The 144179-nt window shown below is 42.0% G+C and overlaps 5 protein-coding genes and 2 long non-coding RNA genes across 10 annotated transcripts; 3 read left to right on the forward strand and 4 right to left on the reverse strand.

The window, feature by feature from the left end:
* Window positions 1-7619: 7619 nt before the first annotated feature.
* Window positions 7620-33830, reverse strand: LOC143119552 (carboxypeptidase Q-like). 2 transcript variants are annotated; one of them, XM_076281131.1, is made up of 8 exons: window positions 33548-33830; window positions 31987-32425; window positions 30604-30811; window positions 29818-30025; window positions 11875-11986; window positions 11306-11397; window positions 10138-10339; window positions 7620-8094 (listed from the first exon to the last, which is right to left on the reverse strand). In XM_076281131.1, the coding sequence occupies exons 2-8, from the start codon at window positions 32423-32425 to the stop codon at window positions 7934-7936; spliced, it is 1422 nt and encodes a 473-aa protein (XP_076137246.1). In that variant the 5' UTR covers window positions 33548-33830; the 3' UTR covers window positions 7620-7933. The 2 variants fall into 2 exon arrangements, with proteins under 2 accessions (XP_076137246.1, XP_076137245.1); XM_076281130.1 differs by lacking the exon at window positions 33548-33830 and adding an exon at window positions 32723-32777.
* A 408-nt stretch (window positions 33831-34238) lies between these two features.
* On the reverse strand, window positions 34239-53581 carry LOC143119553 (syndecan-2-like). The gene is made up of 5 exons (XM_076281132.1): window positions 53260-53581; window positions 38522-38627; window positions 36604-36776; window positions 36212-36350; window positions 34239-36005 (listed from the first exon to the last, which is right to left on the reverse strand). The coding sequence occupies exons 1-5, from the start codon at window positions 53317-53319 to the stop codon at window positions 35842-35844; spliced, it is 642 nt and encodes a 213-aa protein (XP_076137247.1). The 5' UTR covers window positions 53320-53581; the 3' UTR covers window positions 34239-35841.
* Window positions 53582-54159: 578 nt separating this feature from the next.
* On the reverse strand, window positions 54160-62243 carry mrs2 (magnesium transporter MRS2). Its single transcript, XM_076281136.1, has 11 exons — window positions 61320-62243; window positions 61142-61206; window positions 60968-61004; window positions 60761-60873; window positions 60116-60289; window positions 59750-59880; window positions 59297-59413; window positions 57499-57651; window positions 56903-57020; window positions 55928-56041; window positions 54160-54923 (listed from the first exon to the last, which is right to left on the reverse strand). The coding sequence occupies exons 1-11, from the start codon at window positions 61543-61545 to the stop codon at window positions 54852-54854; spliced, it is 1320 nt and encodes a 439-aa protein (XP_076137251.1). The 5' UTR covers window positions 61546-62243; the 3' UTR covers window positions 54160-54851.
* On the forward strand, window positions 61208-67866 carry LOC143119554 (lipid scramblase CLPTM1L-like). 3 transcript variants are annotated; one of them, XM_076281134.1, is made up of 18 exons: window positions 61208-61279; window positions 62796-62838; window positions 62940-63034; window positions 63203-63392; window positions 63533-63681; window positions 64147-64225; window positions 64308-64425; window positions 64539-64633; window positions 64795-64879; window positions 64968-65071; window positions 66052-66084; window positions 66306-66356; window positions 66480-66562; window positions 66649-66683; window positions 66795-66850; window positions 66927-66971; window positions 67080-67192; window positions 67384-67866. In XM_076281134.1, the coding sequence occupies exons 1-18, from the start codon at window positions 61269-61271 to the stop codon at window positions 67466-67468; spliced, it is 1470 nt and encodes a 489-aa protein (XP_076137249.1). In that variant the 5' UTR covers window positions 61208-61268; the 3' UTR covers window positions 67469-67866. The 3 variants fall into 3 exon arrangements, with proteins under 3 accessions (XP_076137249.1, XP_076137248.1, XP_076137250.1); XM_076281133.1 differs by lacking the exon at window positions 61208-61279 and having other exon boundaries at window positions 62300-62838; XM_076281135.1 differs by lacking the exons at window positions 61208-61279; window positions 66306-66356; window positions 66480-66562; window positions 67384-67866 and having other exon boundaries at window positions 62300-62838.
* A 541-nt stretch (window positions 67867-68407) lies between these two features.
* On the forward strand, window positions 68408-69646 carry LOC143119557 (prostate stem cell antigen-like). The gene is made up of 3 exons (XM_076281137.1): window positions 68408-68516; window positions 68974-69090; window positions 69269-69646. Exons 1-3 carry the CDS (start codon window positions 68432-68434, stop codon window positions 69484-69486), a joined length of 420 nt encoding a protein of 139 aa, XP_076137252.1. The 5' UTR covers window positions 68408-68431; the 3' UTR covers window positions 69487-69646.
* Window positions 69647-81624: 11978 nt separating this feature from the next.
* On the reverse strand, window positions 81625-83795 carry LOC143118512 (uncharacterized). The gene is made up of 3 exons (XR_012986164.1): window positions 83401-83795; window positions 82957-83054; window positions 81625-82212 (listed from the first exon to the last, which is right to left on the reverse strand). It is a non-coding gene; the product is annotated as an uncharacterized LOC143118512 (long non-coding RNA).
* A 26893-nt stretch (window positions 83796-110688) lies between these two features.
* LOC143118513 (uncharacterized) lies at window positions 110689-120875 on the forward strand. Its single transcript, XR_012986165.1, has 4 exons — window positions 110689-110775; window positions 119090-119215; window positions 119726-119938; window positions 120042-120875. It is a non-coding gene; the product is annotated as an uncharacterized LOC143118513 (long non-coding RNA).
* Window positions 120876-144179: the final 23304 nt, after the last annotated feature.

The following is a 144179-nucleotide window of genomic DNA, read 5'->3' on the forward strand; positions in this document are numbered from 1 at the left end:
TAAGAGCCCTTTCTGCCAACTTAGGACTTTCCTCTGAAACAAACTTAGAGCAAAGCCTCAGATTCTGACAGAATCAGATGCAGTATACGTTACCTCTCATATATCAGAGTAAACACCACATGTTTACAGGCTGCACAGGAAACAACTGCTGTATTCTACAAACCATAGGCAGCCTATAAGTTGGCAAGCATCACGTTTTTGGTAAATTGCTAGACCTTAGATTTAACCTATTCTCGAAACATCTCCCTGTTTGTTTGAAGAAAGGTTGTGTTTTTACTGGCATTATTGCCTAATAGAGCTGCAACAGTTTTAGATACCACCTAGTGCCACCAAAACTCTTAAGTTCAACGCTGGAAGCAGAGGAACTTGTTCTCCTGCTGCAGTCCATACAGACAAGAACTCATTTGGTTTTAAAGGCAGTGTTGTTTGTTTAGTCAGTGCGGTATTTAGCAATGTGCTCTTTCACACATTTGGCTCCCAGCCATTTTCAGGTCCCAAAAACAACCAAGTCCCCTTTCTCTCTCCCCTCAAGCTCCATCTACATTCCCAGAGAAGGTCAGGGATCTATCGGGGCACTGATGCAAGCCATACACAGTGGACCAATAGCCTTTAGGCATAATAGTGACTTTGAATACCTGAAGCAGTGGCTACTATCAGATGCCCACAATAGTGTGGTTTAAGATGATGCTTCTGGATGAGCTTCTCAACAAGCCTGCTGGATAGTGTGACACAGCGGTAACCACCGCAGAGACAGCATTACACCATCCTCACTCTTCACTCTTTCTCACTCTAAACCCAAGTATATAGTATATAAAGTATATAATATAGAATATTTAGAGTTTATCATTGCCCACTACAACTTATTGTTTATGAAATGGACACACTATCCCTACATTATCCCTTATATAATTCTCCGGTTTCAGGTTGGACTGTCTGCTTCTCCTCACACTACCTGCATGGCGCAGACGACCAGCGCTCTTGCCATTTTTAACCTCTGACCTCAATCGGTGATCACACAGAGCAGCTCCTCACTCTTGCACACACTCATGAGGCAATAGGCAGTAATCTAGTCTGGTTCCACCAGACTCACTTGGTTTCATTTCATGAAAATCCATTGCAATTCTCAGTGAAATGAAAATGAAAATGAGCGGAGATATTACTCTAGATGGGGCAGGGCAGGGCAAGGCTAATCACAACAGCCTGACAGAACAGCTGATCATGGTGCTCAGTGGAGGTTTGCAGAGGGAGTCTCTCAGGTCTGCAGTCTTCAGAATGCTCATTTGAGAGCTGTTATTGCATTTTAACGTTGCCGTTTTGTTGTGCTGATTTCCAGGCTGAGTGAACCCCCTCTCCTTTCAGAGGGTTCTGGGTGCCACAGTATAGGAGCATCAGAGTCCCGGTGGCTGAAGACCAAGAGAAGCCTAATAAATAATGTTGGTTTGATAGTGGAGCTCCCCTCGGCTCCTATCCCCTTTTTATTGCTTCTGTGTTAAAGGTGTAGGCCTATAGTGTTTTGTTGCTATAATTGCTGTAATAACCATTACACATGAAATTAAAGGGCTGTGAGAGACAAATAAGATGCATGCAAGCCTTTTTGTTTTGAGTGCAGAAACTATTTCACTGACAGTATTTGCTAAGCCACTATGAAGGTCATATTTGACATAATAACTGAGTGGAGTTTGGGACGGCCATTTCTCTGGTTAAATACAGTAACAGCCACATCCCCATCCGCTTGGCTTTGGGAAATGAAACGCTGTGGTCAGTGGCTGGATTTCAGGTACCAATTATCATGTTTACCAGTGCAAGGACAGCAATATCCTATCTGCCCACTAGATGACACCACATCACTCCAAATACTGTGACAGCAAGATTGTTTGGTGAAAACAAGAGATGATCTTATCTGTCATGCTCAACCTATGAAGAGTGGAAACATAGTACAATCCTTCTTCCAGCATCCTCTATATATTTATCAGGTGATGACACCGGCCACCATATTTATCAGATAAAAGCACAGCACAGCACAGCAGGTTGATGGAAGAACTTCAAGGGGGCAATGCTCAGTCCATATTTATTTCTCGGCTCAAAACTGTAACTCCTGATATAGGCAGTGCATGTCTAACCTAGATGAGCTTTTAGTGTGCAGCTCTACAGGGACACATCTACATCTCAAAGGGCCCCCCCTCACCTTTGGCCCAGTACTCCTTTAAAGCTAAACCACAGGAACCCAGTGAGACAAATGATGTCTTCATTCTCTGGGCCCAAAAGCATGAGCCGAATGCCTGCCGATGACACCAGCTTGCCATCAGCACTTAGAAGTGCAAATTCCTGTTCACTGCCCACCTTCAATCACAGTTGTTGTCTCTTCGGAACCATTACATATACTATATACTAAGTCTCAGCACTTTTTCTCATGTTTAATGTCAAAAAAGAACTGTTCCCTTTTCAAGGAACTATTGTATTTAGGAGTGTGAGATCTTATCTGAGAAATAGAGTTGTATTCCTTCTGTAACATCAACAACAGTAACAAGAGTAAGGTATGGTATATCCAGGCTCTAGATGTTGTGTTGTGAACTCAGATATGGTAGTGTTAGTTGCACTGTCTTTGTATAAAGCTCAATTCACACCAAAGATTCGCGACGAGACGAAACGGTTGCAGAAAGGAGTTGCAGCGGTGTGAATTAAATGTTGCACGTCGTTGCCGGCTGTTGCAAGCCGTCACAAAGCATTCACCATGTCTAGTCACAGTTGCAAGGTTTTAGAACATTGCAGCAAGTTGCTGGTTCATAGAATGTTGCAGCTCATCTCATGGCAAATCTTTGGAGTGAGTTGGGCTTAAAGCTATAGCCAAAGAGTGCAGTTAGCTGCTGTAAGTTATTGTGTGAGGGGCCTCCAGGTCCTTGTGGGTTGTGTGGGCACTTGCAGGCTGCTGACTGGAGACGTGTCTTGAGAAAACAACATTTCAGAGAAACCACCGCTCCCTTGGCCGAGAGAAGGCCATCCTTATCCTAGTGCGTGACAAAAGCTAGTCGGGACGAGAGGCACCTGCCTCAACACAGAGGAGCCTATTACTGTTAGTGGAAAGAGGAGTTAGATTGAAAAACCTAATGAGGTAAAAAAATGCATGGCTCACCAGCGAAAGCACCTCCTCCACCTCTGCCATGTTACCAAAGACTGTAGAACAGCCTCTCAGCAGTATTACTGAGAAAGTGGGAAATGCCAACTAGTGGAAATGTCACACACCACTAACCCACACAAGGGGAAAAAAACTCACTGTGGGACAAGAAAAAAATGAAGAAAATGGCAAAAAACTGGAAATCCATCTTAGTAAGGGCTTGCTGTAAAAGGCTGAATAAAGCTGAAATGTGTACTATATCAGCTATAATGAGCATGCAGTTTGGCTGTCTGTCGCGTATTTCGCTCCTTTTTATTCCTTGTTATAGTTAGCGAGCCAAGGAGAATCACCACTGTACATATTCACTGTTCATTAGCAGTTCACAATTTCACTCCCATTTGAAAGCAAATGAAGAATGTTAGACCTGACTTCACATGAACTGCTATGAGCCGCCCCAATACAAAAACAAGTCTTCAGCTCACCAGCTCCCTCAGAAAATGGAAGGTCTCAAAAAGTGGAACAAAGATCACATCTTGCATTAATATACAGCCTATTCAAAGTAAAACAACTCTGAAATATGACTCAATACTCAGCATGAGAGCAACACAATAATGCTGAAAAGCTTTCAGATACATGCTGCTTGTAGACAATAGCCAAAAATTCTGATTATCTTGACCTGCTGTGTTACATCAGTTAGCATATTAAACCAATTGTCCGTAAATTCAAAGATGTTCTGCTTTGAAATGAACAAATCAGGCATGTTACAGAGCGGCTCACACAGGCAGGTGCCCTAATAATTGCTACGGCCCACACTATGACTTTTACAGCTGCTGATCCTGTAAAACTTTCAGACAGAAAAAAAATGTCATGAAGGTCATAATCAAGTCTGAGCCATTGAGGACCCATGTTCCCTTGCCATAAGCCAGACTGCAGAGCTCTTTATTCAGCCTCTCAGCGCACTCACATCATTTGGAGGGGTCCTTTCATGTTGGTCATTTTTGTTCTGAATGAACCAGACTCCTGCAATCTCTGGCGGTGCATGAGAGAATTATATGTGCCTTTTGATCTTGGCTGCTGACACACTTCATCCTGGTCTGCCTGACCACGGCCTCCTTTGTTTCCTCTTGCACGGCCACTCTTCCATGTCCAAACTTTAAAGCTCCAGATTACCTCGTACAGGTCAGGCATTCCTGCACTGGCAATATGATGATAAGAACATGGACATAACAATAGGCCTAAGGTAACGTAATCCTATAGAAAACCTCTTACTTCAACCCGGTGCATACTATTTTTACTTGGCCATGCCAAGTGTTTGCCAACATTCATGCAAAAACACAGGGAGGGGTAGATCATTCATTGTTTAAAAACACAGGGAGGGGTAGATCATTCATTGTTTAAAAACACAGGGAGGGGGTAGATCATTCATTGTTTATTCTTTGAAATGATTCCCATTTTGTATGACCTTACCTGGAGACACTGTTCTTTCACTCCAGTTGACCAGCATCAGTGAAAAGCAACATACATGGTTATCAGACATGACTGACATTTCCTCAGTCGTCTCGACTTTCAGTGAAATTACAGCACTAAGTGGATCCTAAAGGAAGGATTTTCTGCCAAAACATTCCAAAGTTTTTCCTTTAGAGAGGTAAATAATGGCTTTATGCAGACATTTCTGCAGATGACAGGATATATTTGGAAAGTAAGAAAGTAAGAGAGTGCTGTTCAAGCATTTTGTCTGAGTAAGTCCGTCCTGATCAGTTTGACTGCACAAAAGCAATAAGGATGTAGTAGTGACTGTTACTAATGATATTGCCTTTCTGTATCCATTTCTAGTCAGTCATATCTGCTATTCAAAGAGCTGTCAAATTTACTTAACATGCAAATGACTAAACAGATGTACAGCACAAGCACATTTTCACCGTGACAGTTTACTCTGCAGCAATGCAATCCACTGCATATTATGTTGGAAGGCAATCATTAATGTGTTCAGAATAGTAAAGATTTAAACATTACTCCAGCTAATAAAACCGCAGTGAAGTGTGCTTTGCAGAAGTGCAGCGCAGTCCTGACAGACAACACTAATGAGCTGGTCATGGACAAAGGGAAAATGGAAAATTCGGCCTCCTTCTACGAGCACCTCCATCTGTAGGAAATCAGAAGTGTGCTTCCGTTGCTACGCTCGTGTGATTACACCCCATTAGGATCTCTCATGGCGACCACAATCCATTTGCTGTGAACATCAGATGCTGTATCTCCAATGTTTATGAAAATAATTAATCATCATGAGTGCGCATTTACCACCAAATATTTTCTCCTCTAGCCCACAGGAAACTTCCACGAAACCCCACGTTTCAGAGACGCTACAAATGTCAACCGGATCTCACCAGAAGCATGGATGAGTCAGATTCGAGAAAACTGATGGATTTTTGAGCCCCCCCCCTCCCAATTATTATTTGGTGCGTTCAGAGGGTTTGACATTGCATATGCAAACAAGGGTAAAAGCTTCCAGCTGCAGCAGTTCAGCTCTGGTGCCAGGGCTGCAGTGTACCACTCATCTCACCCATCTCAGCAGCCCATCAGCCCCCAGCACTCTTCCCTGCCCTGCTAGCCCATCAGCCCCCAGCACTCTGCTCTCCCCTGCCCTGCCCTGCCTGGAGACAGATGAGGAGACTCCAGCTGGAGAGAGGAATGAGCCCTCTTATCTGACTCAAATTGCTTTTTGTCTCTCAAAACCAAAAAACCCTGGAAATACACAAATGCTCACGTCTCATGCTTGATCACCCTCAAGCACACTGGATTTCTTATCTCCTACTGTCTCTATTGTACAGTGGAGTTTGGTTATATGCTAATACTTATATTTACCATTTCTGCTGTAAGTGCATGTTGTGTGTGATGTCTGTATGCTACTGAGACCCCCTGGATTTCCCCTTGGGGATCAATAAAGTATCAATCTATCTATCTATCTATCTATCTATCTATCTAAATGCTTGAGCCAAATGTGCATCTAAAAAGGGATGAGATGGAGTGAAAGACTGAGGCCTCTGGCCCATTTGAGTGAGTGGTGCATTAATAAAGCAAAAGAGGCCCGGTGATGCAATCTACAGTACTCTCAAGTGACCAGGGTCACTCCATCATTTGACCAAATACATCTTGTCAGTAAGGAGGGGATTGATGAACTCTATGCAAATACTTGGAATACAAGAGGATTTGAACACAAATGGCCTCAGTTTTAAGAAGCTAGCTTTACAATACCTAAGTGACTGCTAGTGATTAAATGCTAAGTGCTTGTGTCTGTGGTTCAAACATGGAGATATCCTTTGCAGAAACTGAAAACATAGACAGAGGTCCTTAATCGTCTTCCATTTTTACCTCAGCAGATTTGTCAGCAGGCTTAAGGGGAGAGAGGGGGTACATACTACCAGCCCAGTTTGTTTTTTATGAATCATGGTGGAAGGGTGAAGCATAGGCCATGGAAAAAGCCATTATATTTTGGAGTAGATTTGAATCCACAAATTATTTTTAAATTTTGTTAACATTGCAAGATGAGGCATTTGACCTGGGTAGAGCACTGTGCTCTCTGAGTGCCCTTCCAGGTATTAATGCGATCCACTCTTAGTTTCGCTTCTGGTAAAGTTATTTTGAATCCAGGGAACTTATTTGAATGGCACCCTCTTGCCCTCAAAAAATATCCGGTAAAAGGAAACACGCATGCAGCGGCATCAATGCACAAATACCAGGAAATTGGTTTCTTCCCCTGGCTCAGAGATGCGAATGCCAAGTTTGTCCTTTGATAACGCAGTGTGGCAAAAAACAGAATGGTTTGACGTGGCCATGAGTGTTCGGTCCGGTTCCTCTTTTTGATACTGCACAAGACAGCATCTTCAGGAAATCCACTAGCATTCCTGATTCCCATTACGAAAACTGATGTCCAGTTCTCCCATGACTAAAGACAGTCATGTTTTTTTTCCTTCCATATAACTGGCAAGATCTAGTCAGTCATCGCAGCCACCAACCTGTGACTGTCTGAGGTCCTTACGTCTTGACGTACTCTTGGTGTACTCTTACTGTAGTCTTATCATCTGATTTACTGATTTAATATAGCAAATCCATTTCTACAGCATGAACAAACTCTGAGGAGATGAACAGATAGAAGACCGACAGAGGGACGCACAACAGAACAGACCAGGCATGTGAGACTTGGGACCAGTGGGACGCACAACAGAACAGACCAGGCATGTGAGACTTGGGATCAGTGGCGTCATGTCCATCTGTTCTCAAGCTAGCATGTGCCAGCCCAACTGTTTTGGATGGGGACGGGGTGTTCTTCGCTGCATTACTGCAATATACAGTGTATACACACACACACACACACACACACATGTATATATATATGCCTTACACTAGATTTTCACCTAATCTGGCCATGCCCATACACCATTGGGAAGGCACTGGTGTTGTACAGACTTCACATCCTTACTTCCACAGAGATGGACAACTTACAATCCGCCTTTGACAACAGCATTGATTTTATTCCCCCCAAAAAATATATATATACCCACAGAACACCTGTTTACATACACTGCTTTTAAAGTGTCTAAACATCTTCATGGTGCTCTAGTCCAGAGCTCCACAGTGTTCCTGCAGCTGTACAGTCCTATACTCCGATTACAAGAGGAAAAGCATGGCATTTGTGTCCAGTCAAGTGACCTCTGGTCCCATGATACAAATGGACCCAGTTGAAGGCATAATTAAACATGGAGTAGTGATAAAAGGTGAAGGGCTGAGAAGATCCAGTAGTGCGAGTCCTCCTGTTGTCCAGCGCTACCTTGGGAGCATTTCATCCAGGTCAGCCACCACGTAGGTCACTACAGCCCACAGGGCTGAGCAAAGGTTCATCTCCACTGGGCTCTGCACGGTCATGGTGTCTGCTTCAGTGTGGTGGAACCAGAAATACTTGGAGTCGGCGGTGTGAAGGCTTGCCCCTGGGGAACACATGCACACAAAGATGCAGTCAGTCAGAGACACAAAACAGGGATAACTGAATCATAGGATGGGCATTGAAACCATGGAGGAGGTCAATTGAATTTCAACACTGTATCCTGCCACTGATTGGAATAAATCAGCTTTTTGAAGTGCTCAACACTGCTCAGCAGTAGGGGTGTCACGATTCTCCAAATCCTCGATTCGATGTAATTTTCGATTTTAAAGTCACGATTCGATTCGATTTTCGATCTTTTTCAAATATTACTATTAATGCATTCCTTATATGTTATTTACTCTTTTTGGTCTTTTCCTTTTCTTTTTCGGGGGGCTTTTATTTTGAAACCGCTTTAAAACCCTTTCAACCGCGAGGTTGTAATGTAAACAGAATAACATTAGGCTAAAAAAGAGACGTACATATTGAAATGAAACACAGAATGTTAATTTGATTGTTTCAGCACACTCCGAAGAAGAGACCCAAGGTTAGTGTTCATGGAATATGTAAATGTGCATTTTAAGCCTTAAAGTAACTTTGGACTGTAATTAGACCATCTTTTCACTTGCTAAGTTGAGTAGGCTAAGTTTTAATTGACGTGAATTAACGAATACTTCCACACCGGTGATTTCAAAGTAGCAAGAGGGGCTTTGATTTCGGTAGGTTGATGTGTAGGCCTATATTTTTTAACTGGCTGCAGCCTAAAATTAGAGGAGTGTTGACACTGCAGTTCAGCACGTGCATGTGTGTTTGTGCGTCTGGGCATACATGCTGGACGTGACATTGGGGGTGTGGCTGCATCGTCGATTCTACTTTTAAGTTCGAAGTTCGAGATTGAGATGTAATTTCGATCGATTTCGAAATAAAATCGAAATCGTGACACCCTTACTCAGCAGTTACTTGTAGGTCCCAGCATCCTTGCAGAGAATGCCATCAGAGATGCTGTACTATCTTTACAACACTGGTTTTCCATTTGGTCTTTTCAGGGGCAGACAAGTTGTCTACACAACAAAGTTGGTTTACAGTCTTAAGTGCTCTTTTTAGGGGCCAGTGAAAGTGTACAGGAAAGGATGTATTCAAACAAGAGCTGTCGCATGTGGTTGCACTTAAAAACTTTCATTTGCCGAGATCTCTACTGTTTCCATATGGAAAGCGCTTAATCCAGAAACATCAATAACCCACCCCTTCATGTTTCTTCCCATTTCAAAAACAGAAAGAAATGCTTGTGTGACTACCCCCGACCCCCCCGCCGCCATAATAAGAGACAGCTTGTTGTGGCTTTTTCCGAGCTGATCAGCACCAAGCCCGAGATGGGATGGGAGTGGAGTGGAGTGCCACAGGGCTGAGGTATTCACATGGAGCCCGAGTGCTGTGGACCAGTACGGCTCCAGGCCCTCTGACTGAACTGCGCTGTAATTGACAGGTATATGCTAAAGAAATCCGAAAACTGGGGGGGGGGGGGGGGATTATTTAAAGTCAGGCATTTCTGCACTGGGAGATGTTTATTCAGCTGGTCCTGTGATTCATTTGTTTAACATCAGCTTTGAATAGTCTCGGAGCACAATGCCTACATTTCTTACCACCTCCCAACAAAGGCCACTCTCAAATGTGAGGTAAATAGTGCCATTACGTGCATAACTAGGGGAGGCTGATATGGATGTGCAGATAGCCGATGGAACACTCCAACGGTTTAATTAACAGGGTTTCTGCGAGGCGCCTACAGCCAGGTTAGCATAGTAAAAGCCTTACAGACAGACCATTTACGATAGGATCAGCCTATAATGTAAAATTAGAGACAGCACCGAATTCAGAGCACAGTTGGGTTTTGCCTCTCATCACCCCCATAACAGCTACCTCTGCTAATAACGTTACCGCTGAGACACTGCAGGTTGTCCTTGCCCGTCCCTAAAAAAAGAGCTTATTGAAACAGCCGCGAGGCAGCCACAGGCAGAGGGCAAAAATGTTCCATTAGCACAAGCGGTCCACTCTTCACTTTTATGATCTCGCCTCGAGAGTTCAAACACACACACACCTCAGCGTTCAGACTCACCTGGCACGCCGGCCTGCATCCACATGTTTATATCCGTGCCCTCGCCGTGCTCCTCCAGGGCCGTGGTGTTAATGGCCGCCAGCAGCCCCACCACTTCCTGCATGATGGCCTTGGCCTGCTTGCTGCCGGTGAACTGAAGGCCCAGAGGGGCAAAGGTGCCCAAATCTGACTCCATTACCAGGTCAAAGTTTGAGATGTTTCCCTTGAAAAAGGAAAAGCAAGAGACACTGCTATAAAGTAATCATTATAGCAAAGCTTCAATGCTCAAATATGTTGCCCGTTCCTGAAAACAACCTTGGCTGAGGGATTAAAGGCAGACATTTACGCAGTGTATCTATTAATATTTAGTTCCTACCAATTCCAATGTTATACCAACATGGTGTGATGAATCATTGTTGACTTACTGTATGGCTTCTCCATTTAAAAAAAAATAAAATAAATAAAGATTGCAAAGGTAGACTGAGCATCCATGCAAAATTGGGTGAATACAATAGGCTAAAAACTAAAGTATGATCTGAATTATGTGGCTGAAATGAGGACTCGGGCAAATCCTGTATCGGTCACCTCATTCCAGAGAGCCTATGTAAAGTCTGCTTGCTTCAGACTCCAGGCTCCTCGTCCTCGGCGAGGAAGGAGGGATCGGAGGAAATGTAATCCACCCCCTCATGGGAGAGAGCAGCAGAGCATGTGGGTCAGCCGCCAAATCCAGAACCCAAGCCCTCTCTGGCCCCAACACCACTGGCCTGGCTGATTAGACCCCAGGATCAGGATAAAGCGCACCAAAGCCACAGAGCTTCAGGAGAGTATAGAGTTGCAGTGTGGCTGGCTATGCAATGGCTTTGTTAATCATTTCATGCCACAGCGCATTTCAGTATGGTCCTCAACCCTGACAAATACACTTAACTGTTGAAATTGCCATTAAAGGAGCTACTGGTCCATAATGGCGTTTAGAAATGGAGGATGCTTTAGTTAAGAGCCAAGCCCAGGCAAAGGCCATTTTGAAGCTCTTTAGTGGCGAGAGGAGCATTCCCATGGTGCTACAGAATGATGAGGCATCTGAATAGTGACTTTTCCAAGCATAGGGCTACGCCACCGTGTCAACAACCTGTAAGGATCAGGAAACAATGAAAAATGTCAATTATTCGAAAGAGGTCAATTATTGATTTACCTTATGTCTCTCAAAGTACTGGCTGGCCCCAACACCACCTGGTTCTTCAGCGTTCCAGAGCACCATTCGGATTGTTCTCTTTGGACGCAAGCCTACAGACAAATCAGATAGTTCAGCACAGTAACGGCACAGTCTTCCATAACCATGGCCACAACACAGGAGCACACAGCTTTACACTGTATAAAGTGTCGGCTCCAGTGGTCCTCTAAGGGAGATTCCAAATGAGGCTATTAGGGTTTGGACAGAGGTGAGGCCAGTCTGCTGAAACACCACTTTTACTTTAATTTCATTCCCTTCACTGTGCAGAGAAAGAGAAAGAGAGAGAGAGAGAAAGAGAGAGAGAAAGACTAATGAGGTTCCACATTCACCAACTCGTCAAAAGGAGTTTAGGCCAGTTTTTCCACTGGAACACATTTTTCACAGTTTTCAGACAAGACTTCACCAAACAGGCTTTCAAACTTTCATTTAATAATCAGACCACATGGTGGCAAATGGCTACTTGCAAGGCCTAACTAGTAATCTTGCAAAGGCTAAGCAATGGTAACCAGCTTAAAAGTAAACAAGCTCACCGAGGTCCCGGAGCAGACTCAGGGCCTCCCAGGAAATGGCAACACCGCCGCCATCGTCCATGACTCCCTGCCCCACGTCCCAGCTGTCCAGGTGTCCACTCAGCAGCACCACCTGAGCGGGAGAGAAAATAGCACCTGTTCCATCTGTGTGTGCAACATTCAAAGATCAAGGCTTTTTGCCATCATAACATACTTTAATGGAATTGTGTGCAGTGTAAGAACCTATACACTTGGCACACACATACACACCTCCTGAACTAAATAAATGACTGGAACAGCAACAACTGTAGTCTCCGGCTTAGAAATGTGATGAAAAGAAATTCAGTAGGTACCAGCCTGCCCAGAGTCAGAAAGAGCACGTTTCTAAATCTCTAATGATGCCGGCTGCCTGGTGTCAGTGAGGAGATCAGAAGCGGAGCATGTGGAGCATGTGGAGTGTGTGGAGCGTGTGGGTCAGCGGGAGGGCTCCGCCGAGCAGGCAGCACAGCGCCGCGTCTCCCGACACGGGTCACCAGCAGCACCTGCAGGAGCCACTCGAGCATGGCCTTCAGAGAGGGGCCCAGTTAGCTACACTCCTACCAACCCGCACGCAGCCACGCACGCACACGACTAAAACAGAACATAGAAGGCAAAAAAGGATCGACTGCACTCAACACAAAAGAATGTTCCAGATGCTGTCACATTCTGGACACATGGATGTTGACAATGAATATATGGGACAACATCAACACACAAACATGTAGCTAAAGAGGTCAAAAACAAAATTTGATATGTTACAGTGCCTCCTTGGAGTAACTGGCTATGAAGTAAAAAAAGAATAAAATAAAAGATTAAATTAAAAAAAAGTCAATGGATCTAAAAGGCCACACAGATAATGAGCATAAAATGACTCCCTCAGCACCATGAACAAAGAACATGTTCCAGTGCACAGGTGCAACACTCAGGGCCCCAAGAGACTGCAAGCTTCCAATTCAGCAAGTGTTGATTAAGATGTAGAGATGGTAGAGGCAGAGATGGTCAATTCAACATTAATCAGCTCATAAATATTAAGTGTAAAGTTTTATGAACTACCATTCATTCATCATTGACAACTAAATCGCCATCAGTAACATCAATACACAGACAAGAGATGGAGGAACTAGAGTAGGAGTAGTGAGCAATAAGAATAGAGTGGAAGTGTCCCTGCATTGCCTACTGCTGCTTCAGACGCAGAGCCAGAGTGCCAGAGTACATCTTTTTTGGTCTCTTGGGTTCTGCGGGGGTTGCCAGATACTTCGGGGGCTGCCAGATATTTCGTCATGCATACACACAGAGGATAGACTTGGCCGTCTCCACGACGTGATTCTTGGAGCTCCAAATCCAACATCCTGCAAGACTCATTCATCACGAGGGAGCCACCAGCATACTGGAGGGCAGAGCCAGCCAGCCAGCACAGGACAAACAGCAAAACTGCCCACCACTCCCACCCCATGGACAATACTTTTTTTTACAGTCATTATTCAAAACAAAATATAATCTTTTGAAAAGACACACAAAAACAATGTTGACAGATCTGCCAATTGAGCCTCAGGGCTTTCTTCCCCGAGGAAAACTTTAGTGGTTAGAAGTTGAGAGTGAAGGAAAATCCCTGTGTGGCGCTTGACTGTTCAAAGAGAATTGCAAATAGGCCTCCTAAAATGACAAAGACTTGAAGAGTTTGAGTAGCGGCGGAGCCTTGGCCGCGTCCAGCCCAGATATGGCATTAAACAAGGCCTGGCTTCATTCTCCACATCTTATCTTGCAAATTCTTCCTCAGTGACAGAATCTGAGGCAGTTACAGATAAACTTCTGTCAGGTCAGCCTGCACTAGCGGCCATTAACCCATTAGCATTGGCTCTGCTCTCCACACTACTTTCTTACACAAACTTTGGCTGTATGAACAAGTCAGGGGGGAATCAGAGTGTGCAATGACAACCAAGTTTCTTTGTACATGGTCATCTTCCTGTAAAGATCAGTCCAGTGTGCCCCTCGGCCCTCACTTACAACGTCCTGCATTCTGCCCCTCCACTCACTGCATTATTCATACGTAAAGTCCAAGGTGTAGTTGCTGGGGCAACCGAGAACAAAGGCTTCTTGATCAGCAGTCCTGTGGGTATTAGGGGTCTGTGTGGGGCTCCTGTAGCAGAAATCTCATGAAAATAAAAAGGATGCGCAGAGCTCTGCGACTCAGGAAAAGTGCTGCACTGCACTGCACTCATGTACAAAATAAAGCCATTCCTGTTTTAATGGAACCTGTATTCTGAATTGCTGCACTATTAATTCACAATTTGCAATAATGACTTGAGACAATAAACAGTAAATCTTTTCTTAACATATTCCCAGTACATGTGATTCTATTACCATTATAAGCAGAGACTGTTGCCTTTAACACATGTATATTGCAATTATTGAATAGAAAGCACACACACGGCATGTGTGAATGCACATAAATGTAGATGTTCTCTTTGGCCCGGAACACACACTGAACGCTTGTCTAAAGAGAATGTGACAGGAGCCACAAAACGTCCACTGGCTTGGCGAGGCCTGATGAGGCACTTTCATGTGGAACGAGACCTTGAAGGTAAACATCCTTTAGTGTACAAAAGCTGACGTGAGCCAATCTTTAATTACTGTTGCGGTCATGGCCAAACTTCAGCAAGAGCCTCTTAGCAGCTGATGTTGAACTTGGGGATAAAGGCAACACAGTAATACCTTGTAATGATCGGAGTTTCTCTCCCACAATCAAAACTTGACACCCTGTCTGACACACACAGTTCAGGCTGGACGTTGAGCTTAAGCTGATTCTAGCAGCTCCTTGTCCTTATTAAGCCTCCGAATGTCAAAGATAAGTGTCTGCGCGGATTGGGTGGTTAATTAAAAGGCTTTAGAACATAATTGGGAAAGTGGTGTTCTGGGTGGCCAAGCGAGTCTAAGGGCAGAGATGTGGCGAGAGGTCTCAAGAGGAGAACAGAAGCACCCCGCGCAGCGCTTTGTACTGTACATCCTCTACCACTCATCATAATCTCACATCACCCCCTGAATTCAAATAGGCACTTGAAATGAACAGGACAATAACTGAATAGGGACATGAGGGCTTCAGCAGCAGGAGTGGTTTTCAAAGGTATGCTTTGCATTAAAATACCATTCCATGTTCACGGTCAAAGTGAGAAGTCATGTCTTGCAGTGTGCCAGGATTCTATCCAGAGACCCTGTAGAATGCTGCTCCAAATGAAGTTTACCCTCCATTTTTGCTTCATCAACTCAGATCAACTGCATGGGTAACACACTATACTGTGTCGATTGGCATTGGGGAAGGAAAAGGTGCAGAGAAATACTAGAACTTTGGAAACTGTAAAAACAGCACACCATTTAGGATGTTCTTGCAATTCCTTTTGCGTCTCATCTTGAAGAGAAAACAATTAGAATGGAATGGAAATTTGCCTATTTTTGGAGATGAAAGTGCAATTTTGTCTGTTGAATATTAACAGTAGAACTGTGTGAAATTGGGGCTTGTTGAAACTGAAGGTGATCCTTCATGGGCAAGGCCTTTGGTATGTCTTAAGACAATATGGTCCGCATGCCCCTTATGGTAACAATTATGATATGAACACCTCATAGGCTGGAACACATAGTACTGAACATGTTTTCCTTCACAAAAACATTATGGGCAGTTAGTCTTCCCAGGGGTTAAAAGAATGTACACAATGTGCCTTGTGCCTTTTAGAGGACAAAATACAAAAAAAACAAAAAAAACAAAACACACACACCATAGATGACCTGACACACACACCCACACGGCCTGCAAAACATACACCAAAGTCCAAAAACATATTTGTGTGTGTACGTGAGCACATGCATGTGCACACACACAAAGAAAGTGTTGCTTATGGGAAGTGGGGGCTGCTGTTCCTGGAACCTCTGTGGCTTTTCCTGGGGGAGAGGGGGGGCAGGCACGCTGTCTAAAGGCTTATTTATGATTGCTTGTTCCATAATTACTATGCCCTCAAAAATGTGGGGGCTGTATATTAGGAAATGACCAGTCTATGGTGTGTTTGTTCACGGTCACCCAAATATTTTTTTGGACTTTGGTGAATGTTTTGCACGCCGTGTGTGTGTGTATGTTTTGCACGCCGTGTGTGTGTGTGTGTGTGTGTGTGTGTGTGTGTATATATATGTTTTGCACGCCGTGTGTGTGTGTGTATATATGTTTTGCACGCCGTGTGTGTGTGTGTGTGTGTGTGTGTGTGTGTGTATATATGTTTTGCACGCCGTGTGTGTGTGTATATATATATATATATATATGTTTTGCACACCGTGTGTGTGTGTGTGTGTGTATATGTTTTGCACGCTGTGTGTGTGTATATGTTTTGCACGCCGTGTGCGCACACACGCACACACGCACACACACACACACACACAAAGATGAAAGGACACTGGTCCACAGAATCACCTCAAATCAATGGATCTTACACCCATCTGAAAAAGTTCCCATGAGCAAGCAGATGTATTTGACAAGCCATCTCTTCACACGTCTACACATCTTTGGTTTGAGCACTTGGTTCAGACGGACACATCGGAAGACCAAAGTCCATCTATGAATAGACTTCCTCTTTTTCAGCACTGTGCACATCGTACTGTATTATTGAAGTGAACAGTTTTTGGATGATACTGATCAGTGTGTAGGGGCTGGAGGGTGGGCTTGTGCTGCTCTGCTCTCACCGTATGGCTGCAGATAGACATTTTAAGATAACAGTTGGTGCGGTTCTGAATGAGTGACATCTGGTCATTAGCCGGTCTCCAATCTTGATCCTGTTGTCCACTCCTGGCCTAGTCTGTATAGGACCACCTGTGTCCCCCCACCCTCGCGTCCTCTCGCGCTGCTGTGCCACCTGAGTCACCTCTAGCCATCAGTGCGTCCAGGCCCAGGAGTGCCAAGGCACTTGGAAACTTCAACAAGACTGGGCGGTAGCTCACTGAGGTGGGTCGCGCTTCAAATTCTCCAACGTATTCTCCCGTGAGTAAAGGATCTGCCGGCAGCACAGTGGAGGCACTCTGTTGTAAACTAAGAGAGCCATTTCTCCAGCCAGTTCTCTTATTAGTCAGTGGCCATACTGCTGCTAAGCAAATGTCACTTCTGAGTCACTTCTGGAGCGCTGGGTTTAAAGAGGCCGAGTAGGTCAATGTGTTGACTGGTCATACATGTGCAGTCCTTCAGGATGTACCCACGCACGTCTGATGAGGGGAACCGCATGTAGACGAACATACCGAGGACTGACCACTTCCCCTCGCTACACCATAGTACTGACGCACACAAGAAAAACACTAGTTGGTAAGTGCTTTTCTGCACTCAAGGTGCAATTCTGTGTTGAGCAAACTTTTAACAGAATGGCCTTGTCAACATGCACTAAAGATTTGGTTTTAAACTAAGCATTAGCTTTCACATTCTTTTGCTTGAGTAAGGATCTCTGCCAAGTCATCGGAAATAGAGTTCTACTGGTCAAATCCCCCCTCCCTCTCCCCCTCCTCCACCTTACTCACAGCACAGGTTTGCCCTGAAGCACACAGCAAAAGACATTTGTAGTGAAACGACGCAGTAAAGTCGATACATTGTACTACAACACTGCAGCAACCAAGGGCTCTTCAGCCAGGCGACGGAGCTGTGAATCATGGGCAATCACAGCGATGTCAGAAACACCCACCAGCGCACATGACGAGTGGGCCTGAAACGGCTGTGCTAAGGCTTTCCACACGCATTCATCACCACCGCGCGGAGCCAGGACTTTCAGGGACTTGTGCCACCACCCAGTGATACAGGGATGGCGAAACACAGGAGCTCAAGGTTTGGGATAGTCACTAAATAAATGCCTTCCCATTGCACAAGAACCATAACAACTAGGGGGAAAAAATGTGACTAAGTCCCCCTCTATGTCATAGGCCTACTAGTTCCGCAAGAGACTACAGCTGAACTGATGATCAAACATGTAGTCACTGGTCTGGATGACTCAAGGCAATGAGACAACTTCCATTCCCACACTAACTCTTCTACGCATTCTAAACTAAATGGTGAGCACATGTTCGGCATTAAGACGCGTCCGTACTCGTCCACCGCTCAGCGGGAGAACAGACCGGTCGAGGCCGGAGCTCAGCCGGGTGCCACGTTGTGACTGATGAGTGTGGGAGAAGAAGTATAAACTCACTCTTCCGCTGTGGCTCATGTATAGTATACATCATTGGCCAGGAGCAACAAACAGGCACCCCCGTCCACCGCACACTGACCACCACTTTTGTGCCGTCTAGGCATATAAACAAGCAGAAAAGCCCACGCTGGAACCCACACAGCCACTGCAAGCCCAGAAGAGGCATAGGGGATGATGGAGAGGATGTACTGGATGACCATCCCAACTGGAGAGGATGAAAAAATAAACACACAGACAAATAAACTGTGCAGCACAACCAGGAGCCCTCAGTCTACTGATCCAAGAGACACATCAGTCAGCTGCTGTGGCACACAACTTAACACACTGAACTAAGGTTGTGTATAAACACAATGCTGAAGAGAAATGGACAGATCAGTGCATCACACTCCAAGTCACGATACAGTGAAAAGGAGTCAGATTATGATGAAGATATGTCCAATAAATAAATGTAAACTTATTCTCTACACAATAGCCTACACAATGACATTGCTCATGAGGACCATGGTGAATATTGAGATTCCTTTGTGATTATTCACATTCAGGAATAAGATGAGGTATCATTAATTTTAATTTGATGAATTCATATGAGCTTTTTTAGAACTCAGGTATAGCTTGTGTTTTGTGAAGTGATTAAAGCTCTTTAGTATATTAAAAACAAAAAGCAGAATATGTTATGACAAATCAGTGACATTTATAACTTCATCTATATGCAAAGGACTCCTCGCAAAAGTCAAAAGTAGGAGGCATGATTGTGATGAAATTTCATTTAAAAATCACACACATCTGAGGCAAGTCACCAGATCCAGCCGTAAAAGCTTTTCAAGGATACAACACTTCAGTATTCTTCTAGAAACTACCTGCTTTTTCCCTGGTGGCTCTTCTATTCTCAGCCTGTATCAGCGTGCCATGCATTATTTATGAAGCCAAGACCATCCCCACTCCCCACACAAATTAATGCTTATGACAGGCCAGATCCCCACAAGACCACAGCACTGAAGGAAAGCCACAACGCTTTCAAATGCTTAACCAGGCAAACAGCAGCTGAACTGTTTAAGGACTGTTTTCAAGCAATAGCCTGTGGACATGGTGCCAAAATTAGGATTAGGTTGCCGAATGAAATATTCCTTTCTGCTGTTGGTTTCAACACTGCTTAAAAAAAAAAAAAAAAGAAATCACAACAAACAAAGCTTTAGGGTGTTTACATTATTAACCAGCAGAGAAAGAAATCAATGCAGGTTTCACCTCAAGGCTGGGAAAGATAGCTGAAAAGCCTTATCTTATCAAACATGCTCCACTATAGACACTCAGCGGGAAATGCATGGCAAATTCATTTTCATAATTAAACAACTGGAGATACACGGTGCCTTTTCATCCTACTCTGTACAGCATCTCAGTTCCAGCAAATGCCCCACAACACTGACAGGGACCAATAGCTTCAATGCCATCTCCACAATCACCTGTGAATGTGAACAGGAACTGATGTTTACATTACATTTCCATTTAGTTCTTTAACGGACACTTCTATCCAAAGTGATTTATAAAAAAAAGGGAACAATCAAGGTACAGTACAACAAGGACATGTTAGTGCAGCAATATATACTACTCCCATAGGTGTCTCATTTATTACTTTTTAAGAACCCCTGTCTGAAGCCATGGCCCAGTTAAATGTACAAATGGTAGTGTCCACAATGTAAAACACGTTGTTGGAAAATCTCTCGAGCCACACTCCTCTTCGAAACGTGTGGTTTTGTTTTTTTTTAGCCAGGTTTCACTTCCATGTTGTTGCAGACTAGATGTCAGTGAGTCAAAAATTGAGCATCTGAAACCAGGAGACAGCCAATTCCCACCGTGGAGCTGTCTCTGGATCAGTTCTGGTGAACATTTGTCAGATCACAGCCAGCTGCAATGTGAGGACTGTGGCGTAGGTAGTGAAGATGACAGTGCAGTCCACCTGTAATTAGACTGAGAGGGAATCAGGTTTGCAGAAAGCACAGTGTGTGGAGGCGGAGGCAACGAGAGATGCTCAGAGATGGAGAACAGCCATTTAACTCTGACTCACTCAACAGACCAAGATTGCTAGTATGACACGCCATCGGAGGGTCTGAACGTACCAGAGCAGGTTCAATTGCAGCATGTTCCCCAGCTGATACAGTAGTGATGTATTCGGTGTTGAGTGGACAGTGATGGCCATGTTCAATAATACATGAGCGCAAGAATAAACTAGCAGGGCTACTTGCAGGGCTAGCGAGATAATAATAATCTGAAGCAAGGGGTTTGTCCAACATCTTCTGTGTGTACAGAGTGGAATGATGAGGTCCCAGAACTAAGTCCAGCAGCAAATGGGAGCAGCATGTTCTCACTCACACTCAGACAGTCTCACAAGAGCAGGTTGATTCACACTCCATTTCATAACTGGCAGCAGTAATTCCAAATGACTGCCTTCCAGTTGTGTAACGGGTAGACTGCTGACTTTTCATCAGAATTGAATCATTCTGAATGAGACCATAGGGAAGATTTGCAGAGCAGAGTGGATGTGTCAGTGTACCAACAATGGGCTTTGGTAGGGATGGAAATTCAGGGGTTGCCTACCAAGAGCTTGTATGCAAATGCATTCTTTGCAATGCAAAGACCTTACATACATATTTATCCAGAATAACTGGTGTGATATTAACACCTGATTTGTGCATTTGTGTTTCCTTGAGAAACACTGACAGTACAGCCAAAAGTGAGGCAAGTTGGCATGGTAGCTAATAAAATTCATGGAGGAAAAAAAGAGACACTAACATCGACAATCATGTGTTGCCAGTCACACATATCTAATATGGAAATCATTTCAAATAAATAATGTAAAAACTTTAAAAGGTGGACATGTTCTGGCAACTCAAGCCTATGTTTACAGTTTCACAATTGCTAAAACAAACCCCAAATCTCAAACTACATTCACAGAACCTCTGACAACCTCTGCAAGACTGAATCATCACCTCAAAAACAGTTGTACCAGGGCTCAAAACTAAAACAGTCTTAATCATCTCACAAAGCAGTCAAAATGAAACTACAGAGTAGTCATTAAACACTACATCAAAAAACAATGTTCTGGGCAGCTCATATAACCAGGAGAAAGTGTCATTGTTTATAATATACTAAATGTATTTTGCATTTAAAAACAAAACAAAGAGGTTCATAACTCAGTGGAGCCAACATTTACTGCAAAACCAGTAAAAAATAAAGTATTGAGAATGGGGGGTTGTGTTTACGGTTTGAGAAAAGGGTGGGAGGTTTCAAAAAGTGTTTTAGCAAATTGTGAAAAACTGTATAAAGGAAAAGACAGGCATTTCAGTACTATAAATAAGAAGTAGATTGCAGTCTACAGCCTATAATGTACTCTGAATGCCTCACTGATAGTTTCTATCCATTGTTGATATGAACCTGCACTGTTCAGCAACCTGTTTACACTCTGAACTAACTTATATTGGTTGTGTCACATCATTTGAAATGTGATCAATTCTGAGTGGTTCTGTTTAATGCATGACATTTGTGCTTTCTGTGTGTTCAGCTTTTGCCACTTGTAGTTACCATTTTGCATCCATCACAAGTGCATCACAATGCAAAATGTGTTTTATTGCATGAGAATGTGTTTTGCAAAGAGTCTGAGATCTGCAAATTGTGTTCAGGCAAATGAGAATTTGGTTCAGAGAATGGAGTTGAATATTTTAGCAATTGTGAAAAACTGTAATATGGGCAGGTGTTTCTGGTAAAGATTCACCAGAATTAACATTTTAGAACACAGCTGACATGACATGTTGACTAAAGAGGTCAGTAATAACAGTGCTGCAGTGCAAACCTAATGATGCACAGGTCATTTTTACATTTACAGTGTAGTAAAGTAACACCATGTAGTCATTTTACCTTCTTTTACAAACGGCGTCAAACCGCTTTTGACTTTGAATAGAGAATGGAGTTTGACATGGGCGATGTGAGCCTGGCTGATATCGCACTATGCAACACTGCTTCTGCGGGAGCAGCATGACCCTTTTCATCGGATGTAGACGAATTGCACATGCACATGCACGCACACTCTGTTAATATCATCTAAGGGGGGCGTCTTGTCCAGCACAGATGGGTGCGTATGGCACAGACTGTACTGTGGAGACAGATAGCACTGGACAGGCTGGGCGCCTCCATGACCAGTGACGTAGTGACTGAAAACAGATTTGGAGAAGGACAATATAATCTGAAGCAGCTGAGTACAACGCTGTGCTGTGGCATTACGCAGTTAGGGAGACGATAAGCAACGACGATATCAGCATTTTATAAAGATATCACATGTCTCCATGATACAAATTAATCAGACCATTTGCAGCCATGCAATCTGTCAGAGGTCAAAGACAAGCTGCCTTACTAACAGTAGTAACTTACTAAAGAGGAACCAACTCCAAGGACATGACAGCATGGCCTTGTCCTTTAATCAGTCATGACCAGAGGATTCTTCTAAATCTCATGACCTCATGAGATGATTCAAGTCAGAGTCAGGGCACATATTTGTACTGTCTGGCTACAGTGACGGCATGTTTCTCAGTATTACCAAATTCAAGTAGACTGCAAGTGGAATTTTTTTTTGGGGGTGACATATTTGGGAAGAGACAATTTTCTAAATAATTCAATTGTAGACCAACCCATTTCAACAGATTAAGACATTTCTCAACTCAGCAGAGCTGGAAATCCCTAAAACAGTATACTTGACATACAAAAAAAAAAGAAAAAAAGGTGATTCACAAAACACACCTTAAATGTATTGTTATTCAGTCTGCGGTTTCAAACATCTTGCTGATTCCCATGCTCCGTGGGCCCACTATGAAATGTGAGGCAATGTTGTGTTGGAGATAAGGAATTTAACCTGTCAGTAGGAGTTTGGGCCAGTTATCAGGTCAGTCTTTGGGAATGCACACAATGTACCATGATCAGGATCAAGGATAACGGTGACATTATCTCATTGAGTGCCAAATGCGTTGTGCCAAAAACGTAATATTACGTTTTTTGCTTTTTTTTTTTTATTACGAAACTAGACACTCTAACACACCTTATATGTGATTTTGGGAACTCTGTGATGAATGGAAATGAAATATATGACGATCGAAAACTCATGAAAACATGCAATCTGGAAATTTTATCTGGACATTTAATCTTAAAACTCTGCTTTTGATGGTTGCCGCTTTGGGTTGAATCAGTGACACAAGCACGTCAGGTCAAAACCAGGCCATTTTCGTGGGTTTATCACCAGGTGGCAGTCTCGGTAAAATTCCTTAAGGTATTGTCTGTATAAATCGTCTTGTAAAATAAACTACCAGTGCTTGTCAATGTCAAGGCCCTCGGAAGTCTACCAATGAAGTATGGAGCTACTTTGAGCCTCGTAAATGGTGTAAAACAGTGATTTATTTGCATGGCTAGGCCGATGCCCGAGGCACCACAACGAAACACTGTTGGTAGCATTGGCTAACTAGCGCCAGATTTCGGAGTGCAGGGGACAAGCTGAGGTGAGCTATGACACATACGTTCACACTCGGTATCATGTTTCAAGACACTTTAGGTCAAAATCACACCGGAATTATCCTTTAAAGTCTCACCTTTCAAACAAGTCATAGTATGTGTCCATAGCTATAACATAGAATACGCTGTGGCTCTAAAAAAATCGTCAACAATGATCAGAATTGCTGGCACTCTGGGCCAAAGCTTCCGAAAACAGCGCGGCATTCAATGAGTTAACGATACACTCTGAGCTAAAACAAATCAATCTTTGCCACATTTGATTACTGGTTTGAAGTGGCTCAACATGTACGGTTGATACAGAGATTAGCCCGCCTCTGACATCACCTTGTTCTGAACTGCCAACTCCTCACCACACGGTCTGTCTGCACCTCCTCCTTATCAGCAGACTCCCCTCTCCACCTCCTCCTTATCAGCAGACTCCCCTCTTCACCTCCTCTGTATCAGCAGACTCCTCTTCATCTCCTCTGTATCAGCAGACTCCCCTCTTCACCTCCTCTATACATCAGCAGACTCCCCTCTTCACCTCCTCTGTATCAGCAGACTCCCCTCTTCATCTCCTCTATACATCAGCAGACTCCCCTCTCCACCTCCTCTGTATCAGCAGACTCCCCTCTTCACCTCCTCTGTATCAGCAGACTCCTCTTCACCTCCTCTGTATCAGCAGACTCCTCTTCACCTCCTCTATACATCAGCAGACTCCCCTCTTCATCTCCTCTATACATCAGCAGACTCCCCTCTCCACCTCCTCTGTATCAGCAGACTCCTCTTCACCTCCTCTGTATCAGCAGACTCCTCTTCACCTCCTCTGTATCAGCAGACTCCTCTTCACCTCCTCTGTATCAGCAGACTCCTCTTCACCTGCTCTATACATCAGCAGACTCCCCTCTTCATCTCCTCTATACATCAGCAGACTCCCCTCTTCACCTCCTCTGTATCAGCAGACTCCCCTCTTCACCTCCTCTGTATCAGCAGACTCCCCTCTTTTCCTCCCCTCACTCCCCATGTCCTCCCCATGACGCTCCTTCTCACTCCCTCCCCATCAGCAGGTTTGCCACACATGCTGCCCCAGGGCCCTTTCCCTTCATTAGACTTCCCCTCACCCCATGGTGCGTCGGTCGGTCCTCTTTCCAAGTAGATGTATCAGGGATTGTGGGCCTGTGACCCCACAGATATGAACTCTTGATCCACAACATGAAATCTGCCACAGGGTGCTTAATGCCATGAAAGAACTCTTATACCAGAGTGCTAGAGTGCATTTGAAAGGAAATGCTAAATGTAGTGGAAGATGCATCTTCAGCAGAAATCAGTTCTTTTAGAGGTGTGTAATGAGGAGGTTGTAAATACAGTACCTTTAGAATACCTAAGGGAAGCTTCAGTTTAATATTACAAATTCTGCTTTAAGATGGACCAACTCTGATTGGTGAGCATGCCTGGTGCAGGAGGTGCCCAGCCCTCCTGTTAGGTGATCTCAACTGTCTATTACAAGGAGGATGACGAGAATCACAGATGTGACCAGATTAACCATTGGGACAGAGTTATGAGCTGCACCATTAATTGCAGCCTTTGCGATGAGCTAATATACAGTTAAGAACAAAATTATTCATACCCCTGGCAAATATTGATTTAAAGTTGATTTTCTCTTGACTGATATGTTTGTTCTGACTGAAATTGACACTGCCACATGCCTAAAGGTTGTAAGACAATGTGGTAGAAAGATTGAATCAAAAAAATAAGCATTTTTATCTTTTAACATTTTTATGAAACATGGCATGTCCAAAATGATTCATACCCTTTTAAAATAATCAATGGAAACATCTTCATTTGTCATCAAAGCTCTCGAAATGGTTCTTATAATACCTACCAAGCCTACCAAGATGGATTGAGGTCTGGACTATGGCTGGGCCACTCTAAAATGTTGATATTGTTCTTTGTTAAAGGGACACCAGGCAAGCTTGATGCTTTTTCTCTACGAAACTCCCCCTCGCTCAGGCTGAAGCTCTTTTCCTTTTCTTTGTGTCTTCCGTCAAGGGTTTTCGCTGCTTCTTCGCCGGCTCTGCCATTATACACACGTTTGCAACAATCTCTAGCGTTTCGTTAGCCTGCCTCTGTGCTGTAAACTGATCCTGCTTCGGACCGGCGGGTAGGATACACCGAACTTGCAAGTGGGATATTCTTCCTACAGGCAGTAGGGGCAGGCGAGAGAGCCTTCATTCTCCCCGTAATGAGTCATTTAACCATATACCGACTTACGAAGATGATTAATTATCACGAAAACGTTGCCTGGTGTCCCTTTAACCATTTCTTGCCTTGTTTGGCTGTATGTTTTAGATCATTGTGTGGTTTAATGGTCAAATGCCGCCTATTGTGGAAGGTCGCTCGGCACACTGCCTGATCTTTTCCTCCAGAATCTTAATGTAGCCCCTTGTTTTAGTGTTACCGTTCACCAGGTCCCGCTGGTTGAAAAACAACCCAAAAGAATAATTTTCTCACCCCCACAATTGAAATAGACATGTCGTCATTTGGGTTTGATGCTTCCTTTTTTTATGCCAATCTCAGGCCATATCCCTGGGTCAAAAAAAAATCCAGCGAAAGCCAAATTCTTTGTCCAGGTGTGCCATTATAAAGGATAAGCTGAGTTGTGCATGTTTGGAGAAGAGTGATCCATGATAAGCATCCATGATGACCAAGTGATCCATTTGGGGATGGGGTGAAAATTTCAACCACCAAAACACCATCCCCAAAGTGGAGAATAGCTATAGAAATGTATTAGTTTTGAGTGTTTTTCAGACAATGGGACCTGCTAAACTTATCAAAGTAAACGGTAACACTAAAACAAGGGGGTACATTAAGATTTTTGGAGGAAAAGATCAGGCAGTGTGCCGAGAGACCTGCCCCAATAGGCAGCATTTGACCATTAAACCACACAATGATCCAAAACATACAGCCAAACAAGGCAAGAAAAATAACAGAGAACAATATCAACATTTTAGAGTGGCCCAGCCATAGTCCAGACCTCAATCCATCAAAGTGAGCACAAGGCCAAAGTGATGGCAAATAATCGTTCCTGCCTCAAAACCCAGATTGCTGCTAAAAAGGTGCGGTGTACAATCATTGTGGAGACATGGAGAGGCTTGGTAGGTATTATAAGAACCATTTTGAGAGCTTTGATGACAAATAAAGATGTTTCCATTGATTATTTTAAAAGGGTATGAATAATTTTGGACATGCCATTCTTCATAAAAATGTTCAGAAAAAGATAAAAACGATTATTTTTTTGATTCCATCTTTCTACCACATTGTCTCAGGGTATCTGCACATTTTCTAAGTCCAAATTTAAAGACTTTTAAGACCTTTTTAAGACATCTAAATGGAAAAATTAAGACTATACCACGGTAAAAAAGATACATACGACAACTTAAAACTGTTTTATGCAATCGTTTTTTTTCTACTAATTTGAACACCCACCCCATTTTAGATGTCTACAGAAGTTACCAAATATATTTTGGCGAAAGACAATAATTGTGTATGAATTACCTTCACAGCTATAAATGTACATATGGCTGGCTGTACATATCTGGTTGTGCTACTGGCTGAGACTGACTGTATCTGACCTGTATCTGTAGTAGCTACTACAGATACAGGTCAGATACAGTCAGTGTCAGTGAGTCAGTGTACTGGACTGGATTCCCTTCAATATTTTTTCAAAGGTAGACTAAGCTATTTCAATATTTTAATAGGCCTACTTTATATAATTTACTATGTGCATCTATTGTTCTCTCCCATATGCAGCACAGCAAATCAAAGTTGATCCACTACTTGCACACCAGTTGTATTTAAAACAACCAAAGCTTGACTGAAACATTGTAAAACTATTGACTTGTTTTAAAAAAATGTATGGGAAAAGTGAAACCACCCCATCAATTAAGAGACAAGTCCTCCTCACATGTTCCTGCTGAAAAACTGCTGGTTTCATCTTAAGCATGCACGTATTACGCATTTTTTTATGTAGCCAACATTTTATGTAGTCACCGACATGCAGTTATATTTCAAAACTTTTGCGAAGTACTGGGAAATGCTGGCAAGCAAGCTGCAGACAGATATTACAGGTAGGCTATAGACAGATATTTACTTAGGCTAGGCCAGCAACACATGCTGGAGAGATGCAAACAGATCAACTTCACGTGTATTTCCTCCTGATTGCAAAAACGTTTGTTTTCTTTTTCTGTCGGTCCGTGGTTCCTTCATAAATTGTGCAGCAAATTATCAGACGAGTGACAGAAGCACCGGTCCACGCATAATTTGACCAGCAGTCTTCGTGTCCATAGTTTGTGAAACGATGCTGCGTCCGAGCAAATAAGATTCTAAGCCCAACGCAACTCCAAAAAGGAGGACAAATGAGCGTCCGGCTTGAGGCAGCGCCGGACAGGGCTTTTAAAATCCGTATGTCCGGCCTAAATCCTATCGCTAACTGGCCTAACTCTTTCTCCCTCTCACTCTACCGCTCACGGCTACCTGCGTATCTCTCAGGCCTCGGCTACACCACGAAAACGTCAGGCATATATTTACATATTCACTACCGTTTCATTTACCATTTCACACCCGTGAAAAACATCTTCACTCTGCAACCACTACACATTATAGTCACTTATAGCCTAAAGTTCCGTTTAAAAAAAATACACGAAACCGGGTGGAGACATTTCACTCGCTCTCTCGCACTCGCTAGCCTACACAAATTTAATACCTGCTTTTCAAAAATTCAAGACATTCCACACAATTTAAGACTTTTTTAGGCCTTAAAAACCGAAAGTTGTATTTAAGACTTTTTAAGACTTTATAAGGATCCGCGGGAACCCTGTGTCTTACAACATTTAGGCATGTGGCAGTGTCATTTTCAGTCAGACCAAACATATCAGTCAAGAGAAAATCAACTTTAAATCAATATTTGCCAGGGGTATGAATAATTTTGTTCTTAACTGTACTTATTCAAGTTCTGATTTTGATTAAAAATTGATTATTTGTGCAGCCCTATTAAAGACTATGGAGAATCGCTCCCTATGGGGGCATGCCTATATGAAAATGCTCATTACATTATATGCCTAAGAGAGGTATCAGAAAGAGTCCCTCACTTAAAAAAAAACACCATAACTCACATGCTGTTACACATGGAATTCAAATTTCCAGTCTTTCCACTGAACCCATGTGGTATTATATAACCCATCAAATACAGGAAAAAATGAAGTGAAAACAGACTGTGCAGGCCCATTTATGTATGTGTCCTCCAACTTCTCCAATTATTTAACACAATCAGCGCTTTTGACAAAATATAGGAAAAACAGTTCACTTGAAATGTCAGACACTTCCTTTTTCCCCCCCAAAGGCACCACGAGCCCTCCGACATCTCCAGCTGGGGAGGACAAGCGGACAGGGACAGGGACAGGGACACACACGCACACACCAATTAACACTTCAACTGATTGATTAGCTGTGTTAAAAATATAAACTTGCTGATCCATATCCAAGCTCTCAAACCTACTGCCAATCAATGCCAACCCCCCCCCCCTCAAATAGACTGATCATGTGAAAAGCAAAATGGTTTCTCGGAGCCTTTTCAAAGGCTCCAACAAGTCACTCCATGGTTAGAGCTCATGTATGCCTATGGATACATTTGACAGCCAGACCCCAGGAACCTTCCACTGATTGACAGGCAACTAGCATACGCTCCTCATAATTGGTTCCCTGGGGTGTCAGGGCCGACGTCATGAGGAGAGGAGAAACAGCACACATGCCAAGCGCATGTGACACTGGTCACCTGCTGATGCTCGGCTCGGCTGATGTGGATGCTGCTGCTGATAGTCTGACATGGTCTGTCTGCGGCCACACGCCATATTAGTCTTGGCCAGGCATGCGTCAGACTCAACGACCCGCCATGCAACACCGGCGCACCCACACCCACACACGTTTGCCGAGAATACACAAACACTCAAATATGAGGGCAAAAAGCCAGAACAATTGATTTGACATTGCCAATTGACATTACTGGACTACAGTTAAAAAATAAAGCTAAAAAAAAAAAAAAAATTCTTCAATTATTTGATATTTATTTTGCATTTTTTTTTATTTGATATTTATTTTAAGACTAGCTCTCGTGATCAAGAAAGTGACCTAATCATTGGTGTTGTCCTACCTGCTCTGGGTGCTCACTGCCCACCAACTCTGCCACCGTATTGAAGGAGTCGGCGTCAGGGAGCGTCTGGGCATCCATGTGGAGTCGCACCACAACTTTCTGCCCACGCCGAGCCATCCTGGCCATCATCTCAGCGTCCTCAATAGTGATGCAGGCCGTGGGGATCTGTACCACGCCAGGCTGGTACCACTGCCAACCAGTGTGTGGACTAAGGAGGAAAAAGATACATAAATCCTCTACAAACTCAAACCAACACTGAGCATTACATTATGCTTCGCTGCATTTAGTCAGTAAAGTCGGGAATTTCTCCTAAGCACTTCAACACATTAAATACTACTGTGACGATGATGCTTAAAAACTGTGGATAGAGCCTAAGATTGTCTCCCTCGGCTGATGTAAATGCAGTCACTGCATTGACAATGATCTAGACATGTGACAATAGAAATAGCCAGTGACAGGGATGACATTTGAAGCATATTGCTTTAACAAATAATCATCGATAGCCCTTTAGCCATGGGCCGGTAAAAGGGCAGAGAATCTGTCTTCAAACCTTGCGAGTACAGATTATGTTTAAGCACAACTTTAAAGCCTAACACTTTATTATTCATTACCACACTATCCTTTTCTGAGTCACAGGAATACCAGACTACCAGCCAACTATAAAACCCTACCTTTCTTAATAAAAATGTGTTGACCTACTAATACAATTAAATTACATTTTAGAGTTAATCATTTGGTAGATGAGAAGAATCAGCACTGAGAGAGCCTGTAGGTGTAGCTGCACACCTGTTGATGGAGAAAGGGGTGATGGAGCGGATGAGGGAGGCCACAGCTCCAACCTTAGCCGCTTCAGAAGCGCCGTTAGCACGATACGCCACAGTCTCTCCATAGCTCACAAATGGCTGATTGTACACCACGATCTTGCCTTTGGCATTACCCGCACGTCTCCTCAGTTCCTCAAAAGACTCCACCACCAGAACCTCGGCCTCGATTCCTGTGGTACGAACCCAGAGTGGCATGAACAGTACTTATGTTGATGTTCATTAATTCAGGCATCCATGGCTGCTATTAAAGATGGTTATATGCAGAGAAGAAAGCAGGGCCGCAGAAAGCCATACAGAAGTCCCATAAATCCCTAGTGCACTTTTTTGTTTGAATTAAACACCTTCTACACATTGCCTTCATGTTTATTATGCATCTATCTTTTAACCCAAAAAGTCATATTCCCCAATGATCATCCCCAGTAGCCTACACATCTTGCCCAGCAATAATTTGACCACTCCAAAACTGATGACCACTCCAGATGATTTTCTCCTACGCCTTTCCTGGGTCTCCATTAACCTTTACAAAGTTTCTTGATAGAATTTTAAGTGGATTGTTCCAATAGAGCATACACTCTGGCCAAGCAGTCCCTCAAGCAGCAAAGCAGGCCCAAACTAGATCGGCTTGATCTTCAGCTGCAGGGCTTTCCTCCTCCAAATCCCAAATCACTTTTCTGACAAAAAGCTCAATATTACTTGTCTCTCGGCAGAACAACTTCTTAGTAATGTGGTGGTTCAAAATCTTGCTTCCCTGAAGCACACTTGATTGAACTAATCTGGAACATGTTCAATTAAAGGTTTCGGTCATGTGATTCAGTCATGCCTGTTGGGGATTAGCAATGTAGGGGCAACAAGGCTAGCATTGAACCCTTATATTAAAGAATCCCTGTTGAAGGGGGTTTTCTGTTGTTGTCTCCCTCATGGACAGTATGAATGCCACAAGGGAAAGCATGTTACATGCATCATCATGAGAGGTGACATCGAGGAGTCAATGTACCTCCCTCAATAAACCTGAATGGTTGGGCCAAGACAGAAAAGACATTTCTCTGGCATACTAGAATAATTCATGAGAAATATTGCTCTGCTCTCAGGTAAACTCATAAAGAAACTTTGCCTACACAAATACAGCCTAGCACTAGATGAGAAATATTGCTCTGCTCTCAGGTAAACTCATAAAGAAACTTTGCCTACACAAATACAGCCTAGCACTATATAGTTAAAGATGAGTTACAGAAAGACAGGCCAGAGTTAATTTGCATGGCTCCTGCTGATAGAGCTAAATGTTTTTGCAAGGCCTGAAAATAGCTTTTGGTGATAACCTGGATAAAATTAACAGGTTCCTGCTTACCTTGGCTGGATGTTCCAACACTACTGCCCAGGCCCATAATAGCCATTGTGTGATTTCGTGGGAGGACCATCACTGCGCTCTCCTTGCCCCTGACCCAGTGCGGAATCTTCACCTGTTCTAGATGCACATTCTCCAACCCATCCTGAATTAGAGCGTTGTACATATACTTAATGGCGAGTTCCAAGTTATGCGATCCACTTATCCTGTTCCCCACAGTGTCCGTGAAGGCTGACAACCGGTCATAAGAGCGGTTCTGAGCCTTCCCATTGACGGCCAAATCAATGATTTTCTGGGCTACATCTCTGTATCCAGATATTTCTCTTGCGACTCCGGCAAGTGAACGAACATCACTGCTGGGTTTGCATTCACACAGGGAGGTGAACAGTATCAAAGGGAGCAGCGCACGTTTGATTTTTAGGCTGACGTCTGTGCCCATCATCTAAAGAGACATAAAATATACAGCGTTAAGGTGCAGTTAAGGGTATTAAAACAGTTTCTCTGGCGTGTTAACAATGGGCCTGGGCATCAATATCAATAATACAAGTTTCATCAAGCAACGCTGCAACCAGGAAATCACACAGGGAAATCGTGATCTGGTTCTTTCAAAATTGGCGTAAACCATCAAGCTCAGTAAAATATATCAATGTCGATGTTGTACACTAAATGAAGCATAGAATTAAAAAAAAAATTAGTCAGTCTAAGTTTATATTTTAAAACAGGATGCAATGCTTCAGACCTGCAATGTTTTGAAGACGTCCAAAAAATACGGCAAGTCACCCAGTACATACTTCAAATGACTTTAGCGAAACGCGAATTTATAATTCCCTCCTTAATTGGACGATTGACACAGGTGATGGCCTGAATTGTCGATGCGGACTGGAGATAATTACAGATTTGAGTTATATGAGTTATATTGTAGACTACAATGATCACTTTCGTATATTTCTGTCATGGATTATGTAGGTATTCGTTAAGTAAACATGCAGGCTGAGTTGGTTATGTATAGGCCAACATTTGGGTTGAAACTGCAGTTTTATATCTGGCTCTAAAAGGGGATGGAAAATGTGCAATCTGAGGGGCCGTGCACACGACGACGGTTTTTGTGAAACCGGTGAGGTTTTGTTAACGGTTACGCCTTGCATGTACCCGACGCCGGCAGTTTAGGAGGCTGAAACGATAGCTTTTGAAACCGGCTTCCGAAGTGGGAACTTCTGAAACCGCCGGTTTCTTTTACTGTCTATGGGCTAGACCGTGCCGTGTAGACGTGTGAAGCCGGCAATCCTATGACGACATAGCCAGCCCCACCCCTAACCCAGCCACGGCACTCGACCTGACATGTTGCTTGTCAAAACAAACCGAACCATTTATCATATTAAAATGTTTTTCTTTCCCCTGTCATGATTTATATGCCTATCAGCCTTTAGTGGCTAAGTTAGAAGCACACGTTAGCTTAACCTAGTTAAACATTAGCTTACTGCATGCTAGTGTTTTCTCCAGTGGTGCTCAGACCTAATGCAATGCGTAGGCTAAGCATTTGAAATTTCACATAGCAGTCACATACCTTGAAAATGAACTTTATTAGTTTAACAGTTGAATTGAAAACCGAATTGTCTGAAGTCTCCTTATTTCATGCGACTGCTTAACCAGAGCACTTATTAGACATTCTCTGGCTTAACAAACTGTTTCAACAATGTTTTCTTCTACGCGATTCACGCGAAAATATCGTGAAGCTTCTGCACAGCGGCGCCATCGACTGGTCTGGCATATGCACTACAGCACATTTAGCCGGTTACACCTCTGTGTGTACACGTGAGGTTTTTTCTTGCCGGAGTCGTTAAAGGTGTGAAAGCGGTAAGAATCCATCCGGCGGTGTCGTGTAAACGGCCTCTGATTGTGTGAGTGAAAGAGTGACTGAGTGGAGCCCTGATTTAACAGTTTTGTCACATAAGAACTGGGACAGGATCTCTTCAGTTAACAGACATGAAACATACACAATCTGAGGTTTCGTCTTCATCATTGGATTCCAATTGGTGGTGATGATGATGGTGGTGATGATGATGATGATACCCTTTCACAGAAGTGGATAGGCCTACTTTTACCTTGTGCTTTATGTGGGAGCAGCTGGCCTGGACCTTTTGCATATGCTCATCACAGCTCGTAGAGATCAATGGCTCAGTGGGGTTACCTTTTTCACACCCTGCACTCCGTCCCACATTGTTGTATTCATACAGCATCACTCCACATCACACATGTTTGTACACATCTCCCATGTTTATTTCAGAACTGTAGGCACTTTAAGGACTGAGAACATACATTTTTATCATTATAACACAGATTATGTTGTATATAAATTAATCTCATCTATAAATTATTGTGTATTAAAATATACAGACTAAACTGGTCAGGTCAAAAAATATGATAGATTAAGAAAAAGAAATCTTAAACCAAACAGCCAATCTCAACACCGAGACTGCTATTATGAAATTTGTACCAATACAGAAATGAAAAGGGGCAAGCATGTACCTCAGTGTGCTAATACTGACTAGGAGACATCTCATAGAGGGGTTTAACCTCCAACAGATTTGTGGTATTACAGTTAATCATTTCAATCTATTACATGCAGACCACAAGTGACAAAGTGATACAGTCATTAGTATAGACTCTTATCCAGCATCATGAGGCGTGATCTCCTTGGACATGTACAATTAATACCAAATCGTCCTTCACTTCTCATGAGGCAATATTGGCCTTGATAATTAAGACACAGTCTTTGGTCAGCCTATTCAGAGACCTTGAGTGCTACACAGAAACATTTACTTTTAATTAAAAAAACATTTTTTTATTAAAGGGCAGTCTTTAAAATGTTCACCCCACAAAGCAATGACACTCAACAACTCAAATGAAAGAATTAAGCAAACCGTTAAAAGCTGCAGAACAAACTGAAAATACCTAGTTGAAGGTATGGAAGCAGATGTGGGATACTGGGAGAAGGGAATGTTCCTGGTCATTTTCAAGTATATTTAAGACCAGCTGTGTTTCAATTCATCTGCAATTTCTCAGCAAAAAGCCTGACCCCGCTACCCACACTTGGTTTACCCTTCAATCTCTGAGCACTTTGGCAGGCACATCTAGACGCTTCGCTGTGCCTCATTTTTTTGTGATCAGCAAAAAGCACCCTGTGCTTGATGTGCACTTCATCCATCCATGAAGAACACTTCGGAGGAGTTGATTGGCTAAGTGTACAGGAACGCAAGGCAGCATGTACAAACATCTTAATGATGACTTTTTACATGATGCACACATGATGCATGTGTGAAAGTAAATAAGCCTGCATATAGCAAAGGAAAATTGGACAAGCCTTTAGTGGACTGAAAAAAATCACACAAAACTTGTTGTACCCTTAAAGGAGAAAAGCATATCCTGCCATTTCCTGTTTCTATAGACAAGTAATAGATTCTTTGAACAGTATTGACAATTTTGTCCTCAAAATGTTAATAAAATATTCAATATCAATGACAGATATGAATTAGAAATGATAGTACAACACATTATATTCCATAAATTCCATTTTTGTTCTTATAAACACAAATATGTAGCTCTACATTTTAAAAGTAGTCCACAACTAAACATGACTCATATGAAATGTCACTGTCACATTTAAACTTACTCCTCCAACAATGGCAAAAAATACAAACATTGTTTTTTAAAAAATGAAGTTTTTTGATAAATTATGCCCTATTTGGCTTGAAAGAAATCTGTGTTAATAAATTCCTTATGCCAAGGCATCATGTAATGGTTTCTCAGTCTAGAGACATTTTGTTGTGGTGATGTTTTCATGGACTGAGGCCAAAGTCTTTAAGCGTAAAACTCCTTGGTAGGGGCCTTCTGGTAGGCTGAGATGGGGGGCTTGCGCTCCCCAAGGTCATAGCTTCCCTCATCTTTCTTCCTCATGCGGTAGACCAGGAGCAGAATGAGGAAGAGGGCAAATAGGAAGCCGATAACTCCTCCTGCAATAACCGCTGAGACACAGACACATAGATACGCAGTCAGCCAAGAAAAGCACACAAATCATAAAAAGGTCAGTATATAATCACAGCTACAGTATATCCTACAATGTTGTTTATCATGCAATCGCAGTTAAGATGTTTGTTCTTTTTTGAATTAATGATGGGAATAACATTGAGAGGGGATACACTTGAAAAATATGAGATTCTAAGATGCACACCTGCCAGCACTTCAGTTCTCTGAAAGAGGTTTTCTGAGCGGACATCATGCAAATCCTCGTTTCGCTCCACACTGCGGTCAACGGGGCTTCCGCTCGGCTCAGCCTCCAGAAGCGAGTCCTCCGTCGCCTCCAGCGGTGCCTGGGCGAAACAAAGGGGGCAAATGGTGTCAAAACCCCAGGAAGCAGGCCATTGCTGTGAGACAGGAAACCCCCAAAACAAAATGGCAGGAAATACAGGATGTCATTTTTTATCGTAGCTTACCGGTTCCTGTATGTCCTGTACGTGAATAGAATGGCTAACTATAAGCATACGCAGCAGCATAGGTTGGAGGCTTGGAAAGCCCCTGTGCAAATGCTACACAACAAAACCAAGATGAAGGTGAGAGACGCACCTCCGTTCCCAGGCCTGTTTCCTCTGTGGTGTCATCCTCTGTGGTCTCTGTGAAAGTCTCCTGGCTGGTGGCCGTGTCTGTGCTGGGGGAGGTGGCGTCTGGGGACGCTTCAGGCTCTGGAGTGCCATACACAATCCTCCTGGTCATCGCCTCGTCCTCATCGTCACTGTATCCTGAAATACCAGGTACATACACAAGAATTGAACAATGAAAGAAAATTGGGTGTTATTTAACCAAATTAGTCAGGGTTATATAGTCAGGAACAGCTACATATTAAACTTGCACCTAGAAAACCATTTCAGCACCATTGTATACAATGCCTGACCATATTGGTCTATGGTGTGTTTGTGCGTGTATTTGACATGTATTCATTTAGAGGGCATAGATGACACATTTTCATCAACATATATGCTAGCTGGCCATAAACTTATCATATCATATTATCATCCCCTTGCTCTAACAGTTGAGTATGTGTGTGAGGGTGTGTGTGTGTGTCTGTGTGTGTGCAGTGCATATATGTACCCTTCCTAGGTATGTGTGTGTGTGTGTGTGTGTATATATCAACAAGCTCAGCCTGCATACTGTAACAGACTGAGGTAAGGAATGTAATAAAGTTCCATAAATAATAGAGGAGCTCTCCAGCAGACATCTGTTGGCCGACTGTACTGGTCTTGGCTGACCGCACGCGACCGCAAGACAAACATCTGTCTGCTCCTCACATTGTCGTCCCTGTTGTCTGGCAGCAGCGGGAGAAGCCCCAGCGCACAGCTAGTGTGATCACAGCATGACCAGCAGTCTCAACACAAGACCAGTGACCTGACAACAAAGCCAGCTACTTCACCGACAAAACCCTTACAGCATATAAAAGAAATCCTCCAAGCTGTAACAGCAGAGTAGTGAAACTCAGCACAGGGTACAGCCAATAGTATCACTGTGCAGCAAGATATGTCAACCCATGGCTTTTGACAGCAAGATATGTCAACCCATGGCTTTTTCAGTTCAGGGAATAAAAGACAAGATGAGCCAATAGCAGACGGACCAGCCAGTAAACTCAAACCACAGCCAAAAGGACCACAGCAGAACCAGCAATCTCCAAGCAAATCCGATAGCATGAGAGAAATGGCAGTAAACTTAGAGAGGCCAAAGGCAAAACGTTGGAAACTTATCTAATAACAGAGAAAATTCCTTTCACAGTCAGCAGCATAACCTCACCGCTGTATGGTGAGAGCATGGGAGGTCTTTAGAGTTTGATAGACCAATAAGAAAAACAAAGCTTTTTAAAAGCACATTTTATTCCTTTCTCATGATAACCCTTAGGTGAACCTGACTAACTAACACGACATTTCTGCATTTCTGACTTCAGGTGTAGGACTTCAGAACTCTGACTGGCATGATGAAGCAAGTCTCTGCAGTGAGACAACATGGTTTGGTTTTAAGCAACATGCCAGAAGCAGTTCAGAGTGCAGCGGTCCTGGACACATCCGTCTCGTTATGGGACCCTGAGAGCCAGGTGTGTGAGCGAGAGCCACATCTGAGGCCTCTCCAGCTCTGCTACCCTCACATGTCCAGAAATAACATATGGCATATGTTCAGCGCCACTGACTGTAAAATGACTTTATTCATTCATGATCCATTGCACTTTTACTGTAAAAACAAACAGACTGTATCCAGCAACATGTGAAGCTTAATTCACACGTGGCAGAGACGATTGCTCCGCCTGACCCAGTTTGTTCATCTTGGAAGTGCTTCCCATGATGTCATGCATTTGGCCACATGCATAGCAATCTGGTTCTAAGTTGAAGCAATAGCAGAATATAACATGATAGGACTATTACACCCAAAGCAGTCTTTCCAGGTTTTTCCACTGAAAGATTTAGTCAGGAGTGTGTGTGTGTGTGTGTGTGTATGTAACTCTTACCCGATCCCGAGCCAGAGTTGAAGTCATCGTCGTCTACAGGGAAATCGCCAGACGCCTGGTCTTCCAGGTACAGGTCATCCACAGTGGAAGGAGACTGTGCTCTGACCTGGAAGCACAACAGTGTAGATTATTCACATGGCTGAACAGGGCAGTGTTTTTCATTACAGGCCCTAAGGTAGACTGTTCTGCCATTTACCCGCTCAAAAGTAAGCAGGCAGGCCCAAAGCCACTCAACAGCTTTACCGTGCCACTGATTCCACAGCCAAAGTTCTCTCAGCTTACAAGGGATAATTAAAAGAACACTGTAGCAATTTCCCTTTTCATCAGTTTTCGAGGTACTGGATATCCATTTAATGCTAAGGGGCTAAAGCCGACAAAAAGGCCCATGCTCCTACCCATCACAACAATGTTACACAGTGCAATGCCAGGCATATCGGGGGCACATTGGCAATGTCAGAAGTCAGAAGTGTAGAGTGATACGTTTGAAGCTGTTATTTCAAGGTAAAATAACTACATAGTGTTGCTTTAACTATTGATAGCCATTAACTATTTGGATGTTATCATATAGGCAAAAGTACAATACAAGCTAGGGAGGTTTGGTGGTGCGCAGGAAGCCCACTCTTCTATGGCACACAAACAAAAATAAGACGTTCAGCTCCACACCATAGTTTCCCTAGAAACAGCTGAGAAAGAGAGGAATGTTTGACTTTCTCCTTCAAAACAAAAGTCTCCTTCCCAGACATGGAGCCCCCTCTCAAAACATTTACACTCCACATTTCAAAATGTACGACTGTTCATCCCTTAGGAAATGTACTTGCTTTACACTGTAGGAGTGCGTATGGAAGAGCTGTGGGGCAGACCCCATCATCACTGATGACTGATAGTGTTTTGGAGGATGACACAGGCTGCCATGTCTGTTTTTCTTAAACTATGACCCCTCTTCCTGCTCTGCTTTGTACTGCTGCTGCTACTAGCCAGACAGCTGACACACTGTCTATGTGTGTGAGTGATTGTGTGTGTGTGTGTGTGTGTGTGTGTGTGTGTGTCCATCCTTGATTATCTGTGTATTCACTCAACAAATAAACATTGACACTAAAGAGATGAGTGCCATTTTCCAGACTTTGCTTGGGTAGTGTGAAAAGAACGACAGATAAACAGGGTCTAAGAAGAGAAAAGCCAAAGAGTCTGGCTTCAAAAGAGGGCAGGGAACGCACAATAGCATGAGGCCAGTCACCCTGCCTTTCAGACGCACTGAGGGAGAAAGATGATTAAACCGGCACAATACAGGGCCCAGGCTGAAAGGAGAGAGATGTTTAAATAAAGCCATTTAAGCCTTCTCTCTCTCTCTCTCTCTCTCTCTCTCTGTGTATGTGTGTAAATGTGTGTACACTGTGCACGTGTGTGTGAGCGTGCGCGCATGTTGTGTGTGTGTGTGTGTGTGTGTGATTGTACCAGTAAGTATTTGACAGCTGAGTGTGTCTGGAGAATCTCCTCTCTCAGACAGAGCCATGATGCATGTCATTCATCACACAAATACAACGACAAACACACACACACACACACACACACACACACACACACACACGCACACACACACGCACACACACACAAAATGACAAAGCACTAAGAATACACAGATCCCCATTATGAATAATAAACGATTTTATGTATCTATTGAGCACCAAAGAAACATATTTCCACATCTTCTAAAGGCTTCCCAGGGGCAACTGCCTAGTCTATGAGCTGAATATAAATAGCATGTGTGGGGCTGAGGGAGCATAAAACACAGAGTGATATGCAATGTTACAGAATCTCCACAGCCTTGTGCTGAATGGCAGGCCTCCATGGGGAGCTGAAGGATCTCGCAGCACACTGAGCTGCCTGCCACTGGTCTCCCCACTGGGCATCATGGAGGGGGGGCGGGGGGGGTCTGACTTTCACTGCCTAAATATATGGCTAGTTTATTTTCTTTAGAATCCTATCCTACTGTATGTGTGTGCTGCATTAATGTTGGCTACTGCACCACATAAATAACACAAATAACAAAAGCACAAGTCTTTCTTAGTGCATTGGTATCAACATACTATCCATAGTCCAACTATGCCTTTTTTTGCGATAACACACAACATCATCATTGTGGTATTGTGGTTGTGTATTAGTTGTATTGCAGATTTTCTCAGTCGCTTTGGTACATTTCTCGAATCATCATTAACGTTTGCACAACAGTTAGTGCATTTCTCAAAATAGTTAGCGCAAACTTACTGCACCACATAGTGGGTTACCTGCAAAAGCGTGTATTTTGCTCAAAATGCTTAGTTTATGTCTCAAAACAAGTATTTATGCCAATGAAACGGTCAGTGCAATCAGAATGACAAGTCCTTATGTCATTGGTCATGGTCAAGGTAATCAGATTGCTTCGTCACATTGTCAATATGACCGTTTACTCTGTAACTTGTAACTGTAACTTTTCCTAATGAAAAACCGACAAGGAAGTACTTTTTTCTGTGTGACATAGCTATTTATATAAAAGCTGCAAAGTTACATGTTATTTTGTGGGGGGATTGATTTTTGTAGGGACTGGATATGTTTCAAAATTTTTACTGTACTGTTCGTACTACAATTTGTTGACAAACATTATTATAGTATAAAGAAAGCAAAACCTTTTGCAAGATTGTGCAAAGGAAAGCAAATAAATGTATAGTAAAAGATAGGAAACACCACTTCATTTCTGCATGTAATGGCTTGATTGTGTTGAAAGGCCTATTTGTTTTATAGGGTAGGACTATTCAGCACGGAACTAGAACACTGCATTTTGACCAACATGACAGTAGCAAATGAAAATGTAAACAACAGCAGACATTTGAACATAATCAGTTGGATGGATGTGCTAAAGCATGTGCTGTTGTAGATTGGAAGATTGGAAGAAATCCACCAAAGCGACTGAGAAAACTGTAACTTAATATATTGCCACTTGTAGCTTGCAACATCACTTATTCTTAGTGAAAAGATGCAAGTTTTGAGGTGGTAGAATCCAACCTTGTTTAGAGTGCCTGGCCAAGCCCAAATCAGAGAAACAGAAACAGGGGAGAGAAGGTCAGAATGGGGAATGGGTTTAAACTGATGCACACTCTAACCATGGATGCACAGCTCACACACACACACACTCTCTCTCTCTCTTTCTCCTCTAACTGTGTGTGTGCTCTCTTTGGGTGTGCTGGAGGCGGAGATGTGTGTGTTTGTAGGTGATCTGAGGAGTGCATTCCTGGGATGGACCTGAGCCACGAGGACACAGGCCTGCCATTGTGTGCAGCTCTGAGACCGCCCTCTCCCTGGATGTGCAAGCACCACACACCCTCACACAACCCCGGCCCCTGTCCACACCTCACCCCCACCTCCACCTCCCCACCAGCCACCCTTCCAGTCGGCTCACCTGTCAAAACCTAGAAGTGCACCACCACTGAAACAACAGCTTTTCATGTGTCCTGCACATGACGTACAGGCACGGACATTTTCAGCACCTGTATGGGAAATACATCGGCCTGAAGCGTACTCTGTTCACCTGGACTCTTAGAATGAGACAGTCACGACTTTTAAATGGTATCAGCAAAGGCCTTGTCTAAGAAAGATTTTTTATATGAACTTAAAGTTACAGCCTGTAATATTGAAATAGTTAATAGCTGAAACAGTACTTTTAGTACTTTTTAAAAATGTACTTTTACTTTCAAACGCTTCACTATAATTCACCATAAAGGCTGTATATTATATCAGCAGTGTAGCCAATGATACTGTGTACACACTGCAGCATCCATCTCCTACTGAGATGCCCTTGGTAAAGCTGTGGAAGTAATGCTGCAGTGGAACCAGTCAGGCGAATCTGTGCACGGTCCCATTCTGACACCAGAATGATATTATTTTTCTTCCAACACCAACCATAGCCAAGCATTGTCTTTTAAAGTGCCTTATCTGCAGCATCACTGCGTCTAGTAAGTCTTCAAGCAGATATCAATCAGTGGAGAGCACAGTACAGCCTGTTCTTTGAGTCGGTCTGGTCTCGAGGGTTATCACTACCTCTCAAAGCACAGGTGGAAGAAAGCTCTGGCCCATTCTTCTTCACAAAGATTGACACTACGGCTGGACATGTTGTCCAGGCTGGGATACACAGGCCACTTAGTAGTCCAAAACTACTTCAAGTAAATGTGGTGTAATTAATCCAAAGCTACTAAAGTGGGCCTCTTCAATTTTGGCCTACTGGACTGCATCTTTGAAACACTTGGTTGGTGAAGCCCATCTCATCCAGACCTTGACGCCCTGAAGCTGAAGTAATACAATTATTCCACCATAAGCTGCCTCTTCACACATTCCAGGCGATCCACTGAGCCGACTGCATCTAATGTCATCTCAATATGAAAGAGGCCAGTCTATTTCCTGTGCGTTCCCCCAGCCGTGGCCCTGTAGTCTGCGTCTCCCATTTCCCACAGACAGACAGCACTCCATGACTCGCGCACTGCCACATCTAGTGGAAAATGAAGGAGGAGGGCTGAGCTCAGGCTAACAATGGCGATTACTCAGTGATTCCCCAAACCCAGCGGTCTGCCTGCTGTCTCCCATTAGACTCAGGCACAGGTCGGGGCAGCCCCATGGGGGCCTGGGCTGTTCACACCACTGACTGGCGTCAGCAGACATATTTAGTGCTACTGTAATAGTGTCCAGTTGACAAAGGCAACATGACCAGAGATCAGAAAAACAGGAAGGAGGTATATTCCACTGAGGGCTTGAGACAGAACTTGGGCTGAAGGTTATTTGAAACATGGATTTACAGTGATTCACTGACAGTTACATGCTGCTTCATATTGTGTTCTTTGGGACATAACTATTACGTGGTGAAACTATTTATGTAGTATAGAACATCAGGCATCTTTTACAACATAAGCCATTTTGTCAATCCTTCAGCATACCAAATTATTTACAATACGTCAAGGGAGTCCAGATGTTTGGGATGACAAAACGAATCATGGATGGTGCAGAGCTAATCCAGCAGCAAAAATGTACACACAATATATCCATGAACACACAAGCACATGCACGTGTATACACACATACACACACACACACACACACACACACACACACACACACACACACACACACACACACACACACACACACACACACACACACACACACACACACACACACACACACACACACACACACACACACACACACACACTGTCTCAAATGTGCTGCTGAGCAGTAGACGCCGGTAAATGCAGCCCATTCAGAGCACTGGCATGTCTGCTATTGTTAATATGCTTCCACAAATACAGGTGCAGCGCTGGCCGGGGTGAAGGGGCTGACTTGGCTCAGACTGCTCACGCTGCAGTCTTACCTCACCTCACGCTTAAGGAATTGTCAGCTTGGAAGGAACCAAAAGAAAATAAATACATTTTTGGCTCTCAAACCGGAAAAATGTCTGTCGTCATAGCAAGAGCCTTCCGTGTCTGAAAGATGCCACAGAATCCAAAAAAACCACGCACTGGACATCAACACAGATGATAAACACTCTGTGTGTGTGTGTGTGTGTGTGTGTGTGTGTGTGTGTGTGTGTGTGTGTGTGTGTGTGTGTGTGTGTGTGTGTGTATGGATGTGTATGGGTGTGTGTGTGTATGCGTCTGAATCTTGGGTTTAGAAGCTATTCTAAGAAAGCTTGTTTTCACTATCAGCACATGCTTATCCTGATGCCTATCCCTCCTGCTGTTGTGCTGGCGTCTTGCCAATCACGCTGCCTTAGGAAGCATAACGGCCCTGAGATTTACAGCTGGATCCTCCATAACCTATGTGTTGCAGTAAAAAGCATGCATGGTATGCTTCCTAGCTCTAGACCTCTCTACAAAGACCTTTCACAGGCCGTGCTGCAGTGTCAGAACTTTTACTTACTTCGCCAATGAGTGACAGAGGTATTTTGATGATGCTTGATACATTTTTAGATTTACATCCCTTGTCACATAAAGCAACTGAAATAACAACTTGCATAGGAGCAGTTCAACTCTGTGAAGGACCCTTCCTTGACCTGTTGAACGTCGCAAACATTTGCTAAACCTCAAACCCACAAATATTTGGCCCTGGAAGAAAAGATCTTGGCTCGACAATAAGTCTTGAATTCCAGACAAGCTTTTGGTCTGATAAAGGGCAAATGTCATGCAGCACAAGAAAGAGACGGGAGAGGAAGATATATACATAGTGTTGTGGTAACACTGCGTGGGTAGACATAGCAGCTTAGTGTAGGATAAGAAATCTACATCTATATCAGATCAAACTCCATCTCTGCATGGCATATTGTAGACATGAACTAGCATCCCCCCATCCCCCCAGGGTTTGGACACTGGTCACACTGCCAACTTATGTTTCTCAAGAAAAGTGTAATAAGCACCATGCTCGCCTTTTCTATTGTAAAGTCAAAGTCTTAGGACAGAATGGTGGAAGGAACTGCCAAACCGTGTTGATGCATAATGATTATTTTGGATTGGATTGGAGGTATAATTTTAGCAGAGCATGAGAAAAGGGACAACCATGTTTGTACTAAAACAGTTCAAACTTCAAGTAATACTGACTGTGAAATACCTCCCTGTAAATTTATCTTTGAAGTCAATGATGAGGTTTGATCGGCATCATAGGATGTGACTTGCATCAGATAAAAAGTATAAATAAGCACTGACAGTTTTTTTTCTTAGACTAAAATTTTGCAGAACGTTCCAATTTTCCTCCCCTTCCATAGTCATTGTGAATTCTGTGTGCACGTTCAACTTCTCAGAATCAGGCAACTTTTTCAACATATATGAAAGACGATTCATAAGAATTTGTTCAGATTGGCCCCTAACCTGCTAAGCAGACCACACCCAAACGTTGAGGCCCTTATGGCAGCTTGTGTTTTTAAACCCTTAATGGCAAATCTGCAGCTCGGTTCCATGTTTCTGTCTGTCATGTGATCAAGCATAAGGACCTATATGGTTATTTTTTGGATCATTGGTGGTAGTATTAGGTGCAGTATTACTCCTTTTGACCAAGGCCCCAAACATTGGACATGGCCTGCTTGGCAGGTGAGGAGTTAATCTAAACAAACTAATATTCTTATATAAAAACTGCATTATGGTTAATTTTGGAGACCATGTGTTTCCAACTATTGCATAAAAAAAAAAACATTCTTAAACACATCACCGGTTCAGGGCACTTCCTTCTCTGCAAACATCTCTATCTCCATTCCTCTTCACCAGAGAGATGAAGGACTTCAATAGGTAGCCCCCAAGGCCATGCTATGCTCACTAGACACTGGAGCCCAACTCTAACCAGTGAGCACTAGAGACTATTGATGTTACAAGAACGTGTCCAAATGGCTCTCCGCTCTCATAGCTGTGCATGTGAGCACAAGGCTTAAACTCAAAGTTGAGTGTCCATTTCCTCCAAGTGGTCCTGAAAATCTTTTTATATACTGCACCTCTGAATCTGACTGCAGCTTGTTCACACATCTCTCTCATCGGTGGAGTCTAAGCACACCCACATTCAATTGTTTTCCATGTGTACTGGAGTGGGTACTGCAAAGTGGCCAGAACACTATTTTCCCCTCAATTCTGGAAAACACATTAGTGAGATATGGGCTAATCTCGGGTTTGAACAGAGCGGAGTAATTTGGCAGAAAGAATGTAAAGATGGATTGGCACACCAAACACTGGTGGACTGTTCAGTGAGTGTGTTTGAACCCACTCATTCCATTTTAAGTGTAGTCAGGGAGTTAAACAGCTATGTTTTTGTTTTTAAATATGAGTGTCACAAATGACAGGTTCCTGTGATACACCAAACACTATTGAAGTAGTTTCACTTGAAAAATTATAAACCTAAAAAATGATAAACCTACAATAGATATTAAATATATAATGATAGCACACGGAACAAAGTAAATTAGTATGAGAGACATTCATCGTTTCTTAATGACATAGATCAGTGTTTCTCAAAGTGTGGTCCGGGGACCACTGGTGGTCCGCAAGCTATCCCAAGTGGTCCGTGGGCAGACGTGGTAAAATATAAATTAGCCTAGTTGTTTGGAATATTGAACCAACTTGTAGCCTATGTAAATCCAAACAGTTCTGCAACACTCTATGTAACCTATGCCAGTTTAAATCATATGAATCATCTGACACAATAAGCAAGGTGCCAAGACAATAAGCAAGGTTGTTCAGTGAGTATGCCTATTGTGTAATATACTGTCGAAGTAGGTCTACTGTTTTTTTTTAGCTATACCTATTACAGGTAGGTGGTCCGTGAGGTTTCTATTTTTTGGTTAAGTGGTCCTTGGTCTGAAAAAGTTTGAGAAACACTGACATAGATAGTACAGGCCTCAGCACCTGAAAGCCTTATTGACTGAAAGGTACTGACTGTCCCTGTACAGGAAGTGAGTGGCCAGAGCACGGGATCCCCCTTGACAGAGTGGTGCTTGTGGGGCTGCTGCGGAAACACACAGCACAGCAGCCTTCCATCTCCGAGAGCAGAGCCGAGGTGTGCAGGCAGGCTGGCCAGCCGGGCTCGTTTTGTCTTATCTCGACTGAGATATGGTCAACAATGAGCGCTGCTGAGAGGAAACATGCACAGCTGTGCTATATACAAAAACCATCTGGCCTGGACGGCCCCATTTCCTGAGGAAAAGCAAAGCCATCCATATATGGGGGTTTATGCAAGGCAGGGGACAGAGACGTCAGCCCAGTCCACCCACAGGGGTTCTGTCTGCAGCCTGGGCTTCGCACACGGTCAACAGACTTGCATAACATACGAGTGAGCAAATGGTCAATATAGGTTTTGTTTGTAGTACAATTAATCTCCTCTGGGGACGGACTGTACGGAGAAAAAGCATACATGGGGATAGAACAGACTTAGGAAAATGTATATTCTGGGAGAAATATATATTTAAATATACAGAAAGACGTGGAAGAAAACACACATAGGTATGACTGTACAAAGTATGTAGATGTGGATCTGAATAAGGACGTGGGACTGAGTTAGAACTGCGTGTCCAGGTCGGACTGCTGATCACCACATGACCATCCAGAGCACACATACATGACACCAGTTGTACAGAAACACACACAGCAGAAGTTCAAGGTCACATTCAGTACACACTGCTCAGCAGATGTTTTCTTCTGAATTAACAGTAAGCAATTTTCTCAGTCCCTTTTTAAACCAGTTTTAAATAGGCCATTCAGGGGAGCAGCAAGGGGTCTTCTAAACAACCTATAATTATGTTTGGAGACAGCTGTATATGAAATCTATATAAATATCAGTGATGGGTGACCAACTACAAACAAAATGTCTGGCTCAACTGTTTGGCCCTGTGAGACTGATGTGGTCTCATCTTCCAGGCAAAGCCCATATAGCATCATAACCTGTTCATCTGGGCCAAATCTCAACCATAGTGTGGCACAGCCCTTAAATGAGATTACTGTTCCAATTCATGAATGTATTCATTACATCAGTGTCCATATGTAATGTCTATCAAATGAACAAGTATTACAACAAGCTAAGATACCTCCCAATGCCTACACAGTAAGGTAAAGGAGACAAACTTTGTTTTGATAAGCCTGAGGAACACTGGACACTGGCCTCTCTGTTGTTGTGGGCTCCGCCGTGGCTAGGGTGGCGGGCAAGGGTTCAGCCTCCCCACCCCCTCTCACCTACAGGCTCCATGCTAAATTCCTCTTTCATGAATGTGAAAGAGTGGTTGATGCAGAAAGCAGAACCTGGCCTCTCCCATCACACATTCACTCCCACAAAGATAGTCAAGCACGCCACCAACCCCTCTCTCCCACTCACTTCCCATTTGCTATGCTCATTAACGAATGAAAGAGAAATAGATTTTACAGGTGATATCACAGATGTTTATGACCATTCCTGTTTTTTTCCCCCGAACCAGGTGTCTACATTAAATAACTGTCTGAAAAAGACAATAATGGACAAGGACAGTCATAACTTAATTATGTCACAGCCATACTGTTTTAAACTGTTTTAGTCATTTGTACACAACAGTGTCAATGCTAGTGTAGGATTACAGAATATTTTTCCACAAAAATCCAATTATAGTTTTCTTCTGGCTGTCCACCTGGGTCTACTCAGACCTGTATGCTCTCGTGGGCCAGACGGTGGCTGATGTGCAATCTAATCACAGGCTCATGGTGTCACCTGTGCAGTCCTGTCCCAGTCCAGCAAGCCTGTTTATCACATCACTTGGAGCAACCAGCCACATCTAATGGCAATCCCAACCATTCTAAACTGTGAGGTGACCAATGAGTTCCTAAGATGTTCTGCAAGAACTGCAAGTAAGGAAGATCCACAAGCTTTCCAACCCCAAAAGTTAGACATGGTCTGAGATAAACAAAAAAAATCTGGTCAAAGAAAGTAGTAGTCCTTTTATATATGAAAACATTACATATGAAATGTTAACTCTGGGACAAAGTTTTACATATCCATCATTTTCCATCTGCCAAAGCCCTTCATTCAGTTTTACAGTTTGACCAACCCGTATACTGTAATCCTGGGAAAGTCCTAAATAAACAGGCACTTACAACTAGTTTCAATGTTTAAATGATTCAATGATCAGCCAGTCCTGAAAGACAAAGTGTCCCCTAGCTTCCTTGTTTAGGCTTTATCCCAGACACATGGGTGTTGGAGCGTGTGTGTGTGTGTGTGTGTGTGTGTGTGTGTGTGTTTGGGGGAGGGGGTGGAACTGACGTCCCAGGGCTCGAAAAGCTGGATTTTTTTCATGTTATAACTAAATGTTAATTTGTTGACTAAATTAGTTGAAGTTAACATTAGGCTTGGGTATCGAATATCGAGTATTGGTTGGAACCGGGACTATCTTTGCGATTTTCCCGGAATCGTTCAAAAGTTTAAATTTCGATTCCTAGTTTCGATTCCCAGTCCGCCGACCTGAAGAAGAAACGGCTGAACACCAACGAAGAAGCGCATAGTTTAATAGAATTAGAAAATAGAAAATTCATGGAGAAGGTCAGACTATTTCATTCAGAAAGCAGGGTTCCCGCGGATCCTTAAATAGTCTTAAATACAACTGAATTTTCGAAAGAGAGGTATTAAATGTGCGTATGGGACCGCCAGCGAGTGCAAGAGAGCGAGTGATGTCTCAATCCAGTTTCGTGTATTTAAAAAACGCAATTGTATAAGTGACTAGGCTATTAGGCTACGGGAGGAAGTGTAGTCCCTGATAGCACAGGGGCGTTGAATCCACGTTGAATCAACCTCCGCCGCTTCAAACAAACGTGGATTCAACGCCCCTCAGCTATCTGGGGTGGTTGCAGAGTGAAGATGTTTTTCACGATGTTTTTTTGCCTGACGTTTTCGTGGTGTAGCTGAGGCCAGAGAGATATACAGGTAGCCTACGTGGAATGAGGAAGCCTACGGTAGAATGAGCAAGAGAAAGAAAGAGCGATAGGTTGGCCATACGTTTGAATTTAGGCCGGACATATGGATTTTAAAAGCCCTGTCCGGCGTCCGGCGCAGCCTCAAGCCGGATGCTCATTTGTTCTCCTTTTTGGAGTTGCGCTTGGCATCTAAAATCGTTGCTCGGACGCAGCATCGTTTCACAAAATATGGACGCGAAGACTGTTGGTCAAATTATGTGCAGTGTTTCGCAATTAGGAGGAAATACTTAAGTTGATCTGTTTGCATCTTTCCAGCGTGTACGTGTTGCTTGCCTAGCCTAGGGAAGAAAATATCTGTCTAAGTTATAATAGCCTACCTGTAATATCTGCCAGCAGCTTGCTTGCCAGCGTTTCCCAGTAGGCTAAAGTCGCAAAAGTTGTGAACTATAACCGCATATTTTTTGAATGTCGGCGACTGGCTACATAAAAACGTGTGTTCATAATACGTGCGTGCTTGAGATGAAACCAGCGGTTTTCAGCAGGATCATGCGAGGAGGACCTGTCTCTTAATTCATTTAAAACAAGTCAATGGTTTTACAATGTTTCAGTCAAGCTTTGGTTGGTTTAGATACAACTGGTATGCAAAGTAATGTAAAGTAGTGGATTAACTTTAATTTGCTGTGCTGCATATTGGACAATAGATGCACATAGTAAATTATATAAAGTAGGCTTATTCAAATATGTAAATAGCTTAGTCTAACTTTGAAAAAAATATTGAAGGGAATCCAGTCCAGTGCACATGTCTTTGGCAAGTAGCCTAGGCTACTACAGACACAGGTGAAGATCAGTCAGCCTCAGCAGTAAGCAAAACCAAATATGTACAACCAGCTTCAAAAGCAAGCAGCCCAGACCCTTAAATTGGGCATTTATAGCTTTGAAGGTAATTCACACACAATTATTTTTCTTTCGCCAAAATATATTTGGTAACTTCTGTAGACATCCAAAATGGGGTGGGGGTTAAAATTAGTAGGAAAAAAAACTATTGCATAAACAGTCATATATATCTTTTTGCCGTGGTATAGTCTTAAGTTTCATTTAGATGTCTTGAAAAGGTCTTAAAAGTCTTTAAATTTGCACTTGGAAAATGTGCAGATACCCTGAGAAAGACCGTTGGTTAGCTAGCTCATTTAAAATATCCTAAACTTTTTTTGACCCAGCCTCTTAAAAAAATCGGAATCGAGAATCGCTAGGAACCGGAATCGAAATAAGAAATCGGAATTGGAATCGGAATCGTTCAAATTCAAACGATACCCAACCCTAGTTAACATGCAAAAGTACCGGAAGCTCTCTAAATTCTCTCCAAAGACAGGTGAGCACACAACACAGTTTAGCCCCATAAGTCATGTGGCTGGCTACATTAACTACACAACACAGTTTAGCCCCATAAGTCATGTTGCTGGCTACATTAACTACACAACACAGTTTAGCCCCATAAGTCATGTGGCTGGCTACATTAACTACACAACACAGTTTAGCCCCATAAGTCATGTTGCTGGCTACATTAACTATTGCAATGGTTCTCTCCATTGTTCATGTTAGAAATAAACTGAGAGCAGCCAGCTAAATAAACTGTCAAATGATACCTTGGTCACACCCATAATCAAGGCTAAAAATACCATTTTGAAAATATGCCTATATTAAAATAACTACCCTGCATCAAGGTTAGACATCTATTCAATAACTGTAAGACTGATTAGGCTACAACCCAAATTCTGAGAAAGTTGGGGCGTTTGGAAAATGTGAATAAAATAATGTCACCTTATCTTTAATGAGCATAGTTCAATAGCCCTAGGAACCATGCAAATCATGCTAAAGCAACTGTTCCTGTGTTGGGAAAGAGGATTGGAATGTGGTGACCGTTCAAAAGTCATAACCACATCACATATTATTATTACTAGGCTGGCTATAGACCTAATAAAAGGAAACAGTTCATTATTGACTTGTGTAATAACCATAGATTCATGTGTACATTGATGTTGGCTCAATTATTTCTTTAAAAAAATAGCTGTGTGTGATGAGGGATATGAGAGAGGGGCCCTCAGACACCACTTGTCTAGAGATCCCAGAGTTGTGTGCTTCATCTCTGGACAGAAATGAGAGTGCAGAGTACTTCACACATCGATGTGCCCCCTATATGATCTGTAAAGTAGACAATAGCAACTACTGGAGGCTACTCTGTGAGTCATTTTCAACTGTTGAAGGTGTCTTTCACACTCATTTTATACTGATTATATCCTGGCCATCTCTGCCCTGCATTGTTCAACACAAGCTAAGTAACCACAGTAAAATGCTCACCAATCAGCCTACTACCAAATACCAACCTAATGTTACCTAATGTTTGCTTGACAACAGCTTTCTGGACAATATTTTGGTTCAACTCAGTGGTGACTGACCTTTTTGCAAAACAACAAAACAGTTGACACCAAACAATGGCATCATCTATTTTTACATCAAGAAAAACAGCGCTTAAGTTTGGAGGTGAGAGATGTTATTCTTTGTGGTTGTTGGTATGGAGGCTTGGAAGACAGGGGTATGCTTTGTATCCAAGGGAAGAGAAGGATGCATGTGGAACTGACAACACGTGATGGTTCGGGAGTTTGCACAAGCACCAAGCAAGCAAGCAGAGACTGTGGTTTCTATGACATAATGGAGTTTGAAAATTGCCTTGTGAATGGTGAGTCATTCATTTTAGCCACATTAACCATAATACGCGGGTTGGCCATGGCACTACAGTTAGATCATGACCAGTGTCTCGTGACTACAATCAGGTTTCACAGAAACCACTCAAAATTGAATTTATTTGCAGGAGCGAGGAGGGGAGTCTGTTGATTCCATTAAACCCAGACGCTGGAATGCAACCTTTCTGGTAACGTTAACTCAAATGAAAGTTGGCCACTCAGTTACAAAGGCAAAAGCAGAGCTGTATCTATGTCCGTCAGTATTTTGGTATTCGTTTGTGTATTTTGTATAAAATAGACGTTTACTGTACACTTCCACCCACAAACAGCCTACTCATGAATCTGACATATAGTCTTGTCTAATTTAACAAACCAGCAGCATAATTGATCCAGTATGATTTAATATGTTGTAATATTTGTGCAGTATGATTTAATAATATATAACCATTCTGACATATAGGCTAATATTTCTTCAAAAACTTTAACCTATCCTATACCAAAGACACGAGCAATCAAGTCATACAAGGTAGCCTACCATAAAACAAAGGACATTAGGCAACCGTGCGCTTCAACAATACCTTACCTTTCCTCCCGTAAAATAGACCAGCGCGGAACAAACCAGGAGTATCCAAATATGCTTCATTATTAGTATAATCTCGGTCAGTGTGATGATAACCCTCACAGGTCTGTTTCACTTGATTAACTCAGTGGCTGCGCTTTCACAGAAAGTCCAAAATGAGTCTTCAAAATGTTTTAGCGCGCTTGCCTCGCTATCCAGTCCTTATTCCTCACGACGTCCCTGTAACCTCCTGTACTTGAAATTTTGCCAAGCTCGCTGACGCTTCGCAATTCATATCAGACCGTGCGCATCGCTGATCGTCGGAAGCAGCAGTAAAAACACTGTGACACGGTAGATGCAGATATACGTGGTGAAGCAGAGGGAAAGGCTAAGCTTTGATTGACAAGTACTTGGGCCATAAAGAAGCAGAGGGAGGGGGGTTAGGAAAGGATGCTCTGCTCTTCGTAAGCGTGTGTAAACCATCTGGGCAGCTAAGTTAACTAACAGGATACTTACTGTAGTTCTGGACACTGACAGCACTCGAGGCAACTCGAGGCTTGTTGAACAGAACAAGCATGAAGATTTCATCAATTACGCATCGTCCATGTTGATAGGTAAAAAAGTTATTGAGATTAGACTACCCTCAGTTGGCTAACTAATTAGATAGCAGAGCAATACAATAGTAGACGTTTAGTGAACACCCCACGTTATATTATAAAATGCAAACATTGTTATTTTATTTATCTTGTTCTGTAGATTTGTGATTTTGCCATCCAAAAACCCTGACATTTTATCTGGTCCCTTGGCTCCCCCTGGTGATCATTAGGCTACATTCAGTGCCTGAAATCCAACCCAATGAGCTGTGAACCACCATAACATGGGATTTATGCCCAACCAAATATTAGAACGTAGTCAAACACCATCTTTAGAATAGCTTCTTCTGTGACTTAAATTTTATTGTATAATACAACAGTCATAATATGATTAGAAGTATAATTTGATCAGTCTCATTTTATCAGTATCACCAAACTTTCAAACTGCTTGGTATACACTGTGGTGGTTATAAAACAACTAAAGCATGATTCAAACACCATCTTACACCCATGGTTACAAAAAATATCAAATGTGCAGGAACTGTGTGTCAGAATCAAGTATATAAGCGCAAAGGCAACATTAGGTCATCCTCTATTACGGTAATGTTTTAAAGAGGTATCTCCCAGATAGCAAAGGGGCGTTGAGGGGCGTTGAATCCACGTTTGTTTGAAGCGGCGGAGGTTGATTCAACATGGATTCAACGCCCCGGTGCTATCAGGGCTATCTTCAGCACTATATCAATATATCCAGTGTGCTGCACTGGGGACAGCTCTCAGCTCTACAGGATGGTGGCATGGCAAGAGAATGTTATGTGCTTGTATACTTACAGAAATAAATACAATTGAAACCACAAACCTACATTACCAAATGTACATTTCAAATGTAAGCACAAAAGCTGAACTTCAATGACATGAATGCAAAACACTGTCAACATGATTCACCTTTCCATGAGTATCTGATTTGTGTTTTCATCGCCAACATCATCAACATCACCATCGCCATTCTCGACATAATCATCATCATCATCTGACTCCTCCTTTCACGTCTGTCCCTCTCAGGGAGGTGATGTGGCCCTTCTTCCATACTGGGGAGATCTACAAAGGAGAAGGGTGTCAATAGGCACGTGTTCCACAGCAGTTGAGATCAGCATGCCATCCTCTGCTCCCCAGGGTCAGATGGCCCAGTGAGAGTGTTCTTAAGACAAGAGCTGAGGGACCAGGGTCAGATGGCCCAGTGAGAGTGTTCTTAAGACAAGAGCTGAGGGACAGGTAATGAGGGGGCAAGCGTTCGCTGTTGCTCTTGCTTTCTATTCTAAGAGCCTGGGGATAATTACCTCCACTCTAGAGAATAAGGAATGGTGAGCAACTATTTAACTTTGATAGCTTATTTCATTTATTTTCGTCAGAATAAGGGATTTTAACATGCATATGGTGTGCACTTTGTCCATGTCATTGTACCTGACAAAGACATGCATGACATCTTTGCATGACCACTTCTCCTGTAAGTGATATGTTACTTGTCAACTAGTGAAGCTGTTTGGCTTGCTAAATGTTGACTGTGTTAATAAATGACAGTGTTAATAAACGACTCAGCACAGTGAAGAAAACACATTCATGCAGATTTTCCAAATGTGTGTACAAACACCCCATGACTAACACTGCACACACAGAGTGACAAGTACTACTGATGGACCCACACAGAACTGCTAGCTTTGTGCACAACGGGTATCGGTCAGACTGTGCCAATGTTTGGGTATGCAGGCTGAGACTAATTGTGCTAATTGTGTGTGTGTGTGTGTGTGTGTGTGTGTGTGTGTGTGCGCATATTATTGGTTATCCTCAGTGTCTGTTTTGCTCCATCTCCAGCATCATAGGGAGAATGCAAATATGGAGACAAAGAGGTTGTGTTTGTCCTTAAGTGTTAAGTGTTATAAATGGAAGGACAGGTAAAAGTATGCAAGCCATGTAGACCTGTCTTCTTGTCAATGACTTTTCCCAAAGTATTTGGATCTTGTTTTCATTATCCATTGCTTGCCTTTTGGATTCAAATAAAATCATTTAAATATGTGTGTGTGTGTGCAAGAGTGTGTCTTACGCACAGGGGGTGGAGGGGATGGCTCCAGGTGTCGTCCCAGGAAGGAGAGCAGTCGTCTCCAAATCAGCCCGCTGCCCAAGAACATGATCCCTGTCACCATCCAGAAGACACGTGGGTCCTGTAGAGACACACACACACACACACACACACACACACACACACACACACACACACACACACACACACACACACACACACACACACACACACACACACACACACACACACACACACACACACCAATGGTCACCAGATGATGAGATACCATTGGAGACCTTTCATTCACAAACAGTTACATCATCTGGATAGCCTTTACAGCAACATCTATCACATATAATACAAATTCAAAGTAAATTGAATTGGTACTCCAGGATACATTCTGTAAACAATGACTGTTTGTCAGAGGTACATATTGTGCTAGTGGAGAGTACCACAGCTCTATTCAGTTCAGCTCTAAGCTCATATACACCCTCAGGAGGCGAGCAGGGCAAGTACAAATGAGTCATCATCAAATGAGAACAAGTGTTTCTGTAGGGGTGCAACAATTAATCAATACATCAATTAGTTGTCAACTATCCACCTTATTCATAAAAACCTACTCCTGTTCGGTTTTCATCATGTGTCAGTACTGTCCAACTGTACCATCATAGTAAAATCAATATACGTAGCTTCGGCCAAAAATAGATAACCGGATTTCTGAACACAGAAGTGTCATGGTGACGCCCACTGTTGGCTCACGAATATCGTGGATTAAATTAATAGTCAACTATTTTGGTAATTGATTAATTGTTCCCACACTGTCTGTATGGAACCCTTTTCAAACAATGAGAACAAAATATGAGCCCAAGACACTTAGGTCTTTCATTCGCACAACATTTCCACAGTTATGATGTCTAATCTGTAGTAGTAGAAAAAAAAGGAAAAAAATGCTTCGCTCTCTCCTACTGATGTTCTTTCATGCCGTGTATAGCCAACTGACCTCTTCTAAGTTGGACTGCAAGTTCATCCCAAAGGCCACACCAATGAGGCCAAACAAGGACAGGGAGAAGGTGCCCATCGTCAGCTGCAGGTTCAGCCGCATCATCACATTTCGGTGACTTGGACCATCAACAGAAAAATATTCATGAATCACACAAATCACATTTCATTTCAAGCATTTTATCACCACATACCATGTCTTGGTGTTGTGATAGTGGCTATTAGACTAGATTTTGAATAAATGAGATGCAAATAAGACACACATAGTGTATCTCAGCAGCTCATCACCAAAAGAAGGACGAAAACACATCACAACAGTTTTGCTGTAATAGCTAAGTTAACTCTCTAACGGTTAAAACTGTCTGAACAACTCAAATCTACCATTTCACCTTGACTTGAAACAGCAAAGGTGTCTCATGACCAGCACATAGCTAAACACGCAAATCATGTCACACTGCCACCATCTGGTGAAACAGCAACAAATTAATTTTAACAGCCACTGGTGCAAAAGCCCATGTCTGTCTATATTATGTCTGCTAATGCCAGGCTAGATTATATTGATTTAAAACTTTCTCTCTCATGTATGTCTACACTCACCTGTCGAGGTTGATGAAGATGACACTCTCAGAGTCATCAATCAGGCCTTTCAGCTCACGAGTCTTATTGCCCAGTTCCTCTGCCTGCATGTAGTAGTTCTCCAACAGCAGTTCCATCTCCTCTGCGTGGTCAATGCCCAGGCTGCTCTCCTCACTGCCAGCACACACAAACACACATCTATATACCTATTCACTAAATCCTGTTTGAGTGACCATATAAGATACAGCACCCTCCACATTAATTGGCACCCCTGGAAAAGCTGACTGAAAACGGGTATGGCTGGAGTTCTTGAATACTACTGGGAGTTTGTCTGGAATCATGTTCTATTGATTTCTATTGAGCTCTTTGGCAACACTCAATGTGGGTTTGGCGTACGTAGAAGATTGACTATACTGAAAAGTACCCCATGCCTAATGATAAATATATCATTCTAGGGTCTTTGATATCGTGGGACTGTTTTTATTCCAAAGGTAATTAGGGTGCATTGTATCATGAACTACAAGATAACAAGATAACCTGACAATTTCAATAAAAATCTCACTCAAAGTGGCTCATGATTTGATCATCCAGTAAGTCAATGAACCAAAATGTATGTCCAGATGCACACAAAAATAGCTTACGGAGCAGAAAATAAAGTGTCGTGCTATGACCATTTCAGTCCCCTGATCTGGACCCCATAGAAAAACAGGGATGAGCTTAAGAAGAGAATCCACAAATGAGGACCTAGAAATCTAGGAATTATGTAAAGAGAAATGGTCTTAAGTCCCTTGCTTTGTACAGTATTCTTCAACTTCATAGAAGAAGATTGTGAGTTTTATTGGCAAAGGGCCATAAGTGTTTTTGTTTAAAATATTAATTTCTTAAAGGAGAACTCCGGTCGATTTCAACACGTAGGTCTGTTGTTTGTGGTCACGGAGTGCTGTCAGTAGCGAGAAAAACAGAGAAAATCGATGTTGCCTATACCGAGTTATGCTCCTGCTAGAGTTCGCACCCAGGCGGCTGAAACGGGGCAGGCTTTAAACATGCTTTTAGCATTTTAACACGTTCGAGATGTCATTACAAGTGCCTAGCCAAGTGAACTGATTCCTTCCGAGTGAACACAGTGAATATGACTGCTGATGTGAAAGAAATGCATAAAAGTTGTGCTAATTCTGCCAATTTAAAGCATAAAAGTTGTGCTAATTCAGCCAACTTAAAGCCTGCACCATTTCAGCCGCCTAGGTGCGAACTCTATCAGGAACATAACTCAGTGTAGGTAACTATTTTTTTCTCAGTTTTTCTCGCTGTTCTCCTTTAACTCATTTACTCCTAATTTTTTAAACTCCTAAACTTTTTTTTTAAAAATACAAAAAATTGTCAACGTCTACCAAAATGTAATATCTAAGCCTCTGTAGCACCTAGAAACATGAAATAAAAAGCATGCTGCGCTACGCAGCAACCAGCGGAAGATTCAATGTTGCGCTATGCAGCAACCGGCGGGAGATAGAATGTTGCGTCGTGCAGCATCCGGCGGGAGATAGAATGTTGCGTCGTGCAGCAACCGGCGGGAGATAGAATGTTGCGTCGTGCAGCATCCGGCGGGAGATAGAATGTTGCGTCGTGCAGCATCCGGCGCGAATGGGTTAAGGAGGCATTTTTGTTTCTCTGCATAAATTTGCCCCCTTCAACGTTACATTGTTTTCACTGTGCAACCCGGATAAATGGCCAAACGATGAATTTTATACCCCTTTTTACTCGATTTTTTATCAGGGGTGCCAATAAATGCGAAGGGCGCTGTACATGGAGGTACTTCACTTACAACACACGGGGGTCTGTCCATTTGGTCAGGCACATCTCTTCGATGAGTTCATCTTCATCCAGGATTTTAAGCAGACTGTCCTTGAATACTTTGATGTCTGTCTCCAATTCTGAAAGACTGAACATGTTAAAAAGCAGGAGTTTGCTGTTGACACTTCCTAGTGCATCCGCTGGAAATTCGCTGCTCATGTAATTAGGGCCTGAGCACCGGATGTGCAGGCTGTATAAGCCATATTGTTTTTCTTTTAGTCTATTATAGTCTTATTTAGTTGTTTATTGTATTCTAGTCTTAATGAAGTCTTACTTTAGTCATATTTAATCTATTTTAGAGCCATAACAGATTTGACATCATTAAAACTCAGCTTCATTAATCTGAGACGTTGTGTCAATACCATGCACATATAAACACATGTAAATCTGGAAGTCTTAATGAAGTATGAGTTTACATACTTACCCTTTGCTATTGAGCAGAAGCATGTGTAGCTTACTGCGGTCTGCAGACAAGATTTTTGGATCCATCAGAGACTCAAGAGAGTCTATAATCTGAGGCTGCATCTCATTCAGTCTGGCCTGCAAAGTGTTCACCTATAGACCAGCCATCACAAATAAATGCCATGCCATAGTGCTTCAGACTCAGCACACATACTGTAGATAATTATTACAAATAGGCCTAATACATATACATACAAAATACTGTGCTATTATACACCTAGAATGACAGCATGATGCAGAATGATAAAGCACAGAAAGATGTGTGTGAACTCAACTCCACAAGCCCATTCTTTACTGATACTGATGCCGATCTCTTAACTGGTCTTACCCTGTGCTGCAGGATGGCCTCCAGAGCTCGGAACTCAAAGGGTAAGGAGTAGGTGACCAGCGTGCCGTCTCCAGCCAGCTGTGGGCCCAGCTCCAGCACCAGCCACTTCTCCAGCCCCGTGCCTCGGAAGTCCAGCACCAGCAGCCAATCCAGCGTCACTATGGCCTTCAGAGACTGGGGACACCACTCATTATGAGACATCAGGTAAGAGACAGAGGATCATAAGCCACATTCAGACTCAACAGTTCTAAGTTCTAACACAATTCTACTAGCTACTAAATGGAGAGGATAGAACTACACACTAGATTTTTTTTCTGTTTGCATATCACGTTAAATTTATATAGTGCTTTTCTAGACACTCAAAGCGCTTCACATTCACACACAGTAGGGACTCTGAGATGACATAACGAGATGACTGAAATGACACTTACATGAACATAAAGTAATGAAACGAACAGCATTGCTATTTACCTGCTAGCTACTGAAGTGTATTAACAAACTACAAGCTCATTGTATTAGGAAGCATTTGCTTTCATTCTCTTTCTTCTCATCTGTCCAGAAAGCATTTGTTGTGTCAGTCTCTGCAGACTTCTCATGCAGTTACACACACACACACACACACACACACACACACACAGGGGTTACCTCCATCTGTAGGATGATACTATTGTTGCGTGTGTTGATGCTTGTCTGGTGCTGGAACCTCAGGTCTCTGGCCGGTAAACCCAGTTCCTGATACAGCTCTGTTTTCTTCTTCTCTGGAGAAAGATGACAAGAGTTGACAGATGAAAAAACAGGTTTATAGACACAGTGTGTTATTTTTTAAGGGCAAAATACAGTACTTTTTTTTACCAGATGTGGTGACATTCCCATTTTTGTCGAATTTCATCTACAAATTCAAAAGATCAAAAGTCAAATACATCTTATCAGTGCACTGTAACTTTGGTTAATAATGCTGCATAGTTCATTCATCTTGTAATTCTGTCTGCCTTAGCATTCAGATTGGACTTAGACTACTGCACATACCACAACAAAAACTGGAGCAACACTTGACAGGGAAGCCTCTGACACTTTGAAGCGACATGACACAGCTGCAAGACAAATCACTGTCAGGCCTACTACATCACAGCATTCTAACACTGGGTTTATTCAGATGAGATCCAGGTAAACAAGCTATAATAAGATGAGCAAACACTACACTTACTGTTAAAATGTAATTTCTGTAATAATGTTGACTGTTGACTAAGTATATGACCCCCTTGACATCTCGTTGTTGCTGACGTGCAGTGATGAGCATTAGGACAACTGAAAGGTGATCTTGAACCTCTTACAATTCGGAGAGGCAAACAACTTGAACAAGCTAAAACGTTCAACTCATGATGTGCTCCTCGCAGTCCTTCTCGGCAAAGAAACCTCATGAATGCTTCCATTTTGCCGATGTTATATGGACTTATCTAACTTTTGTTGGTACACGTCCATGGTGTTTACATAGACAGTATGTGTAACTAGTTAGCAAGCATGACCAGTTGATTCCAGCTGTAGCCGGACGCAGCCCTAATTTTAATAGATTTGCCAAAAAGTTTTAACGTTAGCCTACTGGTGAAACATTGTTTACGCGCCTTATTGATATGCTACCAAGGTATTTAACTGTTAAAGCAATTTCACATTGCTAGCCTACAAACCAGCCTGCTGCAGAAAAGAACATAAATTAGCCACTTAGCCTGCCACTACTCCGAGCTAGCTCAAATGCTAACGATGAAAGAAACTTCATGCATGATGCTATATAAGTTCAGTGTGGCAGTGTCCGTGGAGTCAACATTTCAGATTCGTTGTTGGGATTTCCGTAAAGTCCTTTTAGATGCAAGCATATTCAATGCTTGTGAGAAAAGGTTACTACGTCAAAGCTGAACTGGACATAATGTCACCAGCTAACGTTACAGTGTTACATCTGAGGCAGGCAGGCATGCACTGGTCCAGACCACAATGCAATGGGGTGTATGTTGATTTGCTGCTGTCGGCACATGTAGGCTATCTGCTAAATTGAAGAGGAAAAACTTAAGAGGGATAACAAGATAGAATAAAAACATAACAGCTTCCTCAATCAGTGTTTCACGATGTTCTTCTATTAGCCATTATTTGTTTCATATGAGTAGGCTATAGCCTACACAATTGTAGGCTAAATAGGCCATTCATCATAATCAAAAAACATGTTCTATCCTTCTGCTCGATGAAATGTAAAGGATTTATTTTGAAATGCAGTAAGAGCAGCGTTGATAAAATCTGTTCACGTTATTGGACGATACTGAGGCACTCATGATCATGTCTGTGCTGCATTGGTCTAGCGTGCTGCGACCTGGTGTGATAGGCTGTAGCCTACTGTAGCCTTTGATACAATGTAGCATCCCCTGCACTGGGTATGCAAAATGAAATTTTCTTTAGGTCTGCATCAGGCTGAGATTTTGTAGGATATAGGCCTATGCCGTATCGTATTTTTCATGGTTTGAGGACGATTACTTTGCGCCTACAATATGTTTCCATCTTGTTATTCTAAGACCACGAAAGGAGCCAATGCAAACACGTCTGTCACTAAGGTGGTCGTGGGAGTGTTCGTCGTGTATGTACTGCATACCTGCTGGGTTCTTTATGGATTTGTTTATACAAAACCTTGTGACACCAACAGAGGTGACAGCTGCATTTCCCCATATGTTGCTGAAAACTCTCAGGTGAGTCACGACAACAGCATCTCCTGCATGCGTGTTATAATAAAAAATAGATTATTGCAGACTAGTTCTTCACGAGTTTGACTTAATGTTTCCTCCCAAAGCTCAGCATTTTCTCAACATTAGATCCCAGCGATGTAAAAGGACACAGACTGCTCCATCAGGAAAACGAGTTTAATATCTTCACTAAATTTGAGAGGTAATGGTCAGTTATCTCCCATTTGGCCCTGCAGGTCTTGCTTCATTTGCAAATAACAGACATATGATGTGAATACCTAGGCTAATGAACAACCTGGTGTGAAACCAGGAGACAGTAGTGTTAAAACTGCCACAAAACATGTTAACATTCTGTGCTTTTCTGTTAAAGAAAATTGAATGTGTCACTCCCAGAGGCAGCCCGAAGCAATGGACCTCTATTTGCAGTAATATATGTGCACAGTGGCAGAGGGCCCCCCTGGGAGGATAGCCAGCACGTGAGCTATGTCACCAGACTCACCTCTCATACAACACAGCATCCACCTGAGATGACCACTAGCCTGAATGGCCATGCTGCACAGGTGAAGTTCGGCTTCTAAATTATTTGGAAACTGTCTGGTGTTTCCAGTAGCCTTTCATGAGCTATGTATTCCATTGGCTGAGTGGATATGTGCCCTCTGGGGTTCATAGTTGGCTACAGCTGTATGCATGTTGTCTGCAGGACACGGACGAGCTGCCGCAGCCAGCTCCTGGCTCTGTGCCAACTGCACCTGTCTCCCACTGGCACTCGCGTCTCTGCCTCAGCATCATGGCGGCGTTCAGTTTCAGCAAAGGGGCTGTGCCAAGTGATGTGCGTCGCTATTTGAAAGTGTGAGTACCAGGGTAGACATCACCCTACCAGAGTGAAGGAAGCTCACTGGTCAAGACAAGAGTGGACCTTCAAACAGAGTCTAATAGTTGTAATAGTATAAACAATAAAGCAAATATTCTGAGCTAATTGATAATGAAAATATGCTGTGCTAATCTGCTAACATTGCCACTAAATGACTCCAATGTACCTTTTCCCTGGTGGTCCTCTCTCATTTGGAAGATTGTTGCAGACTTCATTTATATGTGTGCCCTTGTCTAAATTAGAACAGACCCAGAGCCTACCAATCAGAGAGCAGCTGTCAGTTACAGTGTTGTGGCCCTGTCCCATCTGTTCTCATTCAGATGCTTCAGTCAGATATGAATATTATCCTTCTTTGGGGTGTGTTTACAGAACTACTGACCTCAGGGAATCTGTCTTACACCCATTTGATGCCTGGTCCATTTCTTGTTCTTGGTTCTTGCCAGGGTGGAAGAAGGGAAAAATAAGATGTATCTGCCCCTCATGGTTGTTGATGAGTTACAGATCAGAAGGAGGGACGTCATTGTATGTAACCTCACATTTCACATTTTACATAAGCTCATTATTTTATATACAAATGGCTTATGTTTCATTTCCCTTGTTACAGGAGATAAATGAGTCTACAGCTGAGGTCCCTTTGATGTTGACCTACGAAAATATCTCTCTGAGGAAATTCAGATTGCGGAGCCATTTGAGAGATGTCATGTATTCCCTAAAACAATTTGGTAAGTGATTTAATATATACATGCATAATATGTTATAAAGATGCATGTAATGAAATATTGTGTGAGAAATTATTTTGTTATCTGATTTGACTTCTAACTAATTTGTGTTGCAGGATTTACAGAGCACCAGGTTGATGAAATCAAAGGTGTGATTACGGACACTAACGGATACATATTGTCTCTCACCATTTTTGCAGCTATTCTTAATGTAAGCTTTTTTCAGCTATTCTTAATGTAAGCTCTTTTCAGCTATACTTCATGTACTGTAAGCTCTTTTCAGAATTCAGGATGCTTAACTAAAACCAAAAGTTAAAATAAATCTACTTTTATTTTTACATGCTTTATCTAACAAAATATGGTATTTTCCAGCTTCTGTTTGAGTTCCTCGCTATTAAAAATGACTTCAACTTCTGGAGGAAGAAGACGACCATGGCCGGCATGTCTAAAAGATCAGGTGCGTTTCCTTGTGGTGGGAGCCATTGTGGTGGTGGTGATGGTGCTGATCCTGGTATAGTGACCGGTGGTGTTTTGTGCGTCTGTAGTGCTGTGGCGCTGTTTCAGCACAGTGGTCATTTTCCTCCACCTGCTGGGGGACCAGACAAGCTGGCTGCTGCTGATACCCACTGGAGTGGGGGTGGTGCTGGAGGTACAGTATGCAAAAACCTAAACAGCGAGATTGTGTATTGCTTTACTAAAACCTGTGTGTGACTAGCAGAGTATAGCCTACATGCATCTGCACTTGCCTATTATTTGAACTCATAGGAAAAGTGAAACTTATTTCACCATGCTAGGCAACGACAAACCATACACAGTTGACTGACAAGGGGTTACAATCGAAAACCATCTGAAAAAAGCAACACTTACCCCAATAATGTTAGAATGACTGAATACGAATAAGGATTATCCTGCAGATGAGTCGTTGCCTGGGACTCGTTGCTAAGGGCTGCTTACATCTTGTGACAGTGCGTCTTTAAAATAGCTGTGCTTTATATGCGCCTTTCGCTTTAGACCAGTTTTTTCTTGGTCAGTTAGCGTAAGGATTTTTAGGGTGTAAGATAGCGATTTTGGATCATGTCTCTGACCTCACCTATTTTTTTTAATTGACATACCCCTGGGCGCAATGTTCAATTGAACTGGAGTGCATGGTGAAAAATCTATCACTGCCTTGGGTGTAAGATAGGAACAAGACTTGCATCGCGCTTGGCGCCACGTTGTGCCGGGTGTAAGATAGAGCCCAAAGACTGAAACACATAGCAGTCATGGTTTTAGTCAACGTGTGTTTCTGGGTGTTGCAGTGCTATTCAGGAAGGTTTACTAGTTTCAGCCATCAGAATGCTTGATTTAGAGCATGATAATAAGCATGTTTGGCTCGGTAGAGTTTGCGTGTGATCAATCCACTCTCAGCCCCTATGCATAAAGGTAATGTGAGCTAGTACCAGAGAATGGGGAGAACGTGGGACACTTTGTGCATTGCCAATAATCCTTATGTGCTCCTCCTGCCTTTTGTTTAGGAAACATCATTTAATTTGCTGTAAAATGTTAACAGTCATTGCTTGTCCATGTCAGTGCTTTTCACAGCTATAACCCCTTTACAGAACCATTGTGCTGATTCTGTCTTTCCCACAGCTCTGGAAACTTAAGAGGGCCTTCAGCATTCAGGTACAGTGTTGCAGAATATTATCAGAGTCAACATATCTGCCAGATTCACATTTAAATATCCATCTGAACTCAACAGGCTTGTTACGTCATAGACATTCACCATGGAATGCAAAGCATGCAAAAGCGTGCATGAAATCTCTTGTAGTTTCAGCATCCATCAGAGTAGAACACAGAATTTCTGCTGTAATTTCTACAGTAGTAATTTCTGCTGTCTCCCTCAGGATGACAAATTTGAAGAACTAGAGAGAGTAACCTCAGGCTATGATTCACAGGTAAAATGAAAGTAAATATAATCAGTCTACAAACTTTATAAATGCAGTCTACTAAAGCTCATGAGTTCAGTATCTCTTGGGTATTGTTTGAGTATCTAAACTGAACTATTCTGCTGGCCGTAGGGAATGCGATTTCTTTCATATCTGCTGTGTCCACTTTGTGTCAGTGGAGTCACCTATTCATTCTTATACGTGAAGAACAAAAGGTATAAGACCTACAAAAGACGACCTTTGTATCTCATGATTATAATATATGAAACTCAGCATAATCAAAGTCTTTTGTGCCTTTCAGTTGGTATTCTTGGTTTATCAGCAGCCTTGTTACAGGTATGTACATTTTTGGAACATCTGAGTTTTGAAATTGAAACATTGTTTAGCAGAACTACTCATGTGTTACGTATAGGCCTAATGCCTAGTGTGTGTTCTGCCCTGGGTCAGGAGTATACGCCTTTGGCTTTCTCTCTGGATTTCCTCAGCTCTACGTGAACTACAAGGTTAGTGGGTTATGCCAAATACCAAACATAATTTAGTTCAGTTGAAGTACAATATTTTGTTTTCTTCTGTTCTCAGCTGAAATCAGTTGAACATTTGCAGTCTTCAATCTACATGTACAAGGTAAGTGCTGTTATTTTCAGCTATAACTCTTCAGTTAACATGCCCTCTGCTCAGTGTACTAAACATATTGAGGGTATTGAGGGTGATGTTTGTGTGTTGTTCTCCCAGGGGATGAGTACCTTTCTCAATGACATCCTCAGCACCATCCTCACGGTGCCATCACACCCTCTGGCCTGCTTCAGGGACGATGTCATCTTCCTCCTTCACCTCTACCAGAGGAGGTGGGCTCTAGTTCTAAAACCAATAGTTGATAAAGATCAAACTAACTACTGTAGGATTGAACCACATGTTCAATTCCTATTCAGATTTGACTGTGGTTGCAGTAATGATGACTGCATGACTTCAGATGCTGTTGATGTAACTATGTGACCTTTGAGAGAATCTATACGTTTGTCCTTCCCCCTTTGGCCAGACTGTACCCTGTCAGAAAAACACGTGGTCGAGAATATGGAGCGAGCTGCAGGCAGAGGCTGAAAGGGAAGCCTCATGAGGACTGAGAGTCCCCTGAGAAGCAGAAGGAGGCCACGCTGTAGCCTGACTGTTCAGGATCTTTGAAGAAGCACGACTGGAGTAGGGAGCCCGAGCAAGTTGCTTGTATTTATATTCCAGAAACGTCTTGCCCTAGCATGCTGTTCTGGAATCTTTTTTTTTGTCTTGTTAGCTCAGGTTTCAGGTATCATTTATATTTAAAATAATATTTTAAATTAGTAAACATGACAGAGCTTCTTCAACACGCTTTCTGTAAGTTGATGACTGTCCTGGCCATCTGACACAACTGCACTGCAAATGCAAGTTTATCTTTTCATTTTCATTTATTTCAAATGAAAATATTCTCTCTAAATCCATTTAACACTGTTATTTGGCACATTCCTGTTCTTGCATAATGTTCTTCTCATCTGAATAAAGGAGTTTTCCTCATGAGATATGCTTTTAATGGAGTTCTGGATATCAAATATGTGGTTGTCAGGAGAGCACTCAAACAAACAAAAGCCTGATTATATCTGCCTGAACAGTATCACACTAGCAGTTTCACTCCTGTTGAAGAGGACAGTCCTGTTTTTTCACTGCGCTTAGCGTGCTTCTGTCTCTTGTGGCTTGGGTGAAGTAGCCTGGAAGCCAGTTTGAATTTAACCCTGCCCACAAAATTGGGACTATTGGTGAAGGGCAATAGGCTTATTTATGCTCATCACCTATTTCATATTTCTACTTGTTTATATTTATGCCATCACCTACTTCATATAAAACTTCATATATATATATATATATATGTAACTAAACAGAAAAGCATTAATTATAATATGAAAAGGAGTGGTGTTCTCTAGAATTTTCTAAAGAAAATTTGACAAGATGACATCAGTCATGTTTTTACATCTTGACAGACAGGAAGAATGTGAGTGAAAGAATGCCTTCTGGGTGGTTCCTCTAAGAGGGTGTTTACCTGAAACCTATAAAACACACACATGCACACACACACTTACCTGTACAGCTCTGCAAATATGAAGAATCTACCTGGACTACTGGTTCTCTTTTTGTGTGTACATTCAGGTAAGGAGTGGACAAATGCTGACTGTAAAAAAAAAAGCATAAACTGTAGCATTCTTATTAACGACAACATAAGACAAGTGAAATTACAGACTGATCAATGCTGAATTTCAACGAATTATTCATACTGATAATCAATTCAGTTGATTAAAACAATGAAATGTTTCCTCATGCTGTGTTTCATCACCGCAAGATCTAAAGTATTTTCATAATACTTTCCCATTTCCAGCAAACTCAGCAAAGGTGTCAAGTTTGCTGCTCTTGCTTGCTCTTGAGTGTACTGAGATATAGCGATTCAATGTCGTAGCATTTAGTTGAATTGTTGAGTGTTCTTTTGTTCATTGATCCACTGCATGAGGGGGGCTGTTTATTTTCATTGTTATCAAATAAAGACTTGTGGAATATATGATCTAAAACAGCACAGATTCATAACAATGCTGTGTAATGTTTTTGTGTTCAGTGGACACACTGAAATGCTATGTGTGCAGTGCCACCAATAGCAATGAACAGTGTAACCAGAACAGCCAAGACTGCAACCCTCCCTTGGATACCTGCATGTCCACCATTGACACTATGAGTAAGTGCAAGGGTGGCATCCTCTAGCCCTGGGTGTCATATAGCAACATTTAAGATAAAATAAAATCGCAGTGGGCTGGATAAATCAAGTCACATACTAAAGGAATAGGATTACGAGTATAGTTTATTGCTACTGGTGTGCAGGACTTATTCTCCTCTCATCTCCTGTGTGTCCACAGATGGAGTGAAAGCCATTGTGAAACAGTGTGCCAGCAGGGCCACTTGCTCAGGGGCGGCAGCCAGCGCATCAGTGGACAACGCTGGGAATGGCAACAAGGTTAACTGCTGCTCTTCACGGCTCTGCAACTACAGCGGAGCGGCCAACATCAGACCCCACACATGGCTGCTGGCGCTGCCTCTCTCTCTCCTCACTTTCACACTATTAGGCCTACAGTAAGCAGATGTGTTCTGTTAAGGTGTTTGAAGCTGTTACAGTCAACAATGTCTCGTATGTAAATGCATTTTGTTATTACTTTCTGTTACTTTTTCCAAATATTTATGCTTGTATTATATTGAAAAATTTGACAGAAGATTCTAGTAAATCTTTCCAAAACATCCCTTTGGATTTCTTTCCTTGAATAACTACATGAAGCTTACAAAGCTAGACTTTCAGATTAGAAAACTAATAAATAAAGGAATGTTAGCGCTCAGTAAAACATTCAAGGCAAACATACATAGGCTACATTTTGAACTGCATGTATAAGAACAGGCCCAGGGCTTACTGATGTTCATATCACAATTCCATTTTAGCCATAGCCATATCATTGAACAGTATCAGCATTCAGCATCAGCATTTGACATATGGGAGGACTAAATTCTGGAAAGGTGCAACTCCAGATCTCCATGATGTCCTCCTGTAATCTGTCACATATCAGATTGTGCATGAAACAATGATCAACATGCTTGTTAACCCCTACTAGATCGGCAGGTAACTTGGGCGTCATAATTGATATCCGACTTTTCTGAGCATGTAGCCTCAATTGCAAAATCATGTCGGTTTGTACTTGTACCAGGCCATGGTTATCTCCAAACTAGACTATTGTAATTCACTGTTAGCTGGCCTGCCTGCTTGTGTAGTAAGATCATTACAACTGATTCAGAATTCTGCAGCACGCCTGGTCTTCAATCAGCCAAAGAGGACACATGTAACTCCTCTCCTAGTTACTCTCCATTGGTTCCCTATAGCCAGAATTAAATTGAAATCGCTCACCTTGGCCTATAGGACACTGACTGGATCTGCTCCCTGCTATCTCAATTCTATGATGAGGCTGTACATCCCCAACTGCCCACTATGGTCTTCTGATGAGTGTCTGTTGTGTTCCAGACTAGATCTCCCTGAAAGAAGCTCTAGGTGGGCGGGGCCAGGCTACTGGAACACCATAGTTTATCATAACCGTTTCTCTCAGACAAGAAAAATGTCTCAAAACACCTCAAAACACTTTGGTTTTTCCTCACACAAATTCTGTTCGAATGTTTCAGCTGCTGCAGAGGAGAGGAGTTGTCTGAGGACTCTGACTTTTACTGTTGCCACTTTGATTAAGCAACATTTTTACACCAAAATAAATATAAACAGCACTGGATTGTGTGACTTTTTTTGACTAAATGCGGATTAGATGCAAATTTGGAAACCCAAAATAGAATTTCCACCCATTATGAGAGTTGTAGTGTAAATAGCGTTGCAATGGTATGGCATTTTTGCAGTATGATCAATCAGAAAATGTCACTACAGGGATGTAGTGGTAAAATAAGAGGTGAGTGAACTATTAATTTTGTGATTTCGGTGAGGTGGACTGCGCCAAGCAGTATCGGATTTTTTAAAAAGGCACTCAGAACATGTTTGATGATGGTGGAGGTGGTAGAGTGTTGATGGTAGAGTGTTGATGAGTGTACATATTGTGAATGTGGATAATAGCCTACAGTGTGATTTTTTTAATGTTAAAAGTTGCAATTGGTGAATAAACTCTTTTGAGAGGTGGATAAACTCTAATAAGAGGTAAATAAACTCTTTTCAGAGGTGGAAAAACTGCATTTACTTGTGTTTACAACGCTTTTTCAATCTGCTATCGTTTATGTTCCAAAAAGCAGTCGGAAGCATGTTTTTGTGATATGCAAAGCATCTTTTTTGTGGTCAGCTGTCAAAAACAGTGTGACGTAAGGCACTTTTCCACTAGAAGTTGAATATTACTCAACTTAAAAAAACAGCTCTGAGCTGCAGAAAAACATGCCCGCGACAGCATTTTAAAAGAAGCCGAGGACTTTTTTGAAAACACAGTCTACTCTAGGATTATCATTGAAAATGGACCAGGCAGCTGTGACAAATGTGTTTGCTAGCGCCACCATGATTGGGCATTGTGATGTAAGGGGTGGGGAGAGAATCTAATAAGATACCTTCATATAGCAAGAAACTGTCCAAATGCATGCATTTCTACGTTAAAAAAATCAGTACATCCTTTATTACTTTGTGATGGATTTATTTACTCGGTTGTTTTAGTAGGTTTGGAGATGGCCAGGGCTGTCTGGCTTTGAGCTGAAATGAACACACACTGACAGGTGACCGATACTGAGAGCGTGAGTGGAAGTCTCAGAGTTTCACCAGGTGATCAGTGCAAACATTCCAGTTAATCCATCCAGGCTCCTTCACCCTGATCCAGGTGATCAAACATGTTAACTCCAGAATGCCACTTGGCCTTTGAGCAACACAACCAAAGTACACACACACACACACACACATACACACATACATTCATACATACATACATACATACATACACACACGCACAATAGATTACAGCAGCCTTGCCATCAGCCAGAAGTCTGTTCATCTGGTGTGGCAGAGGAGTCAGTCAGTAGTTAGTTTCTTGGAAGTGGCGTCTCCTCGTTCCCTCTTTCTCAAGAGTCCAATGTGGAGTCCTACATGCTGGTGTGAGGCAGTCTGGGGGAGGAGGGCCACTTGCCCGCTTCGGTGCCAGGCTCCGTCCACCAAGAACAGGCAGCCCGTCCCCCCTGTGGGCCTGCGACCCTTCAGCCAACGGGTCAGTTTCTAGTGGGGCCGTGGCTGGCCCATCATCTTGAGGCGTGCCTGGTCGATGACGTCCAGGAGGTTCTTGGCGTCCACGGCCAGGGCGTGTGCGGCCGTCAGCATCTGCTTCTTGTAGTCCTGCTGCAGGCTTGGCAGTCATTCCTGTTCTTGCATAATGTTCTTCTCATCTGAATAAAGGAGTTTTCCTCATGAGATATGCTTTTAATGGAGTTCATGGATATCAAATATGTGGTTGTCAGGATAGCACTCAAACAAACAAAAGCCTGATTATATCTGCCTGAACAGTATCACACTGGCAGTTTCACACCTGTTGAAGAGGACAGTCCTGATTTCTGACTATTGGTGAAGGGCAATAGGCTTATTTATGCTCATCACCTACTTCATATTTCTACTTGTTTATATTTATTCCCATCACCTACTTCATATATAAAACTTCATATATATATATCTGTAACTAAACAGAAAAGCATTAATTACAACTAGACTGCATTTCCGGCGGGAACTGCAAAAGTGTGCTTGCCCTGGTCCGGTCACCAACATGAGCAGACAGTGGCATACGCTATGCTGAACCTGGCTTGATCCAAGCATTCTAACAGTGCCTTTCAGTGTTGGAGCAGTGGCAATACCGCAAAAGCTCTAGGAGAAGGCTATTCAACTATTGACTTGCGGGGTGAATGCGGCTCGTTGGATTTTACCTGTGGCCTGCCTTTGAATTTAGCTTCTATGACTAAGATCAAATCAATAAAATAAAACAACAGCAGTGATTGGCTGCAAAAATAAATAATGTCACGTGTCTTGCACCTCTCAAACTGGGCTATCAGGTAACCTAGAAGAATTGAAATTATGAAATATGACTAAGGAATTCAAATGCTGCTTGTTTGTCAGGATACTTTTTCACTGATTTATTTTAAAAATATGAGCTATGAGTGTGAATGTTATATATTCCATCCCCTAATTCTGTTTTACTGGTTTATTTGACAAATAATCTATATGGATTTGCTCTATAAAGACCTTATGTCTGTTTAGGATTGTTTTTCTGAGCCTATTGATGTATCTCAGAATAAAGTAATGTCCACAACATTAGTGATGTTTTTTTTTTTGTGTGTGAATGTATTTTACTTAACTCATTAAATGTAGCTGAATACTCATGAACGCATGTCTCTAATAGCCACAATAGGAGTAATTTTAGCAACACCGTATTTTGTGTGGCCCATAACGACCCAGTGGATCATGAAAACGTGCCAAAATTCCCATTCCTTGCTTGATGTTGGTACATTAATCCCATTCAGATTGCCACTTATCTGTGATGTAAGAGTTCAGTATAGGTTTAAGGTCTGGGGCACGGATTTGACATCTGTGACTTCTTCATTGAGGACTTGCTTAGCAGCACTGTCCGCTTTCTCATTTCCCCTCAGACCAACATGGCCTGGGACCCAGCAAAAAAACTACACTGAAGTTCTGGTTCTTTAGACGTTGTAGTTGATCAAGCTCAGCTTTGGTTGTACTTTTTGCGTGACATTAAAGCCTACTGGAAAGATTTTTAATTGCAATTTAATTGAATGCAATTTACTTTTACGATTAAATAAAATTAATTTATCCCTCTCACCCATAGTTTTCTATTTATTTACAAATGTACATAGGCCTACTGTAATTACATTTCTACATAGTTATTCTACTGATCTTCATACTATTCATCCTGCACAGACTTATTCTTACTACTCTTAAGTTGTTGTTTCTGCACTACAATGACACTGTTTCCACACTGCACATAGCTGTATGTTATGTACATTTCTGTTATATATTTGTCAAATTGAATATCCATAATTATTCTGTTTTATTATATTCTGTTAATACACTGCCTATATCTATATTATTATTTCTACTATTATACTGTTACTGCTACATCTACATGCATTATTCTACTTATTGTATGAGATAACTGCTAATACACTGCACATATTTATATTTAATTCATATTACTCTAAACCACCTTCTGTAAATCAACTGTATACTACTGTCTACATTGCACTATATTTCTTGACCTGTCTCTGTATATTTCATCACCTTTCTATACTTTGCATCACATTGCATGCACACTGAAAAAAATGGAAATAGGGGGTCTTTGATTTGACACAAATTAATTTGATATATGCAACATGATTGTTTTATATTCCGCTTGCAAACGTGTTTTAATTAAGTAGATTTCAAGAGATAATTTTGAATGCTGGATGTAGACATTTTTCTTGTGTTGATCGAAAGTGAAAATTTCAAGTTCAGACATACTCCAGAGCAGCAGGTGGCTGTAATGTGTCATTCAAACAATACGTAGTAGTAGAAGAAGAAGTGTTTGAAGCATGGTTTGACCGTTAAAGTTTGGATAACTATCATCAGTGACTGAAGTGGAAGAGAGAATGGCAGATCGAATTAGCCTACTGAAGGGTAAGTTTATCAACCTTATGATCATGTTATATTAGACAATAAATCTCCTAGCTGTTTTCTTACAGTATTACAGCGTTGCAAAGTTGACCCTTGATGTCTTATGTATTATTTTTTGGTCCGTTTCTTTTTACCAAGTTAACGTTAGCCTAACCAACCAGTTAGCTGCATCTGTTGGGCAGTTGGAAAAATACATAAATCATAGTAAAGCCAGAGCCCCTCTACGGAGAGCCTGGCCACTCCGTATTAAAGGAATTATCCGGAGTAAAATGCACTTTAGATCGATTTCCGGATGATTGGGGGTACATACGTTGAGTTGACATCAAAATTATGTCATTCGGATGTGTTTTGAGAAAGTTCGATTGTACCGTTTTCAGTCACAACTCGTAGCCTGGAAGTGAGCGGGGCATTTCAATTGCGCCGCTACAAAACGCTATTTTTGTACCTCTTCTACAGTTCCAAACAACATAACACTTACGTGGTAGTGAGTAGAGGGTCCCTAAAGCCAAACTGAAGTATCCCGAGGTCTTTATGTGGTCAAATAGAGAGTCCAGAATGAATTTCAAGCTGGGCCGGGTCGGGCCGATTTTTCCAGCCACTATCCTCGGGCCGGGCCGGGCCGGGTCCTTGATCAAGCATTTTTTTTTTTAAATCATTAGCCTACTTGGGTAGGGAGCTAAAGCTATGCCATAGTCAGACTCAGAAATATTATATATTTAACAAAGTAGGCCTAAGTAACAAGTGTATACAAAGTTATACAAGTTAGGCTCAGAGTTACAAAATGTCATTTGTAATGTCATCTGCGCAACACGTATCATGCGCAGCTTCTCCACTCGCACGCATCACACCGGGCCTGCTGTTCTGTAGCCTATTGTGTAGTTTAAGTGCAACGTGAAGCTTGAAGATGTAAAGAAAAAAATGAAAACAGGAGAAATAACTTCGAGCAAGTTTGGAGAAAAGTCGGAGGTAGGCTGTGCATTTGTCAGGTATGCTTTGTTGCGTGCATTAAGTGCGCACGATGTTCACCTATGACAGCAAAAATACTTTGATGAACATGAAGCAGGCTTGCCATGGCAGAAATAATGATAGCCAGCCTTCAATGTCCTCTTTTGTCACTTCTCCAAGCATACACCTGAGAGCGAGGCAAGCCCTCACAGAGAAATGCCTTGAGTTTTGCTGCAGGGACATTTTACGTTGTAAGTGGCTTACGTTTCTTCATTCGGATTCAGTGTTCGAATTACGTGGGAGCCAGAGGGAGCCGAGCTCCCATAGAGTGAGGACTGGCTCCCATGAAAGCAACAAAGTCAAAAATCTGAGGGGGTCTCTCATATCTGAAGGTGTCTGGCATTGTAATTTAATCTTAAACAACCGCTCATTATCTATCCCTGTGCGATCTCTTACCATTACAGACGTGAAATTAAAATATAGGCTACTACGGGACGTAGACCTACCCTACACTCTTAAACGCAGTATGATCACACTTCACCACCACACCACTAGACTATATGAGCAAACCGCATACGATCGATTTGACAGCACTCGCAAGTCTGAAGAAGTTACCCTGCTTTGATGAGAATGTTTTGTGTATTTACATAGGTGTTCATTGGGCTAGCCTACATGGATTGATACGTGCGGAAAAGTCCTGTTTGCTGTTGAACTTGCGCCCATCTTCTATGTTGATTAACAAAGCCATAAATTATGGCCCATAATGCAGCTTACTTCAATGATTCTGTGAACTGATCTGTAGCTATCCTCTGTCATTCAGAGCTCCGGAAAGTTCCCAGATATTTTGAAACACCTGTTAGCAATCTCTGATGGCAGAATAGCCTATTCAATGGCTACCCGACAACATCTCAGTGCAAATTCCAAAATTGTTCGTCTATTTATTCCCACGGTTCAACACACGAGACGACTGAACGCCCAGGTGTTGTTACTATGTGCACATTAGCCTATAATACTAGAACATAGTTTGGCTGCAATGGCTTTATTATTTTCTGCCAGTTAGTGCATTTTCCCTGTGTATAAGTTATACTACATGCATTATTGTGTTTGACACTGAGGATAGCCTATCTGAGACGGTGGTATGAGTTAGCCTACGTTGTGAAATTGAGAATGGCACTCAGAGTAAATCCTTTAGTCTATCTTTGTATTGTGAAATTAAAATTAAATATGGAATATTACAATCAATAATATGTTGAAATGAATAAAAAGGAATCAATTTCTATGAAAAATCTCTGTCTATTGTGTGCGTGTGTATAGGCCTATCGTGCGCATATAGGCTGCTATATACTGCGCAAAAGCGCCACTCGCGCCTAGGCTATTTAATTGTATCGCCTTGTGCTATGCGCGGGGTGTGCCAACTTTTTATGAGATAGAGAGACCCCCTTAAAGACAAAAAGATAATTCGGGCCCTGTTCGGATTCATTTGCAATCCATTCCATTCTGAATAAACAAACATAGGCCTAGTTTAGCCTACATTCTTCATTATTGCATTATTCATTAATATAATTCTAAACGGATTTCTGTAGCTCAAACAGCTCGGAATTGTAGTTGAGAACGTCAGTTATAATGGCCCACGTATTTAAAAAATGTCGGGTTTAAATCGGGCTCGGGCTCATAATTACAGTTAATGTGTCGGGCCGGGTCGGGCTCGGGTAGGGTCGGGCTTGATTTTTTGGGCCCGATCTAAGCTCTAGTTGGAATTACGATCTTTCACAATGTTGTAATTCAATAGTTACGAAACAAACTGCAAATGTATTTACATGAAAAGTTGTCTTTAAAATTGACAAACATCATATGGGTAATTCAAGGCACAAGTCAACCGGGACCAGAAAATCATTTCTTTTTCGCCATAGACTGCCGTTCAAATTTTTTTGAAAGATAGGTCCCATGGAGGCAAACGGAAGGGGCGGGACTTTACCACTCTATTGATATTGCAGCCTTGGTATTCATTTTCTAAAACCACTTTAACCCTCTAACCGCCCATGTCGCAATATTGCGACAAGCGTCATTACTGAATAAAACAGACGATAGACGCGAGTACAGTGTAAAATCTCATTTGTACTCTTGACCACTAGTTGGCAGACACCCAGAGCTTCGATTCAAGCTCAACCTTTTTTTTCAAAGTTTTCAGGAAGCTCGCGAAAACACGCGAGAAACACACGAAGAAGACGTGCATTTCCTCCATAACGCGGAAGCAATGCGGGCCTTAGTTTTGCACAAATTGAAGCAGAAATACACCAAATGTTGAAAAAAAAATTCACGTGTGATGAAGTCTTGGATCTGTTATTCACCTATTCTGATTCTGAAGGAGAAAATCTGCCTTTTGGAGAATATGATCGATCGTCTATTGACTGATAGTCACGGTGCGTCTGTGAATGGAGGTACGTCTTTGCGACAGTGTCCACTAAGCATACCATGCTTATTTCGACCCTTTGCCCAACATAGCTGGAGGTGCCAGTGGCAATAGTGATGATGGTGTCCGTAATGGACGTGGTATAGACAGCAGGGGTTGTAAAAATAGGGCTCTGAAGAACTACAAAGTCACCCGCGATATGGAACTGATTTGACCAGGCTACTTTATTGTATAGTAGCATAGGGTTTGTGATTATAGTAATAGTTTACTATTGTTGGTTTACATGTGACTGTATTCCTGTTCATTTGTTATATGTCGGTGAAATTACAAAAAAAGAAAAGTAGAACTGCTCAAATATGTTCAACATCTAGTATTTACTGAAATGTACATAATTCACGGTGGTTACCATCCAGTGACGTCATAATATGCAAATTAGATGAGTAAATGTACCCCCTTCATAAACTTCTGTTTATACTAAATGATTTTCACATTTACAGTAGGACTTTATCTCTGACCACTTGCAAGCCATGGCCTTTTGAAATTTTGATGTACAAATCCAATTTATTCTTTTTAAACCCTGGCGGCTAAAGGGTTAAATTAGACATTCAAAGCCAACAACTCTCAAAGCCATCCTATAAATGTTCAGCAAATGGTACAGGAATCGATATGGGAATCGATAAGGAATCGCATCGATAAGCAGGTTCGACAATGGCATCGATATCGATAATTTCTTAACGATGCCCATCCCTAGTTGCACATAATGTATAAGGATATGTGGATGCAATTCATTGTTGTCTATCATTAGATAAAATAAATGTAAATAAAAAACTATCAAGTTTATAGAAGGGATCATGTTCAATAATGATTTTAGCACTAATGACGAATGACATACATGACCTGAGCTAGCAGAATTAGTTAGCAAGGAGCTCTTTCCAGATGTAAAAGTTTGCGCTGCCTATTTCTAAATGACATTAAACCCAATAGTAGACCTACGTACATCTCATAGCCTAGGTAGGTTAGCAACACAAAGTTGAGAGGTGCAAGTGAGCAAATCAACTTGATATTAGCCTATTATTATGTGTTACCACAGAATCACTTAAGCTAAACTAGCAGCCATGTCTCGCTGTTTATGGCACGACAGCTGCGCATATGTGTGAGGAGAAAAGACGCACAGCCACAGGCTTGGGGAGGAGGCACTAAAAGCATGCCTTGTGCACACGAACAAGAACACGGTCATTATTAAAAGTATTGATACTAATAAAATTAGGTATTGTGACAACTGCTAATAGCTATTGCGACACTTTTGTAGTATCGGTGCACCGTGCAACACTAAATTAGACAATCTCTGATGTTACGCAACCCCCTGTTGAATTTTCACATTGTTGTTGTTTTTCCCCCCATTTCACCTTGCTTGCAGGCTAGTATAATTAAAATGTAAGACCTTCGTTTAAAAAATTAAGACTTCGGCAACAGAATTTAAGACTTTGTCAGACCTTAATTAAGGAACATGACACTTAAGACCGTTTAAAGACTTTTAAGACCCCGCGGCTACCCTGCATTAGGTCAGGAATACCAAAAGTACTTCTATACGGCTCTGGGCTATACTTCCCTGTCCATAACTCAGAATTGGCTGTGCCACATTTTCTTTTTCCTATGAACAGCACACAGTGATTTCCAACAAGAGCTATGGATCAATTCATACCGGATTTGTCCTTTAAGTGATTTGTAAACAAGTAGGAGTGCTTTAGGGTCAATCCGGTAAATCAAAGACAATGACTCAATATTACATCTAAATTAGCCCAAAACATTTAGCTCTGATCACTCAAGAGACACTGACAATTGTCAAGAACAAAAACAAAATACACAAAATACAGTATTAGTCCGTGAGCCAGAGGGGTTGGTCGTTACCGAAAAAGTGGCAAAGGCTACCATACCTTTTCTGAAAGCCTGGAATCTCAGCTTTTCAATGATGTATGATGGCCATCTGACAAGAGTAGCTGTTTTGAGTTATCACACATAATGTAAACTAAGGTTGAGAAAATAATGTGTATAAATCAAGCAGTACGCTGACATAGCTGAACATCTATATTGGACATATTGGAATATTTTATTTTGTTATGTTTGGTATCATTTTAAAGGGGAGACTCTGAGCATTTAAATCCTTTTGTGAACATTTTGGATAAGTACAGCCAACCCTGGAGATCTTCAAACTTTTAATCACACACATTTTCCTGCCATTTCCGCCTAAGTCATCTTTTGTCTTTACATCCTGTGGCACCAGGGAGCATCAGAGAAACAAAATCCAAACACTGAAATACTGGCATGACCCTAAGGATTCAGAAAATGTATCATTTACCCATATTATCTGATTTGGAGGGGGTGATTTTCAGTCTTATATCAGACATGGCGTTTGAGAAAATAATGCATATAAATTAAGCAGAACACTGACATAGCTGAAAATCCAAAAACTGTATAACAAATAACAATTGAGACATTAATTCCTATGTTTTAAGGTGTGGTAAACCCAATTATGACATTGCCATTACTCTAAAAGGTCAAGGTCATGACCTTTAGGCATGGTCAATGACATTTTATGACATTTTCGCACAGATTACATTATTCAAGGCTAGGGACAATATTGACAGGCTGGAAGAGAAACTGACAGGGTGTGGAACATCCCATAGGGTCAAGGGTATAGCAGTGCAGCCTCAGATGTTCGGTCCTGAACTGCCTAGACCAGCTTGTGATGTGCCCAAGAGCAAACAAAGAACTGTCTCTGTATCTTTGCCAGCCTTGCCAGTGTATGCTGTGGGAACTAGGTGTGGTCCTCCAACTAGATCCTATGTTGAGGTCAAGACAGATATCTGTGCTGATGCTTTGAAGAAGAACTTCTTATGGTTGCTATGTAGACTGCACTCTGCCACAAATCAAAGTGTCCCTAGCTGGACAGGTTTACATCTTAGCATCAAACTCTGTGGATGTTATTCCCAGTGTTGTCAGCTATCTGCCAAACATCAATGCCCCTGCCACCCAGATGGCAACTGTTCATGAGATTCTCCTTCAAATTAAAAAAAAATCATGACTTCCTTACACATCGGCAACATGTCAGTTGCCTTTGATCAGGCTCGCTATTGTAAAGTTACAGAAATTCTGTGGGCACATAGAGACTTTTTCCCAACATTGTGCCAAGACTTGGAGTCTTTCACACCATCTGTATGTTCTTGGGTGTGATTGGGAAGCACTTCCAGGCTGCAGGCCTAAGGGCCATATGCATTGAATGTGGAGCTGTGGCTGAGGGATCTGTCAGTGGTGTTTTGGATGGCCATAAGTACAAAATCATGTATGAAGCCCTCCTGAGGCTAGTCTGGAATTAGTTTCCCCAGTGGCTCACAGAGGTGGCCATCATACATCATTGAAAAGCTGAGATTCCAGGCTTTCAGAAAAAGTATGGTAGCCTTTGCCACTTTTTCGGTAACGGTTTCCATATTTTGAGGCCCTGGCTCACGGACTATATACACCATACAACAAATATTGTTGGTGAGTTAATCATTTTGGCCATGTCATTTTTTTTTACTTTTGATGTATGTTCAACCCATCTGTAAAAAATCTTCATAAAACCTAGTGGAAATTTCGCCTCTATCATTTCTATGACAATGTGATTTTGTAGCTTTCGTAGCTACACAGTTTGACGTTAAAGGAACCATATGTAAGATTGTGGCCAAAACTGGTACTGCAATCACTTTCAAAATACTGAAGAGCGGTGTATCCCCTCCCCCTCCCCCCTGACTCGAGGTTGCCAACCCTGATGGCGAAACACTACTGACTTCGTGATTAGTAGATAGGTGGAGGGTGGCGCATCAGGCCAAAACACAACATGACATGACAAAACACAACATCAACATCAGTTGAGGGCTGCAACTTCACTTTTTAAATGACAATATCCTGGCCGGACTACTGTTGTCAGTGATATAAGTATTTGAAATGAACATGATTTCTTAATGTCTAGTGACATATCAGGGCCATTTTATGATTAATTGAAATATTTTTCTTACATACGGTTCCTTTAACTGTATAAAGGTTGAATAATTTTAGTGCAATAGAGGCCTACCCTTTATAAAAAGCCCACCAATAATGCTCACCACAATTGGAAATAATTTAAAATAAGAGAAAATTACCCCAGCTTCATGGATGTTTTGGAACCTCCAGCCCTCGTAACAAAAGCCTTCTTGACCTTTGCAGATTCCACAGCTGTCCATCCGCAGAGCGTTCCACAGTGCATAACGTACAGTAGGCTGCAAATAAGAAGAATGGTAATAAATGAAGTTGTTACAAGCTGTGGCCACACTTACCATTGTGTGACAGTCTACATTAACTTTTTATTGGTGTAGGGGTGTCTTTATAAAACCATCAACTGTGCATAAGGTAAGACAACCAGGCTGAAATGACTAAAAGAGGAATACAATAAATCATCTGTTGGAAATTGATCTTAATGCCTCAATTAAAAAAATGAGGAAAAAATCCAACCTTTAAACACACCAATATTCTTTGTGAATGAACCAGGTATCGTAAATTAATAAATGTTATTCCTTAAAATACAGGAGGCATAAGTAAGGAACCCCCTATGTTAAAATCCCATAGAGGCAGGCAGATTTTTATTTTTTAAGGCCAGTTATTGAATGGACTCTATGCATCCTGATAAAGTTCCCTTGGCCTTTGTAATTAAAAGATAGATAGATAGCCCCACATCACATACAATTCACCATACCTAGATATATCATGGTTTTATTTCAGTTAGGCTAATAGCTGATTTGATTTGCATGCTACAGATTCTATTAATTGCAAAATAAATGTTGACTGGTAAGTTATTCATGACTGCAGATGCTGACTTGCCTATTTCTCGATCCCTCGACCGCAGCAACACTACTTCCTAGTTTACCTGGGTTACAAGAATGCCCTTTCACTCCTGTTACAATATGCTGTAATTTATAGCAGGTTAAACAAAAGTGAGAACATATTGTGGGGAAAAATATACTTACCATTTTGGCACGCTGTTTGTTCAGCAATTTGATCTGATGGTCTAGCGTAGTCTTCCAAGTTTTTAAGAAGCTGCCGGCCTCTTTTCAGTGGCATTGAGCTGGAACCAGTTTAAACCAGTGGCAATAACGTTAGCTTCGTCATCTTGACTGACATCCCAAAGACATTTTAAAATTCCGTGCATTTTGGCTACAGCATGGCTTACAGCATGGCTTAACACCATTCAAAACATACAGACTAAAGCTGTATAAGGCAAAGTAAGCTAGCAACGTTAAATTGTCTAACGTTAGCTTTATATACAAGCGGCACAGCCAGTGATGTAACTTACAAGTAGCTAACATTAACTAGCTAGCTAACTTTATGTGCTGCTTCGTCAGGTTGTTCAATGATATATTGAGTCTAAAAATATGCAAGAACGTTAGCAAATTACCAAAATGTTAATGTACCTTCTCTGAGTTTTCGTGGTGGCACAATCCTTCATACCCACACACCGTTTCACTTGGTTTCACTGGGCGCCAAATCTAGACAGTCTTCTGCACGCGAGTTTGTCACGTCCGACCATCATAGACCTCTGGAGTCTAACTTGATTTCTCCAACTTGCTAACAAGTCGCATGTTAGCTCTGGGGTAGCAAAAATCAAATTGTGCCGCCTTCACGTACCATTGATTATAATATCTACTCGAAGGTTGAAGACAAAAGTGCGTTCAGGAAAACGTCTGCATCGGTGCATCTCCGATTTCGTCGTCTCCCTGGCCTGCGCGAGAATTTAACAGGTGATCTCCTTATATGGGCATAGATGGTAGCTTTTTTGTAGGCGAACTTCAGAGCATAGCTGTCAACATTGAGCTTTGAAAATATGGGAGATTTCCCGGGTTTCTCACGCAGAATATGGGAAAATGTCAACATTCGTCCCCCAACGTTGGAAGGGTTACAGTATTAGTCCGTTTCATAATTGCAAGCTCGTGCATTGGTCAGCTAAACAATACAACAAAGTAGCCTACTTTATTTACGCCTAACAACAGCCTTTAATAATTTGTTCAACTTTATAGGCCTACAGCCCTATAGCAAGGCTAAAGTTCTGTAGCCTAATCGATGGCCCTGTGCGCTGTCATTCTCTCTCCTGCGCAAACAAAATGTGTGCGTTCCAAGTAGCCTATAGTGCATAATTCTTCTTTATAAAGTTGAACAAATGCATTTGGTTATTTTAGAGATTTTAGAGAGAAAATATAAATAGCCTGTCATGCAGTTTATGGGCTACAGTGCAGAGTTGGGAAGTTATGGTAGGCCAACTTGGAGTGAATATTAGTGTTGACGAACTGACCGAAGTGTCGGTTAAATAACCCGGTTCGTGTCACTGAGCCGGGAGAATCGAGTGCCAAACGTCAAAAACCGACTCAGTGTTCCTAATATCCATTTTCACATATAGAGCAACACTGGCTTGATTGGCTGTGCTCGAGTGTTCTCGTCGCTACTCTTTAATCTTATCGCGTATTAGCGCCTCTACTGGAGTGGTAGTATAATCAGTCAAACTATGATGAGCCTGTATGGCTCTGGGCCTCATAACCGTGGCTGTCAAACGAGTCAAACAGTTCGCTAGGTTCTCCGGGCCTCGTAACCGTGGCTGCCACACGAGTCAAACAGTTCTCGGCAAGTTGTAATCAACCGATCACATAAGCCTTTCTAGTGCAAACTAGATGCTTATGTTCATGGACATTTTATCGATGGGAAAGTATTATATCACATACCTACAAATACACATAGGCCTAATGTTATCTTAGTAGCCTAGTCATGTTAAATAAATGCTTAGAAGTGAATGACTGTAGGCTGCAGGCTGTCACGAGGAGACAGAATGAGACCGAATGTAACCGTGCAACAACCGCTGTACCCTTTATCTGGTTCTCGGCAAGTTTGATTCATACCAGCCTTAGTGCATCGTAGCCTAGATTATTTATTCATGGAAATTCACACATTATCGATGGGGAAGTAGGCCTACATCTCATATTAGCCTACACGTCATATTATCTTAAAGTTATAAAGTTAAATGTTAGAGAAGTGAATGTTGCTTAGCCTCACGAAGACTGTGCCAGGCTGAGCAAGACCGTAGTCGAGGGTGAGTCTAATGTTATCAAACGGTCTAGGTTCTCGACAAGTTAGTTATTAACCAAGCCTTAGTATCGTAGATGATTGTGTTCAATTTACACATTATTGATGGGGAAGTAGCCTACATCACATAAGCTTCAAATAGGCTACCTGGGTAGCCTAGTTATAAAGTTAAATGTTGCTGGCTTCGTTTGTCACGAAGAGACCGCGCATCAGGCTACTTCGCCTACTAAACGAGACCGTAACCGAGGTATAGGCTATGTAATTGTATTGTATGTATTGATGTAATCAAAACGGTTGTCTAGGTTCGCGGCAAGTTAACCATGTCTTTGTTTTAGTGCATCGATGCTTGTGTTCATGGCCATTCATATATCGATGGGGAAGTTCATCACATAGCCTACAAATACACGTCATGTTATCTTTGTAGTTAGAAAGTTAAATGTTAGAGAGGTGAATGTTGCTGGCTTCATAGGTCCACGAAGTGACCGCGCGCCAGGCTACTGAAGGAGACCGTAACCGAGGGTATGAGTCTAATCAAACGGGTGTTATCGCAAGTTTGAGTTATCAACCGATCGCAGAAACCTATTTATTTCTCGTGCATCTTAGGTGATTATGTAGCCTACATAGAGGTTCATAGGCTACATTACCGATGGATATAAAATACAAATACACGTCATGTTATCTTGGTAGTTGTTAAATGAGATGGTAGGCTGTCACGAGGACTGTACAATAGGTTAGAGACCGTAACCGTGCTAATGCATGAGTAATCAAACGGGTGTCTAGGTTCTTGGTAAGTTGAAAGCCTTTATGTTTCGTGCATCTTGGAATTGTTCATTGAAATTCATATCCTAAATTACAAATTGGGGAAATATTATATGACATAGGCTATGTTATCTTGGTAGTTAAGTTAAATGTTAGAAGTGAATACGCTATTGGTAAGCTCACGAGGAGACCGCGCGCACAGCTGACTACTGAACAAGACCGAATGTAGGCTAACCATGGGCAGTGCTTGAGTCTAGTGGAGGTCAATATGAGTGTGTATGTCAGCTAATTTCAAAGACATGGAGAGACATTTGCAGCTTGAGGCTACATGTCTTGGAGCGATATGGCGGGGGAAGTAACGCGCGATATAACCCCCCCCCGTCGCGCGAACCGGTGACCGAATCTATTAACTCGGTAGGCCAACCAACGACCGTCCGGTTGAACCGACTTGCGTGTAAGAGTCGGTTGTCCCATCACTAGTGAATATACAAACAGGGGGAATTCTTTCTCTACTCGTAGCTGAGTGGTAGGCCGATACACACAGCGTTCAGGTGCCACTTAATCGTGCTCTGACGACAACCACGCCAACGTTTTTCATGTGACGTGTTCTAGGTTCTATAGCTTTGTTTACATCCAGCTGGTAGGCAAGGGACAAGTTGAACCCATTGAACATCGTTGTCTGCAGCTGCATCTCAGTAGGCTACATCTCTGTATTTCAGCAATGTCAACATTTCAGGCATCAATAAAGGTGATGATGAAACGTTATCCCATTGTTCAATATTTGATAGCCTGTCACAGGAACGTTGTTTCGCTAAAATCGCCCTGATTTGGTGCATTGATCTGTATCGATAACGTATGGGAGAACCTGCATGTAGCCTAATGGTAGCCTAACTTTTTTTCTCTGTTCAAAACTCGGTTTACACGAAGACGATAGCCTTTCTTAGAAGCTGTGAAATTTGACCAGAAAGGAACATGTCTTCCTTCTGAAAGCTGACACAAAATCAAACAATATTTGATCATTTAACTTCAACTGAACAGCGACAGGTTTTGGTAGGCAGTAGACTCAGCAGACGTTAAAACGGTAAGGTTAGGGCTCTTACAGAGTCAACGCATCGCTACGCATACGCGCCCGCAAGGCTACGCATCGCTACGCTTCGGCCGCCATGCGTCGATGCGTAGCAAAATGTGTCATCCCAGTTTTTGATACGCGACGCACTGACGCATGCAATACTATGCGTTGTCGGTGGGGGCGACACAGCAAGTATTGTACATTATGTCAAGTATATGTTATATTTACAGAAGAAGGTTTGAATACAACAGCCAGAGAAGAGGAAAAATGATGCAAGCTTATCTTTCTTTTACGGTCTATGGAGCTCCACATTGTAGGTTACATGCTATTCATTGTGTATAACATGATTGTCACTTGGAGTAGACTTCAGACTTGTAGATAACTTACGTTAGTATAGTTAGCTAACCGCTGCTAACGTGCTAGCATCGTCACGTCAGAAAACCATGGGGCTGTGCACATGTGTTAGTGTACATTTATTCACCATATATTAATAAAGTTGAAGTGGCTCTGCAATGTAAGCGATGTTTCCGTTTATTTACAGTACCATGTTCCTTACATGACATGACCCAGTGTCCTTGTAACATGCAGTCAATCTAGCACAGCGAATCACACTCACCTCCCGTCTATAGTTTATCACCCAACAAAGCTAGATATTACTTTTTATACGTGTCTCCATGTCATACTGGAGTCTTTTTGAGAATTCTAAATTAAATATGATCCGTGGCTCTCCAAAAGAGCCTCTTGGGATGTAACTTGAATATCACTCAGAATGTCAGTCACCAGTGACTGCTACCCCCTGTTGCGTGAGCGACGTATTGCAGTTCACTTATCGGCCGTGTTGCTTGCGTCCACCGTGTAAACTATGAAAGGGAGCACGTCGCTCGCGTCGCTAACGTTGCTTGCTCGCGTTGCTCGCGTTGACTCTGGAGCCCCCACTAGCATGCGATGCGAACTCCCCAAATCGCAACGCTACCCTCCATGAAGACGCTTTGATGGGCGTTCCCTTTTGTAGATGTGTGGAAACGGCAGGGCAAGAGCAGGTAGCCTAGTAAACAACCAAACAAAAATGTTTCCCTCCACTATTTTGAAATTACCGAGGGAAAGTCACATCTATAAATTAGTTTGCAAGTTGGGCGGTCATTTCAATCATGAAGTTGTCCCTGTAGGATTCTAGCCACACATCATACAAACACGGAAATGTAGGCACTGCTATGATTATTTTTTCTCATCTGACATGTTTCTGTACGTTGGCGGTAACCACACTACCGGAAAATTAGGTTTTGTTTAGGCTACGTGATGATGGACCTCCCCTGCGTTTTGCTCTACTATTGGATACTCGCCTCGCGATGGACGGATTCATTTGCATAAAGTTGGGGATTGCTGAACTTTTTGACGCGCCGCAGCCACAGCACTCGTCGCACCGCATACCCAGAATCCTATGCGGGTGCGGAATTCGCTTCTCATAGAAATGAATAGGGATACTGCGTCGCGGTGTTCGCATCGCATGCTAGTGGATCACCGGCGTGTCATGAATCCTGTAACATATTATATCATGTAACAGCGATGGCTTATTCGAAGACGATCTGCATGGATATATAACCACCCAGAAAAACTCAGAATGTGAGTGATAAAGTTCATTAATTGTATTAAACTTTTTATTAGTTATCCATTGCAGCATCGCCTATATTAGGCTGTTATGCTAGCTCAGCCTTTAAATATGTTGTTATTTTGGTCATGTGGACTTGATTAAACGGGTAAAGATAATTCATAAACTGCTTATTTCTTACATGACTGAAGCAGTAGCCTAGGTTCAACAGTGGTGTTTGAGGTTGCTGTGTTAAGTTGCTGTGTGTGATCGCTAAACAATTAGGATCAAATCAGTTTATTTTGACATATGGGAGTTAGCCTAAGTGACCTGTAACGTTAGCCTATAGCACATAAGCCTATTCTGTTTTCATTTATTAGCATTTGTTGTGATTATATAATCAAATGACACTCATGATAACTTGAAATAGAAGGACAGAAGATATGTGATTGGTGTCCACAAGCACGAATTTCACGAGACAAATTAGAACAAACTGTTCCGGTAAAAATAATCTTTATTTTTGTGTTGTGTTATGTTTAAAATGCTGCACTTTTTCCCTTCATAGCCTATCTCTGGCAATTCATTTTTGGATGACTGTAGATAGTTGTATTTTAGCCTACGTCTTTGTAGACAGTAGGCTACACCATTAGGCTATCTTGAGAATAAAAGACTTCACAGCTGCTAACGATCATCCTCCACAACCATGAGGATAGGTAGGCTAAACCAAAGATTCTAGCTTTATCAACCGTCTCTGGCTAAATGGTCGTTCGTCGCCTTTTTGCTTCTTATTGTAAAACCAACTGTTAGGGCCTACACAAGTGGTCGGCATCCCGGTCAATATTTGATATTAAAATTTCAATTTTGAAGCTATTTGTAACTATGTGTAGCCTATACAACCCGACTGTTGTAGGCTTGCCTACCACTCTCTGCAGTGCCTTGCCTACCATTCTTGCCTACCACTCTAGTTTTAAACAAACGGTTACATGACATTATGACGTAGGTGCAAAACCTTAATAGTCTCACTGTTGCCTTCAAGCAAGCAAAACGATGCTTTGAAAACATCTGTTTCGTTGGAAGGGCAAGGGTGTAGCAACAGGACAACAGTACAGAGACTGACAAGTCCGATGGTAGAGCTAATGTTATGAGATTGTTAAAATACGGGATATTTACGGGAAAATATTAAAACGGGAAGACAGCGGGAAAAAAGTTAAAATACTTGAGAAACCCGGAAAATACGTGAGGGTTGACATGCTTCAGAGGTCTGTCAGAGCATCATCATGTTAGTAGAGCGGCTACAGGAAAAATCGTGCAAATTATGATACAAGCGTGGAATTCGGCAGGTATGTGCTCAAGACCAATACAATCAAATCTACCTGATTGGCCACTTGAAATGGCGGCCATTTTCCAAGATGGCCGCCAAAAAAGACCCCAGAAATTGATTTATTGCTCAGAATTGACCAAAGATATTATGATACAAGCATGAAATTAGGCATGTATGTGCTCAAGACCAATACAATAAAATCTGCCTGATTTGCCATTTTTAATGGCGGCCATTTTCCAAAATAGCCACCATGAAAAACTCTAAAAATTGATTTGTTGTGCAAAATTGACCAAGGAAATTATGATACAGCCATGAAATTTGGCAGGTATGTGCTTAAGACCAACACAATACATTCTAACTGATTTTCCAGTTTAAATGACTGCCATTTTCCAAGATGGCCACCAAAAAATACCATAGAAATGGATTTGTTGCACAGAATTGATCAAGCAAGTTATTATACAAGCATGAATTTTGGCATGAATGTGCTAAAAAAAACAATACAATCAAATCTACCTGACTCGCCACTTGAAATGGAAGCCATTTTACAATATGGCCGCCAAAAGACTGAATTTAGCCCAGAAGTGAGCAAGACAATTATGATACAAGTATGTAATTTTGTGTGTTTGTGCTAAAGAGCAATATAATCAAATCCACCTCATTTGCAACTTGAAAATGTAATATGGCAGACATTTTTAAAGATGGCCACCAAATAAGACACTAGAACTTCATTAATTGCAATTAATTTAGCAGATGTGGCCCAAATCAATGTTAACATTCACTACATTTCTGTTTCCTTCTATGATGAAGTCATTGGAAATTCAATCAAGCAAAAATCAAGCAAAAAGGCACATAACTGAGATTCAGTGTTTCACAAATGAACTATGTACAAAGACTACAAACCCTGGAACGGCTAAATTAATCTCACTGAGGGACAATAGAAGAGAGCGTATGCATCAGCATCAGGACTGACAGAGCCGTGCACCAACTTGCCTATCTAAAATACGACTGTACAACCAGAGCAGGCGATAACAGAGCATGTTTTTTTTTTTGGTAACTGTAACAAGGCAAAGAACTCGGATGCCAAGAAGAACAATATGGCAGTAAGTATCTCAGCATGGAAAAATAACAGTCCATTTCACAGCAAATGTGAGCAATTTTTTTGATGTTTTTAAGAAAACACCATCAACATTTCACCCTTTGGAATTAATTGAGTCACTGTAACAGTGCTCTACATCTACTATTCACATGTGCAACCACATAGTGCTGTGCACAAAAGCCCCAAACGGAAGCACTTGCATCTATGGGTGCAACCTTTTTTGCATGAACACTTAGTGAGTTCCTGACAGCTGGCTGCAATTGGAGGCAAAGTTGTCCAACAAACCTGCCATGTATCATCTCCTTTCATCCAACCCCATTCAGCAGGATTCCCAATATCTGGCCTGGTGATTGTAGTCTGGCCCCAGTGGGAGTTCTTTAGCGACACCTAACGCTAATCTGTAGCCTCGCCTTAGCTCTGAAGCTCTGATTGGCGCCTACCGGTATGTTTTTTTTGTCAGGTCGTCGGTCGAGTCCGTCAGTCATTAGCAGCACTAAGATTAGACCCACAATAGTTAGAGGATCCGCTGGTCTCTTTAAGATCGCAAGTTTGAGAACTTCAGTTACAGTAACGTTAGTACAGGCGAAAGAGTGGTGGATAAGATGAAACTGTGTGTCGGCGTTGTTCAGCAGTTGTTGGGTATGTGAGTGGAAAAAATGCTACACATATTCGAAGCCATCACCCAGATGATGTAGGCTACCAATCACTGAAACGAGGGGAAAAAACTTCCCCTGCGCTTCAGCAGCCTTTGGATACACATACAAATAGGGCCAAAACCTATGGCTTAAATTAAATGATTTCGTAATGACAGAAAGCTATGTAAATCGCGTGGTAATTACCTTTATGTTGGGGTAACTTGTAACTTCCCACATGAGGTTCTGGTAGTGTTAAGTGCATAGACAGTAAAATAATAGGCTAATAAACAAACCATGCTACGGTGAGTTAACGTCAAAGGGCAAAGTCACGTGACTTCTAGTTGTAGGCCTAGTCTGTTTATGAAATGAAAGGAGCAATTTCGTTTTTTTTAAAAAGGCAAAATAGTGTGATATTTTCACAGTTAGTAGGCTAGATTATTACTTTACACACAATAAAAAAAATAGTGAGGCAAATTGTAGACCCTTCCATATACAACTAAACACAGATGTTGAAGGTCTTGCTTAAGTGGATTTTTAAAAATAATTTTTCTATGTAATTTGCACTTTCAGAAATAAGAGATGCTGTAGGCCTATTTTCAGTTTTAGAGCTGATTGTCTTATTTTGTTTACAAGTTACAGATGGAGTCTGGGTACTTATTGTACTGTTTACCCTACATCTTACACACTTCAGGCTGTTGCAGATAGCTCAGGGAAGAGACTGTATGACACTAGGTGGTACAGCCTGAGACATGCACAAAAAAAAATGCTTTCTGCATTTTTGTTTTGCTTTTCCCTCCATTGTACCGAACTCGTACCGAACCGTGATGTCCGAACCGAGGTATGAACCGAACCGTGACTTCTGTGTACCGTTACACCCCTAGTGTACACGCATCTTTTGTTTAACAGCAACATCGAGAAAACCATGAATTGCCGTTATTAGCATATTAGTGTCATTGTATTATTAGCATGTCATAACCATTTTATTTGTTTGGGGGGGTGGGGGGTGGCATCACGCAACGCCCTCCATTGACATTAAGAACTGGTGAAGGAGAAATTTTGGATTACTAACATTTATTACATAGAAGTGATTAACATTTCATTTTCTTATATTATTTGTATGCTTTCTATACATTCAATACTGTGCATCAATTTTGCTTTGTCTGTCATTTGCTCTCTCTATGTCAAGATTTTCTAATAAAGGTCATGCGACCCCCTTTGTCACGAGTTAAGGGTATTCTGCCTGAGGCAGTAATATTAGGAATATCCCGACAGGAACTAGACTATGGCAAGAGAATGCTGAAGGATGTATATGTATTGTATTGACCAATTATCTACTTACTTGGAGTAGCCACATGACTTGCGTATGGTGCATGGATCACATGCTATGTCCAAGAAGTGTATATGTATTGTTGTATTTCTGCATGTATGAGGATTTTTGGAAAAGACCATTGTACTCATGTGATTTGTATTACCAATGTAATTAACATGTATAAGATGGGGCTCCGCCCTAGAGAACTTTGAGTAGTGTTACTGGAACATGCTGTTGCTAGTGACCTGCTCCCAGTATCGTGAATAAAGCTGCAGTGGTTCCTCACACCTAAGTGTTGCCTGGATATTTTTGACCTCACTGGCATTATTAGCATGTTATCACCATGCTATTTGTGTGTCATAAGTGGCTTATTTGTCATTGTGGAACATTTTTAATATCTGTATCACTTCATCATCTATGGAAACATATTTAAGGAGAGTGAACAATTATTTACACCACATTTGCAATTTGCACATTTGAAATTTGCAAATTTCTCGGGTCTTTTTGGACGCCATCTTGGAAAATGGTCAGCATTTCAAGTAGCAAATCAAGTGGATTTGATTGTATTGGTCTTGATCACATCCATGCCAAATTTCATGCGTCCATCATAATTTGCTTTGACAATTCTGTGCAATAAATCAATTTCTAGGGTCTTTTTTTGGCGGCCATCTTGGAAAATGGCCGCCATTTCAAGTGGCCAATCAGGTAGATTTGATTGTATTGGTCTTAAGCACATACATGTCGAATTTCATGCTTGTATCATAATTTGCTAGGTCAATTCTATGCAATAAATCAATTTCTGGAGTCTTTTTTGGCGGCCATCTTGGAAAATGGCCGCCATTTCAAGTGGCCAATCAGGTAGATTTGATTGTATTGGTCATAAGCACATACCTACCAAGTTTCATGCTTGTATCATAATTTGCACGATTCTTGCCAAATTGGCCTTGTAGCCGCTCTACTATGTGTGGTGGTCACATCACATGGTTAGGCCTACTGTTTGCTAATGTGAACTTGAAAATATTTGCAATTAAAACAAATAAGCCAATGAAAATCATTTGAGAGAGCTCTTACAGATCAGACTAATTTATAAAAGAAATATAGGTCCGAATGAGCATTACATGAGTTAATTTAGAGAGCTCTCTGATGGATAAGCCTGAGTAAATTATGAGATATATAAATTGAGCAAGTCTGAGTATTGTATTTGCTGAGATCTCTTTTGTAAATCAAAAAAGGACTAAACTGAGATAACTAGAATGAGAACGGTTCAAGCTTGTGAAGAGATCTCTTTTACAGAACTGATGGAGCCTAATCTGAGATTTACCAAAAAGATCTGAAATGAGAATTGCATTAGTTTACAGAGAGAGCTCTCTGGTGGATCAGCCTGAGTAAAATATGAGATGTATAAATAAGACAACACTGAGCATTATTTAAAATATTGATGAGATCTCATTTGTAGATTAAAGGGAGTCTACACTGAGATAACTTAACTCTTTTGCTCCAGAGACAAACCTGAGAAGCGGGAGACAAAAGCAATTATCTCATTTTTATATCCCTGTAATCTCATTATTGCCTAGGAGAAACAATTGAGATAGAGAAGAGCTCTCATTTTAACATTTTCTTTCCTCTGGGTAGATGAGACTTGGACCCTCCCAAAAGGGATGAAAATAATAGTTTGGGGGGTACTGAAAAAAAATAATAAATTAAATGTTATCCAATATTGCATGTAATTAAATGCAGCATTGCCATCACATACCAACAATTCAGGATATAATCTAATGAAACACGATTTTCAAACCCTCACCCCCATTGGGCTGTACCATTTCTCTGGTACGTTCAGACTGTGTTCTTTGCTATGATATAATACTGACGAATTGCACAGTGTAGGCTGCAAAAACAAGCGGTGGCCAACTGGCCATACATTTGTCTAATATTTCACTGCCTTTGTCACATAGTGATAGCCAACCTTAGAAAAACATTGAGTAGCAAGATCCCTATGGTCTAACCGTAGGTCTCCCTTCCACTCAGCGGCCACGACCATTGCTTCTGCTTAGCTTAAAAAGCAGGCCTAATCACACGCCATAGGAGGAGTTCCATAGATATACTGACACGGGAAAGGTTTAATGAGGCGATTTATCATTTTGTGCAATTTCATTCTTAATGTCTAAATAAATAAGGGAATTTGCATTAATATTCAGGGCATTTCGCATGTAGATTAGTGGTTCTCAACCTTTTTTAAGCAAATGCCCATACACCCATATTGCAACGTTACCTGCAGTTTGTTTGTAACGCTACGTGAACATATAATCAATTGGACCTGAAATGTCTTTCCTCGTTGCCATTATTAGAGATCAGCCTTTCTTAAAAGCGTATTGCTGCACAAACGTTTTGTGATATAACACCTGGCGCACAAAGCACTAGGCTACATTATATGAAATGCCCTACGCTAAACAACTTGAAGATATTTGTTTTCCAACCATGAACAAGTCATTTTTTTATTTGCTTGATGTTTGGTAGGCTTAGGCTATCCAAGAAAAATGAACCAAAGGCTAGCCTAGTATTTAGGCTAGGTGAACTTGGCTATTAAACGGGAGACTTTCTGTGGACCATCTGTAAACAACTCTGGGTATTAAACTTAAGTTGTATGTTTGCCATTTTCCGTGTTATTGGTCTGTATGCATTTCCATGTTTGCATTGCACTATTTTTTGACTGTGGCGCGCAATTTTACGCACGGGGCGCACCTTGAAACAAATTCAACCCTTCTCATAACGTGCAAGGTATAATTGTGCTTGCTAGTATGATTCGTTTCTTTTAATTTGTCGGCCAGCCAGCCACGGTCATATGACCTACCGGTATATTTCAAAGGAAAATTGACTGTGAACCACAAGTGTGAAATCATGTGTGTAAGCGTATGTAAAATGGAGAGTGACGTCACCAATCGAAATAGCTGTACCCCCCGAAGCTCACGGTATAATTTGAACACTGGGTAGCAAGATAAGAAGCCTTGCTTACACCTGGATAGAACCAGAAAGACCCAGAACCAGACAGTTTTGCATATATTTTTATGCATGATGGGAAAATGGTTTCCACCAATATTCATAACGCTGGTGGATGCTGATTGGCCAACAGGTGTCTTTCGAGAGTGGCGAGAGGAGAGGGCCCAACTCTAAGGTTAAGGAGTATAAAAGATAGGCCGCAGCCATCTTTTAGTCAGATCTCATCGGGGGGCGCGAGCTGATGACATCTCACCTCACCCTGATGTCACCGAGTGACGGACAGTAAGTGGAACAAATAGTTAAGCCACTGCATCCCACCCGGACGAGTTAAGGGGCGGTCTGTCATAGTTCGCAGTAAAGCCTGAAGTAATTAAGCAACAATAGCGTACAGGTGTTGGCAAGTAAAGGATAGCCGTGGATTGGAGAATGGGGCAGCGAGTGCACGCTTTTAATGATGTTAACTTTGAGTCTCAGCAGAGAAATCAGCAGGACGAGTCGCTGGCAAGCACCGGGAGAAACAAAGGCAGAGCCGCGCCGAAGATATCAACTGAGCCGCACCGGAGGCGTTTACACTGGCTGCCGGACTATAACGAACCAAGAAAGGAAACCATACACGGGGTCTGGCGTGTTATGCGAAACAGACGAGGGACCGAAGACACCACGGACTCTCCCGGCTGGGAAGCTAAGTAGCCATTCTTTCCCTGCATGATCGATTGTGTTAAACTGGATGAACTAGACGGTTTAAATGGAAACGAGAAGCTAGCCATTGTTGTGCTGTTGCCCAGCTTGAATGAATTGTACGGGTGACACCCGCCTGCTTAGTTGAACTCTCTATTTGGATTTAAGCCAACACAGTCCCCTCGGAGGCGCTGGCCTGTCCACTGGTGCGTGTTCTAGCTAACTAGCTGTCGTATGGCTAATGTTTGTTTACCTCACTAAGTTTCCCCTACTTGAATTTAAGCTAACGCTATCTCCCTGGAAGTGCTGGCCTGTCCATTCCCATTGGTGCGTGCTCTAGCCAGCTAGCTTGTATAGCTAATATCTGCTTACCCCATTCAATTGCCTTACCTGGATTTAAGCTAACGCTATCTCCCTGGAAGCGCTGGCCTGTCCATCCCCATTGGTGCGTGCTCTAGCCAGCTAGCTTGTATAGCTAATATCTGCTTACCCCATTCAATTGCCCCTACCTGGATTTAAGCTATCGCTGTCCCCTTGGAAGCGTCGGCCTGTCCATCCTCATTGGTGTCTGCTCTAGTCAGCTGGCTGTTCTATGACTAATATCTGCCCACCCCATTGAATCGCCCTATCGGATTTAAGCTAACGCTGTCCCCGTGGAAGTGCTGGCCTGTCCATCCCTATTGGAGTTTGCCCTAAACCTGCTAACTGACTTGTGAAGAGTACCTGCTTGCTCCTTGGGGTAGAATATAACTGGGCCAAACAGCGCCCCCTAGCGGTCACAAGTGGCGTAGTCGGCAGGATTGCTGCCCCAGGTTGAGCAACCACTCTACCAATATGAGCGAGAGAGAAGGGACAAGTCACCAAGCAGCAATGCCTGTTTTCATGGGGGCCCCTTGGGCACCACGGTACGGGGGTACGCATTCCGATCTGTCCTTTGAAGACTGGACGGCCCAGACAAGGTATTTGGCTGGCCTGCAAGGGCTGAGCGAACAGCAACAAGTACAGTTTATCTTGGGATCGCTGGAGGGAGAAGCTAGGCGGGAAATCTTAGCAGCTAGCGAGGACGATCGTGCTACAGCTAAAAGAATCTTTGACTGTCTGGAGAAGATATATGGTGATAATACGCCAACGGCAACCTTGAGAACAAAGTTCTTTAACTGTAGACAAGGCCCCAAACAGTCACTTCGATCTTTTGTGTTACAGGTTCGAGAACTATTCAATCGCCTGACAAACCGAAGCGATGCAGGGTTGGGGACAGCCGAAGGACAGAGTGCAGCAGAAAGACGGAAGGGAGCGGATGGCCTGGTGCGTGACCAGTTCCTCTTGGGCCTGCAGGAGGGACCCATCCGACATGCCCTGAAGCTACAGCTCCGGCGGGACCCCACCCTAACCTTTGATGCAGTACGGACGGAAGCCCTGGCTCTGGAAAGGGACATGCGGGAAGTGGGGGAGCCGACGGATTGTATGGTAGCGAGTTCCATGGGGCCAGCCCCAGCCCCAAACCCAATCCCAACGGCAGACTGGAAGAAGGAGCTGAGGGAGGAAATCATGAAGGAGGTCAAGGAGCAGATGGGGGAGCTGTCCAAGAGCCTTCTGTCTGAGCTGCGGGCCAACCGACCCCTCGGATCCTCACCACACAGAGAGAGGTCATTCTCGGATGGAGCAGGGAGGGGACGACCGTCGGCAACGCGGACCAACTCGAGGTTGCAGTGGGACTCCCAAGGCCAGCCCATCTGCCATCGTTGCGGGGTTGCTGGACACATTGGCCGTCATTGCACAGCCCGCCGTTCCTCCCAGTCGGATTTTTAGCTCGCCCGGCCACTGTGGGGCAAGTGACCGGGACAACACCTGCCAATTCTACTCCCCACCCAAGAAACGCCTTAGTCGGACAGTGCCCCCTAGTTGAAATAGGAGTAAATGGCCACTCCGTACAATGCTTAGTTGACACCGGCTCTCAGGTCACCCTGTTTGCAGAAAGCCTATGCAAAGAACTATTCGGCCAGTCATTACAGCAAGGCGAGGATATCCCCTGGTTAACACTCCGGGGGGCAAACGGGCTCAACATCCCTTATGTTGGCTACTTCGTTACGGATCTACAGGTTCGAGGTGTGCAGGTACCCAATAGAGGCATTGTTGTTGTGCAAGATTACTGCTTAGGGGCCCACCGTGCTTTGCTTGGGATGAATGTGTTAACGGAGTGCTGGCAGAATTTGTTTCAGGATGGAGGCTCCACCAGAACCAACAATCCCAGGACCCGGGAGGAGAAGGAGTGGGAACCCGTGATTGCGGACTGTCGCCGGATCCAGACCGCACTGACGCAACAGGGCAGGGTTGATACTGCCCGCGCTGCATGTCGTTATGCAGTGACCATCCCGGGCTGCAGCGAAGCATTGATTTGGGCCAGGTTGCCAGCCCGTGCGTATGGACCAGAGGGCTGGGTGGTCATAGAACCGCACAGTGAGAACTCAACCCTCCAAGTGGCCCGCTCTCTTGCAACAGTACGCCGGGGCCGCGTTCCCGTGCGACTGCGGAACGTACAACCCTACCCTGTGGCCATCCACCGGCACCAAGGCCTTGCACGAGTTACGCCCGTGTGCCCCCAACAGGTGAGAGAAGGAAAGGACATCTGCTGTACCCAAGTGAGTCCGGGAGTTGTGGAGGTTGGGGTGGTTGAGGCTGGCCAGGGAGGGGATGCACCTGCGGTAGACTTACCTGAATATCTGTCCTGTGAATCCCTGCAGGGGGAGGGCTTAGATGTAGAACAACAGCAACAACTGCGGGTGTTTTTGAGCCGGTGGCAACATGTCTTTTCTGCTCACGAGGAGGACTACGGGTGTACGGACGTAGTCAAACACCAGATCCCGACCGGTGACGCAGCCCCTCTTAGGGAACGTTACCGGCCCGTGCCCCCCACACTTTATAAGGAAATCCGCACTCTACTCCAGGGCATGCTAGAGGGTGGCATTATCCGTGAAAGCAGCAGCCCATGGGCTGCCCCTGTTGTGCTTGTCCAGAAGAAATCGGGAGCCTGGAGATTCTGTGTGGACTATAGGAGACTGAACAGCATTACCAGGAAGGATGCTTTCCCACTGCCAAGAATCGAGGACTCTTTGACAAGCTTAACACAGGCCGCTTGGTACTCCACCTTAGACTTAGCCAGCGGCTATTGGCAGGTGCAAGTGGAAGAGAGTGACAGAGAGAAGACTGCGTTTACCACCCCTTTCGGTCTCTATGAGTGGGACCGAATGCCTTTTGGCTTGTGCAACGCGCCAGCTACCTTCCAGAGGCTGATGCAGCGGTGTCTGGGAGGTCAGCTGGCGGAGTCTACACTGGTTTACCTTGATGATGTCATCTCTTTCTCAACAGACTTCCCTACCCATTTGAGCCATCTAGAAGAGATTTTCCGGGCCATGGAGAGGTATGGCCTTAAACTACGCCCCGAAAAGTGCCTGCTCTTCCGGAGGGAGGTGCAGTTCCTGGGCCACAGAGTCAGCCATCGTGGGGTAGCCCCGGACCCTGAGAAAGTCGCTGCTGTCCAAAACTGGCAGCCACCCACCACGGTCAGGCAAGTGCGGTCTTTCTTGGGGTTCGTGGGGTACTACAGGCGCTTCATTAAAGACTTTTCGAAGATTGCCAAACCACTGAATGAGCTATTGGTAGGCACTGGGCGTTCTAGAGGCCGGCGTTCACCCCCAATAGCGTGGAATGCAGAGTGTGTAGCCGCTTTTCAACGCCTGAAGCAGGAACTCGTACAGGCACCCATTCTGGCATATGCAGATTTTAACAAACCTTTTATTGTGTATACTGACGCTAGCAACTGTGGGCTAGGAGCAGTGTTAGCGCAGCAACAGGGTGGGGTAGAACGAGTGATAGCATATGCCAGCCGGAGTCTCCATCCGGCTGAGCGAAATGATGCAAACTACAGCTCCTTTAAATTGGAGTTCTTGGCAATGAAGTGGGCGCTGGCCGAAAAGTTTAAAGACTTCCTATGGGGTGCAAAAGTGACAGTCATAACCGATAACAACCCCCTTGTCCACCTTCGTACCGCGAAGCTTGGGGCGGTTGAACAACGATGGGCGGCACAGCTAGCCAACTTCGACTACCAAATCCAATATCGACCGGGCAAAGAACATACTAATGCCGACGTACTCTCCAGGCTTCCCACTACAGACGCAGTACGTTGTAGTGAGGGACCACCGACATCGCCAGAAGACGGCCTCCTCGTTGGGGTTGTGGAGGCCCCAGGAGCACCAGAAGGCTCGATCCCTGCCACTTGGGGCTGGAACCCGAGCCACTGGCAGGAGAAGCAAAGGGAAGACCCAGACCTGGTGGCCACCTCCCGGTACCTAGACCAGGGGGCGATGCCAGCAGCCCCAGAGAGAAACGCTCGATCCCAGAGGGTGAGACGGTTGTTGAGCCAGTGGAAGAGGTTAAGTCTAAAAGATGGTGTGCTGTGCCGGGCAGTCCAGGATCCTTCTACCCATGCTGTCTTAACCCAAATTGTGGTGCCGCAGACACAAACCCAGGCACTATTGGAGGCCTATCATAACCAGATGGGTCACCAAGGCCGAGAGAGGACCCTCTCCCTCCTGCGACGCCATTTTTACTGGCCACAAATGGAAGCTGCAGTTGCGGCGTTTATCCAACGCTGCCCCCGCTGTATCCTGCGGAAGACGAGGCCAGACAGCCGGGCCCCCCTAGTGCCTATTGTGCCAAAAGCCCCCCTTCACATATTGGCTACTGACTTCCTGACTCTGGGAAACTCTACCGAGCGACATCACAATGTGCTAGTCATTACGGACTTGTTTACTAAGTACAGCTGGGCAGTCCCTACAGCTGATCAGACGGCTTTGACCACGGCACGAGTACTCTGGCGCCACGTGTTCCAGTCATTCGGGTGCCCAGAAGTGCTGCATTCCGATCAAGGACCCAACTTCGAGTCTGCCGTGATCAAAGAATTGTGCCAGATGTATGGATGCAAGAAGACCCACACCACCCCCTACCACCCCCAGGGGAATGGGGGGTGTGAGCGCTTCAACCAAACCCTGCTTGGTCTCCTGGGGACGTTGGAAGCTGAACAACAACAAAGGTGGGTTGAGTATCTCCCCTCTGTACTGCAGGCATACAATAACAGTGTACATAGTTCCACAGGGTATGCACCCACCTATCTGATGTTCGGGCGTCATGTGTGCCTCCCTGTTGACCTGGTCCTTGGCACCACCGAGTCGGAAGGAGTCCAAAGCACTGCAGACTGGGTGAGTGAACATCACGCACGGTTGGAGTATGCCTATAATCAAGTTTCTGACCATCTAGGAGCAGCAGCCGAGCGCTATAAGCGGCAGTACGACCAGACGTCCCGTGATGCACCTCTCTTGCCTGGCGAGCGGGTGTTGGTCCTGGACAACCGTCGGAAAAGCAAGCTCAGCAGCCGCTGGGAAACCACACCATATGTGGTGGTGCAACGCTCTGGGCCAGACATGCCAGTTTATCGAGTACGACCCGAGGGAAGATCAGGGCCGGACCGCACATTGCACCGCAACCAGCTACACCCCTGCCCAAACTACCCAAGACCATCCCAAGAGGCACAGCAGCAGGAGCCCCTTCCACCGAGGCCACTGATGGCATGGGCCTGGGCCCCTGGACGAGCGGAGCAGACAGAGGTGGAACAAGATAATGAGCCAGGACCTAGCCGGCCACAGAGAGCCAACCAAGGGAAACCCCCAGAGAGGTATGGCACCTGGGCCTCTTGACTATGTCCTCGGGACGAGTACATATAAGTGGGGGAGGATGTCACCGAGTGACGGACAGTAAGTGGAACAAATAGTTAAGCCACTGCATCCCACCCGGACGAGTTAAGGGGCGGTCTGTCATAGTTCGCAGTAAAGCCTGAAGTAATTAAGCAACAATAGCGTACAGGTGTTGGCAAGTAAAGGATAGCCGTGGATTGGAGAATGGGGCAGCGAGTGCACGCTTTTAATGATGTTAACTTTGAGTCTCAGCAGAGAAATCAGCAGGACGAGTCGCTGGCAAGCACCGGGAGAAACAAAGGCAGAGCCGCGCCGAAGATATCCACTGAGCCGCACCGGAGGCGTTTACACTGGCTGCCGGACTATAACGAACCAAGAAAGGAAACCATACACGGGGTCTGGCGTGTTATGCGAAACAGACGAGGGACTGAAGACACCACGGACTCTCCCGGCTGGGAAGCTAAGTAGCCATTCTTTCCCTGCATGATCGATTGTGTTAAACTGGATGAACTAGACGGTTTAAATGGAAACGAGAAGCTAGCCATTGTTGTGCTGTTGCCCAGCTTGAATGAATTGTACGGGTGACACCCGCCTGCTTAGTTGAACTCTCTATTTGGATTTAAGCCAACACAGTCCCCTCGGAGGCGCTGGCCTGTCCATCTGCACTGGTGCGTGTTCTAGCTAACTAGCTGTCGTATGGCTAATGTTTGTTTACCTCACTAAGTTTCCCCTACTTGAATTTAAGCTAACGCTATCTCCCTGGAAGTGCCGGCCTGTCCATTCCCATTGGTGCGTGCTCTAGCCAGCTAGCTTGTATAGCTAATATCTGCTTACCCCATTCAATTGCCTTACCTGGATTTAAGCTAATGCTATCTCCCTGGAAGCGCTGGCCTGTCCATCCCCATTGGTGCGTGCTCTAGCCAGCTAGCTTGTATAGCTAATATCTGCTTACCCCATTCAATTGCCTTACCTGGATTTAAGCTAACGCTATCTCCCTGGAAGCGCTGGCCTGTCCATCCCCATTGGTGCGTGCTCTAGCCAGCTAGCTTGTATAGCTAATATCTGCTTACCCCATTGAATTGCCTTACCTGGATTTAAGCTAATGCTATCTCCCTGGAAGCGCTAGCCTGTCCATCCCAATTGGTGCGTGCTCTAGCCAGCTAGCTTGTATAGCTAATATCTGCCTACCCCATTGAATTGCCCCTACCTGGATTTAAGCTATCGCTGTCCCCTTGGAAGCGTCGGCCTGTCCATCCTCATTGGTGTCTGCTCTAGTCAGCTGGCTGTTCTATGACTAATATCTGCCCACCCCATTGAATCGCCCTATCGGATTTAAGCTAACGCTGTCCCCGTGGAAGTGCTGGCCTGTCCATCCCTATTGGAGTTTGCCCTAAACCTGCTAACTGACTTGTGAAGAGTACCTGCTTGCTCCTTGGGGTAGAATATAACTGGGCCAAACAGCGCCCCCTAGCGGTCACACTATTGCTTATGTAGCAGTGGCAGTAATGGAGTTCGACTACACCACCCCAGGGTCTAACCCGGGGAACTGTAAATGACCACTAAGACCTCTATCAGATTAGGCAATCAGGTTCGGGTACTGAGCAAACAGACGTGGTTCCATACAAAAATACAATTTTATTAGTCCAAACACACAGCAAGTATTAGGCACTCTAAAAGCTGACGTCAGCAATGGTAAAAACACTTCACACTGAGTATGAGTCACTATAATATCACTACAATGTCACAAAATCACAGCAATTCAGTAGCGAGCAAACAGTTCATCATCAATAATGCACAACAACACCACATATGGGTGGTACATGTGTCAGTGTACTGGCATAGTCTCACGCACACACACACACACAGAACCAGACTGAGGCTTACCGGTGGGCGTCCAGCGACTCCGGTATGAGTATCCAAAGAATCCACCCCAGACACACGTGCAAGGCCACGCAAACACACACACAGCACGGCTACGGTCACACTGTGAGAGCACCCACACTACACACTGAAGAGGACCCACCACCTCGAGGACACCGTTCCTACCGTCAGCACTCAGCGCCTGGACATACAGCAAGGACAGAAGACTACAGGTCATAGGTTCACACACACACTGACACAGGCAGACAAAGACAGGCAGACACAGACAGTCAAAGGCAGACAGACACAGACAGACAGAGCAAGTCAGTAGAAATAACTGAAACAAACAAACAAAGACAATGAAATGATGTTTGCGAAACAACGGCAGCACTGATGCTCCGCAGCGATAATCGCCTCCTCTCAATGATGCAACTCAAATGACAAATAATAACATTACATGGAAACAATTGACAAAGTAAACTAGGTTCCTGGCATTCCACAGCACTAAGCAAACGGCCTCCAGCCGAAGAGCACAAATCACACAAAACAACTGAAAGAAAACAAACAAACCAAATGAATTTCTCAATTCAGGGGACAAAGACACACACAACCCACTCAGTCACTACACCACGTAACAAACACATTCATTCAGGTCTGAGGGCAGGTGCTCGGCCGGCCACACCAGTGGCCTATGATACAGTTCGTTCAGGTCGATGGGCTCAGTCAATTAGCTTGATCCTAATAAGTCACACAGCAGATAGATGATTGTGCGCAAACAGCAGCTAGGCAAAGCAGCAGTCGTTCTAAGGCAGGCCGGCAAACACTTCGTTGCTATGGTAGCTATCCCTGAAACACACAATAATAGGCCTATTAAGCTACCACCCAAATAAAGTAACCACCTAGCCCGAATGGAAAAAGACCTACCTGAGCCACAGCGTGTTGATACACGAAGCTCGCAGGCAACGATGCGTTATTCCACTCAATCTGATGTAAGACGGGGTAGCCACAACACAGCAGAGTTCTATAAAAGATCGGACCCACACAGCAAAGGAGTCTGTGGCGGACCCGCCCTCAAGCCGCCAGATCCGCCGGACAGTCAACCTCCGATTTGGCTATGGGCACAGAACACAATCAGACTCCGCCAGCGCGCCCTCAAACCGCGGTTCCGCGGCAGACCCCGTGCGAATGCGCAAATCGAACGCGCCCTCTCAAGTCTGCTAACGGCTCTTTCTTCAGTTTTCTCGCTGATGGAGTGGAAGACGGCGGTGTCTGAAGGCTCACTGTAAGTATGCTCCTATATGCTTTATTTTTGAAGTTACCTAGTCTATCCAGTGAAAATGTACTTCCATAACACAAGTTACTTACTTATCTAGCTTTGCTTGCTGATATAATCTGATTAGAAATTTGTTATAACGTAACGTTAATGGCCAGCTTGATGGCTGTAGCTTCTAGTGCTAGCTCATATTAGCTGCCAAGTTACACACCAGCTTGTTTCTAGGTTGCGCACGCTAATTTAGCTCACCTTTCACAGGGCTAAATCCTGTCTAACTTGAGCTTTGTTAACGTTTCATAATTTAACTCAAAATTGCGTTTAAAATGAGCTAAGCTAACTTCATGTGTTTGCCTGCAAACAACAAAAGTTGGCTTGCGTGAGCTAGCGTTAGCTTGTTGGCTAACGGTAATCTTAACAGGAAAACTCGTTTTTTTCTTATTGATCATGGACTCGGGCGCTGTCCTAAAGAAAACCTAGGCTACTTTGGATGTGTTTAAACATCATTTCGTTCTGGTAGGGCGCTGATTTCACATTGGTTAACGTTACCTGTCTTGGATAACTTGAACGTTAGCAGCTGATAAGCTAATTAACGTTTTAATGATATTCCCTGTCATAGCCCGATGTGAGTCGTGCATGCTCAGATGTGTTTGTTGTTGGTTCCAAAAATGGACGTTTTGAACTTTGTTGACAATATTTATACTTAAAACAAACTGCTTCGGGATTAGTGCCCTTATATTTTGTAAAAGTTAGCGAGAAGTCGGCTAACTGGCCTACTATGGGCTCTGCTATGTGGCTGCACAAAATAAGCAGGGAAGGATTTTCAATCAGCCGATATAAAAAGTCAGTTTTTGCAGACGTTTCCTGGTTCCAAAACCGGGCTTTTGCTAACTTTTATCTAATATAAGGCCACAAATCCCGAAGCTATTTGTTTTATGTAGACATACCGCCGTCAACGAGTTCATTGAATGATGAGGAATGTTTCTTGGAGTAAGATTTAATGAGAAGGGGCAGTATTTGACTTGATGTAAATGCACATTCCTTAATGTGTTTTTGCCTCTTATAACTGCTTTTTCACATCTTTACAAGCTTCATTGTGGAGCGGAGGTCTTTCTACCGGTCAAGTATCATTGCCTTGTCACAGGCCAGACGATTTTCAACGGAACTTTGAGCTAAAATGATCAGCATCCCACTCTCTGGATCCCGATATAAAGCTAATTTTTTAATGGAGTGTAAGATTGGTAATGTTACATATTTGGCAGTTTCTTTCTGATGATAAAAGTAATGTATATTTATGTTCTACATCTGTGTTACAGGTCATTCACCAGTGGCTCCAGTCTGGTTTGGGGGTCTACCCTTTCTCATCCTGGCCTGCCAGCCAAGTAAAGTAAGCTATATAGTTTTGCATTTGATTTATTTGACTTTTGGTCCACACTTAAAAAAAAAAAATAATAATAAAATAACCACATGCTTTTGTAACTGCCTTTATCAGTTCAAGGATGAATTGAATGTAAATCTCAACATAAAAAATATGCTTGTCTTCTGTAATAAAATCCACCTACTTCAAAAGCTCTCTAATGAAATGCACATATTTTTATTTTAGAAGAGAAATAACTACAGACCTCTGCAACTGCTGATACCGGTTCAGGATGAATTGCAGGTAAATCTCAACATATAAAATGCTTTTGTCAGCTTTGATAAATACCTCATTTCTAATACCCCCAAATGCTGGACAAGTCGTTGTGTCTGGGAACTGCTTTTCTGATGCCTTTTTTGTATTTTAAGGGAACAGGTCTTTGCCAAAATGTGGTCAATTCCATAACTCCTCATCACACTTACAGGAAGGCTACACTGTGCACGTAACTGAAGCATTCAGTTTGCAGAGCATCTGTTGCAACAATTGGCTTCCACTGTAGTCAATGGAACTGGTTACACCAGACGTGATGGCGTACAGTATGTTTAAAAACATTGGATTAGTCTTCTAAAATTATTTTTCCGCTCTGTGCTTCACTTGCGGACTCGGTGTAGCCCAGGCCTTACTGTTATTGCCCACTAAGAAAAACAGTGGTCTGGTATGAAGGTTATCTGTTTTGGAACATGTTCTTAATATTCATTAAATAATAAAAAAAAAGTTTGACACTTTATGGTTGCATTTCATTTTACCTTTAATACCTGTTCAATGTATTTAGTGTCTACGATGACCTCTTTCATTGAGCATTGAGACAAGTTTCCACAATTGGACAGTTAGCAATTGCATAAAGGATTTAAAGTTTGTAACATACCCCTAGGGCAGCACGCAACGCTAGAAGTTTGTATTGTTTGGGTTCACCTGATTTCTGGTTGTGTCGCAGGTACGTGGCCTACCGCAAATGTTTTACCGTTGCCCAGCTTGCTCGTGGCTAATGTGGAACTCCCCAGACAGCAAACGGACTACGAAACGCAAATGCAAGGAGATCCTGTGCATGGCCAGTTGATGATGTAGTGATGTTCCTTCCACTTGAAAATAATGGCTCCAATACTGCTTGCTGGATGATTCTGAAGTTTTGAAGTGCATCTGTAACCAGTTCCATTAATATGTTTGGCAACAATAAGGTTGCAAAGATCTTGGGAGAGCTCTTTGCTTTTACCCATCATGAAATGTTTCTTGTGTGACACCTTGCTAACAAAAACACTTTTTATAGCCCACCAGTATGTACTAACCCAGCTTATATCAATTTGCACAGATAGGAGGGATAATTTCTCTAACTACTTATAGATTCCAGTTTGTTCCTTGCCATTCCTTGCGTTTGTGTAATGCTTTTTCTTAGCGTGTTCAATACTTTTTCCCTGTGCCATTCCACTTTTTTACTCATAACACTAGTTTTAGGCATTAATGTTTGGATTTTTATATATGTGTGGATTACCTAAGTTAATACTAATGTCCGGTGAAAATTTCATGCGAATAGCCTCACTGGAAGTATACTTACTGAAAAAAATGTTGACGTGTTCAATACTTATTTTCCCCGCTGTATGTGAATAGAACTTATGTTATTTTTGCAATCCTTCCTTTTAACTCAGTCCCAACAGAGTACACTATTAAAGCAACACAACGTCTTGAATTTTTGCGATTGCGGCCGTTAGAATATTTTTGCTAACATGCATGTGTGCATCAGTGTACATACTACCAAAATGACAGCCATCTTGGAAAAGGTCTCCATCTTGAATTTTTTATTGGCCATCCAGTTTTTCCAAAAAGTGGCCTTAACAGAAATATTTGTGGCATATTTTCTGTGTCACTTTTTGGAAACCGTGGCAATGAACATAGGACAGGAATGGCAGCCATCTTGAAAAATGGTTTCCATCCTGAATTTTTGAGTGGCACATACCTTTTCCCAAAAGAGTGTTCCTTGAAGAGTATGTCTGCCTAATTGTATGCTTGCATCACCATTTGAACAATTGAAATGATTAATATTCGACAGGAACAGTGGCCATCTTTAAAAATGGCGGCCATCTTGAATTTTTGAGGGACAAGCATCTTTTTCCATTAGCATTTCCTTTAGAGAGTATTTGTATGAAATTGTATGCTTAGATCACTGTTTGAATAATTTATATAATAAGCATTGAATAGCAATGGCCATCTTGAAAAATGGCCGCCATATTGAATTTTTGAGTGGCCAGCGCCTTTTTCCAAAATAGTGGCCCTTAGAGAGTATCTGTGCCAAATTTCATGCTTCTATACCAAAGTGAACGATTTTTTTAATAATCTGCTGCACTATTATGTCTGTAACTCTATAAAACACTTACTTTCATAAAGGACGCACACCATCCAGCACAAACACATGGAAACTGATATTTTGGGCACATGTTTGGCCGAGAACTCATCACTCTCAAACTGAACTAGGCTTAGACATTCTCTGGCTGCACCCAGGGTTGCTAGGCAACATCAAATAAACAAAATGAGGCCCCAGCTATGGCGCAACTGGCTGGGGCACCTGCACCGTACGCCAGCGACCCGGGTTCGATTCCCTTCCCATGGTCCTTTCCGGATCCCACCCCTGCTCTCTCTCCCATTCACTTCCTGTCGCTCTCCACTGTCCTATAATTAAAGGCATAAAAAGCCCAAAAAATATACTTTAAAAAATAAATAAATAAATAAACTTTTTTTTTTCAGTATTAAATGTGTACGTGATTACGAATGGATGTGTGTGGTTTGCAATTACAATAAACAAGAAATAACATTTCCAATAATTTCCCATTATAAATGACATAATATTTGCACCTTCCTTACTTGTGAAGCTCACATAATTCTAATGATCTCACCGTATGTAGATGTGAAATGTAATACAGCGTTGCCACCTAGCGTTCAGATGTATTAACATTAACGTGACATTTCCTGCTTGTTCTGTCGTCAACTCCATGCTTTTTTTTTTTTTTTTTATCGTAGTTCCCTCTTCAGTGCGCGATTACCAGCTCGCTTTTGTAACAGAGATGGCTGTTTATTGTCCCTAGGTTTACAGAAACACCTATTCATATTAATACGTATGGAAATCAAGTCATAGGCTACGCTGCCGACCACTGTTTGTCTATTACATGGCCCAGAATGCCTTGCATGTCTTTACAACAAAACAACACAGTAAAATCTAATTTTCCGTAAACATATGAATTTGCATACTTGTAACTTTTTTAATAATACTCTCCCATCATGATATTTAACAATAATGAAAATTTAGATTTGAATATCATAAATGTGAAAACAACTGTACTTTGTCAGCTATATGTAGCTAATGTTCTCCTTAGAAATGTAGTTTGTAAGTCCATAAACACCCATGGCAGAGCAATAAATTGATGAGTGTGGCAAGACTGTATAGAGACCCTGTGTACACTAGCAAGGCATTGTGGCAGAATTACAGCAGCAAAGGTGGAGGATGACAGATACCAAATGAGGGTGGTTTGACAAATGATGTAAACTTTTGGAATGTTTTCTTTTTTTTTTAGCTTGTGCACCCTCACATTGGAGTCCCGAGTTCATATGCAAAATTTGGTATCGATATGTGACAGTGTTCCTGAGATATGGGCGACTTCCTGTTTCGGAGCTTCGCTGCCGATTTCGTTTGACTGTGACGGGCAAACGCTTCCGAAAATCAAAAATCCTTCTGGTAGCTTTTGTGAGGCTTGGTCCAAGGATCATGTACGTCAGGTTTCGTGGCGTTCGGACCAAATTTGTGACCTGTGAAAATTTAGTTTCGCTTTCTGTTCAATCCAATATGGTGGACGAACGACACGCCCACTTGACGTCATCTTCGCGAGCAACTTACACTGGTACTGACCGGACGTTTTAAAGTTGGAACGGTGTCTCTGTCTCAAAGGGCCTAGGCGCTAGAGCTGGACAAAAATGAGGGAGACGGGAATAATAAAAGTAAGTGTGCTGCTTTCAGCAAGCACACTTAAAAAGTGTGCTGCTTTGCAAGCCCACTTAAGGCGAGACACGGCAGGTGAAAACATCGTTTTTTCATGCTCTGGTCAAATTCGAGATTTTGGGCTAATTTGCTACCTTAGCATGTATTCTTTCACACTACTACAACAACAAAGCCCGATTTACACATTTAGGTGTTTATTTCATTACATTTTGTCTACTCGCGCCTGTATGGTAGCACTTTATAATAACCATTCCCTATAAATGGTAAATTAATGGCTTATTAATTCACAACTAATTGCTTATTTAAGTATTTAGAAACTATATAATGATAGTTTGTTAATTATTGTTAACTGCTACTAAGCAATTTATTAATATCTATTTTAACATTTGCTCCTGTAAAACTAAATACTATTCTTACAAATTATATATTGAAACATAGCTGTTTAGAGACCATTTGAATTGCATTCTTAATTCATTAGAATACTTTTTATCAATGCAAATATTATGCTATTATATATACCATGTGGAATATTTATTAATTATTGTCAAGTGGTTTGTAAACCTACTAGGAATCATTTGCAAAACATCTAGAAATATTGCATACATTTAATGATTTAGACATTTTAAAACTTTAGTAACAGTTAGTAAATACTTTGCAAACCATTTACAATATTTTGTCAGATGGCCATTATAAAGTTGCAGCTGGTGATAGTTACACCATATTGATTGCTAATGAGTAATTTGTAGAGTGTATATTAGTTATCTATAAGAATTACCAAGATGGTCATTCTAAAGTTGCCACCGATGGAAATTCATTAAAAGTATGTTGTCTGTAAACCATCTATAAGTACTGCCAAGATGGCCATTCTAAAGTTGCCATCGATGTGAAGTCATTGAAAGTATGTTGTCTATAAACCATATATAAACACTGTCAAGATGGCTATTCTAAAGTTGCCATCGATATGAACTGCAATTGCAAAATATAAGTCAATGGGTTAAATTGCAAATGACACTAAAATTATAGATTAATAGTATTAACAGACATAAGAGCTGATTTCATGGTCAGGTTCAGACATTTATTGAACTTAACGTTAAGTTATTCTAGACATCATAATGATGAAAAAATAATATGTCAGGTAACCAAAATTAGAAGGGAGGGAAGGGGACATGGTGAGTGAATCCTTGAAAAGGGCATCAACTTAGAACCCAACACTGATGCATCCATAAAAATACTTAACAATTCAGAGCTTAACTAAAAGTATTTTAGACCAGTTCCACAAGATTGCAGTACATTTAAAACTTAAATGAATATTAATAAATTAATATTATTAAATTTTAGCCACGGAAAACTGGCTTTAACATTCCATCATTTCATGAAAAGAAACATTTCTATTTGTACTTCTTTGCAATATCATGGAGTAAGCGACCAAGGGGGCCATTATGATGTTTCTTTCCCAGCCATTCATGCCACTCAATTAACGAGAGGTGATCCCTGAGCAGTTCTTCAGTACGATTCCCCCGGAGTCTTGTGATGGTCTCTTTATAAGTCCTCCAGGCCCAATATGTCAATATGTTGGGTGTGGCAACCCGTGTTTGCATTGACGTACTCTAGACTGTGGTTCACTGTGTAATGCCTGTAGCTAAATGCAGTGAGTATCTGTCGATAGGCCCGCCATTCATCACTTAAAACACATGACCCTATTCTGACATGGTGTACAATCAGTGGCATCAGCTCATCTCTGGTCCGTCTTTGCACCAAACGGAGAACAGGCCGTGACTTCTGTCCTCTGCGCTTGACTCCAAGCATCCCGAACACCCAGTTCTTTCTGTTCCAGGCACCTGCTATTCGCCCTCGTCCATACTATCAAAATGCAGAAGTACAACATGTATATGAGAATAACTTCATGAAAAAGTGAATTTCTAAAATTTGTCAGGACTATCTGTGAAGATTCTCCTTTATCCAGGTAATGGTAGTCAAAGTGCTAAGTTTCTTCGAATGTTTACTGTGTATGCATTTCTATGGGTGCCTGTTGGAACTGGTTGAACCGGTTACCGGTTGGTAAAAAGCTGAAATTCGAGACTTAAAATGAAGTCCCAGGTTCAAACAAGTTCTAACTCCATTTCCAACTGGTTCCAACAATCATCCATGAGGAGGCATTCACACCAAACATCGTAAGAATATGGCTTAGTTGAGATGTGCAAGGGTTGTGCAGATCTGATTCAAATTTATCAGAACGCATAAGTTCAGTGAAAGGAAGTGCAACCAATGAAGTCTCATTTAATATTAGTCATTCTGGATGTTCCATGGATGTTTTCATCTAAGAAATAACAATTTCTGTTGTGAGGTTACTGTAGCTTCATTACAATGTGTTTGACTATACTTGTCAGATCTCATTTTATGACCAAATAATGCAGAAAACAAGGTAACTCAAACAAGCTCACAAACCTATGAATAGCACTGTAGCTAAAACACTCCAGTTTAGACAGTGCAGCTTTACTTAGATATAAGGTCTATTCTTGTTTGGTAGATTCACCATGAATTATACCCTGACATATGCACGCTTTGGGAAACCAAAATATAATGTGATGACTTCAGCCTGAGTCTGGAGATCATCTTTAAGTTTCTTGACGATCAGACTAAGGGCCCTATTTTAATGGTCTAAAACGGAAGTGCTTTGCGCAAAACGCAATTCACTTTGTGGGCGGATCTCGGGCTCTGATGCTATTTTACCGGCGGGATATTTGACTGTTGCGCTTGTTCCATAGCTGATTGCTATTATGGTGGCTTGCCAGTCGCAGCCAGGAGCGTTCACAGCGCTATAATCACTGTTCAGTTGGGAACAGTTAGCTATTGATTTTTCATCTTGACAAAATGTAATACAGAATTGTCACAAAGACATACTTTCCGATGTTTTGGGATCATTCTCACTGAATCACGAGGTTATGAATGCATGGTGATATATTTGCAATGTACAATGTAATCTAACATTACCTCTCTATAGACAATGCATATCTTCTGTCAGTTAATCTCTTCTCTCCCGTGCTGCCGCTGGGACATTTGGGTTAAATGGCATCGGCATGCAGTTCAACATCACGTCTCCTTAAGTCCTCTAACATTTCCTAATTTATGTCATCAACACATCAGTGATTCGTGAAAATGTACGCTAGATTTATGCCTATTTTTTCACATGGACACCACACTGATTTCCCTCGAGTGGTAATATTTTTCTTTGAAATTATGTATGGTTTACAGAAATGGGAACTACATTGTATAGATGAGAGGAGCTAAGTGTGCGTTGCGCAGCACAGGCGGCCAAGCAAGGGCTTCGTTTAAGTTGACCTAACTTTCAACTCTGCACAGTATCCCATTAACTGCGTGACAGTAGACTATTTACAATATTTTCTGTAAAGCAGAGTTTGTAAACACGTTATCATCAACTTAATTCACGCACAACATTTATTTGAGCAGGAGAGAGAATAACAATGAATGGATGCAGCAACTACAGAAATTGTACAGAAATTGTAACCATACTTGCTGCTTTCTTGTACTATCTGTTGCTGGTTAACAGCACATGAAAAGCTGATTTAAGCTAATTCACTAACTCAAGACTTCAAGGCCATCATGGATATAAAACGTTTTTTGAAAATAACGAAAGGATGGAGGGAACATAGCAAAGCTTGGAGTTATTTCAGGGCTACAACAAGGTAGGCAAAATTATGGTGCTTAAAACCTTACACAACGGTAAATTGGAACAAAACTAAAAGTAACTTTAGCCTTTATAGGGCTGTAGCCTATAAAGTTGTCCAGATTAATAGGTCGTAATTAGGCGTTGTTGTAAAGATATTGCATGTTGTACTATATAGGCTACTAAATATTTAGGTCACCAATGCACGAACAAAACCGGGAAATGGACAAATATTATCAAGGCTTTGAATGTTTCCGTCTGTGCATGGGGGTGTCTGTAGATTGGTGTGCAACGCATTAATTCATGCAGGCCTGTGGTCATGCATGCACCCTTAAAATAGCATCTGCATTTTCGCCACAGACTTTAGACCAGGGAGTTCCTGGTCTGTGGCGGAATTGTTTTCTGAAACTGCAAAATATCAACAGTGAACGTTTGCGCCGGAACACGCCCCCTCTTTTCGCTGAACCGCCCCCGTGGGCGCAATCGAATTCCCTAATTTACAGGCATGTACCTGTGGAGGGAAAATTCCAATATGCGCTGACTGCAAAATAGGAAAGACAAACGCGCGAGTTTGCGCCGGCACGGAAGATAGAGCCCTAAATTTGTGTCTGTTGAAAGATTTCTTCCACTTTCTATTAAATTCTTATACAGACATGAAAACTTTGCAAGGACTATCATAGACACATCCAATGGTATCCACATTTACCAAACAATTGTATGGGCTGTCACTGACTTAAGAAGAAAGAAGATGTGTAACAATAAGAAAACATAAGAAAAGGAGTCTTTGGGAATGTACACAAAAAATGATCTGTGATGTGTTTGAATGTACCTTTCTTTTGTGTCTGAAGTGGCTTTCATCGATGACCACAAATTCTCTCTGCCCACCCAATCTCTGTCCTTTTTTTCTTCTCATTCTCTCTATCGCCTCAACACAGACATCTCTCAACAGTTTGGACATCTTTGACAAAGTTGCTGTGCTTCCGGCAATGTCATCTGTCATCATATCCACCTGTCTCAATCGTAGCCCTTGTGCGAACCTGATAATACACAACAATAATAGTGAAAATTACATACTTTACACTAATGATATTATCACACACACTCACATACACACACACACACATCTTTGTAAAAGTAGACGAAGATACACTGTAGGTGTAACCAAAGAGTCTTGTGTGGTTCAGCCCACCACACACACCTGGGCTCATACCAATGACTAATCTGCACCTGCAGACTACTTTCACTCATAAGTAGAAAATCATCATCAATGACGCCATCGATGACGTCTATGATGTATGCTACACATTTATACTAGGCATATACAAGCACTTCACAGATGCGCCAGAATTTAGTTTTCTACTGAATGCAGAGAGTTGCTGTTGAAGCAATAGTTCGGTGTCTATCAACAGTACACAGAAAGCTCATAAAAGGGCTATCACTTTAAGCTTAAAATAATCACACAGAATAGCATTAAGAATCACAGCCTTGAATATATATATGTATGTTGATTTGTGGATAAAACTGAATAAGTGTTGCTGGGACGGGTGGAACTTAAACCCAACAAAAAATGTTCAAAGTTAATGAAGTTAATGAGTAAGTTAAAGGAGAATTCCGGTGTGATTTTGACCTAAAGTGTTTTGAAACATGATACCGAGTGTGAACGTATGTCTCATAGCCCATCTCGGCTTGTCCCCTGCACTCCGAAATCTGGCGCTAGTTAGCCGATGCTACCAACAAGGCGGTCAATGGTGGTGCCTCGGCATCGGCATAGCCATGCAAATAAATCACTGTTTTACACCATTTACGAGGCTCAATGTATCTCCACACTTCATTGGTAGACTTCCAAGGGCCCTGACATTTAAAACGAGACATTGAGAACTTTGAAAAAGCACTGGTAGTTTACTTACAAGACGATTTATACAGACAGTATCTTCTCAAAGTTTAGCGTTTGCAGCCATCTTGAATTTAGTCACGATAAGTCGAGCGACGAGTAAGAATGAACAGGTATGATAAGGGATCAGATTCCAAAAATATTTCCGTGGAAATGCATGGATTCCAGTTGCTGCTACTGGAAGAAACTGTAATCCATGCATTTCCACAGAATTATTTTTGGAATCTGATCCCTTATCATACCTGTTCATTCTTACTCGTCGCTCGACTTATCGTGACTAAATTCAAGATGGCTGCAAACGCTAAACTTCGTGAAGGTACTGTCTGTATAAATCGTCTTGTAAGTAAACTACCAGTGCTTTTTCAAAGTTCTCAATGTCTCGTTTTAAATGTAAGGGCCCTCGGAAGTCTACCAATGAAGTGTGGAGATACATTGAGCCTCGTAAATGGTGTAAAACAGTGATTTATTTGCATGGCTATGCCGATGCCGAGGCACCACCATTGACCGCCTTGTTGGTAGCATCGGCTAACTAGCGCCAGATTTCGGAGTGCAGGGGACAAGCCGAGATGGGCTATGAGACATACGTTCACACTCGGTATCATGTTTCAAAACACTTTAGGTCAAAATCACACCGGAATTCTCCTTTAATGAATTAGATACTACAGAGTGGTATGGTTGAGATAGGCAATGGATGTGAGTGTGTGATGTGTGTCAGGTTTGTGGGTTAGTGAGTGGTGAAGAGTAACCTGACTCTCATCATCTGAATGTAGTTCTGCCAAGCGCCACATGGCTCGTTCCACACATCCATCTGATCCTACACCCATGACAGGTACTTCAGTGCCACAAAATATCAGGCGAGCGATACTGATTGGTTGACAGATATTTTGTGGGCAAAGCGGCGGGATTTGAATATGTGATTTCAATGTGCGTGGTTGAAGTGGCACGTCATTAACGATAACGGACAAGTTGTTTCTCCAATCACATGCAAGGATTTTTGAAAAGGCCCCGCCGTCTGAAATACATCTCCAATTAAGAACTCCCAGATGAATGTGTGAAGCTCGGCGGAATAAAATTTATCTGGCGAGAGTATTGTTAGGTGAATAGGAATGCAATGTATGGAAAGTAGCAGTATGTCAGGTCCATGAAAGTGTATGGAGTGGAGGGTACGATAAGTCTAGGCTATAAAGTACAGTAAGTCAGGTGTGTGTGTGACTGGCAAACGTTTTATCATAAAAGTGCATAAAACAAACTCTCTTGCATTTCTGTGTAGTTGTCTGTGATGTGAATGGCCAAGCTGAGGTGCATTGTGCTGTTGCATGCCAGTGTTGTGCATGACCAGCAGACAAATTCAGAAAATGTAGAGGGATGAACTTACCACGCAGCTAAGAAAAGCTGGCTACCATTACATAGGTCCTTGCTGATTTGTAAATTTAAAGCAGAATCTGTCATTAATAGCAAATTGCAGAACAGTATGAGAAATCTAGCCAACATATTTACAAACCTGTACAAGAACTTCATCCAGCTGACAAGGGGCATCTTGGATTGACTGAAAATTGACCGATGTCGAATGGATTTTGTGATGATTCCTTTGTGGTTGGCCCTTCTTCGACATACCCTATGGACATCGTTGTCATGAAATGATATCAAAACAACATGATCCCATGAGAAATACATTTACTCTTATAATAAGCATATCACACACATACACATCTTTGTAGAAGTAGGCATAGACACACTGCAAACTAGGGAAAAAATAAATCTATTAAATTAATAATTATTCTTGTGGTTGTGCATGTTTATGGAAGATTAGTTGGGCTATTATTGGACTTTTTTGTATCAGTCTCCAGGGGAGTTTAATTCAGCCTGATATAAATTAACAGTACGTAAGTTTGTGGTCAAAACTCGTACTGCAATCACATTAAAAATACTGCAGAGCATAGTATCCCCTCCCCCTCCTCCCAACAGGCCAAAACACATAATATACACAATGACAACATAAATTGAGGGCTACTGTTGGATTAGCCTACTATTGTCAGTGATAAAAGTATCTAAAGTAAATGATCATGATTCCTTAATGTCTGGTGATCTGTCAGGGCCATTTTATGATTAATTACATTTATACATTTATACATTTATTTCTAACATACTGTTCCATTAAGAAATAGGTATGCCTATCTGTTCCACAAGATGTTTGTTTTTGTTTTTAAAAGAGGCCACTTACCACTCACATTTGTCCCCACGATTGGTGTTCTCAATCTTCATTTTACGGTGACAAACACTGCATTTCATGTTCCTTTTTAGAAGTTTTCTTTTATGGAGCCATTTTATTAGCTTCCTGAGTCCTCTTGAGTTTATTTTTCCTTCAATTAAGTTTCTCAGCTCACTCGCTAAACCAGGCATTTTCCTACTGAAATAGAAAGGCTTTCACTGCATTCATAATTTGCGCCAAAATGTAGCCGCCAGAAGTGCGTTGAAAGGTTTGTGAAGCAAGAAACAATTAGAGAATGGTACCAAATTAAAAGTCACAAAAATATTTACAAATGTACATAATGATATAGATATATTTAACTTGTTTCAGTGTTTCATAAACATGCTTATTGTGCTAAAGAAACAAATCAATGGACACAATCAAGTCAGTGGTATTTGGGAATGTTGGGATGGACTACTTAGATGAGATGAGTTATTTTTTGGTCCCTCCAATTTATTTCTGTACCCCCCCCCCCCCCCCCCCCCCCAGGATTGAGTCCAATGTCTCCAACAGCATCTGTGCTGCTATCCAAGGCCAAAGAGAAAGAGGAGTCAATGAAAAAGAAGATTCAAAAATTAAACAAAGAACTCGATTCTCTTCGCAAACAGCTGGCTGGTAAGCATTTATGTAATTACCTGTATGTGTATAGTTGAAACCAGATATTCACATAGGCCTAGCTGACTTTTTCTGTTTCTGTTCTGTCGGTCCAAGGCCTTTCTACCAGGTTTCTGTGTCTTTTTCCGGAGTGTGAATATCTGGTTTCACCTGTATGTGTTTCCTTTTCTCGCATTTATCAAAAAGCATACCTAATCTCTGTGTCATCAACTGGTAGACAACTGGTAATTTTCAGCTGACTTATTAGAGTGTTATCCTTAGTTTAATACCTGTGTTCAACAAATTCACCGCATGAAGTTGAAACTGAAAGTGCAACTTGAAGGTTTAAAAACTCCTCTATCAAAAGATTTGCTGGTGTTAGCTCTCATAAATCATACCTAATCATTCCTAAATATTTCTATATTAATGTCTGAGCAACATTATGTGTAAATTGACCAACAAATTCAACTTCCAAGGTGCTCTTTAACTTGCCACAGTAAAGCACACAAATGCTATGTTCTCTCTTTTTAGCCACGGCTAAGGCCAGGTCTGAGACCACATCGTCATCACCATTGTCTTCATCATCGAGTTCTACCTCCCCCCCATCAAGCTCCTCCTCTTCATCATCCTCATCCTCATCAGAGGATGAAAAGAAGAAAAGGCGCTCAAAAAAGAAGCACTTGAAGAAAAGGCAGAAGAAGAGGCACACACACAAAAAAAGCAAAGCTAAATATGGAAGAAGAGGTGAGTCACACAAAGAGCTCTGCAGTGTTTGATGTTCAGAAATCATGTAACTGTATGGATCTCAAATCACTAATATTTTTTAATTCATTTTTTATTGTTGCAGCCTCCTGTCCAATGGAGATAATCACAAGATATCGGAAAGTACTCAAATATTACAATTCTGGGATGAAGTTAGGGGAAGCATGCGCAAGAGCAGGGGTGACAGAGCTGACTGTAAGATCCAAGGCAGCGATACCAGAAATAGCCATAGCTTCTCCTGACAACTTTCAGGAGCTCATGGCAGGCCATGCCAAAAGGGGCAAGATTGCAGATTTGTTGTCAAAGTGCGAAGCGCTCGTCGAAAATGACCAAGAGGTCAAAGATGCCATCATGCTTAATAAAGCTGAAGGCAAACTAATCCCTTATGTAAAAAGAGAAAAAATGTAATTGTTAAAGGGCCTATGTTCAGTTTATTGTACTTGCTATTGTTCTCTGTCTCTCACTCTCACACACACACACGCACATTTATTAATGGAGGGTTTTTATTTGTGCGTGTGAAGACCTCAATATTTTTTTCTTGTTTATTATTTTTAATCGGCGAGTCATGCTTATCAGTGTTGGGTTCTAGTTTGATGCCTTTTTCTAGGATACAATGATATCCCATTAACCTTCCTCTCCCTTCAAACTTTGGTTGCTTGCCATATGTTTGTTTTCATTATTATTTTCTAGAATGACTTTTCTTTACAACAATGTACAAATACACTAGATGTGTATGTGTGTGAGACGATTTGTTCTGACTTCCTGAATTCAGAATTATTCATTTAAGTTTTAAATGTACTGCAATCTTGTGGAACTGGTCTAAAATACTTTTAGTTAAGCTCTGAATTGTTAAGTATTTCTATGGATGCATCAGTGTTGGGTTCTAAGTTGATGCCCTTTTCAAGGATTCACTCACCATGTCCCCTCCCCTCCCTTCTAACTTTGGTTACCTGACATATTATGATGTCTAGAATAACTTCACGTTAAGTTCAATAAATGTCTGAACCTGACCATGAAATCAGCTCTTATGTCTGTTAATACTATTAATCTATCATTTTAGTGTCATTTGCAATTTAACCCATTGACTTATTTTTTCACATCGATGGCAACTTTAGAATAGCCATCTTGACAGTGTTTATATATGGTTTATAGACAACATACTTTCAATGACTTCACATCGATGGCAACTTTAGAATGGCCATCTTGGCAGTACTTATAGATGGTTTACAGACAACATACTTTTAATGAATTTCCATCGGTGGCAACTTTAGAATGACCATCTTGGTAATTCTTATAGATAACTAATATACACTCTACAAATTACTCATTAGCAATCAATATGGTGTAACTATCACCAGCTGCAACTTTATAATGGCCATCTGACAAAATATTGTAAATGGTTTGCAAAGTACTTACTAACTATTACTAAAGTTTTAAAATGTCTAAATCATTAAATGTGTGCAATATTCCTAGATGTTTTGCAAATGATTCCTAATAGGTTTACAAACCACTTGACAATAATTAATAAATATTCCACATGGTATATATAATAGCATAATATTTGCATTGATAAAAAGTATTCTAATGAATTAAGAATGCAATTCAAATGGTCTCTAAACAGCTATGTTTCAATATATAATTTGTAAGAATAGTATTTAGTTTTACAGGAGCAAATGTTAAAATAGATATTAATAAATTGCTTAGTAGCAGTTAACAATAATTAACAAACTATCATTATATAGTTTCTAAATACTTAAATAAGCAATTAGTTGTGGATTAATAAGCCATTAATTTACCATTTATAGGGAATGGTTATTATAAAGTGCTACCGGGATTTTTTAATAAATCATTCCTGGCCTGATTTAAGTGACATTTTAATCAAAAATATATGGCAAAAATCGATTTTTTTAAGGCTATGGACAGTATATTCTGATATCCTAGGTAATAAAAGCAGATATCCTGAAATCCCTCTGTAATTAGGGGTCCGAGCAGCGTAGCTGCAGGACCCCTATTGTTTCTGTACCGTTCATTTTTGGCCAAAATTCTGTAAAAGTCATACTGCAGCCTAAACTGTAACTCCAAAACTCTTTACATTTTCAGGTATGGTTACCAGTACCTAGCCTGGCCTTGGCCTGTCTACGTACTTCCGGTCGATTTATTTTCCCTACAGTACTCCGTCTGGAATAGGTTGATCCGCTTTCGTTTACTTCGGCAGTTGGGCAGCCGACCAACCAGCGAACAGTGGGCGTCCCTGAGAGCGATTACGTACCCAGGCATGGTGTTTCAATTACTACGTCCCCGCCCCTGAAGCATATCGCTTGGATTACGTCAACGTAGGGAGCGAAAATTACTTATACTTATGAAATCTTTTAGCAAATGTAAGTAATACTTTAGCCTATTAACAGGAGTGTCATGAACGAAGTCACAGTGGAGTAGGATGTTATATCGTCAGCTAAACTTTAGTCATAGATTTTGTCACTTGAAATAGGCTACGAACGTTCCTGAGTTAAACTGTAGTTTAGTAGGCTACATGGTCGGGTCAAAACACATGTACACATAGTTTACTAAAAAGAAAGATTTTGGACAACTCACTCCTTGCCAGATGGCAAAATGGCAGCGAGCAGAAAAAACAAGTGAGTTGTTCAAAACCTCTCTTTTAGTCAACTCTGTGTACACCAACAATGTTCTCAATGCTCAAGTTCATGTGTAGAGACACTGATGATACTTTGATCAAAGTTTCATGTTGTGTCGAGCCTTCATAGTATTTGAAAAATAGCGATTTTGACGCGATTGTATCAAATAAGTAGTAGCCCTATACGAATCCCATTCAAAAGGTCATTTCACCCGAAAACGACAACGCATACAAGCTTAAAAGTGGCGCTTTGGACGTACTTATGCATTTATTTGAAAGTTTGACTTGGGTACATTCACAAAACACTATATGATGCATTTTGGCGAGAGTTACGCAGATGAAACGTGTGATTGTTTGCTGATAAGATGCACCCGTGCCTGTTAGGGGCGTGCTGCAGAGAAACTTCTCTGTATGACGAAACGCCGGTTGTTAGTGATTGGTTCAAAGGAACTCCAATGATTTTAAACCTCAAACTGTGCCCTCCCACCCGGAAATAAACGAATGTCTATGGATCTAGGCCAGACTCTCTGCGAAGTCAGAGAGTATGGTTTCCAGGCTAACCAGTACCCCCCTCTACCCATAACCCAAATTTTGGGGTACTGCACCCAAAGGTGGCGCTATTATGCTAATTTCTCCTTACCAGATCGACCTAGACTCAAAATTCTTTCATCATATTAATCTCTACATTCAGATGTATCTTTTTCACCCTGGTCTTATGCTCTAAAAATGTTTACTTTTGCCACAATTTCAGAGAAAAGCCAAACATCATAAAAGGTTTCACAGGCTTCAAAAATTATCAAATCTTCACCAAAATTCTCACAGACAATGTTTAGACAAAGCCTCACAAAAGTTATCAAAATAATTTGGATATGTTGTTCCATTTCAGAGATATAGGCCAATAAAGTTCGACCACTCAGCCCATTTCTCCTATATCACCTATATTCCTATATGAGTAATTTTATTTCCTTGGAGAACAACCATACAACCATCATTATGTGGATACCATTAACAGTGCACATTTTTAGATCTGTACTCTTTTTTATAAAGCCCTTAATTCTATTGTCAAATGTATGCTAGGAATTTTCTTGATGTTGTGTGTTTGCCAACACACATTTTCACCATGTGAATGTGACTGCCAAATATGTAGGATTGTCAGTGGCTCAGTGGGATAATGCCTAGTGCTGGTGTTTGTTAGGTTGAGGGTTCAAATCCCTGGCAGTGCTTTAGGCTCTAGCTCGAATACTATTGGTTATTGAAGATTCACACCATTGAACAGCACCTGAATGACATCAGGCAATCAACATTCACAGTCATTAGTTGCCAAGAATCAGAATGCCGAGACACTCTGACATTTAGGGGAACTTCTTTGTTTACTATTTTTCCTTCATCATTAAGTCTATCATATTTATATTTCATCAATTAGTGTTCTTCTCTACAAATGTCTAATTGCCCTAGAATTTCAAAAAGATTTCAGGTGTAGTCTTTCAGGAAAGCCCTTCATTTTATTGTCAAATGTATGCTTGGAGTTTTTGTTGTGTGTTTACCAACACACATTTTCACCATGTGAATGTGACTGCCTCATGTGTATGATTGTTAGTGGCTCAGTGGGATAATGCCTTGTACTGGTGTTTCTTAGGTTGAGTGTTTGAATCCCTGTTAGAACTTTAGTATCAAGCATCACATGCTATTGGTCATTTAAGATTCACACCATTGAACAGCACCTGAATGACATCAGCCAATCAACATTCACACTCATCAGTTGCCAAGAATCAGAATGCCGAGACACTCTATGACATTCAGGAGAACTTCTTTGTTTACTATTTTTCCTTCATCATTAAGTCTATCATATTTATATTTCATCTATTAGTGTTCATCTCTACAAATGTCTAATTGCCCCTCCATGCTTGAAGTTTTTCTTGTTGTGTGTTTACCAATAAACATTTTGACCATGTGAATGTGACTGGTCAGCATGTAGGATTGACAGTGGCTCAGTGGGATAATGCCTTGTACTGGTGATCCTTAGGTTGAGAGTTCAAATCCCACTTGAAGCATTAGTGTTAGAATACTTTTGGGTTGTGGATGTTACCATACAATAGAATGCTGTTGGGTTGTGGAGGTTAACACACTATAACATTACAGCTACTTGTCAATATGGACTTGTAGTGCAAGGCAAGTATTACTGTATAATTATAGGCTGTTTATCTTATTGACAACAACACAGCTGTAGCCTATAATTATTTGTTATTCTTATAATATTTGTCATTTCTTATACATATTTAGTCGGCTCTTCCACTTGACAGAACAACTCTATATCGGTTAAGGATGTCACGCATGAAACAATGCTGCAGAAACACGAAAATACGACTTTGAGTTTAGTAGGCTATAATTTTCAGTTCCTGTTTATCTATTGCACAATGGGTAATAATTTAAAGGAATTGTGTTGCAGTCTTGTAAATAGTGACCCTGCAAGATCCCTAGTCATTGCAAAATCATAGTCTGTGACTTAAAACTCTACTACTTGTCTTAAGATGTGAGAGGGTCTGAGACTGTAGTCTTTCAAAAATCTTTTCCAAATCTTTGCAAATCTTTCCAAAGTCTGTCAGTGTAAGGAGGGCTTGAGGTGAAAGTGCTGTGGAGAAATTGCAGGATTGTTTGGCTCTGCCACCACACCCAGTTTACCTGCTGGGAAACCCTGTAGCTCCGGAGCAGGGGCTCAGACCAGGATAAATTGTTTGCTCACCCTCAGTTCACTCTTTTGTTCATCTCAACCCAGCACTCCAGTGTGTCCTGCTCTGTGTGAGTCTTTGAATTAACTAGGGATGGGCAGAACGAGGCTTTGTGAAACAACGAAACGTTCGAAGCAATTGCGCCGGAATGTGTCGAGGTTTCGAAACAATCCGACACCCGTAACTCCATGTTAGCAAAACTAGCCACTAGATGTCACCATCACATTTTGACCGTGAAGCTCAACTGCTTCAGATGAATAATATAAATAGCCAACATGGAACGCAAGATTTCGTCCACAGCCACGTGGTTGAGTGGTTAACACACTTGCATTCGGCCGGAGCGTCCGGTGTTCGATTCCCTGCTGGTGCTTAGAAATTTCAGACTATATGCCTTCAATAACTAGAATATTTTTATATCTGCCAGTTAGATGTTTTGTTATTTCAGTTTCATAGTACATTATCCTTTGGAATATGCTGATGAGGAAAATGCTACAATGGTTTTAAAATGTAGGCTATGCTTATGGCCCAGGGTTTTTTTGGGGGAACATGTTGTAGGGAAATAAAGGATACATGTGAAGCAGGTTAGACTAAACGGGTACAACATGGGAAAAATAAACAACACATTTTTTGTATGTCAACATGCATTTTTATTTAGGAATAACAGTTGTTCTGCCGTCTTGGCATTTAATCTGTTTCTTGTTTTTGAATAAACCTCCCCAGCCTTGGAAAACATTCTTTCACAAGGCACACTTGTTGCTGGCATGCACAAATATTTTTTGGCCATCACAGTTAGGTTTGGATAAACCACTCTCCTCTCCTGCCAGTATTTCAAAGGGTCAGCTGTTCTTGAAATAAAGGCATCAGTCATATATTTTTTTTACTTCTGCTACTATCTAAATATTAACATCACTAGACTATATCTATCTAAACTATCACCCACTGTCTGTCTCTAGCCTGTCAACTAATCTATATCACTAACCTATCAATCACAAGAATGCACTATAAATCGCTATATCTCTATATGTCTCTATGTCGCTATATCTCTCAAAATCTCTCTCCTCACAAAAAACCCACAAAGATAGGATGTGTTTGAATGACTTTTAAGCATTCTGGGACTTTGTAATTTAGATCAAACAGGTGTTTACTCGGGTAATTGGCTCGCGCGGTAAGGCTTTGTCCAAACCAAATTGAAACACCACGAAGCCTCACTAAGCAATGGTCACGTGACATGGGCGTTTTGAACCACACATCGAAACACTGTTCGAAACACTTGCGTTTCGGAAGCTCGACACTGTTTCGAAACGTCAGCTTCGAGCGTCACATCCCTAGAATTAACGTAAGTCATCACTTTAATGACCCTCACTATGACTTTTGTGATGTTTATCAGTTTGTAGAGTAGCTCTGCCATCATGTGTAAAGTTAAGGTCTTTGTTTGTTGGTTTGGTGTGTTGGAGTCCCATGTGAGAGATGATTAGGTGATGTTGGTTGACTTGGGATGTCAAGTATTGTTTAGTTGTACCTTATGTAGCCATATGATTTCGGTTTATTGTTCAAATGTCAATTGGTTTGTTTGTGAGTTGGAATCTGTACTGATTTACCCCATTTCACTGATTACTCCATTTTCTGTTTGTTTCCTCTTTGATGCAGCACACATACAAGTAAAGAACAAAAGAACAGATGAATTGAAACTCAAATAAAGTTAACTTGTGTTGCACCGAAACCTGCCATCTCCGTGTCATCACTCCATACCATTGAGCCTTCTGACCGAGGCTCTGCCTGCTCGCCACACACTCACTCTACCTCGACCCACATCGCCCCCTACAGTTCCTTCAGTTGGGTTGTGGAGGTTAGCATACTAGAATAGAATACTGTTAAGAATACTGTTGGGTTGTGGAGGTTAGCACACCATAACGTTACAGCTACTAGTCAGGACTTGTCGTGCAAGGCAAGTATAACTGTATAATTATAGGCTGTTCATCTTATTGACTCCAACACAGAACCCACCCCCACCCCCTTTCACCTACCACCACAAATACAATTCCATTCTGTGGGAAACACTGCCTTCCATTATCAGACCCTTCATCTTACCCATGACAAATGCATAGTCCTGTAGAATAAAGTATTGTTAGAATACTATTGAGTTGTGGAGATTAGCGCACTAGAATACTACTGTTAGAATACTGTTGGGTTGTGGAGGTTAGCACACTAGAATAGGGTATTGTTAGAATACTATTAGGTTGTGGAGGTTAGCACACTATAATGTTACAGCACAGGGTAATCCTAATTGTATGCATCAAATTTATTCCAATCCAACTCAAAAGTTTTGAACAACACAAAGTGAAGGTTTTATCCAGATCAAAACCAAGAATAGAATATAGCCGCAAGCGGCAATGGCGGGCCCGAGCACCTCCGGGCCGCAACCCGTGACATTTCGGAATCCAACAAAGCACGGACGCGGTGCGTTTGTGAAATATTTGATGCGTGTGCTATTTGTTTTTGTATTTAAATTTCTGGCACATATACTTGCTTGGCCAGGTAGGGGCGCAATGCAAGGCAGGCCCATGGGGTGTCATCATAATCATAATATATATTAACCTGAGAAATTTCAGATTATTCATTTTAAGCAAAGAACATTTCTGATACACTTTTTGGCCAGATGGTGGTGCTATATTAGGCATTTGAATTAGACATGTGAATATCATCACAATAATGATATCCAATATTTTGCAAAGTTTCAGATCAACCAATATAGGCATTACCAATTTCTGGCACATTTTCCTGCTTGGCCAGGTGGTGGAGCTATGCCAGGCAGGCGCATAGGGTGTCTGAATATCATCATAATCATAATATCTATGAACCTGAGAAGTTTCAGACTGTTCATTCAATGCACTTTGACTTTATGACACATTTCCTGTTTATGTGCAAGATATTATAACCATAACATATTACAACATATCAAAAATCCCTTCACAATTTAACATCAGCGTCATCTTGCCATCATATTTGCCAAATTTCACATGAATCTGACAAACCGTCTAGGAGGAGTATGTTCAAATTGATCATGTGACATCAGTATAATTGTCATTCTTTCTGTTGCCAGTTGGTGGCGCTATGCCAAACATGCATTAGGGGCATGTGATTATTATCATTAATATGTTCTTTAATGGCCTGTGAAATTTAAAACATTTCAAGCCATGCATGGTGAATTATGACACATTTATTGTTTATGTGGAAGGGTATTAAAATTAATAATTTCGCCATTTCGTCAAATTACAACATATCAAAAAAACGCTTCACAATTTATCATCAGGAACATCTCGGCGTCATGTATACCAACTTTGACATGAATCGGATCAACCGTCTAGGAGGAGTACGTTAAAATTGATCATGTCCACAACGCACAAAATCTCAATTACCTCACTTCCTGTGGGCGTGGCTAATGGCATGTTAATACAAAAGTCGTTTGTTTTTGGGAGTTACACACACCCACCAAATTTGGTGTGTGTATCTAAAACTATATGCCAACCACAAGTCACAGTGACATAAGGGGGCGCTATGGAGTTCCTGGGCAATGCCCGGCGCCAAGGCTTTTCCCCTGTGTATTCACAGTACCTCTTGACGTGTGTGCCAAATTTCATGCGTTTTCACCGATGGGAAGCACCTCTTTTGGCATCACAATTCATCACATTTTAGTCCGCACAAAATCCCAAATACCTCACTTCCTGTTGGGCGTGGCTAATGCATTGTACATACGAAAGTTGTTCATCTTGGGAAAATACACACACCTACCAAATTTGGTGCGTCTAGCTGAAAGTATGAGCCAACCACTGCATCAATCACCTAAGGGGGCGCTACTGAGTCCCTGGGCCACGCCCGGGGCCAAGCTCTTGTACCTAACTGCTTTGCATGACACCTGATGTGTGTGCCAAATTTCAAGACTTTTTACCCATCTTAACCACTTCAAAAAAGGAAAACGCTCTGAGACAAAGTTAATATAATAATAAATATAGCCGCAAGCGGCAATGGCGGGCCCGAGCACCTGCGGGCCGCAACCCGTGACATGTCGGAATCCAACAAAGCACCGACGTGGTGCATTTGTGAAATGTACATTTTTAATGCGTGTGCTAGTTGTTTTTGTATTTTATTTTCTGCCACATTTACTCGCTTGGCCAGGTGGGGGCGTAATGCAAGGCAGGCCCATTGGGTGTCATCATAATCATAATATATATTAACCTGAGAAATTTCAGACCATTCATTTTAAACAAAGAACATTTCTGATACACTTTTTGGTTGGCCAGATGGTGGCGCTATGTTAGGAATGAAAATTACACATGTGAATATCATCACAATAATGATATCCAAAATGTTTGTAAACATTCAGATCAATCACTTAAGGCATTGTCCATTTCTGACACATTTACTGCTTGACCAGGTGGTGGCGCTATGCCAGGCAGGCCCATTGGGTGTCTGGATATCATCATAATATTAATATCTATTAACCTGAAAAGTTTCAGACCATTTATTCAAAGCATAGAGCATTTCTGGCACATTTCCTGCTTGGCCAGAAGGTGGCGCTATGCTAGGCCTGTGAATTTACGCATGTGAATATCATCACAATAATGATATCCGATATTTTATAAAGTTTCAGATCAATCACTTAAGGCATTGTCCATTTCTGGCACATTTCCTGCTTGGCCAGGTGGTGGCGCTATGCCAGGCAGGCCCATTGGGTGTCTGGATATCATCATAATCATGATATCTATTAACCTGAGAAGTTTCAGACCATTCATTCAATGCACTGTGATTTATGACACATTTCCTGTTTATGTGGTGAGATATTAAAATCATATCAAATATATTACAACATTCAAAAATACCTTCACAATTTAACATCAGCGACATCTTGGCATAATGTTTGCCAAATTTCAAATGAATCTGGCAAACCGTCTAGGAGGAGTATGTTCAAATTGATCATGTGACATCAGTATAATTGTCATTCTTTCTGTTGCCAGTTGGTGGCGCTATGCCAAACATGCATTATGGGCATGTGAATATTATCATTAACATGGTCTTCAATGACCTGTGAAATTTAAAACATTTCAAGCCATGCATGGTGAATTATGACACATTTATTGTTTATGTGGAAGGGTATTAAAATTAATAATTTTGCCATTTCGTCAAATTACAACATATCGAAAAAAAACTTCACAATTTATAATCAGGAACATCTCGGCATCATGTATACCAACTTTGACATGAATCGGATCAACCGTCTAGGAGGAGTACGTTAAAATTGATCATGTCCACAACGCACAAAATCTCAATTACCTCACTTCCTGTGGGCGTGGCTAATGGCATGTTAATACAAAAGTTGTTTGTTTTTGGGAGTTACATACACCCACCAAATTTGGTGTGTGTATCTAAAACTATATGCCAACCACAAGTCACTGTGACGTAAGGGGGCGCTATGGAGTTCCTGGGCAACGCCCGGTGCCAAGCTTTTATCCCTGTCTATTCACTGTACCACTTGATGTGTGTGCTAAATTTATGCGTTTTCGATTATGTTAACCACCTCAAAATATTTGCCAACCAAGGGATCAGTCACCTAAGGGGGCGCTAGCGAGTCCCTGGGCCACGCCCGGGGTCAAGCTCTTGTACCTAACTGCGATGCATGACACCTGACGTGTGTGCCAAATTTCAAGAGGTTTCGACCATGTTAACCACCTCAAAAACAGGAAAGCAAAAAAGTGGAATAACAATAATAATAATAATAATAATAATAATAATCCTTACAAAAACAATAGGGCCTTGCGCCCTTCGGTGCTCGGGCCCTAAATATAGCCGCAAGCGGCAATGGCGGGCCCGAGCACCTGCGGGCCGCAACCCGTGACATGTCGGAATCCAACAAAGCACCGACGTGGTGAGTTTCTGAAATGTACATATTTGATGCGTGTGCTATTTGTTTTTGTATTTTATTTTCTGCCACATTTACTCGCTTGGCCAGGTGGGGGCTTAATGCAAGGCCGGCCCATTGGGTGTCATCATAATCATAATATATATTAACCTGAGAAATTTCAGACCATTCATTTTAAGCAAAGAACATTTCTGATACACTTTTTGGTTGGCCAGAAGGTGGCGCTGTGTTAGGCATTGAAATTACACATGTGAATATCATCACAATAATGATATCCAAAATGTTTGTAAACTTTCAGATCAATCACTTAAGGTATTGTCCATTTCTGGCACATTTCCTGCTTGACCAGGTGGTGGCGCTATGCCAGGCAGGCCCATTGGGTGTCTGGATATCATCATAATCATAATATCTATTAACCTGAGAAGTTTCAGACCATTTATTCAAAGCATAGAGCATTTCTGGCACATTTCCTGCTTGGCCAGATGGTGGCGCTATGCTAGGCCTGTGAATTACGCATGTGAATATCATCACAATAATGATATCCAATATTTTATAAAGTTTCAGATCAATCACTTAAGGCATTTTCCATTTCTGGCACATTTCCTGCTTGGCCAGGTGGTGGCGCTATGCCAGGCAGGCCCATTGGGTGTCTGGATATCATCATAATCATGATATCTATATACCTGAGAAGTTTCAGACCATTCATTCAATGCACTGTGATTTATGACACATTTCCTGTTTATGTGGTGAGATATTAAAATCATATCAAATATATTACAACATTCAAAAATACCTTCACAATTTAACATCAGCGACATCTTGGCATAATGTTTGCCAAATTTCAAATGAATCTGACAAACCGTCTAGGAGGAGTATGTTCAAATTGATCATATGACATCAGTATAATTGTCATTCTTTCTGTTGCCAGTTGATGGCGCTATGCCAAACATGCATTATGGGCATGTGAATATTATCATTAACATGGTCTTCCATGACCTGTGAAATTTAAAACATTTCAAGCCATGCATGGTGAATTATGACACATTTATTGTTTATGTGGAAGGGTATTAAAATTAATAATTTCGCCATTTCGTCAAATTACAACATATCAAAAAAACGCTTCACAATTTATCATCAGGAACATCTCGGCGTCATGTATACCAACTTTGACATGAATCGGATCAACCGTCTAGGAGGAGTACGTTAAAATTGATCATGTATACAACGCACAAAATCTCAATTACTTCACTTCCTGTGGGCGTGGCTAATGGCATGTTAATACAAAAGTTGTTTGTTTTTGGGAGTTACATACACCCACCAAATTTGGTGTGTGTATCTAAAACTATATGCCAACCACAAGTCACTGTGACGTAAGGGGGCGCTATGGAGTTCCTGGGCAACGCCCGGTGCCAAGCTTTTATCCCTGTCTATTCACTGTACCACTTGATGTGTGTGCTAAATTTATGCGTTTTCGATTATGTTAACCACCTCAAAATATTTGCCAACCAAGGGATCAGTCACCTAAGGGGGCGCTAGCGAGTCCCTGGGCCACGCCCGGGGTCAAGCTCTTGTACCTAACTGCGATGCATGACACCTGACGTGTGTGCCAAATTTCAAGAGGTTTCGACCATGTTAACCACCTCAAAAACAGGAAAGCAAAAAAGTGGAATAACAATAATAATAATAATAATAATAATAATAATAATAATAATCCTTACAAAAACAATAGGGCCTTGCGCCCTTCGGTGCTCGGGCCCTAAATATAGCCGCAAGCGGCAATGGCGGGCCCGAGCACCTGCGGGCCGCAACCCGTGACATGTCGGAATCCAACAAAGCACCGACGTGGTGAGTTTCTGAAATGTACATATTTGATGCGTGTGCTATTTGTTTTTGTATTTTATTTTCTGCCACATTTACTCGCTTGGCCAGGTGGGGGCTTAATGCAAGGCCGGCCCATTGGGTGTCATCATAATCATAATATATATTAACCTGAGAAATTTCAGACCATTCATTTTAAGCAAAGAACATTTCTGATACACTTTTTGGTTGGCCAGAAGGTGGCGCTGTGTTAGGCATTGAAATTACACATGTGAATATCATCACAATAATGATATCCAAAATGTTTGTAAACTTTCAGATCAATCACTTAAGGTATTGTCCATTTCTGGCACATTTCCTGCTTGACCAGGTGGTGGCGCTATGCCAGGCAGGCCCATTGGGTGTCTGGATATCATCATAATCATAATATCTATTAACCTGAGAAGTTTCAGACCATTTATTCAAAGCATAGAGCATTTCTGGCACATTTCCTGCTTGGCCAGATGGTGGCGCTATGCTAGGCCTGTGAATTACGCATGTGAATATCATCACAATAATGATATCCAATATTTTATAAAGTTTCAGATCAATCACTTAAGGCATTTTCCATTTCTGGCACATTTCCTGCTTGGCCAGGTGGTGGCGCTATGCCAGGCAGGCCCATTGGGTGTCTGGATATCATCATAATCATGATATCTATATACCTGAGAAGTTTCAGACCATTCATTCAATGCACTGTGATTTATGACACATTTCCTGTTTATGTGGTGAGATATTAAAATCATATCAAATATATTACAACATTCAAAAATACCTTCACAATTTAACATCAGCGACATCTTGGCATAATGTTTGCCAAATTTCAAATGAATCTGACAAACCGTCTAGGAGGAGTATGTTCAAATTGATCATATGACATCAGTATAATTGTCATTCTTTCTGTTGCCAGTTGATGGCGCTATGCCAAACATGCATTATGGGCATGTGAATATTATCATTAACATGGTCTTCCATGACCTGTGAAATTTAAAACATTTCAAGCCATGCATGGTGAATTATGACACATTTATTGTTTATGTGGAAGGGTATTAAAATTAATAATTTCGCCATTTCGTCAAATTACAACATATCAAAAAAACGCTTCACAATTTAGAATCAGGAACATCTCGGCGTCATGTATACCAACTTTGACATGAATCGGATCAACCGTCTAGGAGGAGTACGTTAAAATTGATCATGTATACAACGCACAAAATCTCAATTACTTCACTTCCTGTGGGCGTGGCTAATGGCATGTTAATACAAAAGTTGTTTGTTTTTGGGAGTTACATACACCCACCAAATTTGGTGTGTGTATCTAAAACTATATGCCAACCACAAGTCACAGTGACATAAGGGGGCGCTATGGAGTTGCTGGGCAACGCCCAGTGCCAAGCTTTTATCCCTGTCTATTCACTGTATCACTAGATGTGTGTGCCAAATTTCAAGACTTTTCGATTATGTTAACCACTTTCAAATATTTGCCAACCACGGGATCAGTCACCTAAGGGGGCGCTAGCGAGGCCCTGGGCCACGCCCGGGGTCAAGCTTTTGTACCTAACTGCGATGCGTGACACCTGACGTGTGTGCCAAATTTCAAGAGTTTTCGACCATGTTAACCACCTCAAAAACAGGAAAGCAAAAAGGTAGAATAACAATAATAATATAGAAATATAGCCGCAAGCGGCAATGGCGGGCCCGAGCACCTGCGGGCCGCAACCCGTGACATGTCGGAATCCAACAAAGCACCGACGTGGTGCGTTTGTGAAATGTACATATTTAATGCGTGTGCTAGTTGTTTTTGTATTTTATTTTCTGCCACATTTACTCGCTTGGCCAGGTGGGGGCGTAATGGAAGGCAGGCCCATTGGGTGTCATCATAATCATAATATATATTAACCTGAGAAATTTCAGACCATTCATTTTAAGCAAAGAACATTTCTGATACACTTTTTGGTTGGCCAGATGGTGGCGCTATGTTAGGCATGAAAATTACACATGTGAATATCATCACAATAATGATATCCAAAATGTTTGTAAACTTTCAGATCAATCACTTAAGGCATTGTCCATTTCTGGCACATTTACTGCTTGACCAGGTGGTGGCGCTATGCCAGGCAGGCCCATAGGGTGTCTGGATATCATCATAATCATAATATCTATTAACCTGAAAAGTTTCAGACCATTTATTCAAAGCATAGAGCATTTCTGGCACATTTCCTGCTTGGCCAGAAGGTGGCGCTATGCTAGGCCTGTGAATTACGCATGTGAATATCATCACAATAATGATATCCAATATTTTATAAAGTTTCAGATCAATCACTTAAGGCATTGTCCATTTCTGGCACATTTCCTGCTTGGCCAGGTGGTGGCGCTATGCCAGGCAGGCCCATTGGGTGTCTGGATATCATCATAATCATGATATCTATTAACCTGAGAAGTTTCAGACCATTCATTCAATGCACTGTGATTTATGACACATTTCCTGTTTATGTGGTGAGATATTAAAATCTTATCAAATATATTACAACATTCAAAAATCCATTCACAATTTAACATCAGCGACATCTTGGCATAATGTTTGCCAAATTTCAAATGAATCTGACAAACCGTCTAGGAGGAGTATGTTCAAATTGATCATGTGAAATCAGCATAATTGCCATTCTTTCTGTTGCCAGTTGGTGGCGCTATGCCAAACATGCATTATGGGCATGTGAATATTATCATTAACATGGTCTTTAATGACCTGTGAAATGTAAAACATTTCAAGCCATGCATGGTGAATTATGACACATTTATTGTTTGTGTGGAACGGTATTAAAATTAACAATTTCGCCATTTTGTCAAATTACAACATATCAAAAAAAGGCTTCACAATTTAGAATCAGTAACATCTCGGCGTCATGTATACCAACTTTGACATGAATCGGATCAACCGTCTAGGAGGAGTACGTTAAAATTGATCATATCCACAACGCACAAATTCTCAATTACCTCACTTCCTGTGGGCGTGGCTAATGGCATGTTAATACAAAAGTTGTTTGTTTTTGGGAGTTACATACACCCCCCAAATTTGGTGTGTGTATCTAAAACTATATGCCAACCACAAGTCACTGTGACATAAGGGGGCGCTATGGAGTTCCTGGACAACGCCCGGTGCCAAGCTTTTGTCCATGTCTATGCACTGTACCACTTGATGTCTGTGCCAAATTTCATGCGTTTTCACCCATGGGAAGCATCTTTTTTGGGATCACAATTCAGCACATATTTCATGACATATTAGTCTGCACAAAATCCCAAATACCTCAATTCCTGTTGGGCATGGCTAATGCATTGTGCATAGGAAAGTTGTTCATCTTGCGGAGATACAGACACCTACCAAATTTGGTGTGTGTAGCTGAAAGTATATGCCCACCACGGGATCAGTTATCTAAGGGGGCATAAGGGGGCGCTAGCGAGTCTCTGGGCCATACCTGGGGCCAAGCTTTTTTACCTAGCTGCTTTGTGTGACACCTGATGTGTGTGCCAAATTTCAAGACTTTTCGATTATGTTAACCACCGCAAAATATTTGCCAACCACGGGATCAGTCACCTAAGGGGGCGCTAGCGAGTCCCTGGGCCACGCCCAGGGTCAAGCTCTTGTACCTAACTGCGATGCGTGACACCTGACGTGTGTGCCAAATTTCAAGAGTTTTCGACCATGTTAACCACCTCAAAAACAGGAAAGCAAAAAAGTGGAATAACAATAATAAATATAGCCGCAAGCGGCAATGGCGGGCCCGAGCACCTGCGGGCCGCAACCCGTGACATGTCGGAATCCAACAAAGCACCGACGTAGTGCGTTTGTGAAATGTACATTTTTGATGCGTGGGCTATTTGCTTTTGTATTTTATTTTCTGCCACATTTACTCGCTTGGCCAGGTGGGGGCGTAATGCAAGGCAGGCCCATTGGGTGTCATCATAATCATAATATATATTAACCTGAGAAATTTCAGACCATTCATTTTAAGCAAAGAACATTTCTGATACACTTTTTGGTTGGCCAGATGGTGGCGCTATGTTAGGCATGAATATTACACATGTGAATATCATCACAAGAATGATATCCAAAATGTTTGTAAACTTTCAGATCAATCACTTAAGGCATTGTCCATTTCTGGCACATTTCCTGCTTGACCAGGTGGTGGCGCTATGCCAGGCAGGCCCATTGGGTGTCTGGATATCATCATAATCATAATATCTATTAACATGAGAAGTTTCAGACCATTTATTCAAAGCATAGAGCATTTCTAGCACATTTCCTGCTTGGCCAGATGGTGGCGCTATGCTAGGCCTGTGAATTACGAATGTGAATATCATCACAATAATGATATCTGATATTTTATAAAGTTTCAGATCAATCACTTAAGGCTTTGTCCATTTCTGCCACATTTCCTGCTTGGCCAGGTGGTGGCGCTATGCCAGGCAGGCCCATTGGGTGTCTGGATATCATCATAATCATGATATCTATTAACCTGAGAAGTTTCAGACCATTGATTCAATGCACTGTGATTTTTGACACATTTCCTGTTTATGTGGTGAGATATTAAAATCATATCAAATATATAACTTATCAAAAATCCCTTCACAATTTAACATCAGCGACATCTTGGCATCATATTTGCCAAATTTCACATGAATCTGACAAATTGTCTAGGAGGAGTATGTTAAAATTGACCATGTGACCTCAGTATAATTGCCATTTTTTCTGTTGCCAGGTGGTGGCGCTATGCCAAACATGAATTATGGGCATGTAAATATTATCATTAACATGGTCTTCAATGACCTGTGAAATTTAAAACATTTCAAGCCATGCATGGTGAATTATGACACATTTATTGCTTATGTGGAAGGGTATTAAAATTAATCATTTCGCCATTTCGTCAAATTACAACATATCAAAAAAAGGCTTCACAATTTATAATCAGGAACATCTCGGCGTCATGTATACCAACTTTGACATGAATCGGATCAACCGTCTAGGAGGAGTACGTTAAAATTGATCATGTCCACAACGCACAAAATGTCAATTACCTCACTTCCTGTGGGCGTGGCTAATGGCATGTTAATACAAAAGTTGTTTGTTTTTGGGAGTTACATACACCCACCAAATTTGGTGTGTGTATCTAAAACTATATGCCAACCACAAGTCACAGTGACATAAGGGGGCGCTATGGAGTTCCTGGGCAACGCCCGGTGCCAAGCTTTTATCCCTGTCTATTCACTGTATCACTTGATGTGTGTGCCAAATTTCATGCGTTTTCACCCATGGGAAGCACCTCCTTTGGCATCATGATTCATCACATATTTCATCACATATTAGTCTGCACAAAATCCCAAATACCTCACTTCCTGTTGGGCGTGGCTAATGGCATGTTAATACAAAAGTTGTTTGTGTGTGTGTGTGTGTGTGTGTGTATCTAAAACTATATGCCAACCACAAGTCACAGTGACATAAGGGGGCGCTATGGAGTTCCTGGGCAACGCCCGGTGCCAAGCTTTTATCCCTGTCTATTCACTGCATCACTTGATGTGTGTGCCAAATTTCATGCATCTTCACCCATGGGAAGCACCTCTTTTGGCATCATGATTCATCACATATTAGTCTGTACAAAATCCCAAATACCTCACTTCCTGTTGGGCGTGGCTAATGCATTGTACATACGAAAGTCGTTCATCTTGGGGAGATACAGACACCTACCAAATTTGCTGTGTGTAGCTGAAAGTATATGCCCACCACGGGATCAGTCACCTAAGGGGGCGTAAGGGGGCGCTAGCAAGTATCTGGTATGGACCCGGGGCCAAGCTTTTTTACCTAGCTGCTTTGTGGGACACCTGATGTGTGTGCCAAATTTCAAGACTTTGATTATGTTAACCACCTCAAAATATTTGCCAACCACGGGATCAGTCACCGGGGCGGTAGCGAGTCCCTGGGCCACGCCCGTGGTCAAGCTCTTGTACCTAACTGCGATGCGTGACACCTGATGTGTGTGCCAAATTTCAAGAGGTTTTGACCATGTTAACCACCTCAAAAACAGGAAAGCACAAAAGTGGAATAACAATAATAATACAGAAATATAGCCGCAAGCGGCGATGGCGGGCCCGAGCACCTGCGGGCCGCAACCCGTGACATGTCGGAATCCAACAAAGCACCGACGTGGTGAGTTTCTGAAATGTACATATTTGATGCGTGTGCTATTTGTTTTTGTATTTTATTTTCTGCCACATTTACTCGCTTGGCCAGGTGGGGGCGTAATGCAAGGCAGGCCCATTGGGTGTCATCATAATCATAATATATATTAACCTGAGAAATTTCAGACCATTCATTTTAAGCAAAGAACATTTCTGATACACTTTTTGGTTGGCCAGATGGTGGCGCTATGTTAGGCATGAAAATTACACATGTGAATATCATCACAATAATGATATCCAAAATGTTTGTAAACTTTCAGATCAATCACTTAAGGCATTGTCCATTTCTGGCACATTTACTGCTTGACCAGGTGGTGGCGCTATGCCAGGCAGGCCCATTGGGTGTCTGGATATCATCATAATCATAATATCTATTAACCTGAGAAGTTTCAGACCATTTATTCAATGCATAGAGCATTTCTGGCACATTTCCTGCTTGGCCAGATGGTGGCGCTATGCTAGGCCTGTGAATTACGCATGTGAATATCATCACAATAATGATATCCAATATTTTATAAAGTTTCAGATCAATCACTTAAGGCATTTTCCATTTCTGGCACATTTCCTGCTTGGCCAGGTGGTGGCGCTATGCCAGGCAGGCCCATTGGGTGTCTGGATATCATCATAATCATGATATCTATTAACCTGAGAAGTTTCAGACCATTCATTCAATGCACTGTGATTTATGACACATTTCCTGTTTATGTGGTGAGATATTAAAATCATATCAAATATATTACAACATTCAAAAATACCTTCACAATTTAACATCAGCGACATCTTGGCATAATGTTTGCCAAATTTCAAATGAATCTGGCAAACCGTCTAGGAGGAGTATGTTCAAATTGATCATGTGACATCAGTATAATTGTCATTCTTTCTGTTGCCAGTTGGTGGCGCTATGCCAAACATGCATTATGGGCATGTGAATATTATCATTAACATGGTCTTCAATGACCTGTGAAATTTAAAACATTTCAAGCCATGCATGGTGAATTATGACACATTTATTGTTTATGTGGAAGGGTATTAAAATTAATAATTTCGCCATTTCGTCAAATTACAACATATCGAAAAAAAACTTCACAATTTATAATCAGGAACATCTCGGCATCATGTATACCAACTTTGACATGAATCGGATCAACCGTCTAGGAGGAGTACTTTAAAATTGATCATGTCCACAACGCACAAAATCTCAATTACCTCACTTCCTGTGGGCGTGGCTAATGGCATGTTAATACAAAAGTTGTTTGTTTTTGGGAGTTACATACACCCACCAAATTTGGTGTGTGTATCTAAAACTATATGCCAACCACAAGTCACTGTGACGTAAGGGGGCGCTATGGAGTTCCTGGGCAACGCCCGGTGCCAAGCTTTTATCCCTGTCTATTCACTGTACCACTTGATGTGTGTGCTAAATTTCATGCGTTTTCGATTATGTTAACCACCTCAAAATATTTGCCAACCACGGGATCAGTCACCTAAGGGGGCGCTAGCGAGTCCCTGGGCCACGCCCGGGGTCAAGCTCTTGTACCTAACTGCGATGCATGACACCTGACGTGTGTGCCAAATTTCAAGAGGTTTCGACCATGTTAACCACCTCAAAAACAGGAAAGCAAAAAAGTGGAATAACAATAATAATAATAAATATAGCCGCAAGCGGCAATGGCGGGCCCGAGCACCTGCGGGCCGCAACCCATGACATTTCAGAATCCAACAAAGCACCGACGTGGTGCATTTGTAAAATGTACATATTTGATGTGTGTGTTATTTGTTTTTGCATGTTATTTTCTGGCACATTTACTTGCTTGGCCAGGTGGGGCAATATGCAAGGCAGGCCCATTGTGTGTCATCATAATCATAATATATATTAACCTGAGAAATTTCAGATTATTCATTTTAAGCAAAGAACATTTTTGATACACTTTTTGGCCAGATGGTGGCGCTATATTAGGCATGTGAATTACACATGTGAATATCATCACAATAATGATATCCAATATTTTGTAAAGTTTCAGATCAACCAATAAAGGCATTACCAATTTCTGGCACATTTTCCTGCTTGGCCAGGTGGTGGCGCTATGCCAGGCAGGCCCATAGGGTGTCTGGATATCATCATAATTATAATATCTATTAACCTGAGAAGGTTCAGACCATTCATTCAAAGCATAGAGCATTTCTGGCATATTTCCTTTTTGGCCAGATGGTGGCGCTATGCTAGGCATGTGAATTATATGTGTGAATATTATCACAATAATGATATCCAATATTTTATAAAGTTTGAGATCAATCACTTAAGGCGTTGTCCATTTCTGGCACATTTCCTACTTGGCCAGGTGGTGGCGCTATGTCAGGCAGGCCCATTGGGTGTCTGGATGTCATCATAATCATAATATCTATTAACCTGAGAAGTTTCAGACCATTCATTCAATGCACTGTGATTATATGACACATTTCCAGTTTATATGGTGAGATATTAAAATCATGACATATTACAACATATCAAAAATCCCTTCGCAATTTAACATCAGCAACATCTTGGCATAATGTTAGCCAAATTTCACATGAATCCGACAAACCGTCTAGGAGGAGTATGTTAAAATTGATCATGTAACATCAATGTAATTGCCATTCTTTCTGTTGCCAGGTGGTGGCGCTATGCCAAATATACATTATGGGCATGTGAATATCATCACTACCATGGTATTCAAAGACCTGTGAAATTTAAAACATTTCAAGCCATGCATGGTGAATTAAGACACATTTATTGTTAACGTGGAAGGGTATTAAAATTCATAGTTTCGCCATTTCTTCAAATTACAACATATCAAAAAAAGCTTCACAATTTAGAATCAGAAGCATATTGGCATCATGTATACCAACTTTCACATGAATCGGATTAATCGTCTAGGAGGAGTACGTTAAAATTGATCATGTCCACAATGCACAAAATCCCAATGACCTCACTTCCTGTGGGCGTGGCTAATGGCATGTTAATACAAAAGTTGATTGTTTTTGGGAGTTACACACACCCACCAAATTTGGTGTGTGTATCTAAAACTATATGCCAACCACAAGTCACAGTGACATAAGGGGGCGCTATGGAGTTCCTGAGCCAAGCCCAGTGCCAAGGCTTTTCCCCTGTGTATTCATGGTACCTCTTGACGTGTGTGCCAAATTTCATGCGTTTTCACCGATGGGAAGAACGTCTTCTGGCATCACAATTCATCACATTTTAGTCCGCACAAAATCCCAAATACCTCACTTCCTGTTGGGCGTGGCTAATGCATTGTACATACGAAAGTTGTTCATCTTGGGGAGATACACACACCTACCGAATTTGATGCGTCTAGCTGAAAGTATGTGCCAACCACTGCCTCAATCACCTAAGGGGGCGCTACTGAGTCCCTGGGCCACGCCCAGGGCCAAGCTCTTGTACCTAACTGCTTTGCGTGACACCTGATATGTGTGCCAAATTTCAAGAGTTTTCGACCATGTTAACCACCTCAAAAAAGGGAAACGCTCTGAGACAAAGTTAATATAATAATAATAATAATAATAATAATAATAATAATAATAATAATCCTTACAAAAACAATAGGGCCTTGCGCCCTTCGGTGCTCGGGCCCTAAATATAGCCGCAAGCGGCAATGGCGGGCCCGAGCACCTGCGGGCCGCAACCCGTGACATGTCGGAATTCAACAAAGCACCGACGTGGTGCATTTGTGAAATGTACATATTTACGCAAATATACGCATATTTGATGCGTGGGCTATTTGTTTTTGTATTTTATTTTCTGCCACATGTACTTGCTTGGCCAGGTGGGGGCGCAATGCAAGGCAGGCCCATTGGGTGTCATCATAATCATAATATATATTAACCTGAGAAATTTCGGACCATTCATTTTAAGCAAAGAACATTTCTGATACACTTTTTGGTAGGCCAGATGGTGGCGCTATGTTAAGCATGAAAATTACACATGTGAATATCATCACAATAATGATATCCACATTTTTTGTAAACTTTGAGATCAATCACTTAAGGCATTGTCCATTTTCTGGCATATTTCCTGCTTGACCAGGTGGTGGCGCTATGCCAGGCAGGCCCATTTGGTGTCTGGATACCATCATAATCATAATATCTATTAACCTGAGAAGTTTTCAGACCATTTATTCAAAGCATAGAGCATTTCTGGCACATTTCCTGCTTAGCCAGATGGTGGCGCTATGCTAGGCCTGTGAATTACGCACGTGAATATCATCACAATAATGATATCTGATATTTTATAAAGTTTCAGATCAATCACTTAAGGCATTGTCCATTTCTGGCACATTTCCTGCTTGGCCAGGTGGTGGCGCTATGCCAGGCAGGCCCATTGGGTGTCTGGATATCATCATAGTCATGATATCTATTAACCTGAGAAGTTTCAGACCATTCATTCAATGCACTGTGACTTTATGACACATTTCCTGTTTATAGGGTGAGATATTAAAATCATGACATATTACAACATATCAAAAATCCCTTCACAATTTAACATCAGCAACATCTTGGCATAATGTGTGTCAAATTTCACATGAATCTGACAAACCGCCTAGGAGGAGTATGTTAAAATTGATCGTGTGCCATCAGTATAATTGTCATTCTTTCTGTTGCCAGTTGGTGGCGCTATGCCAAACATGCATTATGGGCATGTGAATATTATCATTAACATGGTCTTAAAAGACCTGTGAAATTTTAAACATTTCAAGCCATGCATGGTGAATTATGACACATTTATTGTTTATGTTGAAGGGAATTAAAATTAATAATTTCGCCATTTCGTCAAATTACAACATATCAAAAAAAGCTTCACAATTT

The sequence above is a fragment of the Alosa pseudoharengus genome, unplaced genomic scaffold (genome assembly GCF_046254945.1).
Source record: "Alosa pseudoharengus isolate Yale_2024_CS ecotype anadromous, Long Island Sound unplaced genomic scaffold, YU_APseudo_1.1 YU_APseudo_1.1_scf_12, whole genome shotgun sequence".
Lineage (NCBI taxonomy): Eukaryota > Metazoa > Chordata > Actinopteri > Clupeiformes > Clupeidae > Alosa > Alosa pseudoharengus.

What these genes read in the sequence shown, in the direction of transcription:
- mrs2 (XM_076281136.1), bottom strand. Translation starts at nt 61,545, where the DNA reads ATGGAAGCATTCATGAGGTTTCTTTGCCGAGAAGGACTGCGAGGAGCA. An exon ending in TGGGAATGTCACCACATCTG is followed by an intron (nt 60,874 to 60,967) that starts GTAAAAAAAAGT and finishes ATCTTTCTCCAG; the next exon opens with AGAAGAAGAAAACAGAGCTG. An exon ending in AGGCCATCCTGCAGCACAGG is followed by an intron (nt 59,881 to 60,115) that starts GTAAGACCAGTT and finishes GCTGGTCTATAG; the next exon opens with GTGAACACTTTGCAGGCCAG.
- LOC143119553 (XM_076281132.1), bottom strand. Translation starts at nt 53,319, where the DNA reads ATGAAGCATATTTGGATACTCCTGGTTTGTTCCGCGCTGGTCTATTTT. An exon ending in AAACAGGCCTGGGAACGGAG is followed by an intron (nt 36,351 to 36,603) that starts GTGCGTCTCTCA and finishes TGTTTCGCCCAG; the next exon opens with GCACCGCTGGAGGCGACGGA. An exon ending in GAGAACTGAAGTGCTGGCAG is followed by an intron (nt 36,006 to 36,211) that starts GTGTGCATCTTA and finishes TCTGTGTCTCAG; the next exon opens with CGGTTATTGCAGGAGGAGTT.
- LOC143119557 (XM_076281137.1), top strand. Translation starts at nt 68,432, where the DNA reads ATGCACACACACACTTACCTGTACAGCTCTGCAAATATGAAGAATCTA. An exon ending in CTTTTTGTGTGTACATTCAG is followed by an intron (nt 68,517 to 68,973) that starts GTAAGGAGTGGA and finishes TTTTGTGTTCAG; the next exon opens with TGGACACACTGAAATGCTAT. An exon ending in GTCCACCATTGACACTATGA is followed by an intron (nt 69,091 to 69,268) that starts GTAAGTGCAAGG and finishes GTGTGTCCACAG; the next exon opens with ATGGAGTGAAAGCCATTGTG.
- LOC143119554 (XM_076281133.1), top strand. Translation starts at nt 62,644, where the DNA reads ATGTTTCCATCTTGTTATTCTAAGACCACGAAAGGAGCCAATGCAAAC. An exon ending in TTTTTGCAGCTATTCTTAAT is followed by an intron (nt 64,634 to 64,794) that starts GTAAGCTTTTTT and finishes GGTATTTTCCAG; the next exon opens with CTTCTGTTTGAGTTCCTCGC. An exon ending in GAGTGGGGGTGGTGCTGGAG is followed by an intron (nt 65,072 to 66,051) that starts GTACAGTATGCA and finishes TCTTTCCCACAG; the next exon opens with CTCTGGAAACTTAAGAGGGC.
- LOC143119552 (XM_076281131.1), bottom strand. Translation starts at nt 32,425, where the DNA reads ATGATGGGCACAGACGTCAGCCTAAAAATCAAACGTGCGCTGCTCCCT. An exon ending in TGTTGGAACATCCAGCCAAG is followed by an intron (nt 30,812 to 31,986) that starts GTAAGCAGGAAC and finishes TTCGTACCACAG; the next exon opens with GAATCGAGGCCGAGGTTCTG. An exon ending in GATGCAGGCCGGCGTGCCAG is followed by an intron (nt 8,095 to 10,137) that starts GTGAGTCTGAAC and finishes TGTGTTCCCCAG; the next exon opens with GGGCAAGCCTTCACACCGCC.